The sequence below is a fragment of the Adiantum capillus-veneris genome, chromosome 18, assembly GCF_014529385.1.
Source record: "Adiantum capillus-veneris isolate H3 chromosome 18, ASM1452938v2, whole genome shotgun sequence".
In the NCBI taxonomy this organism is placed as follows: Eukaryota; Viridiplantae; Streptophyta; class Polypodiopsida; order Polypodiales; family Pteridaceae; genus Adiantum; species Adiantum capillus-veneris.
Window position 1 is genome coordinate 15,556,826 of NC_140948.1, and position 144,179 is coordinate 15,701,004.

Sequence of the window (144,179 nt, forward strand, 5' to 3'; positions counted from 1 at the left end):
AAAAAGGCGAGAAAGAGGACACCCTCTTCTCCATCTTCTTCATCCTCTTCCTCTTATGAAAGCTATGGTGAAGACGACAAAGATCAAGACAAGAAAAAGGCGAGAAAGAGGTCACCCTCTTCTCCACCTTCTTCAAATTCTTCACCTTCTGAAGAAAGTGATGGTGCAACTTTTGAACCATCAAAAAGAAGAGGCCATAGGAAATCCTATGCCGCATGGAAGAGGTCGTCCAAGCTGAAGAAATTCAAAGAGGGAGGGAAGAGTATCTCTTTCCTTACCTATGATGGCACCTTCGGTGCTACGGACAAAGTCTTGGCCTTTATCCAGCAATTCGATGCGGCGTTTGGAGATGAGGGCTTCACGGAGTCCTCTAAGCTACGCCATGTAGCTATGCACTTTCAAAAGTCCGCCAGACAATGGTGGTCTAGCCTACGAGAAAACGGTGAAGCTCCACGAACATGGAAGGCTTTAAGAGCTTCCATTATGAAGCAGTTTTTGGCCACCGATGCCAAAGACAAAGTACTCACCGAATGGCGAAGCTTAAAGCTCTCTCCCAATGAATCCATCCACAAATATGTAGACAAGTTTTGGGACCTACAACTCAAAGCCACTGTCTTCAAAAAGTTGGATTTTGGAGAGCAAAAGAAACAATTTTGTGTGGGCTTAACCGAAGAAATAGCGGAGTATGTCAACTCCCAAAGGCCACGTACCATATCGGCGGTAATACACCATACTATGGTGGCCTCTCGAATCAATTTCCAAACGGGGGGTAAAAGAAATAATAAGCCCCCGGAAAACAAGGGTTCCAATGAGCCTAAGGGGAAGGACAATGTCCAAAAGTCTCCTAAGGGCAATTCCAACAAAGCTAAAGAGAAGGGAGTTTACAAAGGAAAGAATAAACTCTCTCCTGAAGAGCTTGAGCGTTATCGTAAGGATAACCGGTGTTTCAAGTGCGGCGAACAAGGGCATGCGTACCGCGCTTGTCCCCAAAAGAACAACCGCCAAGATCCTCCTAGAGCTTCTTTGGTTGAAATCCAAGAGGAGGAGATTCACCAAACTCACCACAAAGGATCTCCTCTATGCCATGCTTGGGGAAAGATAAGAGAACATGATGCTTTTATTCTCTTTGACCCTGGTTCTACTCACAATTTCATATCTATGGAGTTAGCCACCAAGCTAGGCATACAATCCTACGAGATGGGAGATATCCTACCCGAAGACAATGCCTTCAAGGGGCAAGAAGCTTCAGTCACTCCCTTAATCGGGAAATTGAGGCTTCATGTCCAAGGCTATGTGGACAAAGAGGACTTCTTTATCTCTCCTCTCAAGCATGAGGATGTAATCCTAGGGGCACCATGGTTTGACCGCCTGGCTGTCGATGTTAAATTTCCTGAAAGGAGAATCTCCTTTAAGTTCAGCGAAAAAGACATGTATATAGATGCTAAGGAGATGGGTAACACCATCCCCATTGTACATACACCAGCTTTCAACAAGTCAATAAAGAGCTCAATTTCCGTGTACATGATTTTTGTTAAAGATTCTCAAAATGAACCTAATGCTTTAGCAAAAGAAAATAAAAGCAACCAAAAGGAATTAGAGTTATCCAATTTTCTCAAGGGGTTTCAAGATGTTTTTATTGACGACATCCCTTGTGAGCTACCTCCTAAACGAGGTAATGATGACCATGCAATTGACTTTCTTCCAGGAAGTTCACCGCCTAACAAACCTCCTTATAGAGTTTCTCAAGCTCAACAAGAGGAGATTATGCGGCAAGTGCATGAGTTAGTTGAGAAGGGCATGGTTAGGCCTAGCTCATCTCCATTTTGCTCACCTATGCTATTAGTGCAAAAGAAAGACGGCACATATCGTATGTGTGTTGACTATAGAGCACTAAATAGGATCACTATCAAGAATAGGTTTCCCGTTCCACGGGTAGAAGACCTATTTGATAAGCTACAAGGATCGACCTACTTCAGTAGGATTGACCTAAAAAGTGGCTATCATCAAATAAGGATAGTTGATCAAGACATTGTAAAGACCGCATTTCGTACTACATTTGGTCTTTATGAATACATTGTCATGCCTTTTGGCTTGACCAATGCACCAGCCACATTCAACCGCTTGATGGAGAAGCTGTTCAGGCCTCATCGAACCTTCACTGGAGTGTTCTTTGATGATATTATCATCTACTCTAATTCATTGGAGGAACACAAGCAACATCTCCAAGTAATATTTCAAGTTTTAAGAGAGAATAAACTTTATGTTAATCGAAAGAAAAGTGAATTTTTCTTGCAAGAGATTCAGTATTTAGGTCACATTATCTCTCAAGATGGCATCCAAATGGATCCATAGAGGTAATAAAAGGATGGCCTAAACCAAGGAATCTTCATGAACTAAGAAGCTTTATAGGTATGTGTGCATACTATAGATGCTTCATAGAAAAGTTCTCACAAATTGCGGGACCATTACATGACCTAACAAAGAAAAGTGTTAGGTATACATGGTCTGCTAAGGAGAACAATGCTTTCGAAAAGCTTATCTCTCAACCTGTGCTTACACTACCGGATCTCTCAAAACCATTTGAGGTCCAATGTGATGCTTGTGGTGATTGCCTTGGGGCTGTTTTGCTCCAAGAAGGGCACGCCATAGGCTATGAGAGTCGAAGGCTCGACCCTGTTGAGCAAGCTCTAGGCATATACGAAAAAGAACTCCTTGCAGTTCTACATGCCTTAGACTCATGGAAGCACTATTTATTGGGGACTCCTTTCATTCTGCGAACGGATCACCAAAGTCTTAAGTACTTCATGACGCAGACCAAGCTCTCCGACAAACAAATGAGGTGGGCACATTTTCTTTTGCAATTTCATTTTCATATTGCTCACATTGCTGGCAAGCATAATCAAGTAGCCGATGCACTCTCAAGACGACCGAGAGTGAATGCGGTTTCCATAGCAACTCACAATGATCTATCTTCAATGATAGATGAGTATGCTATTGATCCCGATTTTAGAGATGTGATTTCAGCCCTTGCATTAGGGAAGAAAGAAGAACCATTTATTTTACAAGATGGTTATCTTCTCTATGGCAATAGACTATGCGTTACTAACTCACTACGTGAGAAAGTAATGTATGAATCTCATGCTCCCCCATATGCGGGGCATAGAGGGATTCAGTCTACCTGAAAGGGAATTGAAACATATTTCTATTGGCCTACCATGAAAGTGAACATACAAGAGTATGTTTCCAAATGTGTGGTATGTCAAAAGACAAAATTTGATAGAGGGAAGCAACCTGGATTGCTTCAACCCTTGCCAATCCCTAATTCACCTTGGGAGAGCATATCCATGGATTTTATCTTTGGATTGCCTAAGTCTATCCATGGGAATACGGGGATATGGACGATAGTAGACAGGTTCAGTAAACAAGCTCATTTTATACCTGTCAAAAAGACTATCAAAGCCCATCAAATGGCAACCCTCTTCATTTCACAAATTTTCAAGTACCATGGCTTGCCAATGTCCATAGTGTCGGATAGAGATCCTAGAATGACCAGTAATTTTTGGAAGGGTCTCTTTGAGAATTTAGGAACAAGGCTAAACTTCTCTTCGGCCTATCATCCACAAACTGATGGCCAAAGTGAAATAGCTAACCTAACCATTCTCGATCTACTAAAAGCCTATGTAACGGAAGTAGATCAAAGATCCCAATGGGAGAAGTACTTACCCTTAGTAGAGTATGCTTACAATAACACTGTACATACTTCCACAGGAAAAGCACCTTTCGAGGTAATTGAGGGAAGATCAAAAAGTCCCTTGCTACTTAAGGTACATGGGAAGATCTTCGCTACAGATGAGTATAGCCGAGACCTACAAGAATCTTTCCAAAAGATTAAGGATGCTATCTCTATCTCACAGCAAAGGCAAAAGGCTGCTGCTGACAAGCACAGAAGAGCCCAAGCCTTTAAAGAAAACGATTGGGTCTTGTTAAAGTTTCCCAAGGCTCGATTAAGGCACACGACGGGCAAGAATCCTACGGGCCACCAAAAGCACTATGCTAAACTAGCAAAAAGGTACTATGGTCCCTTCCAGATTCTTAGGCCAATCAATGAGATGGCCTATCAACTTAAGTTGCCCAATCATTGGCTCATACACAATGCTTTTCATGTGAGCCTATTAAAGCCTTACAAAGGAGAGCCACCTCAAGAACCAACTATTGAAGACCCACCGGAGATCGAGGGCCAAGAGGAGGTGCTGCAGCCCGAGTCCATTCTCCGACATGAAGACAAGGTATTAAGAGACCGTAAGACTATCCGACGATATCTTATTAAGTTTAAGAATTATCCTTTCGAAGATGCTAGATGGATGCAAGGCATACAATTAAAGGATAACCTAAACCTTGTCAATGCTTACAATGCTTCCCAAGAGTAAGCAAATGTACAAAATGTTAAAAATGAACAAAATTTTTGTCTTATAAGACTCTGTTTTTCTTTATTTGTGCACAAAAACGAAGTAGTATGCATGCTTAGATCATGTTTGCGGAGACGATGTCTCCCAAACACGAAGTAGAGCTTGTCACTCTACTATGGAAGACTGATAGGACTAATGTGCAGACATGCTTGCGGCAGCCTCAGGCTCTCAAGCGCCAAATGGACTAGTCATCCATTATGGAATGATGTCGTAGGGTAAGATAGGGATTCTCTACCCGCTAAGAAAAGGACTCATGAATATGCTTTATCTTCTCTACACCATAGTCGAGGACGACTATGATTTCAAGAGAGAGGTAATGTCATAATAATCAATATCTAATTCTCCTAAATGATTTTCTCATATTAAACTGATCATTTAATGTGGGGAAGTGCCAATGGAGAAAAAGCTAGAATATTGGTTAAGCTAGCAGACCGGCCACAGTAGGGATCCAAAGGAGGGAAAATAGGGATCCAAAGGGGGGGGCATCTGCAAAAGATCCATGTGCAACAATGGGCTAAAAAGACCCTAAGGTTCAGCCCATTAAGACTTCCAAAATGCTAAAGGTTCCAAAATTCAAAGGTTGTGTCCAAAGGTCAACCCTAGGGAAAATTGGATGCTTTGTGTGTGCCCTAAAAGTCTTTGCACATCCCTACATGGGAGGGGGCGAGCCCCAAAGGTAGGGGATGAGAGAGAAAGCCACACACACACACACAGGCTCCCTTTACACAAAGGGAATGAGGGACACATGTCAGCTCCCTAGGCCAGATGCCCACAAGGTGTGCCCAATTCCTATTGGAAGACCCTTGAAGTGGACCAATGAGAATTAAGCTAGAGTAAATGTAGTTTAATTAATTTAAAAACATTTAATAAAAGAAACCAATGAGAATTAAGTCTCCTAGAAGACTATTGGGCAGTCTCCCAAAGGGTCCAATGAGCATTCAGAAGCCCCATGGCTTGCCTGATTTCTATTGGCCAGGAGACAAAGGGGTCCAATGAGAGTTTAGTTTAATTATTTAATTACCTAAAGCTCTCACAAAAGGGGAAAGGGGGACACATGTCAGAAGGCTATCACTTATGCTGCTTAATACCTATTGGCTTGACCTGGGGAGGTCCAATGAGGCAAAAGCCAGACCTGATTAGCAGCTAGGGCTCGCCCAAGAGAGAGGGGGGGCTGATTTTTGCTTGGCATTGACACACACACACACTCACACTTGACCATGTGTGAAGGAAGAATACTCTATCTCCTCCCAAGCTTTAATGGAGAGCTCATCACCTACTCCAAGCTTGTGAGACAGAAGCCTACATCAACACTCTCTTGGCATGTGGATGCAAATCCAACCAAGAGCCAAGCTTCAATGCATGCTCATATCCTCTACCAAGCTAATTACTAAGCTAAGCTATGCTAATATGAGTGATTATGTGAGGAGATGTACATCTTTCTCGTAAGATACTCCTTCTTCCTCTCAATCTACTCTCATACCCTGCTAGCTCTCACCATCTTTGAAGGTGTGTGAGGTCTTGGGTCTGAGAACGGGGATAATTCAAGTTGTGTTTGATTAAGTGTTTTGCTTGGTGTATGAAGCTTCCATCTTCATTGCACTAGCTAGTCTTGAAGGAACACAAAGAATTGTATTGTACAATGTCTCTCTTGATGGGAGAAACCATAATACAAAGCCTTTTGGAGGGGGGACCGGCTCCATGCAAATCCGGTCCTCAATTGTTGTCAATAGCTTAATTTCTCTCTCTTTTGAAAGTATTGTCGATGCTATCTAACTAGGTGTTATGCTTTTTGTTGCTCTCTCCACCCAAGCACTCTTGTAATTCTCATTAGGAATCTATTCTAATGAAATGCCCACTATGTTCATGCTAATTTCCGCCACACATAAGTTATTAGGCCATTAAATGTTACACCTAGCATGCATCTTGAAGACACATCGCTCTACGCAAGATGCTGATATGGGCACACAACTTCACAATTTTATTGTTAGTTAGAGGCTCTTGAAAAAAGATGTTGTGCTTGGCATAGTCTTGGTCGATATGTATGCCAAATGTGGTGCGCTTCAGAAAGCACAAAAAGTGCTTGAGGAGCTTTCTGTTGCCTCTTGGAATGCATTGATTGGAAGATGTACGCAACAAGAGCAGGTCCAAAAAGATCTACGTTGTTTCAATGGATACAAAGCATTGGAATGCAATGGTCGCGAGATATGCACAACAAGAGCAGGTCCAATTGCGGGATGTGTGCAACAAGAGAAGCGTTAGAGGCTATTGAAAAAAGATGTCATGCTTGGCACTGTTTTCGTCGATATGTATGCCAAATGTGGTACCCTTTTACGAAATCACAAAAAGCTGTTGCAGCACGTGTTAACGAGTGACTCTTATGCAACTGCTAGCATCTTAGAGACAACACAAAAATTTGAATGCATGAGGATTAAGAATGGTGCTCGAAAGCAGCCAGGTCATAGTTGCTAGACTGATGCAAGTTGAAGGGCTCAACGATTTGTTAATGAAGCTATCATCTGTAAGGAAAACATATCTAGTTGCATTATATCCTATGCGCCTACCGTGCTCATCTCTGTCCCCTACCACTACAAAAGAGCCTCTTGGCTCTTCCATACTAAACCTTTGGTGCACAATTTCAGCCTTCGCCCTGGCCACCCACCTCTAGTATGCACCTACCATGCGCAAAATGGTCCTCCCACTGTAAAAGAGTCCTCTTGTCTCTTCCATACCAAAGCTTGGTGACACAACTTCTGGATTTGCAATGTCCACTCTGCCTCCACTATTATGTTTGATTCGAGCAATGGGGTCATAGGGGAGGTCAAATGCAACCTGCGTACATCGACGATATACATTTAAGGTATGTTGAGTAAGCATTACCATTTTTTCATTTTTGACATTGAGAACGCAGTTAATGAACACGCTGAAAATTGCATGCTGTCGTGGAAATAACACGTTCTCTCGTATTATAAAAATTGGGGAGGACTATGCAAACTCTCCCATGCAAAGAGGCTTGCATGTTTTTTTAATTTTAAAAAAAAGGCATATACATATACCTTCATAAGTTCATAATAGTCTAAACTCGCGAATTATAAGAGGGAATAAAGCACTCATAGAACTATAAAAGCAAGGGACACAAGAAAAAGAAGAAAAGAAAAGGAAAAATAAAAACTAAATCACTTTATTTGCTACAAAACAAAACTAGACAAAAAAATATTATTAATGTAAAAACGTTTTTAGAAAACTCATGCGCAAAATAAGTTGACAAAGCTTACTTTGCTAAAACTTAATATAAGTACTCAACTTAAAAAAAGAAGAAGGATATAAGACATCTTAAAAACTTGATCTTAGAAATCAAACTTCACACAACAACTTCTAAAAAAACAAATTCTTGAGTCCTAACGTAAGCTATCGAAAAATAAATACTGCTACAAACCTATGAAGAAGAGGCTGCAAATAAGCAAAGAAGTACAAGGATCCAATGTGACCTCATCTTCGTTGCTTGTCCAAACAGGAAGAATAAGATTATCACCTTTATCATGCATAGCTTGGATAGCAGCTATGACATCCCTACTCATGTCGTTAGTGCCCAAGAGTAGGTGCAAGTTTGTATAGAAGTCATTCATGCTTTGAACGCTCTCTACAAAACCAACGAGTTGAGTTTCTATCACCCTCCGCAGGTGATGGGGGCATACTTAGCCATGATAAAGGCTAGCATTTTTCAAGCTAGAGTAAAATACTAGAAATGCTAGAGATCAAACAACAACATAGTGTGTTACAAAAACAATAAGTGGACTTTTAAGCTCCCCACTACTACTAATTATCTTGAACATTCAAAGGAAGAAACATTAAAAATAAACTTACTACGATGCAAAAATGAACGAACGTTTTTCATGATTCTTTTAAATGAGCATCCTTTCTCAACCAGTAAAGAAATAAGATGGCATGATTGAACAACAAAAGCAAATTTATTAGAACAAAGATGAGAAAATCTAAATAATTGAGAGCAAATGACACCGTACTTAGCTAAAAGAGAAATGTGAGGCATATAGATGATATTAAGATTGACATATTCTGGTTCAAAGCGCTTATCATAGATATCTACTTCTAAACCTAAGGGAGTCTAGTGCTTACAGTGCATAACTTGTGCAAAAATATTGGGCAAGTGTTAGCAAGGACAAGAGGCTCCATAAAATCAAACTCATAAATAAAAAGATAGAAATTAGCAAGAAAAACAGTGCAATTAGTGCCCATAGGGATATCAGTTGTTTGCTTCAAAACAGAGTCACCGACGGTTATATATAAATTGTCCAAAAGAAAATCTAACCAAGACATCTACAATCTTGGTGAATCTCTTTCTTCCTTTGGTGAAATGACTTATACAAATTTTCAGTACTTGCTCGATCTCAATTCGATGCGAACACAGTTAATGAAGCACTCTAATTTTCTTTTTACACGAGTGTGCGTTGAATTTTTTGTGGTCCTTGGGATAATAAGGAGAAAAGGACTCTAAAAAGAGAAGATGAGACGAAGCTGTAGCAAAAAGCGGAGGATAGCTAAAGTTGACCGCACGAAAAATGAGGTGTAGGTGACATACAACCAAAATAAATGATGCATGAGGCAACACTTCTACACGGCGGCAAGAGCATGCCGAGCTTGTAATTTCGCTACCACTTCTTTTCACAACTCCTTTCAAGGTGACAACCAAGGTATAGTCCTTGGCAATGAAGCTACAAAAGCTCCATTGGTGGCGATGGTTACTTGTGAGCGTTTGAAGTCAAAATTTCCCATGAGGTCACCCATCCGAGTAGTGTCCTAACTTGAGCGTGCTTAACTACCAAGGTAACTAACCATTGAGTTAATTTTCTTTATTGTCTATATCTTCAATGGAGTTAAAAATTTTGAACTATGTAACAAAAGCATATGAAAAACTATTTATAACTAGCTAAGAACTTATGTACGTGGGTGTGTTATAGATGCATGCACTAGTAATTAAGAGAGAATATCTTATGTTTTTTGTGATTTTGTTTACCTTGCTTGTCTCTTGCCATTGGAAGTAGTATATGAAGCATTGCTTATAATCACGTGTGTGCTAGAATGTATCTCTAAGTATATAGATGACTTGTCCCATGCACTAGTATCATGTCTTTACAACGGTTTTTTCCCCCGTGCATTGTATATACGCTGATCACTCTACGGCTATCTAATCTTTCCATTGCACACTAAGTAAATATACTCTCTGTTGTGTGCCTTGAGCTTCTTTTGTCTTCTCCAAGCTATGTGTGTTTTCCTGAAACCCTAATTCCAACAATTGGTATCAGAGCAGGTTGCGTCCTACTGGGCTTAGTCGCCGACAGCTCCAACACACGCCTGCTCAGTTTCTCAGATTTCTGTGAGCTTTGACGAGCGCTCGTAGGTCGACAAATATTTTGGGCAAGCTTATAGAGCTTGGTCTGCTCATATTTTTGAATAGTATCGGCCTCCGTTTCCACTACAAGCACAAGCTATCACGTCATTCTGTGCAAATTTTTTGTTAGTGCCGTTTTTTGCATAACAGGTCTGTACAGACTACGGTATGTGCTCTATATCACGTGTTGTTCCCACTTTGTTTCTCCTAGTTTGGGACAAATTTCACATGAGGTGCAATATTCGCCATGGCAGACAACAACACAGATGTGTTCAAGATGTTTGTTGCTAAGGATAGGTTGGATGGGGACAATTACCCTATGTGGGCTTACACGATGCAACATGTCCTTGTGTCAAAGGGAATCTAGAACATTGTGCATGGCATTGATGTACGTCCTGGTTTTGAGGATGTAGGCGATGTTGCAGGTTTTGGTGACAGGGTTGTTGCTCCCAGAGTTTGCCTACGGCTGAGAAAGCTCATTGGGATGTAAAAGGTGCGCATGCTCATGCATTGATGTGTTGTCTGTGAAGCGCACTATTACTCCTTACGTTCATTCCAAAATCTACAAAACAAGCTTAGGATATTCTAGCTAGTCTTTATGCAAGTCGCAATGGGGCAAAAATTGCATTACTGTGTAAAGAGCTAGAGTCGAAGATTATGCATGAGGAAGATGACATGGATGCTTTTCTTGCTGGTGTCAAGGATATCAATGAGAGATTTATTTCTACAGGTGAAGTTATTTCAGACAATTCCCTTGTGCAGACTGTTCTTGATGCCTTTCTAGATTCTTACCAGACTTTTGCTAGTACTTGGAGACTTATGACCCAATGAAATCCAAAAGTTGTCAAAGTTTGATGCATTATGCACATTACTGTTGCGAGAGTCACTTTCCAAAAAAAACATGACTAGACAGCATGCAGTTGGACATGCCTTTATTGCTACTCAAAGAAAAGGTGGTAACAACAATGTAGCCACTTCTCATGGTTCTTTTGTGAGTGGTAAATTGCATGTTCCTAATGCCTCTACTAACAGCAATTCATCTGGGCATTCTGGTGATAAGGGCAAAAATAAGATGCGTTGCCATTATTATAAAGCTAATGATCATTTGATCAAGCAGTGTCCTAAGTTGAAGACCAAAGAGGCTAAGAAGAAAGAGACTGGTTCCACTACTAATGCTAGTTCCACTACAAATGCATCTATTGTTGAGTCTCATGGTTCTTTTGTGAGTGGTAAATTGCATGTTCCTAATGCCTCTACTAACAGCAATTCATCTGGACATGCCTTTATTGCTACTCAAAGAAAAGGTGGTAACAACAATGTAGCCACTTCTCATGGTTCTTTTGTGAGTGGTAAATTGCATGTTCCTAATGCCTCTACTAACAGCAATTCATCTGGGCATTCTGGTGATAAGGGCAAAAAGAAGATGCGTTGCCATTATTGTAAAGCTAATGATCATTTGATCAAGCAGTGTCCTAAGTTGAAGACCAAAGAGGCTAAGAAGAAAGAGACTGGTTCCACTAGTAATGCTAGTTCCACTAGTAATGCTAGTTCCACTACAAATGCATCTATTGTTGAGTCTTATGTGAAAGGAAACTGTGACATTGATGTTGATGCAAAATGGGCTTTTAGTGCAGTGCACTTATGATCCTTCTGTCCATGATGCATATTTGTCAGTTGTTGCAGATGCTCAAGTGTGGTACTTTGATAGTGTGCTACAAAGCACATTACCTCTCATCGTGACTTGTTTACGTCTCTCAAGGATGTCCCTCATGAGAATTCAATCACTTGTGCCAACAATGCCTCTTATCCGATCGAGGGAGTTGCCGTAGATGCTCAAGTGTGGTACTTTGATAGTGGTGCTACAAAGCACATTACCTCTCATCGTGACTTGTTTACCTCTCTCAAGGATGTCCCTCATGGGAATTCAGTCACTTGTACCAACAATGCCTCTTATCCGGTCAAGGGAGTTAGAAAGATTGTGCTTACTGTTGCAAATGGCAATTCTTTTACGCTTGTTGATGTATTGTATGTACCTGTGATAAAAAAGAATCTTTTGTCTATATCTGCACTTACTAGACTTGGTCTTGTAGTCAAATATGTGGATGACAGATGTACAATACATGGTCTCAGTTTCAGTGATAAAATTGTTGCATTTGGCATTTTATGTCGTAAGTTATATAAGCTCACTTTATATGACAAGTGTGGGTAGAATTTTCCAAATGCAGTTGTGGATTCTAAAGCTATTTCACGTGCAAAACTTTGGCATGCACCTTTTGGGTATCTGGGTTTTGCCAGTTTACTGCGTTTGCAAAAATCTGATGTGGTTGCTTCTTTGCCGCCTCTTGAAGCACCTATCAAACATGTTTGTGAAGGTTGTATATTGGGTAAGATACAAGGTTCGAAGTTTTCAAAGGATGGTTGAGTTAGGGCCATATGCAGGCTGCAACTTGTGCATAGTTATATTTGTGGAGCCATGCAAACTCCGTCCTTGGGCAGTTACCTTTACTTCAGACTTTCATTGATGATTACTCTAGGCATGCATGAATATATCCGCTTAAAGTATTTATATGCCTCAAACGATTTCTGGCTATGGTTGAAAATGCCTTGAAATGTCACAAGATGGGTACCACGTGCCAATAGAAAAGAACAGACTGAACAAACTTTTAGCACTTCAATAACAACTAAACTGAGAGAGAGAGAGAGAGAGAGAGAGAGAGAGAGAGAGAGAGAGAGAGACGACACGTGACACGAAGTGGCGGAATTCCACCCCAGAGAGTATTGGCCCCAAATCTTGGCGCCCCTTTCAGTGTTTCTTTATATTGCATCAACACAGTACAAGCCGGTACTCCAAACTCTGCACCTTCTCTAGGAAGCATGCCAAAGAATGAGCCCTAACCTCATATTTAAAGGCCCTTGACCTAAAAAGCCTTCAAAACTCAAAAGCTTTTGGTCCCAAAAGCAATGCCAAAAGCTGCCAGTGTAATTTACGAAAATCCGTACAGCCTGCCACATCATCAACCAACGCAAAACACGAAAATCCATACAACCTACCACGTCATTAGCCAGCCTAATTTTTCGAAACTTCTGTACAACTACCACGTTATGAGCTTTGCGTGAATGTGTGTGAGTCCTACTTTATTTTAATCCCTTTATATCACTGAGGCCCCATCGGACGGGGTCTCCATAAGTTGGTAGGACTTCTTCTTCTCCTGCTACTTGTTCTTCTTAAGGTTTAGGCCCCTCAACCGGCATCTGTAAGTTGGCTCCATTCTTTAGGAAATGTAAGAAAGGTTTGTATGTAGCTTTGTGTGTTTTCTTGCAACCCTAATTCCAATAGTTTCAAGGGATGTATGAATGAAACCGTGAGAGAAATCAACAAAGGAACTCTGATTGTAAATGTAAAACATTGTACTAGTAAAGAGGAATGGGTAAAAAGTGAGAGACTACTATCCAATTGGAACTATGTGCACCGATGAGTGCTATGTAAAAAGAGAGAGTATAATATCCAATTGGAACTATGTTGACCAATGTTAAGGAAAAGTCTTCTACCATATCTAAGAGTTTATGAATGGCAACTATGCCTCTTAAACGTGATAAAAATGTGTAATCTAAAGATCTTAAGCATGTCAAGACTTTAATCTAGTTGCAATAGAATTTTAGCTCCCAACCTTCAAGTTATCGACATGGCTTATGGTGTAGGGTTCTAACATTCAGGATCGTGAAAGATAGAAGCCTATTGCACTTCTATTGTTCGTATCCTTACTTCTATGGTTGGAGTAAGGTGTCGTCAATGGATCCCAAGAACAAAGGAAGGCTTAATTACCAAGCCACCCCAATTTTAGGGTTGGAGACCTTACACAAAGTGACTAGATTGCAACTTGACCTGGTTGCATAATAGGTAAGATATGGTGTAACAGCCTTCCCTTGAATGCAAGATTCCACATCTGCCAAGTGTGTATAAGGTGTAGTTCTTTGTTTCATGCCTTATCGGTTTTAACATTCATAGCTGAATGTCTACAAGGTGCAGCCATTAGCTGCTAAAAAACTTTGCAAGCTGAATGTAAGTAAGCAAATATTTTAATTGATGGCAATTTGCGTCTGGACTGCAACTCTAGTTGTAGAAATTTGTAGCATCTGGTGGGTGGATCTATAACAAATGTACATGTACAATTTTCTTGATTGTGGATGTAAAAAGTAAATTTGCAGATATCTCCTCAGAAGTTGCTAGTTTCATTCCAGCCAGTGAGTTTAACTATTCTCTGCTCTCACATACACATGCTTTCTAACAGTGAGTAGCAGCTCACATTTGTTGTCGAAAAAGTTGGTGTCAACACAGGGGCACTCTCTGCGCTTTAGGTAGTTTGACATTGAGACGAGATTCTTGTCATAGATGACTTTACACCGATCAACCCGGATATTTTTTGCAGCTAAGAACGTGCATTTACTCTACAGATAAGCAGATTTTAAACGGAATGGCAAGTTTCAAAGCAAACTTCATATCAAACAGAACCCTCACTAGTTGTGCAACACGACTAAATGGCAATTCTGATGACAAAAGGCACCTACAATTACCTTGGCCTATTAATGAAGAGACACCAATGTTGTATATGATGTGTTTGTGTTGCAAAGGCAGATCATTTCCCAGTGCCGCATCCCATTGGGAACCCTCTGACATTCCACCAAGCTTCCATCATGATGATCATGGGTGCCTATGTGCAGATTTTCCCTGGTACTACCTTTCTTTGGCCACTGACCATGGCACACTCCCAATATGTTTGAAAGGGGTCAGCTCAACCCACCACAGTGGGCTTCTGGGGTCATTCAGTCCATGCAGCTCGATCATAAATTATAACCGAAACTTGTTTACATCTGCATTTGCACAATGAAATGCTTAAAATCTGAGAGCCACACATGTGTACCTCCACAAAGACCTTCCAGTTATGTATGTATCCAATCGTGCATGTCCATATTAGCAGAGTGAAACATAGATCAACTATTAAAAATGGTGGGTTTAGCAATCTATATACTCACACATTCAGTAAGTTGAGGACAACAGATTTGACATTTAGGAAGGCATCATCAAATTTATAGATAAAGTGCTAAACTGAGAAAAAGAATGCCACACTGATATGCAGGTTGGGAACTGCAGAAAGCACAACTGGACAATGGTGAATATTCAAGTGTCTTATTTTACATGGTATTCAAGTGTCTTAATTAACTTCTGCAGCTGCTTACTGGCCTATCATTGCATTTAAGATTGGCCTCATAGACATCACAGTAACATTCAAAAGTCTGACAATGACCTGTAAACCATTGAGTCCTCTTTGACGACTGGCTTTTGAATGCACCTCCTCAAATTAGCTAAATATACATACGAGTGTACGTATTTATGCACGTCAAGCACTTTAAGTTGCCGACAAGGGCTCAGATTGTTGCTCTTAGCATTTACTCCTGCATACAGAAGTGACACTGCTCTCTCTCTCTCTCTCTCTCTCTCTCTCTCTCTCTCTCTCTCTCTCTCTCTCTCTATATATATATATATATATATATATATATATATATAAAGCAACACCTCAACACAGAGATAAGGTTATTCTATTAAGCAAGTAGCTGATCGCTTTGAGATTTTTAACTTGAAGGGTGCATGAAAACCTTTGAGCAAAAACACTGTTTTTCAAGAGCGTAATTACCATTGAATGGGAGAAAGTAAAATTTTGGGCATTAAATCACTCTATTTTTTACCATTAGTTAATCATTCTGGGTGGCTTGGAATCTTTGTTAGCAAGCCTAGCCACAGTATACAACAGCAAGACAGGGCAAGATATACAAAGTAAAAGGTCTAACTGTGCATACACAGATAAGTGGAAGCTGGTATAGATCTCAAAAGCTCATTTAGAGTGCATAAACCTGGATTACATGCGATCAAAAGTTTCAACTTGAGCATGAACACGTTACCATGTTCAAGTCCAGACTCCATAGATTCTAGAGTCTGCTTGTAGAGGAGTCCTTCTGAGATCAACATATTGCATAGGCATCTGCATGTTCGAGTGAACAGGAAGTACGCATTATAAGGCCAAAAGAATCATTCGCTGTAGTAAACTATCTCTTTAAAGCTACAAACAGAGCTCATCTTAGTGGAATTATTCGGAAGCTTAGTAGAAACCTTCACAGCTAAATTGGGCCGATCTGATCCCGCTACCAACTGATACAAAAAGCACATCAAAGCAGTACTATAATCGGTAAGTTTGGGCCTACAGAATCAGCCTAGTCCCAGCACTAGTGCAATTTTTGCAGCACACCCCAAACCGATTGATACCTTAGTGCGCAAACTTAGCCCCCAGATTGGTAATTGGAAGAAAAACAAAGGGCTAAAAACGGCAATAATCGTAGGGAAGTAGGCTGTAGCACATATTCAAGGACTTATCAACCCATTTCGAAGCTCCAGGCAGACTCAATCCCACAATTGAAAAAAGCTACATGTCAACCAACACACAGCACAACCTACACAACACACTTGCGCGTGTGTACACAGACTCTTTGTTATTACAATATCTCGATTGTATCGCCTACAACAAGCCCAATTGCCCAGAAAAAACCAAAGGTGACTCCAGTAAGAGCTTTGGATTATAACCATTTTGTTTGGGTTGGATGCCATGTTAGCAACTTCATGTCAACTGCCACATCATTAAAATCTGCCATGTCATAAAAAAGGAAAGAGCAGGGAGCACACAGAGAGGAGACTGAAGGAACGAAGAGGGCACATAGGATAGGAAATAAAACAAAATGTGAGAGGGAGAGAATGACCCAAGAGCAATAACTTGAGAGAGTTCTCATACAAGAATGAGGGGCGGAGGGACATTTATATACTAATGTAAGTGACCTAAATTCCTGCGTAATAAACTGCCACATCTACAAATAATGACACATAGCAAAAACACCTAGTAATGTGCCACATCAGCATAAAACCTAATAAATGGGTAAAATGGGCAAAAGATGCATATGCCATTATGGCCATACAACACTTCCCTTTCAACACCAGATAGGGTGGTCCAATTTCACATCGCTGAAGAAGATAATATGGTCTAGGTCGAGGTAGAGGCTTGGTGAGAAGTCTGTAGGATTGTCAATGGTTGTCAATGGGGGGACAATTGTCACGTGCACATCTAACCCTATGTGCATGTGGACAAGCTGTTCCTACTTCTAGGGTTTAGGAAGCCTAGGAAGTGTTCTCGAAACCTTGTGAGCCTGTACGTGGGCCGTGCATGTCCAAGCACTTAGCGTAGTTGCATACCCTCTAATTGCACACCTAGCATGAGAATGTTTTACCACCGCATGAACCCAAAGTTGCAGGGCATATGAACCACCTCTTATGAAGTCTTTTTTTAAAGTGACCTTTAAATTATGAATCGTGGAGGTTTGCTTGATGCTGCTCGACCCAGGAATTGGCTGGTATAAAGGGAGGCCTTGGCGCATGAGAAGAAGCAGAAAAGCAAGAAGGAGAGCACAATGAAAGTCAAGTGCAGCAGGCCCTCTGAGCGTTTCTCAAGCAACAAGCATCAGCGTTTTTTAAAAAGCTCAGAGTTTTGGAGTTTCAAGACCAGCGTTTTTCAGCCTTGGCCATTTCGTCAGCAGTTCAGCCCCATCCTTGCGGTACCACCCCGTCCGCAACAGTTTCCCTCGCCAGATTTCTCCCAGCGCTATCAGTTCAGCCAGCGTTTTCAGAATTCAGCCCTTGATTTCAGATTTCAGCCCATCAGTTTTCAGCATAGCCTCGCCGTCGCCAACAGTTGCAGATATCAAACCTAGCGTTTTTCATTTTCAGCCCTCTGTCTTCGTCATCGTCATCGTCGACATCGTCATTGACATTGTCGTTGTTGACATCCTCGTCATCAAGTACCACAACATCTAGAAGCATTGTACTAGACCTTTGTGCAATCTAAAGCAAATACCTCTCTAGCAATAGAGGGGGGGCCCTTGGAACCCCATTTGGTGTCGTCTCTTTTCTCTCTCTGTAGCACTCTTGCACTCTCCCTCACAGTTTGCATCCCACTCTCTCTTGTTTTGGTCATTGCACATTCTCTCACTAAGCACGGAAGGCTCTCCCTTACGCTAAGTAAAAAGGAACCTTGAGTATCACTGATCACCATCATTCACTTCTGCTGCACATTACGTTGGTATCAGAGCTCTTTGGAAGTGTTCGGTATCATCACTCAAGAAAAGAACCACAAGAATGTTTTTTGCTTGTTGTGGTCATACGTAACCCAAGACCACTTGGGCGCGTCGATCCCTAATCTGTGTTTTTGAAGAGTGGCAAGTAACCCAAGAAAGAAGGGCTTGTCCACCCTTCCCTCGTTCCTCTTTTCCACTCATTGAGAGAGGACCTTGCACTTAGCGACACGCCAATCGACATGGGGTGGAAAAAAGCAACCTTGGTGTGAGCGCAAGGCCGCTAAGGGGTACACCTGCATGAAGAGTCGAGCTTGGGTAAGAGAAAAGCCTTTTTAAACGCAGATTGCAAGCCAAGAACTCAAGAACCTCATGACCCTCAAGAACTCAAAGCACCTCAAGAACTCAAAAACCCCAAGTACCCAAGAATTCAGTGCACGGTCATCACCCGAAGCAAAATGGATACTTTGCGTGAAGATGATGAGAGTGGATTTGGAGAAGACAAAGTTTCTACACCAGGAGGATTGTTCCCCGATCCCCCCCCATCCCCATCTATGCCACGGATTGCACCAAACCCTATGGAGACTTTGGTCAAGTCGATGATGGACATGATACTACAACAAGAGGCGCATGGCAGCCATGGAGCTTGAGCGTGAGCAAGCATGCATGGCGGCCAAAGAACGAAGGGCAACTATGGAGCTCGAGCGTGAGAAAGCACGTGAGGCTCAACGTATAGCGGCCGGAAAAAAGCGAGCGGCTCTAGATTTAGAGCAGGAGGTGCAAAGGGATCAACGCATGCAAGAGTTGATCCTACAAGTTCTCAACCCCAAGACCGAGCCACTCAAAGAAGCAGGTGAATCTTCCAATAGCACAGGTAGAGGCGACGATTCCAACAATCCAACCATTGAGAAGTCGACGTTTAGTAAGTATGACGGTAAGATGAATTCTTCTGTGATTCATTCGTGGTTGCATCAATTCAATGCTTACTTTGCGACTAACAAGAAAACAAGTAACAATAAAGTTTTGATGACTGCTATGTATCTAGGAGAGGATGCCATTAATTGGTATCAAGCTTAGCAGGAGTCACAGTTGGCTAAGCACCTTGAGCATACTGAGGAAGACGTTCTCCTCTCTCTAAGCTTGAGCGACTTCCAAGACAAGCTCAAGGCTCGCTTCATGCCACCTTAGGACCTAGATCGGTTAAAAGAAGATTGGCGTGGTCTCAAGCAAAATGGATCTCCTGTCATGTCTTTGTCTAACCGTATTTTGCAGATTGGCGTCCAATTGCGCAAATCGGATGCCGAAAGAAAGGAGGCTTTCCTTTTCAAGTTAGACGAGTACATCAAGTTTGATGTGCAAGTCTTTAGCCCTACAGACTACAACACGGAAGTGGCAATTGCTCTCGCCCAAGAAATGAAGCACAACGAAGGCAAGCCTAAGGAGACTAAGGTCTCAAAGTACCTCTCAGAACCCTCAGAACCCAACGAATGGTAAGAACGATAAGACCAATGGTAAGCATAACGGTAACTCTTCTTCTCAATCTTCTTCCACACCTAGAGCACAGAACTCTCACAATGAATCCAAGGGAAAGAACAAATCTCAAGATAAACCTAAGTTAACACCTGACGGAAAATCTGCTCAAGGAATTGTAGGAGGATGATTAACTCTAGAAGAAAGAGCCGCTTATGGCAAAGAAGGAAGATGCTATCGATGTCACACTAAGGGTCATGTTAAGAAAGATTGCCTAAGAAAGCACCACCAAAAGCATCCACAGAATCCACATCTTTTGTTAGTACTTTGATTAACCCCAAAAGTACACAACATGTCTCTGATGAGCACCTTGATGAGTCTCTCTTTAAGTGTTATGGGCATGTGAATGGTCAACGTGTTGTGGTCTTGTTTGACTTTGGAAGTATGCATGATGTGGTCAATGATTCTCATGTAAAAAGGGCTCGCCTAGAAGCTCTTCCAGCATCTCCTATCGAGGTGTCTGGATTCGCTCCTGACATGCACTCTTTACTCACGCATGAATGTCCTAGTGTGTTAGTCTCTATTCAGCAAGCATCTTTTTGTCGAAAATTTGTTGTTCTCCTCTCTCAAGATGTAATATGATTTTCAGCATTAAATGGTTTCGTAAGCATGTGTCACAAAGTGATGACGTGGCTGCCCGAAACCCTAATTTTGCCAAAAACCCTAACCCTAAAAAGACTGCCAAAAAATGCTGACGTGGCAATGCTACAGCGGCAACTTGCTTTTTGCGGCAGTTTTTGACAGTTTTTGGGCGATGCTTTTTATGCTACGCAATTGAAGAAAGAGAGAGAGCTTTTGTTTGCTTTATTCCCTCTCAAGTGAGAAAGAGAGAGAAATGGTGAAAAGCAGAAGGCTTTTGCTTTATTTTAAAAGCTTTTGATTTTCAGCTTTTGAAGCTTTTTGGGGCTCCCTTGTACTCTTTAAATAAGTGGGTAGGCCACTCACAACTCACAGCATTTGGACGCAGAGTCTGAGTGTGAGCGCCTGCCCGCACTCTTGTACTTTGAACTCAGATTAATACAAAAAGAAATACCGAAAGGGGCGCCAGTCTTTGGGGCCAATATCTCTAGGCACGGAACCCCGCAGGGCTAGTGTTGAATCAATTGTGAAACTGTGAATTGTATTTGAAGTGATTATTTGGTGCTATCGTGGTAGATTCTTGACTTGGAGTGTCCAAGTTTATTACAGTGGTATCAGAGCATGGCCGATTTCTCTTCTACAGGAAATCCGGTCCCTAATTTTTTTTCCCGCGGCACGTATGGCTTCAGGCAAAGATCAGTCGACTCCCTCTGCATCCGGAGATGCGGGAAGGGATCACAACGAAGATTCTGGCAAGGAGTATGGCCCGCCTCAGCCTACTCAGGCGGAGCGTCGAGAGATGGAGCGTCGTCAATCGATCAGCGATGCAACAAAGATGATGCTCAATTTTGCGAAGGACCCAAAATTTGCAAAATATATGAGCGAGACTTCTTTTCAGGAAGTGCACGAGCAGTGGCAGAAAACCACCCCACCACCCCCGAACCCCGCTCTCAAGAAACCTTCTGCTCACAAGAAATATTCAGAGAAGGAATTAGAAGAGGTGGTTGATGCACAGATTGCTCAACTTTTTGACCGTGCAGAACAAAGCTAAAAAGCAGGGCAAAAAGCAGAAGAAAGGCACTGACTTCCTGGGTTCTTTTTTGGGTCATCAGTCGACATTTGATAAGGCAAAGAAACAGAATAAGCGTGTTCGATTTGAAGGAGTACCCAATTCTTCTTCTTCTTCTTCTTCTTCTTCTTCTTCTGATAGTTCTTCGAGCTCTTCAGATTCGAGCGAAGAAGACAGAAAAGGCAAAAAAGTGAAGCAAGAAACAACGCTTCGGAAAGGGCAAGAAAAAGGCAAAGAAGTCTAAATCTCGCCCAGTGAGAGACAGTTCTACGGAGGACTCGTCTACAGACAGTTCAGACTCTGATGAGAGCAACTTTTATGCGAAAAAGAAGAATTTTTACAAAGCGAACTAGGATGACTTTCTCGAAGACAAAAGCAAGAAAGTCCGAGAATTTAAGGAAGGTGGACAGTCAATTAAATTTGATACGTTTTCGGGATATAGAGATGCTTGGAAGGCTTTGTCTTTTGTACAGCAGTTTGACATCGCTTTCGCGGGAGGACGCTACTCCGAGCACTCTTAAGATTCGGAGAGCTGCCTCTTACTTTAAAGGGAATGCTCGAACTTGGTGGTCCACGCTTCTTTTAAACAAGCCTCCGCCAGTTAAATGGCTGAAATTCAAGAGGCTTTTTATTTCTTCTTGGCTGACTCAAGAGTATGAACGTGATATACGAACTGCTTGGAACCATCTTCCGATGACCAAGAAAAATACAGTGGACGCTTATTGCGAGAGATTCTGGAGCTCTTTTCTACCCGCCTCTTCATTCAAGAAGATCTCATTTAGAGAACAGATTGAGCGGTTTACCTTGGGTCTACCTACAGAGATCCGAGATCATTGCTTGGAACAGAAGTCAGCTTCTATTCAGAAGTTGATGAGTCATGCGAAACGGGGTTTTGCCATTCACTTTGGCAGTCTAATCTACCCCACCGATGAGGTCATGACACAAAGCCGAACAGACTTCGACGAATGAAAGTAGAAAGAGAGAGCAACTCAGAAAAGAAAGATGCACGACCCAAGCTTACTCCTCAGGAGCGGGCTCGCTTCATCAGGGAGGGTAAGTGCTTTGGATGCGGGGAACATGGACATATCTCCGGGAAGTGCCCTAGCAAGGCACCGAATGAACAGGATGAAGAAAGGCCAGAAAGTTCTAAAGCAGCTGAGAGACGTTGCACAAAGGCAGATAAAAAGCAGAACTGGTACCACATTGCGTGGGGCCTGAACAAAATCAAATGAATGAAAGTACAAACTTTGCTGCTTCTAGAGCAAAGTGAAAGATCAGGAAGCTCTTTTGAAGGAGCCAAGGCCAACTTCTTTTGACTTGGGATTGGTGGCTCAATTTGGAATTACGCCCGACAGGCTGAGGCCACAGGCGGAGGTAGTTCGAGTGGCACCTGGACGGGATGTTGCCATTACACCGAGCATTGGCAAACTCCGTTTGCAATGACAGGGGTGTTTTAGGGCACGTGGAATGACGTTCTACTCGAAATCCCTTGTGGTTGACTACCGGGCCGAGAATGCGACATTGACAAATGAAGGGCTCAGAGATTGTACTTGATGAATTTCAGTTTCTTTACTCACTTTTTTTTGAGAGAGAACTGAACGATGGATGAAGGTTGAATATGTTTTGACCTGAACAAAAGCACGCCAAGATTTTCTCCACAGTCATGCCAATTGCTTTTCAGAGGGCCTGTCAGGCGAGTTACCGCCCGCTCGTCTTGAAGATCATACCATTGATCTGATACCTGGAAGCACACCACCGAACCGGCCACCTTACCATGTGAGCCGAGCACAGAATGAAGAGATTATGAACCAAGTGAAAGACCTCTTGGAAAAGGGTCTTGTCCAGCCTAGTACTTCATCGTATTGCTCTCCAGTGTTGTTGGTTTTGAAGAAAGACGGATCTTGGAGAATGTGCATTGATTATAGAGCTCTCAACAAAATCACCATCAAGAACAGATTTCTGATTCCTGATATACTCGACAGATTACAGGGATCCTCGTGCTTTAGCAGGATTGATCTGAAGAGTGGATATCATTAGATCAGAATCGCGCCGGGAGACGTCTACAAGATAGCTTTTCGGACTACTTTTGGGTTATTTGAGTTTTTGGTGATGCCTTTTGGCTTAACCAATGCTCCTGCGACATTTAACCGGATGATGGACATGATTTTTCGAGAGTACAAGCTATTTGTTGGCCCTTTCTTTGACAATATCATCGTTTTCTCCAAGAATGAGGCAGAACATAGAGATCATCTGCTTCAGGTCTTTCAGGCATTACCAGATCGCAAGTTAGTGATTAATGCAAAGAAAAGTGAATTTTTCCTACCAAAAATGTACTTTTTGGGACACATTGTCTCAGCAGCGGGAGTGCAAATGCATCCGGCCAAGATAGAGACTATCCGTGATTGGCCCGATTTGAAGAATGTCCATGAAGTTAGAAGCTTCTTGGGACTGTGTTCGTACTACAGGCGGTTCATTTGAAAGTTTGTAGAGGTTGCTTCCCCTTTGCATATCTTGACACAGAAAGGAGTCCCTTTCTCGTGGGAACCCACAGAAGTGACTGCCTTTCAGGAATTGAAAAAGAATTTGACTACAGGACCAATTTTTTACTTTGCCAGATTTGCAGAAGTCGTTTGATGTATATTGTGATGTTCGTGGTCGTAGTCTAGATATGGTCTTAATGTTTGTGGTCGTAGTCTAGATATGGTCTTAATGCAAGAAGGCGAATGTCATTGCCTACGAGAGCCGATTGTTTTCAAGGCCGGAATTGACAGAACAGATATGTGAGAAAGAGCTTTTGGTGGCTATTCATGCTTTTATTCAGTGGCGACATTACCTACTCGGAGTCGATTTTACGATTTTTATAGTTGATGGGAGTTTATGCTACTTCGCAGTTATCGGAAAAAGCAGATGCGGTACGCAAACATCTTGTCACGGTTTACTTCTGGATTGTCCATGTGCATGGACAAAAGAAATTGGTGGCAAATATTTTGTCCTGAAAGCCGTTGGTTCTGGCTATTCCCGCAATACATCATAGAAACTTCAGGTATTGGCTGGTTAGTACGCCACAGATACAGATTTTGCAAATGTATTCCGTTGAATACAAAAAGGGGAGATGGTAGCGGACTATTCCATTCGGGATAGCTACTTGATGAAGAAAACCATGTTGTGCGTTGCACAGCTGTTGAGGGAAAAGGTTATGACTGAATGCCACCGTCCGCCTTTTACGGGTCACCGCGGCATTGCTACCACCTTGAAAGGGGTAGAGAGATACTTCTTTTGGCAGAGACTCAAGAAGGATGTGGAAGAGTTTGTGCGCTGTCACAAAGTGATGACGTGGCTACCGACAGCAGAAACCCTAATTTCTGGAAACCCTAACCCTAACTGCTGGCTGAAACCCTAAAGTGGCTGGAAACCCTAAAAGCAGGTGGAAAATGCCACGTAGCAGTAGTGTATGGATTTCCAGATTTTACGGAGGTGGAAAAAAAGCCCAGCCTAGCAACGCAAATTGGCATGCTTTTTGGCTACGCTTTGGAGATAGAGAGAGAAAGGGAATACTTGCTTTATTTGTTTGCTCTCTTGAGAGAGAGAGAAATTGCTTTTGAACTGAAAGCTTTCGGGGCTCTGCTTTTGGACATCCCTTGTAATCTTTAAATACGCGGTGAGGGGCTCACTCTGCAACATCTGGACGCAGAGTCTGAGAGTGAAACCCTAACCGCTCTTTGTACTTTGACATTCATTTAATACATAAAGAAATATCGAAAGGGACGCTAGTCTTTGGGGCCAATGTCTCTAGGCACGGAACTTCGCCGGGCCAGTGCAAATCTATTGTGATCTGTGAATTGTTTTGAAGTGGTTATTTGGTGCTGTCGCGATTGATTCTTGACTTGGAGTGTCCAAGTTTGTACCGTGGTATCAGAGCACGGCCGATTTCTCTTCTACGGGAAATCCGATCCCCAATTTTTTTTTTTCCGTGGCACCTATGGCTTCACGCAAGGATCAGTCGACTCCCTCTGCATCTGGAGATGCGGGCAGGGATCACAACGAAGATTCCGTCAGAGAGTACAGCCCGCCTCGGCCTACTCGGGCGGAGCGACGAGAGATGGAGCATCGTCAATTGATTGGCAAAGGACCCAAAATTTGCAAAGTATATGAGCGAGACTTCTTTTCAGGAAGTGCATGAGCAGTGGCAGAAAACCACTACACCACCCCCGAAACCCGCTCTCAAGAAACCTTCTGCTCACAAGAAATATTCAGAGAAGGAATTACAAGAGGTGGTTGATGCATGGATTGCTCAGCTTTTTGACGCGCAAAGGAAAGCCAAAAAGCACGGCAAAAAGCAGAAGAAAGGCACTGACTCCCCAGGTTATTTGGGTCGTCAGTTGACATTTGACAAAGCAAAGAAACAGAAGAAGCGTGTTCACTTTGAAGGAGTACCCAGTTCTTCTTCTTCTTCTTCCTACAGTTCTTCTAGCTCTTCAGATTCGAGCGAAGAAGATAGAAAAGGCAAAAAGCGAAGCAAGAAACAACGCTTCGGAAAGGGCAAGAAAAAGGCAAAGAAGGCTAAATCTCGCCCAGAGACTGACAGTTCTACTAAGGACTCGTCTACAAACAGCTCCGATTCCGATGCCGGAAACTTTTATGCGAACAAGAAGATTTTTTATAAAGCCAACCAATATGACTTTCTCGAAGATAAAAGCAAGAAAGTCCGAGAGTTTAAGGAAGGTGGCCACTCGATCAAATTTGATACTTTTTCAGGATACTCAGATGCTTCGAAGGCTTTGTCTTTTATACAGCAATTTAAAATTGCTTTCGCGGGAGGATGCTACTCAGAGCACTCCAAGATTCGGAGAGCTGCCTCTTACTTTAAGGGGAATGCTCGCACTTGGTGGTCCACGCTTCTTTTAAATAAGACTGCGCCAGTTAAATGGCTGAAATTTAAGAAGCTTTTTATTTCTTCTTGGTTGATGCAAGAGTATGAAGAGATATACGAGCTGCTTGGAACCATCTTCGGATGACCAAGAAAGATACAATCAATGCTTATTGTGAGAGATTCTGGAGCTCTTTTCTACCCGCCTCTTCATTCAAGAAGATCTCGTTCAGAGAATAGATTGAGCGGTTCACTTTGGGTCTACCCACAGAGATCCGAGATCACTGCTTGGAACAGAAGTCAGCTTCTATTCAGGAGTTGATGAGTCATACGAAGCGGGGCTTTGCCATTCACTCTGGCAGTCTGACCTACCCCACAGATGAGGCCATGACACCACGAGCCGAACAGACTTCTGGGAATGAAAGTAGAAAGAAAAAGAGCAACCCAGAGAAAAAGGATGCACGACCCAAGCTTACTCCTCAGGAGCGAGCTCGATTCATCAAGGAGGGGAAGTGCTCTGGATGCGGGGAACATGAACATATCTCCGCGAAGTGTCCTAAAAAGACACAGAAAGGATAGAATGATAAGGACGACGACAGGCCTGAGAGTTCGCGAGCAACTGAGGAACCTGGACGAGAAGGTAGGATGAAGACAGGACTGGTTCAAGATTGTGTGGGTACTGATCCCGACACCATGGATGAGAGTACAGAACTTTGCCGAGCTTGGGGCAAAGTGAGAGATCAAGAGGCCCTGATCTTCTTTGATGGAAGAGCCAAGGCCAACTTCATTTCACCGGAATTGGCGGCGCGGCTCGAGATCACTCCTAATCGGATGGGACCACTTGCGGAGGCAGTTCTAGCGGCACCCGGTAGGGACGTAGCCATTACAGCTGTCATTGGCAAACTTCGGTTGCATTGTCAGGGGTATTTGGGGCATGAGGACTTCTTCATAATGCCTTTGGAGGGTTGTGATATTCTCCTAGGGATTCCCTGGTACCACAAGAACAACGCCGTGGTCGATTATCGGGCAAGAAAAGCGACTTTGACTACACACAAGAGCAGAACCATTGTACTTGATATTAAACTGAAGGGCGAGTCTGTCCCTATTATATCGGCTTCGGCCATTTCAAAATTAATGAAATCCAGTCTGTTTGTTTACTCGATCTTTATGAAAGAATTGAACGATAAGGATAGGACAAATATGTCTAAACTTGATAAAGAACGCCAAGATTTTCTCCACTCTCACGCCGATTGCTTCCCAGAGGGCCTACCACGAGAGTTACCACCTGCTCGTCCTGAAGATAATACCATTGATCTGATACCTGGAAGCACACCACCGAACCGGCCACCTTACCGTGTGAGCCGAGCACAGAATGAAGAGATTATGAACAAGGTGAAAGACCTCTTGGAAAAGGGTCTTGTCCAACCTAGTACTTCACCGTATTGCTCTCTAGTGTTGTTGGTTTTGAAGAAGACGGATCTTGGAGAATGTGCATCGATTATAGAGCTCTCAACAAAATCACCATCAAGAATAGATTTCCGATTCCTAGGATCGATGATATACTCGACAGGTTACAAGGATCCTCGTGCTTTAGCAGGATTAACCTGAAGAGTGGATATCATTAGATCTGAATCGTGCCAGGAGACGTCTACAAGACAGCCTTTCGGACTACTTTTGGGTTATTTGAGTGCCTTTTGGCTTAACCAATGCTCCTGCGACATTTAACCGCATGATGGACACGATTTTTCGAGAGTACAGGCTATTTGTTGGCACTTTCTTTGACGACATCATTGTTTTCTCTAAGAATGAGGCAGAACACAGAGATCATTTGCTTCAGGTCTTTCACGCATTGCGAGATCACAAGTTAGTGATTAATGCAAAGAAAAGTGAATTTTTCCTACCAGAGATACACTTTTTGGGACACATTGTCTCAGCAGCAAGAGTGCAAATGGATCCGGCCAGAATAGAGACTATACGTGATTGGCCCGATTTGAAGAATGTCCATGAAGTTAGAAGCTTCTTGGGATTGTGCTCGTACTACAGGCGGTTCATACGAAAGTTTGCAGAGGTTGCTTCCCCTTTGCATATCTTGACTCAAAAAGGAGTCCCTTTCCCGTGGGGATCCACAGAGGTGACTGCCTTTTAGACATTGAAAGAGAAATTGACTACGGGACCAGTTTTGACTTTGCCAGACTTGCAGAAGTCATTTGAAGTATATTGTGATGCTTGTGGTCATTGTCTGCGTGCGGTCTTGATGCAACAAGGCCATGTCATTGCTTACGAGAGCCGATTGTTCTCTAGGCCGGAGATGACAGCACAGATTTAGGAGAAAGAGCTTTTGGCGGTTATCCATGCTCTTACTTAGTGGCGGCATTACCTACTTGGAGCGGATTTTACTGTCTTTATAGACCATCAGAGTTTGCGCTACTTCTTGTCCAAAAGCAGCTTTCGGCAAAGCAGATGCGGTGGGCGAACATCTTGTCACAATTTCACTCCCAGATTGTCCATGTGCACGGACAGAAGAATGTCGCGGCAGATGCTTTGTCTCGGAAGCCTTTGGTTCTGGCTATTTCCGCGATACATCATAGGAGCTTCGACGATATGGTTGACCAGTATGCCACAGATACAGATTTTGCGGATATTTTCACACGGATACGGGATGGAAAGACAGTAGCAAGATACTCCATTCGGGAAGGCTACTTGATGAGAAAAACCATGTTGTGCGTTACACAGCCGTTGAGGGAAAAGGTTATGACTGAATGCCATTGTTCACCTTTTACGGGTCACCGCGGCATTGCTACCACCATGAAGAGGGTAGAGAGATACTTCAATTGGCCGAGACTCAAAAAGAATGTGGAAGAGTTTGTGCGCAGTTGCTTAGTATGCCAGAAGGTCAAGTTTGATAGGCATAAGGCATAGGGATTGTTACAGCCTTTACCCATACCCACCCGCCCCTGGGAAAGTATTGCAATGGATTTCATTTTTGATCTCCCGAGAACACAGAGTGGTCACGATGGTATCTGGACTGTTATTGACAAATTTAGCAAATAGGCTCATTTCATTCCAGTGAAGAAAACAGTCAAGCCAGATCACTTAGCGAGAATGTTTGTGGCCTAGACTCTTCAGATTACATGGCATGCCTGAGACGATTGTCTCCGACATAGACCCCAGATTTATGAGTTTGTTTTGGAAGGCAATGTGGGAGAACGTTGGCACGTGGTTGCAGTTCTCGTCATCGTTCCACCCACAGACTGATGGGCAATTTGAGATTGCAAATTCAATGGTTCTAGATTTATTGAAGTCTTATATCTCAGATCAGAAGACTCAATGGGAAAAGTACTTACCTTTGGTGGAATTTGCCTCCAATAACACGATACACTCTTCGACGAGGAAGGCGCCATTTGAGATTGTTGAAGGTGCTGCGAAGGTTCCACCCTTCCTAAGCACGAAAGATAAGATCTTCGAAGCGGATGAATATACGCGAGATTTGGATACGGCTTTTGCCAAGGTTCGCGAGACTTTACAAAAGACTCAAGAACGATAGAAAAAGGCAGCGGATCGCCATCGTCGCGACTTGAAATTGAAGGAGGATGATTGGATGCTCTTACGTTTTGAGAAGGCACGCCTAAGAAAGAAAAAGGGAAAGGAGAGGCTTTGTCCAAAGCTTAGTATGCGATACTACGGACCTTTCCAGATCACTAAAAAGATAAATGATGTCTCCTTCCGATTGAAACTGCCAGATACTTGGAGGACTTACAATGCATTCCATGTGAGTCTCTTGAAATCTTTTAAGGGTATGTGTCTGATAATTGGGAGCCTGATGAGCAACCCGAAGTGGAAGAAAACGAGGAGATCCTTGTTCTTGAACAGATTTTGGCATATAAGGATACGAAGACTAAAGGTAAAGTCCGAAGGCGGTTCTCGGTTAAGTTCAAGAACTATCCTGCATTGGATGCGAAGTGGATGGAGGAGGAGGACCTAGCAGATACTCCTCAATTTGTGAAACTTTACCTCGATGCTTTTGGTTTAGCATAGTCTATTCCAAACGGAACCCAGAATTCAGTTTGGCCAGAGATCTGGTGCAGTGGGATGCACAAGAGGGGAGTCACTCCGCTCCTTTGTTAACAGATGCCTTGATTTAGATACTAGAGTCACTGATGTCTCTCTGAGCTTCAGGGATACTGAAAGCTGACAGTATTCTGCTTTATGACTTTAATGAAATGGAATTCTTGATTATGATACTGATTTGTTCTTGACTTCTTTTAAGTGCAGGAACTGATAGACGAAATGACTACAGCATTTTGGTCTGATTGATCTCGAATAGACATGGTTGCAATAGGGGTTAGTCAATCGGACATCGATGAGGTCCCGATTGGATCTAGATGTGATTGCTAGCTACATTGCCGATAAATCATGGTCTAAGATCCGAATGAATGTTGAATGTCATGTGATGTCCTGTGATATCTAGTGATGTCCTGTGATGTGACCGTCGATTTGGTACATGTGCTACATGTGTGTTCCTAGTACGTAGGTATTAACAGTCAGTGTCTGCTAAGACAGTTTATGGCTTCTGTCGGTTTTGCAAGCGTAATCACGGTCGATTACAATGCTTTCAAGAGGGGGGTATGTCACAAAGTGATGACGTGGCTACCGACAGCAGAAACCCTAAAATTTCTGCAAACCCTAATTTCTGCCAAAAATCCTAATTTGCAGAAACCCTAATTTCTGGAAACCCTAACCCTAACTGTTGGCTGAAACCCTAAAGTGGCTGGAAACCCTAAAAGCGGGCGGCAAATGCCACGTGGCAACAGTGTATGGATTTCCGGATTTTACGGAGGTGGAAAAAAAGCCCAACCTAGCGACGCAAATTGGCGTGCTTTTTGTCTACGCTTTGGAGATAGAGAGAGAGAGGGAATACTTGCTTTATTTGTTTGCTCTCTTGAGAGAGAGAGAGAGAAATTGCTTTTGAACTGAAAGCTTTTGGGGCTCTGCTTTTGGGCATCCCTTGTAATCTTTAAATACGCGGTGAGGGGCTCACTCTGCATAGCATATGGACGCAGTGTCTGAGAGTGAAACCCTAACCGCTCTTTGTACTTTGACATTGATTTAATACATAAAGAAATACCGAAAGGGGCGCCAGTCTTTGGGGCCAATATCTCTAGGCACGGAACTCCGTCGGGCCAGTGCAAATCTATTGTGATCTGTGAATTGTTTTGAAGTGGTTATTTGGTGCTGTCGCGATTGATTCTTGACTTGGAGTGTCCAAGTCTGTTACATGCACAGTATGCCAGAAGGTCAAGTTTTGACAGGCATAAAGCACAGGGATTGTTACAGCCTTTTTACCCATACCCACCCGCCCTGGGAAAGTATTGCAATGGATTTCATCTCTCGAGAACACAGCGTGGGCACGATTCTTTATTGCCCGGGTCTTCAAATTACATGGCATGCCTGAGACGATTGCCTCCGATAGGCACCCCAGGTTCACGAGTTTGTTACGGACGGCTATTTGGGAGAACATAGGCACGTGGTTGCAGTTCTCGTTCCACCTGCAGACTGACGGGCAATCAGAGATTGCTAATTCATTGGTACTGGATTTGTTGAAGTCTTCTGTGTTAAATCAGACGACTACTTGGAAAAGGGTTTTACCTTTGGTGGAATATGCCTACAGAAACACGTTTAAACTCTTTGATGGGGAAGGTGCCATTTGAGATTCTTGAAATTGCTACAAAAATTTCACCCTTCCTTAGCACGAAAGATAAGATTTTTCTTTGAAGCCGACAAGTTCACGAGGGACTTGGTCCGGAAGGCTTTGCAGAAATTTCGGGAAAGACAGAAAAAGGCAGCAGATCGCCATTGTCGCGATTTGAAATTGAAGGAGAATGATTGGGTACTCTTACATTATGGGAAGGCACTCTCGAGAAAGAAACCAAAAAGGGAAAGAAGCGGCTTCTTTGAAAGCTTAGCATGAGATAGTGTGGACCTTTCCAGATTTTCCGAAAAGATAAACGATATCTCCTTAGGATTGAAGCTGCCAAAATACTTGGAGAATTCACAATGTTTTTCATGTGAGTCTCTTGAAGCCTTTTGAAGGCGATGTGCCTGATGATGAACAACCCGAAATGGACGAAAACGAGCAGATACTCGTTCCAGACCAGAAATTGGCACAGAAAGAAAGAATAAAGGTAAAGTCCGAAGGCGGTTCTTGGTTAAATTCAAGAACTATCCTGCATTGGATGCCACGTGGATGGAGGAGGAGGACCTAGCAGATACTCCTCAGATTGTGAAACTTTACCTCGAAGCTTAGCATAGTCTACTCCAAATGGAACCCAAAATTCAGTTTGTTCGGAGATCTGGTGCGATGGGATGCACAAGAGGGGAGTTACTCCGCTCCTTTGTCAACAAATGCCTCGATTTTGATGCTAGAGTCACTGATGTCTCTTTGAGCTTCAAGGATACTGAGAGCTGACAGTATTCTGCTGGATGACTTTATGAAATGGAATTCCTGAATATGATACTGATTTGTTCTTGACTTCTTTTTAAGTGCAAGAACTGATAGACGAAATGAATGCAACATTTTGGTCTACTTGATCTCGAATAGATATGGTTGCAATAGAGGTTAGTCAATCGGACATCGATGAGGTCCCGATTTGATCTAGATGCAATTGCTAGCTACATTGCCGATAAATCATGGTCTAAGATCCGAATGAATGTTGAATGTCATGTGATGTCGTGTGATGTGACTGTCGATTGGTACATGTGCTAGATGTGTGTTCCTAGTACGTAGGTACTAACAGTCAGTGTCTGTTAAGACGGTTTATGGCCTCTATCTGTTTTGCAGGCGTAATCGAGGGCGATTACAATGCTTTCAAGAGAGGGGTATGTCACAAAGTGATGACGTGGCTGCCCGAAACCCTAATTCTGCCAGATACCCTAATTCTGCCAAAAACCCTAATCCTAAAAAGACTGCAGAAAATACTGACGTGGCTGCTGACGTGGTAGCGGCAGCGACAACTTGCTTTTGCGGCAGTTTTTGGGCGATGCTTTTTATGCTACGCAATTGAAGAAAGAGAGAGAGAGCTTTTGTTTGCTTTATTCCCTCTCAAGAGAGAAAGAGAGAGAGATGGTGAAAAGCACAAGGCTTTTGCTTTATTTTAAAAGCTTTTGATTTTCAGCTTTTGAAGCTTTTTGGGGCTCTGCTTTTGGCATCCCTTGTACTCTTTAAATAAGTGGGTAGGCCACTCACAACTTAGAGCATCTGGACGCAAAGTCTGAGTGTGAGCGCCTGCCCACACTCTTGTACTTTGAACTTAGATTAATACAAAAAGAAATACTGAAAGGAGCGCCAGTCTTTGTGTCACGTGACACATCCAACCCTATGTGTCTGTGGACAAGCTACAACATGATCAGGGTTCAGTCAGTCCAGTCAGTCTAGATTAGAAGTGATCTGGCACTTTTGTGAGTCTATTCATACTGAATAGACCGTGCATGCCTAGTCACTTAGTGTAGATGCATATTCTCTGGTTGCACACAGCATGATCATCAATATTCCCATCAGAATCCATCAGATTCCATCATGGGAATTTTCCAATGCATTTAGCCTATTTTACCTATTTTTGGTATTTTTCACTTATTAATTTGAGTGACTTTCCAACAAAAGTAGGTAGGGCAATTTGGGTAAGAAAATATATAGGCAAACCAAAGTTAGCACTAAATGGCAGAAGAGGCAACAGGAGCCAAGCTCAGTACGCATCTTCTCAATAGGACCTTGGTGGACTTCCTCCAAGCAAAAACCCCATCATCAACGTTTTCTTTCCACAAGAAGCCAACGCCATCCACAAGCATCCCCAACGTTTGCATTCAGCTTCATCGCCCTAGCAAGCATCAAAATTGGCGTTTTTGACAGAGCTCCCTAGCGTTTTTGGTTTCATCTTCAGCCTTGCAGATCCAGCATATGCAGTGATTTGCAGCCCTAAAAGGAGTAGCAGATTCAGCCTGGATAGACCATCGATTTTCAGCCTAAAGACACCTCAGTTTTCAGCCCTAAACCTGCAGTTTTTCAGCGACAAAGACCCACAGAAAACAGCCCCCAAAATCAGCGTTTTTGGCTCAGTCGCAGATTTCAGCACATAGTGTTTTTGGACAGCAAATAAAAGATTGCAGATTTCCGCCCTTAGGGTGGTGTCGTCATCCCCGTCGTCGTCGTCGACATAGCCTAGACTTGCATCAATCACATGCATTCAGTTTGTACCAGATTGTGCAATCATAAGTAGACCACTCTCGCCGACCACTCTCGTCGACGAGAGTGGGGTCTTCGGAGGAGGGTTTTACAACGTCTCTGGTGTCGTATCTCTCTTCTCTCTCTATCTCTCAGTCTCATTCACTTGCACGCATAGTGTCCATTCACTTTATTTGCGATCATAGCATTCTCTCATTAAAAAAAGAAGGCTCTCCCTTCCATAAGAACAAAAGGAACCTTGAGCACAGTTCAGAGCACTCATCTTGAGCAAAGCGCAAACATTCATTCCGCTGCACCTAACATTGGTATTAGAGCTTTGGCAGTGTTCTGTATCACTCAAGGAAAGAACCACAAGAATCACAAGTTTTTTTTTGCTTGTTGCGGTCGCACGAACCCAAGTTCGCTTGAGCGTGTCGATTCCTAATCGTGTTTGTAAAGAGTGACAGGAATCCCAAGAAAGAAGGGCTTGTCCAGCCTCCCCTTGTGTCTCTTTTCAGTCATTGAGAGCGGACCGTGCACTTAGCGGCCGGCCAATCAACGTGAGGTGGAAAAAAGCAACCATGGTGTGAGTGCAAGGCCGCCAAGGGGTGTGCCCGCGGAAAGGAGTAGAACTCGGGTGAAGAGAAGATCCTTCTCAAACACAGTTTGCAAGCGAAAGAAAACCTCAAGAACCTCAAGAACCTCAAGACCCTCAAGAACCCAAGTTCCTCGTGAACTTAAGAACCAAAGATCCTATTGCATGGTCGTCACCCGAAGCGGAATGGATACTTCGCATACAGGTGATGAGCATGAGAGAGGCGACGAAGAGTTCTCCCCACCAAGAGATTTTTCCGGCCCTCCCCCTTCGCATCTACGCCACGAGTTGGACAACTTCTATGGAGGCGATGGTCAAGTCGATGTTGGACATGATGGCACAACAACAAGAAACGAATCGAGTTGCGTTGGCACAACTAGCAAGCAAAGCAGAACAACAGGAAGCTAAAGACCGCGAGCGCGACGAAAGAAACGAAAGCATTGCCACACAACCAGAAGCAAATCGCATTGCTAAGGAGCACGAGCGCGACGAAAGAAACGAAAGAATTGCCGCACAACAAGAAGCAAATCGCATTGCTTTAGAATGCGAGCGCCACGCACAAAAAGAACGAAAAGAACAAAGAAAGGAGGAAGCGGCAGCACGAAGCGCAGCCTTGGAGATCGAGCGAGAGGCTCAAAGAGAACTACGCACTCAAGAGTTGATTCGACAAGTACTTGCCTTGAAATTCGAACCAGCCAAAGATCGTGGGAGTTCCTCGAGTGGCACAAGCCACGATGCGGATTCCAACAATCCAGTCTCACAGAGAAGTTGACTTTCAGTAAGTATGATGGTAAGATGGATGCTACGGTTATTTATTCTTGGTTGCATCAATTTAATGCTTATTTTGCGACAACTAAGAAGACAAGAAATAACAAAGTTTTGACGGCAGCCGTGTACCTTGCAGGTGATGCCATTAATTGGTACCATGCATGGCAAGAGGCACAGTTAGCCAAGCACCTAGAGGAAGCCGACGAACTCACGCCCCTTTCTTTCAATTGGACTGATTTCCAAGACAAGCTCAAGGCGCGGTTTATGCCACCTAAGTACCTCACACGATTGAAGGACGATTAGCACGCTCTCAAGTAAAATCGAGAGGCTCAAAGAGAACTACGCACTCAAGAGTTGATTCGACAAGTACTTGCCTTGAAATTCGAACCAGCCAAAGATCGTGGGAGTTCCTCGAGTGGCACAAGCCACGATGCGGATTCCAACAATCCAGTCTCACAGAGAAGTTGACTTTCAGTAAGTCTGATGGTAAGATGGATGCTACGGTTATTTATTCTTGGTTGCATCAATTTAATGCTTATTTTGCGACAACTACAAGAAATAACAAAGTTTTGACGGCAGCCGTGTACCTTGCAGGTGATGCCATTAATTGGTACCATGCATGGCAAGAGGCACAGTTAGCCAAGCACCTAGAGGAAGCCGACGAACTCACGCCCCTTTCTTTCAATTGGACTGATTTCCAAGACAAGCTCAAGGCGCGGTTTATGCCACCTAAGTACCTCACACGATTGAAGGACGATTAGCACGCTCTCAAGTAAAATGGTATGCCGGTTATGTCTTTTTCTAATCGTGTTTTGCAGCTAGGTACCCAATTACGCAAGTCGGATGATGAACGCAAAGAGGCATTCCTTTATGGATTGGACGAGTATATCAAGTACGATGTCGAGGTGCTCGATCCAATTGATCTCAACAAAGCGGTAGCGATTGCTCTCGCACAGGAGATGAAGCACAACACGGGAAAGCCTAAGGAGAACAAGACGTCCACAAGTACCTCGCAGACTTCTCAGAACCCTCAGAACGGTAAGAATGGTAAGAATGGTAACTCTTCTAACCACTCTTCCAACAGTCTCTCAGAAAAGAATTCTTCCAATGTATCTAAGGGTAAGGCTAACACAATTGCTAAACCTAAGCTTACTCCAAATGAAAAGGTAGCACAAGGAATTGTAGGAGGATACATCATGTCGGAAGAGCAAAGCACTTATTCTAAGGAAGGTCATTGTTTTCATTGTCACATTAAGGGTCACATAAAAAGAACATGTCCTAAGCTTGAATCGAATGAATCTAAAGAATCCACAAAACCCACTTCCTCTATCAATGCAATTAATGATAACACGAGTGTGCCCCAAGTTTCTCATGACCCTCCCATTGATGATTCTGTCATTAAATGTTATGGTCATATGACGGGGCAGCGTTTTGTCATATTGTTTGACCCAAGTAGTATGCATGATGTGATCAGTCTCTCTGTTGTTGAGAGAGCCTGCCTAGAAGTTAGTAAGAGATCTCCTATCGAGGTCTCTGGCTTTGTCTCCGGTATGGACGCTCTCATCACGGAGGAGTGCCTTGATGTGTTGTTTGCAATTCAACGAGTTGCCTTCACTAGAAGAGTTGTTGTCTCTCCTCTCTCAGGATGTGACATGATTTTGGGCATTCAATGGTTTCGTGATGCTAACCCTCTCATTGATTGGGAGGCTAACACTTTCACTCTCAATGCCAAAAGTGATTCTCCCACCGTCATTCATGGAGAGGACATTGTTCATTCTCCATCTCTCATGGCTAATATGCAGGACAAGATTGAACGGATTCATGAGAAGGAGACTCTCTCAGTCTCTTCTTCTCCCAAGCATGACACACAGGATTTGCATGATTATGAGAAGCATGATGAATTGAATGATAATGATGAGCATGATGATTTGCATGATCAAGATGTGATTTCTCCCAAGCATGATGAGTTGCATGAAGATGATGTGATTGTTCACAAGGATAATGTGTTGGTGGATGCTTTTTCTAGCAAAGCTAACCTCGTTGTAGATTCGATCAATCACGAAGAACCGATCTTGGCTTTGGAGTCAAGATCCACATAACCCCCACAGGAGGATTCGATCATTCAAGAAGAACTGATCTTGGCTCTCGAGCCTAGGTCCAAAGAACCCTTACAAGAAGTATTATGTGTTCGCATGATTAGTCAACACTCATTGTACGAGTGTTTCATTCATGATCGTTTCCTGTATTTTCGCCAGCATCTTTATGTGATCCCTTTTCCTAGGCATGACATATTGTACATTGAGCACGTTTCACTCATGAATGAGCACAAATGTATGCGAATTGTCCATGAAAAGCTGAAAAGTATGCATTCAAGGACGTCACATTCCATGTCTCTTCCTTGGCATGATACATTTGTAGAAAGAGCACATGAAAGTATGAGCACCAAGCATGGGCATTTCCGTTGTGAATTGCCACAGTTGATTGCTCTAGATCCAAAGAGAAAGATTCGATCTCATTGTTTGCATGTATGTGGTGAACAGTTTGGCATTCCGTCTATTGGTTCATTTACATTGCATGCCTGTACAGTCTTTAGAGAAGACAAGATTTTTTCCATTCACTTTACATGGAATGGGTATGTTCATGTTTTTGTGTTGGAAATGGTTTCAGTAATTTTCAGCCATGGAGATTCTTGAAGAAGAAAGAAGCAGGACTCTAGACAAAGTTGACGCATCGAAGGAGCCACAGAAGACTTTGTTGCTTTCCGCGCGGCCCAAAGAAGCAAGCGTTGCAGACCTTTATAAAGCTCAAGTACCGCTCGACCCCTTGACCCCCACATCAGAGTGGGCAAGCGAAGAGTCCCTTCCAGGATTCCAGATGCTATTGGCGATCTCCCTCGACGCCATACAGTTCGGTACCAATACCTCACTTTGAAAAGGATGGGATGTCACGTGACACATCCAACCCTATGTGTCCGTGGACAAGCTACAACATGAACAGGGTTCAGTCAGTCCAGTCAGTCTAGATTAGAAGTGATCTGGCACTTTTGTGAGTCTATTCGTAGACCGTGCATGCCCAGTCACTTAGTGTAGATGCATATCCTCTGGTTGCACACAGCATGATCATCAATATTCCCATCAGAATCCATCAAATTCCATCATGGGAATTTTCCAGTACATTTAGCCTATTTTACCTATTTTTGGCATTTTTCACTTATTAATTTAAGTGACTTTCCAACAAAAGTAGGTAGGGCAATTTAGGTAAGAAATAATATATAAGCAAACCAAAGTTAGCACTAAATGGCAAAAGAGGCAACAGGAGCCAAGCTCAGTAGGTATCTTCTCAACAAGACCGTTGTGGACTTCCTCCAAGCAAGAACCCCATCATCAGCGTTTTCTTTCCACAAGAAGCCAGCGCCATCAACAAGCATCCCCAGCATTTGCATCCAGCTTCATCGCCCTAGAAAGCATCAAAATTGGCATTTTTGACAGAGCTCCCTAGCGTTTTGGAAAACCAACAGACCTAGCGTTTTTGGTTTCATCTTCAGCCTTGCAGATCCAGCATATGCAGTGATTTGCAGCCCTAAAAGACTATCAAGATCGCCCTAAAAGGAGTAGTAGATTCAGCCCGGATAGACCATCGATTTTCAGCCTAAAGACACCTCAGTTTTCAGCCCTAAACCTGCAGTTTTTCAGCGACAAAGACCCACAGAAAACAGCCCCAAAATCAGCCTTTTTGGCTCAGTCGCAGATTTCAGCCCATAGCTTTTTGGACAGCAGATAAAAGATTGCAGATGTCAGCCCTTAGGTGGTGTCGTCATCCCCGTCGTCGTCGACGACATAGCCTAGACTTGCATCAGTCACATACATTCAGTTTGTACCAGATTGTGCAATCATAAGTAGACCACTCTCGCCGATGAGAGTGGGGCCTTCGGAGGAGGGTTTTACAACGTCTGTGGTGTCGTATCTCTCTTCTCTCTCTATCTCTCAGTCTCATTCATTGCCCCTTGAATCTGGAAGGATTTAGGGCATCGAAACAGCCCCAAATCTACAGAAACCAGAGTTCCGGGAATCCTAATCTGTATCCAGCAATACAACACCTGTTTTGGCTAAATATTGGCAACACAACGGCTCCAAAATTGACCCGAAAGTCTTTACTTTAGAGACACACACAGAGCACTTTGCAAAGGAAACCTGCGACGGGAATTAACACTTAAATACACACACCGCTCGGAAGCTAGAATGCCCCGAGTAGACGCCGACAACCTGTAGACCCCAAAATTGGCGCCCCTTTTTGTATTTCTTTATACTTTGAGAGGGTAAATTTACAAAGTAGAGTCCTGGGAATCCTTTGTCTATATCCAACTAGATACCACTTGATTTGGCCAAATTTCGGCAACATAACAGCCCCAAAACTTGCGCGAAACCAATTCCCCTACTGGAACTCACTTCCACTGGCATAAACTGAAACCGGCCTGTTCAATCCAAAAAGGGCGGTAGACTTTACTTCAAACCTTGATTTAGCTTTCACCCATTATTAGTCGTCTATTTTACCTGCGCTATAGTGACACAAGAGAGGGGAATGAGATACAGATGCTAGAATGCACCTGTATGAGAAGACCGACACCAGATTGGCCCCTAACTTAGGCGCCCCTTTCGGTATTTCTTTCTTGTTCAAAAGAGGGAATAAACGCTGTGGTTCCCTACAAGCTGCCAAGCACAAACTCGGCTGAATTTCCACTGCTCCGGCCTGATTTCGGCAACATAACTGTACTAGAACCCTTCACAGTCAGTATTCCCACGCATTGACTGACCTTCCCGACGCATACGGGCGCTTTGCAAAACCTGGCGAGAATCTGCAGCACGCTGAATTCTCTGTTTTCAGCCCTGAAAATGCGCCAGATCACCTGTACAGCGGTCCCCTTGCGTCCCCGAACCTCTTGGGGGTATTAGGGTCCGTTTAGGGCCAAAACCCTAAACCTGCAAAAATATACAGCAGGCTGTAATTCACTGTTTCGGGCTCCGTTTCGCATGCCGGTCGCATCCGTAGCAAGTCCTCGAGCTCCCGCACCTGTAGGGCCACTTGCCCTTTGAATCGGACGAGATTTCTGGCGTGAAACCTCTCCGAATTCACCTGTACCTACGGGGGATTAGCCGCTAGCTAATCCAGTACCTGTGCAAGAGGCTCTTGCCTCGGCAATCGCGCATGAACCCACACAACTGTACATTGGTCAAATGAAGAGCCCACTAGAGGGGCATAACATACTGCCAAAGGGGAGAGAGAGGGCAGTGCGTAGCGTGCAGGGCATCACTCCTGGCACCGCACTGTACATAGGAGGGAAAGCAAGCACTCCATAGCTCTTAACCTGTGACAGAAACTTGCAAAATGAGCCTCCCAGCTATAAATCACGTTTTTGCCTTCTCTATAAGTAGTAAACTGGCCTCATAGTGCCAAGTGTCACTCATTTGTGCATTTTCCCGCTTTAGACCCTCGGGTCTAAAAATATCTCACCTGCAGCCTCTGTTGACTTGGCCACAGAGTAACAAAATGATCCCCATGTCAAACTGCACGTAATGACGCGAAGACATTTTCAGGTCCCAAAATAGCAGTTCCCTAAATTTTAGGAGATACTGCCATTGTATCTTTCTAGGTCATCCGACCCTCTTTGTACACTGCGGCCACATCCAGAACTGAAATGTAGACTATGTAGCAAAGGATTCCACTTTGGCTAGTCAATGACCCCACTTGGCTAACCATAGTCCTTGTCCAACCTTAGTGCTCTCTTGCCCTCAGGCCTGGACTCCCTCTGGACAGTTCCACACTAGCTATGCAATGCAGCGCAGTTAGATTTCCCGAGGGGTGTTTCCAAAAAGTGAAAGTAAATAGATAATAAGAAAGAAATCAACAAAAAGGATAGATAGTAGTCATACGCTGGTGACATACCCCCCTCTTGAAATCTCAAACGTCCTCGTTTGCATCTATGTCGTACATGCTTACTGTGAACACTGATGTATTCAACACCTGTCGACACATATACGACACATACATGCTCATTGTCAACCCTGGTGTATTCAACACCTCGTCGACTCATGTATTGCCTGCGTGTGAACCCTGTCCCAATGACATAGTGGTAGCTTCGCACTCTGCCATTGCTTTGAGTCACTAACTTTCCAATGACAAAATGGTAGCTGCACATTTTGCCACTGTCTTATAGTACACGTTGGATCCCGTAACACTTTCGAGCATACCCAAACCGACAGTTTAAGAATGCAGTTACACATGTACTCTTGAATAGAAGCAATCACTGTATCCTTGACAAAATGACAAGAAATACTCACTTCTATAGCACTAACCAAACTTTTGGACATTCCATAAGAGCAATTGCCAAACTGACAATCTGTACAGCTCTAACATTCATGTAACAGGTATTTCATTTGAGCTCACTTTAAATACCATGTACATTATTTGTTTCAGAAGCCATTGTCACACTGACAATCCATGTAGCTTTGAAACTCAAGGGGTCAAGGTAGGTTGCAAATCGAAGGCTTCCAGGTAAAGTGATAACACAGTTGGTGACTCTGCAAGTTCACCTTCTTCCATCCACTTAGCATCCATTGGTGGATAGTTTCTGAACTTTACCAAGTAACGTCTAGCAACCTTGCCTTTCACTTTCCTTTCTTTGTGTGCCAAAATCTGTTCAGGGACCAAGATCTCGTCAAGTTCCTCGACTTCCGGCTGATCTTCAGCTGGCATATCTTCTGGCACATCACCCACATAGGGTCTGAGAAGACTCACATGAAACGCATTGTGAATCTTCCAACTGTCAGGCAATTTCAGCCTATATGCAACATCACTGATTATGTCACATACTTGAAAAGGCCCATAGTAACGCATGCTGAGCTTTGGAAACAGTCTTTCCTTGCCCTTCATCTTCTTTAACCTTGCCTTTTCAAAGCGTAAAAGCACCCAATCACCAAGTGAATATACCACTTCACGACGGTGACGATCAGCTGCTTTCTTTTGCTTTGCCTGAGTCCTTTCTAAGGCCACTTTGACCTTCTTGTACATTTCATCCATGTCCTGAACATACTTATCTGCTTCAAATATCTTGTCCTTTGTATGCAGTATGGGAGGAACTTTCTTGCCACCTTCAACTATCTCAAAAGGTGCCTTGCCAGTTGATGAATGCACTGTATTATTGTATGCATACTCCACCAATGGCAAATACTGCTCCCACTTTCCTTTATGCTCTGACACATAACACTTCAGCAGATCTAGGACAGTAGAATTTGCCTCTTCTGACTGCCCATCTGTTTAAGGATGAAATGACGAAGAGAATTTGAGCGTGGTGCCCATATTCTCAAACAAGCCTCTCCAGAACAAACTTGTCATGCGTGGATCACGGTCGCTAACAATCGACTGTGGCATGCCATGATACTTGAAAATATTGCTCATAAACAAGCGTGCCATCTGATCTGGCTTTATCTTCTTCCTGACAGGAATAAAATGAGCCTGTTTGCTGAATCTGCAAATAATGGTCCAAATACCATCGTTTCCTGTCTGCGTTCTCGGAAGATCAAAGATAAAATCCATAGCAATACTTTCCCATGGTTTATCTGGAATAGGTAGTGGTTGCAATAACCCTGGTGCCTTTTGCCTGTCAAACTTGACCTTTTGGCATATTAGGCATTCTCGCACAAAGGCATCCACATCCCTTCTCAATGTAGGCCAATAGAAGAATGTCTCAACCGCTTTAACTGTAGCATCAATACCACGATGCCCTGCATACGGTGGGACATGACTCTCTTCCATAACTTTGCGTCGCAATGGCTTTGTGACACACAATCTGCCATGCATCATCATGAATCCGTCTTTAAGAAGATAGTGTTCATGACGTTGTCCATCCATTAGTTGCTCGAAGACCCTTGCAAAATCTTCATCATTTGCATACTGTTCTCTCATATCATCAAGTTCATGATGATAAGGAATCGACACAGCTGAAATTTGTGGCTTCCTTGACAAGGCATCAGCCACAACGTTCTTCTTGCCTTCCACATGCACAATCTGAAAATGGAACATGGACAAGATATTTGCTCATCGCATATGCTTCTCAGATAACTTTGTTTGTGTCAAGAAGTATCGCAAGGTCTGATGGTCCGTTTGGACAACAAAGTCTGCACCTGGCAGGTAGTGTTTCCAACTTAAGAGTGCATGAATCACAGCCAGTAACTCTTTCTCATAGACCTGCATGGTCATCTCTGGCCCTTGCAAAATTCTGCTCTCATAGGCTACTACCCTGCCATCTTGCATTAGCACTGCACCAATGCTACTACCGCAGGCATCACACTGGACCACAAATGACTTCCTAAGATCTGGCAACACAATGACTGGATCTGAAGTCATCTTTTCCTTTAAGAGATTAAAAGCTGAAATCTCTTTCTGTGTCCATCTGAAGGTGACTGCCTTCTTTTGAAGAGCATGTAAAGGTGAAGCAATCTCAGCGAAATTTCGGATAAACCTTCTGTAATAGGAGCATAGTCCCAAAAAGCTTCGGACATCATGCACCGTCTTCAAATTTGGCCATGACTTGATCGCTTCAACTTTTGCAGGATCCATTCTGACACCATCCTTTGAGACAATGTGTCCCAGAAAGTGAATCTCTTCCAGAAAAAACTCACTTTTCTTTGCATTGATGAGCAACCTATGACTGCGTAGCCCTTTGAACACAATGGCCAAGTGATGCCTATGCTCCTCTTCATTCTTTGAGTAGACTATCATGTCATCAAAGAATGTACCAACAAACTGCTGGTGTGGACGGAAAATTCTGTCCATCATCCTATTGAACGTAGCAGGAGCATTTGTGAGACCAAAGGGCATCACTAAAAATTCGTAAAGGCCAAACGTTGTTCTAAAAGCAGTCTTGTGCACATCCTCTGATCTAATGCGGATCTGATGGTACCCACTCTTTAGATCTATCCTGCTAAACATAGCTGCTCCTTCTAATTTGTCCATAATATCATCAATTCTAGGTATAGGGAACCTATTCTTGATGGTATTCTTGTTCAGTGCACGGTAGTCGATGCACATACGCCATGAGCCATCCTTTTTCTGCACCAACAACACTGGAGAACAGAATGGAGATGAACTGGGCTGAATCAGCACCTTTTCTAACAACTCCTGTACTTGGCCCATTATCTCTTTCTGCTGAGCTGCACTAACCCTGTACGGAGGCTTATTTGGTGGGCTACTGCCTGGCACCAAATCTATCGCATGGTCCTCGGGTCTCTTTGGCGGTAATTGAGACGGTAATGAATCGGAAAAACAGTCACTGTACTGTTGTAAAAACATTGACCTTTCTTTATCTAGCAAAAATAAATTTGATTCATCACAATCTGACACTTCACGTGCAAAAACCAAGTACGCAGAAAGATGCTTTTTCATTACAGAAGTAATAGCAGAAGCTGATACAGTAGGAATAGACTCCCCTTTAAGCTTTACATCCAGAATGTGAGTCTTTCCCCTGCTCTGTACAGTGATCTTTTTGTTGTAGGCATCCAAGATTCCGTGTACACGAAACAACCAAGGAATACCTAACAACACATCACATCCGTCCAGTGGCATGATGTAAAATTCTTCAGCATCTACATAGGACTGGATATGTAGACGCAACTTTCCAATGATGGGTGTCACAGCCTCTGTATGGCCAGGACATGCCAAACCTGCCTCTGCTGTATACCCCATCTCTTCAGGTCTGATTCCCAACTTTGAAGCCAATTCTGGGGAAATGAAGTTGGCTTTGACACCTGGATCAAAGAAGATAAGCACTGTTTGATCCCTGACCTTTCCCCATGCTCTGCAAAGCTCACTTGCATCTGAATTTGGCTTGTCGCCCACCATATCTGGCACTAGACCAGCCATGGGCTTCTTTCCTTTCCTGTCCTCCTTGTCTTCAGAAACAGCTGGACTTTTCTTTGTAGGACAGTTGTAAGCAATGTGGCCACGCTGCTCACATATAAAGCATTTGTTCTCTGTCCTCACGACCTTCTTTTGCTCTTCTGACTTGCGAGGAAAACGTCTTTTCCATTTCTTTGCTGGTCCTTTTTCTGATTCAGCCGTAGCTTTATCTTTCCCTGCGTTGGCTGACTCTTGAGTCCCTTTAGGAGCCTCATTGGGAACGTGCTTCTTGGCTGAATTTTTCTTGCCTGATCCTACCTTGACGCCAGTGTTAAATTCACAATCTTCTCCCTTGAGCAAACCATTGTCAGTGTTTGCTACCTCGATGAGCTGCGTCAAAGTAGTGACTTTTGTCTTCGTATAGTACTTTCTCAATCCTTTAGGTAGGCCACAACAGTATTTTTCAATCTGTTCTGTCAATGGCACAAACCTATAGGAAGTTACTGGAAGTAGAGCTTTCCAAAACTTCCGATTGTAATCATCCAAAATTCTGCAAGTGGCAGCATTTAGCTGGTGCCATTCTGTCATGACATCTGCTTCGAAATCATCAAATAACCATGCTGCTGCAAAAATCTGCTTGAAGTAAATCCATGTGGACGGAGCTTGCCCTTAAAGCAAAAAAGTTGTCCACCATTGTCCCGCATTCCCTGTCAAGAAAGTGGCTGCCTTGCGGACCTTTGAAGCCTCTGTAAAGTTTCCCCCTGCATAGGCCTTTCAAACTGCTGGAGGAATGAGAGAGCCTTCTTCCTGTCATCAAACCCTGTAAAGGTCGTGAAAGACACACCTTTGCCACCTTCTTTGTACGGAGTTGGCCTCTCCAGCGGCGTTAAATTGTCATATGGAAGTGACTGAAACATGGGAACACTATTAGGGTTCATCTGTGTTCCTTGGCCGCTATTAACTTGACCTGGAAACGCCATATTTGGCTGCTGATTTGTAATTCCAGCCATACCAAAATTTGCCTGTGGCATCCCAAATTGGCCCTGAGTGCTCTGAAACCCTGGTTGCATACCCATGACACTGTACATGGGGTTAGGCATCATCGTTTGAGCACCCCCAAACACTGTTCCTGGCGTGTAAAACTGATTTCCAAGTGCATGACCAGCCATGCTCTGGAATACCGATCCACCTCCAAAATAGCCAGGGTGTACTGAAGGTGGTGGGAAGACCTGTTGCATAGCCTGTAAGTTGCTTCCCTGCCCATTAGAACCAGCTATAGGCTGCTGAAAGGTGGCGGGCTGAACTGGTACAGCTTGAAAAACTGGCATCTCAGCCACCTGTTCTTGCACCTTAGGCATAGGTTGTGGAGACTGCATGTTCTCCGTCAAGTGTACAGGTGTTTCCATTGACTGTGCGGTATGAATCACCTGTGCTCGAGCCTTAACAGGCTTTTGAATATGATCCAGTGACCCAACTTGCTGAGACGGAACAGGAGGTTGCAGAAAGGCTAAAAACCTCGGATTCTGCATTACTTGTGTAAACATAGCCACAGCAGTAGCCAACTGGGTCCTGAATATATCGTCATCTGTCTGTGGTGGTCTTGAGGACTCACCCACTTCATGTGTCTGTTGACCCTGTGAAGAGGAAACCTCTTCAATCACATCATCTTGTCTGTCAGCCATAATTGCAATTCCCTGTGTCTGGTCTATGATCCCCTGTGTCTTCAAGCCCAAAACTGACCAAGGCTCACTTCTATGGGAAAAAGTGATTTAATCCCGTCGATGGAACCATGAAACCGGCCTGTTCAATCCAAAAAGGGCGGTAGACTTTACTTCAAACCTTGATTTAGCTTTCACCCATTATTAGTCGTCTATTTTACCTGCGCTATAGTGACACAAGAGAGGGGAATGGGATATAGATGCTAGAATGCACCTGTATGAGAAGACCGACACCAGATTGGCCCCTAACTTAGGCGCCCCTTTCGGTATTTCTTTCTTGTTCAAAAGAGGGAATAAACGTTGTGGTTCCCTACAAGCTGCCCCGCACAAACTCGGCTGAATTTCCACTGTTCCGGCCTGATTTCGACAACATAACTGTACTAGAACCCTTCACAGTCAGTATTCCCACGCATTGACTGACCTTCCCGACGCATACGGGCGCTTTGCAAAACCTGGCGAGAATCTGCAGCACGCTGAATTCTCTGTTTTCAGCCCTGAAAATGCGCCAGATCACCTGTACAGCGGTCCCCTTGCGTCCCCGAACCTCCTGGGGGTATTAGCGTCCGTTTAGGGCCAAAACCCTAAACCTGCAAAAATACACAGCAGGCTGTAATTCACTGTTTCGGGCTCCGTTTCGCGTGCCGATCGCATCCGTAGCAAGTCCTCGAGCTCCCGCACCTGTAGGGCCACTTGCCCTTTGAATCGGACGAGATTTCTGGCGTGAAACCTCTCCGAATTCACCTGTACCTACGGGGGATTAGCCGCTAGCTAATCCAGTACCTGTGCAAGAGGCTCTTGCCTCGGCAATCGCGCATGAACCCACACAACTGTACATTGGTCAAATGAAGAGCCCACTAGAGGGGCATAACATACTGCCAAAGGGGAGAGAGAGGGCAGTGCGTAGCGTGCAGGGCATCACTCCTGGCACCGCACTGTACATAGGAGGGAAAGCAAGCACTCCATAGCTCTTAACCTGTGACAGAAACTTGCAAAATGAGCCTCCCAGCTATAAATCACGTTTTTGCCTTCTCTATAAGTAGTAAACTGGCCTCATAGTGCCAAGTGTCACTCATTTGTGCATTTTCCCGCTTTAGACCCTCGGGTCTAAAAATATCTCACCTGCAGCCTCTGTTGACTTGGCCACAGAGTAACAAAATGATCCCCATGTCAAACTGCACGTAATGACGCGAAGACATTTTCAGGTCCCAAAATAGCAGTTCCCTAAATTTTAGGAGATGCTGCCTTTGTATCTTTCTAGGTCATCCGACCCTCTTTGTACACTGCGGCCACATCCAGAACTGAAATGTAGACTATGTAGCAAAGGATTCCACTTTGGCTAGTCAATGACCCCACTTGGCTAACCATAGTCCTTGTCCAACCTTAGTGCTCTCTTGCCCTCAGGCCTGGACTCCCTCTGGACAGTTCCACACTAGCTATGCAATGCAGGGCAGTTAGATTTCCCGAGGGGTGTTTCCAAAAAGTGAAAGTAAATAGATAATAAGAAAGAAATCAACAAAAAGGATAGATAGTAGCCACACGCTGGTGACATAAACCCTCTGATTCCAACTCAAAAAGAGCAATTACAGCTCGCTGGAATTTCTGGTTTTTCACTTGTTTTGAGCCCCAACACTTCCCAGAAGTGTTCTCTGACAATTGGGCATTGTTCCCAATGCATCTGGCATCCATACGGCTGCAAAACAGTAAATTTCAGACTGCTATATTTTCTGGTTAGGACCTGTTTTTGACATAATTTCAGCTGTCAACTATCTCTGCACTGTTCCCAATGCCTTGGACTACGTGCCCCTTGATTCTGGCATGATTCCGAGCACAAAATAGTCCCGAGACAGCCCAACATCAGCAATAAAACAGTGCTGATTTTTGTGTGTTTACTTGAGAGGTTATCACCCTCTCGTTTCCTTGCTTTGGAGTAGCAGTTAGCTACTCCTGTTCCTGTTCAGGGAGGCTCTTGCCTCAGCAATAGAGCATCAAACCACAAGACTGAACATGGTCAATCTGATGAGCCCACTAGAGGGGCATAACCATAAAGAATAGGGGAGAGAGAGAGCAGTGAGAGATGTGCAGGTCATGACATCCTGTATCTCAGCACTCCATTGAAGCTCTCCCACCTGTGACAGCACTCCAAAAACGAGCTCACAACTGAAAATCACATTTTTGCCTTCTCTTTAAGTAGTAAACTGGCCTCAGAGTGCCAAGTGTCACTCATTTGTGCATTTTCCCGCTTTAGACCCTCGGTCTAAAAATATCTCACATGTAGCCTCTGTTGACTTGGCCACAGAGTAACAAAATGATCCCCATGTCAAACTGCACGTAATGACGTGAAGACATTTTGCCGTCCAAAAATAGCAGTCCTAAAATTTAGGAGTTTCTGCCATTACATTCTTCTAGGTCATCTGACCCTCTTTGTACACTGCAGCCACACCCAGAAATGAAATGTAGCCTGTGTAGCAAAGGATTCCGCTTTGGCTGGCCAATGACCCTACTTTGGCTAACCATAGTCCTTGTCCAACCTTAGTGCTCTTTAGCCCTCAGGCCTGGACTCTCTCTGAACATTTCCACACTGGCTATGCAATGCAAGGCAGTTAGATTTCCAGAGGGGTGTTTCCAAAACGTAAAACAAACAAAATTCCCAAAAGAAAGAGAAAATAAACAAAAATGGAATTCCCACTGGCTCGTGACATACCCCCCTCTTGAAATCTCAAACGTCCTCGTTTGCACCCATGTCGTACATGCTTACAGTCAGCACTCGGGTGTCCGGACACCGTGTCGACACATGTACGACACATACATGCTCACAAGTCAACACCTCGTTGACGCATGTATTGCCTGCGTGTGAACCCTGTCGCAATGACATAGTGGAAGCGTCACACTCTGCCATTGCTTTGAGTCCATAACTTTCCAATGACAAAATGGAAGCGTCACATTTTGCCACTGTCTTTTAGTACACGTTGGATCCAGTAACCTTTTGAGCATACCCAAACCGACAGTTTAAGAATGCAGTTACACACGTACTCTTCAATAGAAATAATTGTTGTACCCTTGACAAACTGACAAGAAATACTCACTTCTATAGCATTAAACAAACTTTTGGACATTCCATAAGAGCAATTGCCAAACTGACAATCTGTACAGCTCAACATTCATGTAACATGCACTTCATTTGAGCTCACTGTAAGTAACATGTACATCATTTCTTTCAGAAGCCATTGTCACACTGACAATCCATGTAGCTCTGAATCTCAAGGGGTCAAGGTAGGTTGCAAACCAAGGTTTTAAGTTCCCATACTTTTAGTGACTCTGCAAGTTCACTTTTTTCCATCCACTTGACATCCAGAGGTGAATAGCTTTTGAACTTTACCAAACAGCACCTTGCAACCTTGCCTTTTCTTTTCTTTCTTTATGTGCCAAAATCTGTTCCGGGACCAAGATCTCGTCAAGTTCCTCGACTTCCGGCTGATCTTTAGCTAGCATATCTTCTGGCACATCACCCACACAGGGTCTGAGAAGACTCACGTGAAACGCATTGTGAATCTTCTAACTCTCAGGCAATTTCAGCCTTTATGCAATATCACTAATTTGCATACTGAGCATCGAAAACAATCTTTCTCTGCTCTTCATCTTGATCTTCGGAGATTAACCTGTGATCTACGCTTATGCTGTCACTTTTATTGGGCTGAGAATTCTCTTTTTGACCCAATTTTGGCAACATAACTGTAGTAGAAACCTTCACGACCAAAAATCCACATATCCAAGTGATTATCGACGCATAATAGAGCACTTTTGCAAACCTGTCCTGGAAATTCAGCACGCTGAATTCTCTGTTTTTAGCTCCTAAAATGCTCCAGATCACTTGTATTACTGTCCTCTAGCTTCCCCGAAGCTCTTGGGACAAAAAAGCATCAAATAGGGTCAAAACCCTAAATCTGCAGAAAAATACAGCAAGCTGTATTTTCTTCTTTCGGGCTCTGTTTTGCGTGCCAATCGCACCAATTCGTAGCCTTTGATCCTCTGCATAAGTAGGACTACTTGCCCTTTGACAAGATGTTTGCCCATCGCATGTGCTTCTCAGACAACTTCGTCTGTGTGAGAAAATATTGCAAGTTTTGATGATCCGTTTGGACAACAAAATCAGCCCCTAGCAGATAGTGTTTCCAACTAGTGAGAGCATGAATTACTGCTAGCAATTCTTTCTCATAGATTTGCAAGTTTCTTTCAGTCTTCAAAAGAATTCTGCTCTCATATGCGACTACTCGGCCATTCTACATTAGAACTACACCAAGACAATGGCCACACGCATCAGACTGAACCACAAAAGGTTTCGAAAGATCTAGCAAAATGATTACCGGATCTAAAGTCAGCTTCTCTTTCAAGTGTTTGAACGCTAAAATTTCCTTGGCTGTCCACTTGAAAGTAACTCCTTTTCCTTGCAGTGCATGGAGTGGAGAAGCAATCTCAGCAAAATTTCAGATGAACCTCCTGTAGTAGGAACATAAGCCTAGAAAGCTTCAAATGTCATGTACGGACTTCAAGTCTGGCCATGACCTAATTGCTTCCACTTTAGCGGGATCCATGCGTACCCCATCCTTTGAAACAATGTGCCCAAGGAAGCGAATCTCTCGCAAAAAGAATTCACTCTTCTTTGCATTAATGAGTAGCCTGTTGTTACGTAACTCATTGAAAATTGCAGTCAAGTGATCCCTATGCTCCTCTTCAGACTTCGAGTAGACAATCATGGCATCAAAGAAGGTACCCACGAAGTTTCTATGTGGTCTAAAAATTCTGTCCATTATTCTATTAAACGTGGCAGGAGCATTTGTGAGACCAAATGCCATAACAAGAAACTCATAGAGACCAAATGTTGTCCTGAACGCAGTCTTATGGACATCTTTTGGCCTAATGCGTATCCGATGGTACCCACTCTTTAGGTCTATTCTTGTAAACAATGACGCTCCCTAAAGCCGATCTAGAATGTCATCTATCCTCGGTATTGGGAACATGTTCTTGATGGTATTCTTATTCAAGGCGCGATAGTCAATGCACATGCGCCATGAACCATCCTTCTTCTGCACTAAGAGTACAGGCGAACAAAAAGGGGATGAACTGGGCTGAATCAACCCCTTCTCTAAAAGCTCGTTGACCTGACTCATAATCTCTTTCTGCTGGGCTGCACTAACCCTGTATGGTGGTCTATTTAGTGGACTAGAACCTGGCACAAGATCTATAGTATGATCCTCAGGTCTCTCAGGAGGTAACTCCCCTGGCAAAGACTCCGAAAAACAATCACTGAAACAACTCCAAAAAGTTGACCTGTCTTTATCTAAGGTAGACAAATTAGATACAACTTGAGGTACTTCTTTTGCAAAGATCAAGTACGCAGAAAGATGATTCTTTATTACAGATGAAATAGCAGAAGCAGAAACAACTAGAACAGACTCGCCTTTAAGCTTTACATCAAGGACATGGGTCTTTCCTCTATGTACAAGGGTAATCGTTTTGTTGTAAGTATCCACCATAGCATGCAACCTGTAACACCATGGGATACCTAGTAACACATCACAGCCCTCAAGTGGCATAATATGAAATTCTTCCGCATCCACATAGCTATGGATGTGCAGACGAAGCTTTCCCAAAATGGGAGTAACAAACTCTGAATGACCTGGGCATGCCAAACCTGCTTCCCCTGTCATACCCATCTCCTCTGCACGAATGCCCAACTTTGATGCCAATTCTGGTGATATGAAATTTGCACGGGCTCCTGGATCAAAGAAAACTAGCACTGTCTGGTCTCTAACTTTGCCCCAAGCTCTGCACAGCTCCGTGGCATCTGTGTTTGGCTTGTCTCCAACCAAATCTGGAACAAGTCCTTCACTTGGCTTTGGCTTCTTCCCTTTATGGTCTGACTTGTCATCCTTATCATGTGACTTCTTCTATGGGCATTCATTTGCAAAATGTCCTTCTTGTTCAAATATAGCATTTCTTTGCCTCCCTAAGAGCTTTCTTTTCTTCAAAAGTTTTGCCAGAAAAATACCTTTTTTGTCCTTGTCCTCGTCCCGACGAAGATTTAGACTGCTTTTTGGACGTATCAGCTTCTTCAATGGAGGGCTTCTTTGTGGGAGGCTCAGAAGGCTTTGCTGCAACATTGCCCTTGGCTGAAAACTGTTTGTCCTGGGACCCTTTCTTGTGGCTATTAAATCCATCGGAATCTCCCTTCGACAGATTGCTGGTCACTCTTGCATTCTCTATCAACTGAAACATATTCATGACAGTAGTCTTTGTGCAGTGGTCCCTAATTTTCCTGGGCAATCCGCAAGAATACTTCTAAATCTGTTCTGACAATGGCACAAACCTGTAAGAGGTAATTGGCAACAGTGCGGCCCAAAACTGTTTATTGTACTCTTCCAGATTCGCACATTGTTTAGCATTCAACTCATGCCATTCTATCATCACATCCACTTCAAAGTGTTTGTCAGCCATGCAGGCGCAAAAAGCTGTTTGAATTGAACCCACGTTGTTGGGACTTGACCCTGGTTCAACAATGCGGTCCACCATTGAAGCGCATTCCCTTTCAAGAAAGTGGCAGCCTTGTGTATCTTTGAAGATTCCTTGAAGTTTCCTCCAGCATAAGCTGCATAGAACTGTTGTATAAAGGTAAAAGCCTTCAATTGGTCCTCAATTCCTCTGAAAGTTTCAAACCTCACTCCCTGCCCACCTTCCTTGTAATCCTTAACCTGACTCAAAGGAGCCACATTATCATAAACAGGTGCCTGTAACAGTGGTGCTCCATGATTGTTCATTCCAGCACTCGCATCAACTGTTTTACTTGTCATATCTGCATTTTGTATGTATGGCTGCGAAAAACCAGCCATACCAAATTGTGTTCCAGGCACTCGAAACTGGCGATAGGCACCCTGAAAACCTGGTTGGACACCCATGTTCGCGTACATAGGGTTCCTCATGCCTGTTTGCATTGTCCGGAACACATTCCCTGGCATATAACCTGTGGAAGGTCCAGCCATAGCTTGAAACACTAAACCACCTCCAAAATAACCAAGATAAGTATTAGGTCATGGAAGGGTCTGACGCATAGCCTGTTCATTGCTCCCTTGACAATTCACAAACGGTTCCTGTCCAGCTAAAGCAAGTTGCTTTGGATCATTGCACACCGCTAGTTGCTCAACCACATGGGTTTTCCCTCGAGCATCATGAGTCCTCTACGCATTGGAAATCTCCTTTTCCTGCAACAGCTCAGTCATGCCCTGTGTAGTAGAATGAAAACCCTGTGTCGGAGCCTCTAAGAACTCCTGCATCCTTGGGTTGTTAGCCAACTGCTGAAACATGTACATGCAGCAACGCAGTTGAGTTCTAAACAACCTGTCCTCTTCTTGAAGAGTTAAAGGAATTTTCTCTGTGCCATGTGAGGAAGATCCCTCTCCAAGTACTTGGTCTCTCTTCTCTGCCATAATGACAAGCTCTGTGTTGCTTTCACCCACAACAATCCACGCTGCAATTTTTGAAGAAAATTGACTATCCTGTCGATGGAACCATATAACCGGCCTGTACAACGTAGAGGGTGGTACTATTTCAATTACGTGTTAACTTTACACAGATCGCTGAGAAGGAAAGAGAACACAGTTCCGTCCAGCGACTAGAATGTCACTGCGCACACGAGACCGACACCCTGTAGGCCCCAAAGACTGGCGCCCCTTTCGGTATTTCTTAATTCAAATTAAGATAGACGATCCGACCACTTAGCACAAGCTTTCACAAAGCTGTCCAAACCTGGCGAGGGCTGAAAACGCAGGTTTTCAACCTGATTTCGGCAGCATAACGACACAAAAACCCCTGTAGGTCAAAAGCACCTGTCTAGGATGGATTCCCTCTCTATCTAGAAGCTTTCTGGTGAGCTGTCACAGAAATTCAGCGGGCTGTAATTCCCTGTTTTTCACTGCCGGGTGCCCAAAAGCCTGTACACGCATCCCAAGGCTCTCACGATCTCACCAGGCTCCCCTGGTGTTCCCTTGTAGTTTAGGTGTGAAACCCTAAACCTACAGAAAAACACAGCAGGCTGTAATTTCCTGTTTCGGATCGTTTTTAGCGGAGCGAACACGCCTACACGTGTCCCAAGGGCTCCCGCACACAATGGGACAGTTCCCCTGTGAATTGGACGAGTTTTCACGCAAGAAAACTCTCCAAACTCGCAATCTTTCGCGATGGAACTATGCGTACTTGTGGGGGATTAGCAATCAGCTAATACGGTTTCTGTTCAGAAGGCTCCTGCCTTGGCAAACGCGCATAAACCCCCAGAACTGTACATGTTCATCTGAGTAGCCCAACTAGTGGGGCATTACCATATGTGCCAAAGGGGAGAGAGAGATGCACGAGAGCAAATCATCGCGCTACATGAGACAGAGGAGAAGGCAAGCTTTCCATTAAAGCTGTAGACGTGCACCCACTACTCGCACACACACTGTAGGTCACTTTCAGTCAAAAATCAGCCTCCTCTCTCAAATTGGGCGCCCCCTCTTCAGCTGGAAGTAGCAAAACTGCCAGGAGCCGCCATGTGTCCAGTTTGCCCCTTTTGAGTTAATTCTCTAGTTCCCACTCACTTATAAAGTTGTAAGTGACTTTCCGAGTGGCCCAGATTTTGTTTGGAGAGCATAGGCAGAATTCAGTGCTAACTAGCCCGACCAGTCCCCGACTTGGCCGACCCAAACTCCCGATGTGAGAAACCTATTCGGTTGCAGCCGTTTCACACTGGCCATGCAATGTCCACTTGCACCTTTTCAAGGGTCCCGAGGAAACAAGTAAAAATAAAAATAAATAAAAATATCTAGTACTTATTTATTGAAGGCAACAGGAAAAATACACCTCCTGGTTACATAAACCCTCCGATCCTGCCTAAAAACAGTAAGTTCAGCACGTTGTATTTACTGGATTTTGCCCTGTTTTCAACCCCAAATAGTCCCCTAACTGTCCTCTGCCAATGGGACACTATTCCCAATGGTTCTGGCATCCGTATGGCTGAAAAACAGTCAATTTACAGCGCATAGCGTTGAAAACGCACCTGTACGGTGACGTTATGACCCTCACCATGCCTGCTTTGGAGTAGCAGTTAGCTACCCTTGTTCCTGCTCAAGGAGGCTCTTGCCTCGGCACAAAAGCATGAACCCACACAGCTGTACATCAGTCAAATGAAGAGCCCTCTTGTGGGGCATCACATAACTGCACGTAGGGGAGAGAGAGAGTAGTGTGTAGTGTGCAAGGCATCACTCCTAGCACCACACTGTACATGAGAGGGAAAGAAAGCACTCCATAGCTCTTAACCTGTGACAAAAGCTGAAAAATGAGTCTCCCAGCTACAAATTCAGCGCCACTTCTTGATGCAAGAGGAAAGTGCACAGAAATGTGCCACTTGGTGCGATTACAAGCTTTTTCCCGTTTCGGGGTTGCCGCCTAAAAATCTCCCGACTGGTTGCCCAATTGACTTCGCGGCAGAGTTGTAAAATGTTTCCCTGGTCATACCGAAGGTAATGACGCGAACACATTTCACGGCCCAAAATAGCAGTTCCCTAATTTTTAGGAGATGCTTCCGTTGGGCTCCCACTAGTCATCTGACCATCTATCCTCATTGGGACCGCATCCAAAAGTGCAATGTGGCCCAACTGTCGGATACTTTCTATTGGTGATCCCACCTTGACTTTATGCCTTTATTGAGTTTACTTCCTAGTATCCACCAACTTGCTAAGTGTGATGGGGGGACCTACATGACCTTGCACTGAGCCTAGACATCCTCTTACTATACGAATTCCAGTGCCGACCAACTTCCCGTCTGCGGGTGAAACTACCGTTCACATTGGCCATACAATGTCCGACCATTTGCAACTTCAAAAAGAGGGTCTCAAAAATAAAACAAAAAATCATTGGAAAGAAACCAACAACTAAGGTTAGCAATTGCCACATCCTCATGACATAGTTAACAATTTCCACGTCCTCGTCACAGAGGGTGTCAAAATGGACCACGCCAAGGTTGAGACCATTCGAGATTGGCCAGATTTTAAGAATATTCACGAAGTTCATAGCCTTTTGGGTTTGTGCTCCTACTATCGACGGTTTATTCAAATTTGCAGAGATTGCTTCTCCTTTTCATGCTTTGACACAAAAAAGGGATTCCTTTTACGTGGGGACCATCTGATTGCAACCTTCAAGAGTCTCAAAGAGAAGATGACAATTGGTGTTACCAGACTTGCAAAAACCATTTGAAGTTTACTATGATGCCTGTGGTTGCAGTCTGGGAGCGGTCTTAAATGCAAGAGGGCTATGTTATAGCTTATGAAAGTACAATGTTTTCACGACCAGAACGGGTTGTACTGATTTATGAGAAAGAGCTTTTGGCAATCATCCATGTTCTTACTCAGTGGCGATACTTTTTACTCGGAGCCGATTTTACAGTGTTCACCGACCACCAATGTTTGCGATACTTTTTGTCTCAATAATAACTTTCGGACAAGCACATGCGGTGGGCAAACATTTTGTCGTAATTTCATTTTCAAATAGTCCACGTGCAGAGACGGAAAAACGTGGTCTCTCACTGGGGAGTCCACAACACAACCGCTAAACTTGTTGCTTGAAGGTTATCTTCTCGAAGGAAGAAACCGGTAGAAAAGTATCTCAAAATCTCTAGCAATAGGCATCTAATGTGTCATCCTCAGATGGTTCCAAGCGGTGATCACGTCTTGTTCATAATTCTAAGTGAGCCACAAAGAGGTGAAAACACGCTTGAAATACAACCACTTAGTCAATGCTTCCCTGCGTAACAGTAGGTAGACCACCACGTCTGGGCATTCCCTTTGAGATATGACGCCGCTCTTTGTACCTTGGAGTACTCTAAGTAACGTCTTTCAGAAAAAGCAAAAGCGAGGTCTCTATGGGTATTAATGAAGCCTGAAAACGTAACTAACTTCAGGGCCTGCCCGCGCTCCTTGAAATCCTTCGCCTACTTGTCATTATCCTCAAGATAGCCGTACTAGTTGGCTCGGTATAGATATTTTCTCTTTGTCATGTATATCAGCCCATCGGAATCTGAACTCTTAGAGGACGAGTCCTCATGTGAACCATCAAAATGCTTCCAACGCTTTCTATGGGATCTACTCTTCTTTGCCTTTGTTATTTCTCTCAGTCTTTCTCCACTTCTTGTCTTTTCTGATCTCATCACTAGAGTCAGAGGAGGAAGAACCCTTTGAAATGTCAGAAGAGGATGATGATGAACTAGGATCATCCTCGAAGCGAACATGCTTCTTTGGTTTACTGGCGCCCTCAAAGGTAGATTTGCGACCCAAGTAGATGGGATATTCTGCTTCTCGACTCTTTTTCCATAACTGCCTCTTGGTCTTCATTAGTCTTCTCACTCGTCGCTCTACAGCTTCATCAAATTCCTCTCTCTACAGTGCTCCCAAGCAAATTTGCTAGAAGAGGAGGCCTTGGCACACTTATAAAGGCCCCCGGCCAATTCAAAAGCAATTACATGAAAAGCATTAAGCCTTAAAAGCTCTAGTGCCTAAAAGCATGCCCCCTCTAGGCTGCATTGTAAAACGTGGGCGTCCGTACAACCACGTCAATAGTCAGCGCAATTCGCGGGCCATCCGTACGGTAGTGCCACGTGAACAACCTTTAAGCGATTTGGGATTCTGCTTCTATTTTTATAATTTTTAGGCCCTTCGGCCGGGTACCATAAGTTGGAACAACTTATTTTAAGTTAAATGGGCCACTCCGCCATAACTATAAGTTGATTAAAAGTTCTTCTATTTCTTTCCGCGAGGTTTAGGTCCCTTTGTCCTTTAGGTCATGCCACGTCATCACTTTATGACAAGACAAAAAAAAACATTGTAGACATTTCATCTTTCAGACACACTCAAAACACACACACATATGAGAGAGTACTTATAACAAGTTCTTCCCATTTTAAATGTATAATTTTCATAAAGTAATTTCGTAACAGACTTGGACACTCCAAGTCAAGAATCTACCGCGACACGATAGGAATTCACTTCAAAATAGTTCACAGTTCACAATTGATTCGACACGGCCCGGCGGAGTTCCGTGCCTAGAGATATTGGCCCCAAAGACTGGCGCCCCTTTTGGTATTTCTTTTTGTATAAATCTGTTGCACAAAGTACACGGGAGTGGTTGGGTCTCACTCTCAGACTCTGTGTCCAGATGCTCTGAGAAGTGAGAGCCCAAGCCACACTTAGAAAGGTTTACAAGGTATGCCAAAAGCAAAGCCCCAAAAGCTGGCCATTAAAAGCATTCACAAAATAAAGCAATTCCCTAAACATGGCTTGCTTAACAAAATAAAGCAAATTGAAATAAAGCTCTCCCTCTCTCTTGCGTAGAGCGTAGCCCAAAAGCTGTACGTTGCTGCCGTAAAAAGCGTCGGAAACCGCGGATCCGTACAGCCTGCTTTTTCCCGTACACTGCAGCTGCCACGTCAGCATTTCAGCCAGCCAAGGGAGGGTATCTGTGTGTGTACAAGGCAGCCACGTCACCGGTTTGTGACATACCCCCCTCTTGAAAGCATTGTAATCGCCCTCGATTGCACCTACAAAACAGACGGAGGCAATAAACTGTCTTAGCAGACACTGATTGTTAGTACTGACGCACTAGGAACACACATCTAGCACATGTACCAATCGATAGTCACATCACAAGACGTCACTTGACATCACAGGACATTACATGACAAATCACATTCAAAATTCATTCGGATCTCAGACCATGATTAATCGGCAACGTATTTAGCAATCGCATCTAGATCCAGTCGGGACCTCACAAATGCCCGATTGACTAATCCTTATTGCAACCATGTTTATCGAGATCGTTCATACCAAAATGCTTCCCCACCAGGAGGTTTTTCTGACCCTCCCCCTTCCTCATCTACGACAAGGATTGCACTAACTCCTATGAGGAGTTGCCGCAGTTGTTTCTGGACAGGAAGTTAGAACACGAAGAAAGAAGGAATGGAAGCCATAGCACGTGAACGTGAAGAAAGAAGGGCAACCATAGAGCGTGAGCGCGAGCAAGCACGCTTGGAAGCCAAAGAACGACAAGAAAAATTGGATCGCGAGAACAAAGAAAGACAAGCAGAATTTGATCGCGCGAACAAAGAAAGACAAGCAGTATTTGATCGCGAGAACAAAGTAAGACAAGCAATGAACGACCGACACATGAAAGAAATGTTGCGACTCTTTTCTCAAGTTCAGGCACAGATGAAAGAGATTCGAGAAAAGGCGACTTTCTCAGTCTCTTCTTCCCCCAAGCATGACACACATGATTTGCATGATAATGATGAGCATGATGATTTGAATGATAATGATAAGCATGAAGAATTGTATGACAATGACAAGCATGATGATTTGGATGACAATGACAAGTATGATGATTTGCATGATCAAGATGTGATTTCTCACGAGCATGATGATTTGTACGACCACGATGTCATTGTTCTTCACAAGAATGATGGGTTAGTTGATATTGTTTCTAGTAAAGCTAACCTCATTGTATATTTGATCAATCACGAAGAACCGATCTTGGCTCTCGAGTCAAGGTCCAAAGAACCCCCTCAGGCAAAACCGATCTTGGCTCTCGAGCTGTCACCAACCAGTGGTAATTCCATTTTTGTTTATTTTCTCTTTCTTTGGGGAATTTCGTTTGTTTTACCTTTTGGAAACACCCCTCTGGAAATCTAACTGCCCTGCATTGCATAGCCAGTGTGGAACTGTTCAGAGAGAGTCCAGGCCTGAGGGCTAAAGAGCACTAAGGTTGGACAAGGACTATGGTTAGCCAAAGTGGGGTCATTGGCCAGCCAAAGCGGAATCCTTTGCTACATAGGCTACATTTCAGTTTTGGGTGTGGCTGCAGTGTACAAAGAGGGTCAGATGACCTAGAAGAATGTAATGGTAGATACTAGAAACTCCTAAATTTTAGGGATTGCTATTTTTGGACGACAAAAAGTCTTCGTGTCATTACGTGCAGTTTGACATGGGGATCATTTTGTTACTCTGTGGCCAAGTCAACAGAGGCTGCACGTGAGATATTTTTAGACCCGAGGGTCTAAAGCGAGAAAATGCACAAATGAGTGACACTTGGACTCTGAGGCCAGTTTACTACTTAAAGAGAAGGCAAAAACGTGATTTTCAGCTGTGAGCTCGTTTTTTAGTGTTGTCACAGGTGGGAGAGCTTCAATGGAGTGCTGGCTTACCCTCTATGTACAGTGAGGTGCGGGATGTCATGACCTGCACACCTCTCACTGCTCTCTCTCTCCCCTATTCTTTATGGTTATGCCCCTCTAGTGGGCTCATCAGATTGACCAATGTACAGTTGTGTGGGTTCATGCGCGATTGCCGAGGCAAGAGCCTCTTGCACAGGTACTGGATTAGCTAGCGGCTAATCCCCCGCAGGTACAGGTGATTCGGAGAGGTTTCACATGCGAAATCTCGTCCGATTCAAAGGGCAAGTAGCCCTACAGGTGCGGGAGCTCAGGACTTGCTACGGATGCGACCGGCACGCGAAACGGAGCCCGAAACAGTGAATTACAGCCTGCTGTGTATTTTTGCAGGTTTAGGGTTTTGGCCCTAAACGGACCCTAATACCCTCAGGAGGTTCGGGACGCGAGGGGACCGCTGTACAGGTGATCTGGCGCATTTTCAGGGCAGAAAACAGAGAATTCAGCGTGCTGCAGATTCTCGCCAGGTTTTGCAAAGCGTCCATATGCGTCGGGAAAGTCATCTAATGCGTGGGGATACTGACTGTGAAGGGTCCTAGTACAGTTATGCTGCCGAAGGGCCAGAATAGAAGAAATTCAACCCAGATTGTGCGGGGCAACTTGTAGGGAGCCACAGCTTTTATTCTCTCTTTTAAAGAATAAAGAAATACCGAAAGGGGCGCCTATTTAGGGGCCAATCTGGTGTCTGACTCGCATATAGATGCATTCTAGCATCTGTATCCCATTCCCCTCTCTTGTGTCATTATAGCACAGGTAGAATAGACGACTAATAGTGGGTGAAAGCTAAATCAAGGTTTGAAGTAAAGTCTACCGCCCTTTTTGAAGTTAACAGGCCGGTTACACGAGCCTAGGTCCAAAGAACCCCCTCAGGAAGAACCGATCTTGGCTCTCAAGCCTAGATCCACAGAAACCCCCCATGAAGTATTATGTGTTCGCATGATTAGTCAACACGCATTGATCAAGTGTTTTATTCGTAATCGTTTCCTATATTTTAGTCAGCGTCTTTATGTGATCTCTTTTCATTGTCATGGATGCTTGAGAGTCAGTCGCTGCCTGCATCATCACCTATGTCATCGCTTACATCATCACTAGAAGTCTCTAGAAGAATCTAGAAGGATCTAGAAGTTTCTAGAAACATGGAGAAGATTCCGGAAGAATCTAGAAGTTTCTGGAAAGCTCTAGAAAGTTGAAGAAGGATCTAGAAGAACTAGAAGGATCAAGAAGTTTCTAGAAGCTTGGAGAAGATTCCGGAAAAATCTAGAAGTTTCTGGAAAGCTCTAGAAAGTTGAAGGATCCAGAAGGTTCTAGAAGAACTAGAAGGATCAAGAAGGTTCTAACCTCCTCAAGAAGAACCTAGAAAGTCCTAACCTCCTCAAGCACTAGTATAAATAGGGGTCTTGGGCCACAAGACCCTCAGTCTTGCCAACACCAATTGTGAAGCTCCTATGAGGAAATCCCTCTTCTAGTTCTTATGTTCAAGTCTTGTCCTTGCAATCAAGCCTTGTCTTGTACTCAAGTCATGTAATCCAAGTCTTGTATCTAGCTCTCTTGATAAAGTATTAAGTCTTATAATCAAAATTAAGCTTATCATCAAGTCCAAGTTCTTGTACATTGTGAACACCTCCTCTTGCTCTCTTTTAGCTCTATACGCGCTCATAACAGTTTGGCAAGACTACCATCTCTTAATCTTCTCAAGCCATCATGGAGCCGACGATGGAAGGTGTCATCAACGCATTGCAAAGCATCCAAGCTCAGTTACAAGAACTTCGCGAGAGTAACGCTCAACTTCAAGCAGAGCAACCCCTAATCTTGGGATCGGCATTGCAAAATCTTCAATGTCAAATTCAAGAGCTTCAAGAGACAAGCACACATCAAGCACAAGCTGCAAGATCTAGCTATTCTCAACAACATAAGAAGGAGCCGAAGGTCAGCATGCCTGAAAAATTTGATGGGACTAGATCAAAGTTTAGAGGTTTTCTCCAACAAGTGCTCCTCTTCATTCGAATGCAACAAGAGCGTTATCCAGATGATGCCTCTCAAGTAGGCCTTATTGGGACACTCCTCTCGGGTACGGCTCTCTCTTGGTTTGCTCCCTTACTTGAAAAAGAATCTCCTCTTCTTCATGACTTTGAAGCTTTTGTGCGGGAGTTCTCTGCAACCTTTGGGGATACTGATAGAGCAAGGGTTGCTGAAACCAAACTTAGAAATCTCCGCCAAGGATCGAGACCTGCATCCGTCTATGCATCCGAATTTCAACAGCTCACTTGTGATCTGACTTGGCATGAGGAATATTTCATTAGCCAATTTCAGTGGGGATTAAAGGATGACGTAAAAGATCTTTTATTGACTATGCCAAACGTTCACACACTAAGCGAGTTCATCTCTCAAGCAATAGAATGTGATAATCGACTATTTGAGAGGAGACAAGAGAGGCATCTTGGATCACCATTGCAACCCCAAACAGAAGTGACACATAATGGCTACACACCTCAACAGGGCCATGAATCAAGCATTGAGCCCATGCAAATTGATTCAGCACGGTTTCAACCTCTCTCAGCCCATGAGAAGCAAAGGCGACGCATTAATGGCTTATGTATGTATTGTGGAGAGCAGGGGCACATGGCTCAACAGTGTCCAAGGAAGAGAAGGATGAAGGTTCATGGTGCAATGGCCTCAACGTGTTCGGAAAACATGGACGTCCAACCCCAATAGAGACCGACCGGTTGGACAAAAGACAAGCAAAAAAAGGTCTCTTTCTTCCCGCTGATTCCACTTCAAGTTTTATGCTACCAGTCAAGATCCATATGCCGGGTAGGCACATGGATTGTGAAGCATTACTAGATTCAGGCGCAACAGCGTGCTTCATGGACAAAGAATTTGCAAAAGAACAAGGCATACCACTTGTGGAGAAGTCTAATCCAGCAACTGTAGAAGTCATTGATGGTCGTCCCCTCGCTTCAGGGGATGTCAGGTATGAAACTCGCCCCATAGAAGTAACATTGTAGGAGCATGTTTCAAGAATAGCATTCAATATTATACAAAGCCCAAGCAGTCCAATTGTTATTGGGCTACCGTGGCTTGAATTACATAATCCTGACATCGATTGGAGGGTTCGGAGAATTGAACCACAAAAAGTCCAAAAGAAGAAGGGAAGGCATAATAGACCTATATATCTTGGAGCCAAGGTCTTCATGTGTACAGCCAAAAAGTATTTCCAACTTTCCTTATATTTGCAACACCAACCGACACGTCGACAACAAAAATCATAGAGGCATTGCCACGTCAATATCAAGATTACAATGATGTTTTTGAGAAGAAGAATGCAGACCTCTTACCGGAGCATCGACCCTATGATTGTGCTATAGAGCTTCAGAAGGGAACCCAACCCCCTTTTGGCCCAATATACAAGCTATCTCAAGATGAATTGGTAGAATTACGGAAAAATATTGATGAGAATCTTGCTAAGGGGTTCATACGGCATTCGAAGTCCCCAGCAGGAGCTCCAATACTCTTTGTAAAGAAGGACGGAACTCTCCGTATGTGCGTGGATTATAGGGGCCGAAACAAGATCACCATCAAGAATCGCTATCCCCTTCCCTTGATCCCAGAGCTTCTTGAGCGCCTTGGCAAAGCAAGAATATTCACAAAAATAGATCTTCATGGTGCTTACAACCTAGTCAGAATCAAAGAAGGTGATGAATGGAAAACAGCCTTTCGGACAAGATATGGCCACTTTGAATATACCGTCATGCCATTTGGTCTCACAAATACCCTAGCTATTTTTCAACATTTAATGAACGATATCTTTTGGGAGTATTTGGATTATTTTGTGGTAATATATTTGGATGATATCTTGATATTTTCCAAGGATCAAGAAGAGCATGAGCACCATGTACGATTAGTGCTTGAAAAGCTTCGTGCATTAGGGTTATATGCAAAGTTGGAGAAGTGCTCTTTTAATCAATCTAAGGTGGAATTTCTTGGTTATGTAATTTCTGAAAAGGGAATCTCCATGGATCCAAAGAAGGTTCAAACCATCCTTGATTGGGAGGCACCCACCTCGGTAAGAGATGTTCAATGTTTCCTCGGATTTGCAAATTTTTATCGTATCTTTATACAGGGATACTCCAAGGTGGTTACAGCACTCACAAGGTTGACAGGCCATAATAAGTTTGTCTGGACTCAAAGGCCGCGAAAGCATTTCAGACTCTCAAGCAAGCTTTCACGACCGCACCCATTCTAATTCACGCAGATCCTACAAAGCCTTTCATCCTAGAAACAGACGCTTCAGATTTTGCCCTTGGCGCTATTCTATCCCAAGTAGGAGAGGATGGTCGAGTACATCCAGTGGCTTTTTATTCCCGCAAGTTCTCAGCTACAGAAATCAATTATGAAATCCATGACAAAGAGCTCTTAGCAATCATCGACTCCTTCGACACTTGGCGTCACCTACTTGAAGGAGCTCCTCATAAGATCACTGTCTATACACATCACAAGAATTTGGAATACTTCATGACATCTCGCATCTTGAATCGTTGCCAAGCCAGGTGGAGTGGTATCCTATCAAGGTTTGATTTTCTTATCTCTTATAGACCTAGCCGTCAACAAGCTAAGCCACATGCCTTATCAAGAAGATCCTACCTTGCACCTAGAGAAGGCGACGGAGCATTTGATCAACAAGAGTCCGTGATTTTGAAACCTGAGCAGCTTAAGCTAAACGCCACCATGAGACAAGCTCCTGAAGATTCTACTTTTCTTTCTAAGGTGAAGACGCAAATTGCCAAAGACCCACTTGCTCAGAATATTAGACAACTAACTACAAGGACAAGAGGTTAATGAGGACTTTCAAGAAATTGATGGACTAATTTACTATAAGGGTCTCCTCTATATTCCGCCAGGACCAACACGCTTGGAGGTACTTCAGCAACGGCATGATCTTCCATCAGTAGGGCATTTTGGGGTTAATAAGACAATTGAGCTTCTCTCCCGCGACTTTTGGTGGCCTCAAATGTGGAAGCTTGTCAAGGAGTATGTAGGCACTTGTGACACTTGCAATAGATCAAAGGCCCCTAGTCATCGTCCTCATGGATTACTCCATCCCTTGCCCATTCCAACCAAACCATGGTCATCCATCTCCATGGACTTCATTGTAGAGCTACCCTTGTCACAAGGATTTGACTCCATTTTAGTAGTCGTGGGTCGGTTTACAAAAATGACACACTTCATTCCAACCACTAAAACCATCACCAGCAAAGGTACGGCCAAACTCTTTCTACAGCATATCTATCGTTATCACGGATTACCGGATGACATAGTTTCTGATCGAGGCCCACAATTCATCTCTAGCTTTTGGAAAAGCTTATTCAAGCTACTCGGAGTACAAATCAACCTCTCCTCAACCAATCACCCACAAAGTGATGGACAAACAGAGAGTAAATCAAGTTTTGGAACAGTATCTCCGCTGTACTATCAACTATCACCAGGATCATTGGGTCGAGCTCCTACCGCTAGCAGAATTCTCCTATAATAACAGTTTTCATGCCTCCACCCGTCACACTCCATTCTTTGCTAATTATGGTCAACATCCCAAACAGGATATCCACAGACACTATCAAGTCAAGAATCCAGCTGCTATTCATCTTACACAACAATTATCTGCAATTCACAAAGAACTTACAATTCATATCAAAGAAGCTCAATCCAAGTATAAGGAAAGTGCAGATCTCCATCGCATGCAACATCCAAAATACAAAGAAGGGGATAAAGTGTGGCTTCTCCGACGTGATCTGCGTTCATCTCGTCCCTGTTAAAGCTTGATTATCGAAGGCTTGGCCCGTTTAAAATTATACGTCAAGTCAATCCAGTCACCTATCGACTCCGATTGCCCTCATCCATGAAAATCCATCCGGTCTTTCATGTCTCAGTCCTAGAACCTTGTCACACATCTAAGATCCCAGGAAGAGCCCTACAACCACCTCCTCCGGTTAAGATTCAAGGACATCACGAATATGAGGTTGAGAAAGTCCTAGATTCTCGAGTTTCGCGTAGCAGGTTACAGTACTTGGTGCATTGGAAAGGCTATGATGTTAGTGAATGAACCTGGGAACCAGCACACAATCTAGAGCATGCATCTCTCAAAGTCCAAGAGTTCCATCAACAACATCCATGGAAGCCCAACTCAAGGAACACCACAGCTCCTCGTGGAACTCGTCGCTAAAGGAGGGGGTAATGTCATGGATGCTTGAGAGTCTGTCGCTGCCTGCATCATCGCCTATGTCATCGCCTACATCATCACTAGAAGGCTCTAGAAGAATCTAGAAGGATCTAGAAGATTCTAGAAGTTTCTAGAAACATGGAGAAGATTCCGGAAGAATCTAGAAGTTTCTGGAAAGCTCTAGAAAGTTGAAGAAGGATCTAAAAGGTTCTAGAACAACTAGAAGGATCAAGAAGTTTCTAGAAGCTTGGAGAAGATTCCGGAAAAATCTAGAAGTCTAGAAAGCTCTAGAAAGTTGAAGAAGAATCCAGAAGGTTCTAGAAGAACTAGAAGGATCAAGAAGGTTCTAGAAGATTCTAACCTCCTCCAGAAGAACCTAGAAAGTCCTAACCTCCTCAAGTAACCTCCTCAAGCACTAGTATAAATAGGGGTCTTGGGCCACAAGACCCTCAATCTTGCCAACACCAATTGTGAGGCACCTATGAGGAAATCCCTCTTCTAGTTCTTATGTTCAAGTCTTGTCCTTGCAATCAAGCCTTGTCTTGTACTCAAGTCATGTAATCCAAGTCTTGTATCTAGCTCTCTTGATAAAGTATTAAGTCTTATAATCAATATTAAGCTTATCATCAAGTCCAAGTTCTTGTACATTGTGAGCACCTCCTCTTGCTCTCTTTTAGCTCTATACGGGCTCATAACATTCATAGGCATGCCATATTGTACCTTGAGCACGATTCACTCATGAATGAGCACGGATATATGCGGATTCTTCATGAAAAGATGAAATGTTTGCATTCAAGAAATTCACATTCCATGTCTCTTCCTTGGCACCACACAATTGTAGAAAGAGCACAAGAAGGATTGAGCACCAAGCATGGGCATTTCCGTTGTGAATTGCCACAGTCGATTGATTTAGATCAGAAAGACACTATTCGATCTCATTGTTTGCGTGTGTGTGGTGAACGGTTTTGCACTCCGTCTATTTGTTCATCTACATTGCAGGCACAGTCTTTGAGGAAGATGAGATTTTCTCCACTCACTTTACATGGAATGGGTATGTTCATGTTTTAGTGTTGGAAGTGGTTTCATGAATTTTCAACCTCGGAGATTCTTGAAGAAGGTAGACACATGACTCTAGACGAATTTGAAGCATTGAAGGAGCCACAAATGACTTTGTGTCGCTTTCAGGAGGCCCAAAGAAAAAGACTTTGTAGATCTTTATGAAGTTCAAGTATCACATGACCCACGCATCAGAGTGGGCCGGCGAAGAGTCCTTTCCAGGATTCCGAATGCTATTGGCGATCTCCCTCGACGCCATATAGTTCGGTACCAGTACCTCACTTTGAAAAGGAGGGGATGTCACGTGACACATCCAACCCTATGTGTCCGTGGACAAGCTACAACATGACTAGGGTTTAGTTCAGTCAAGTCAGTCTAGAATAGGAAGTGATCTGGCACTTTTGTGAGTCTGTTCCCAGACCGTGCATGCCCAGACACTTAGATTAGATGCATATCCTTTAGTTGCACACAGCATGATCATCAGATTTCCATCAGAACCCATCAGGAGTATTTTTACAGTGCATAGACCTATTTTTCCTATTTTTGACATTTTTCACTTATTATTTTTAAGTGACTTTTGTTGGAAACTGGGTAGGGCAAATTTCATAAGTTTGTATATATAGAAACCTAGCGCTAGCACTTTCTGGCAGAAGAGACAACAGGAGCACCTTGCTCAACAGGCAACTTCTCATCGAGAGACACCCCCCCCCCCCCCCCCCCCCCCCCCCCAGCAAGGCCTAGCGTTTTGGCAACACAGCATCAACACTGGCATGTTTGCACCATAGACCAGCCCTGGCGTTTTTGCACACTAGATCAGCCCCGACGACCACAACAGACAGCAGATCCACTAGCGTTAGCAGATTTCCACCGCAGCAGGACCATTTTCAGCCTAGCGTTTTTGCCTCAATCTGAAGCCATCAGCGTTCCATTAGACTCAGCGTTTTCAGTTTTCAGCAATCAGTACCCGCAGAAGAACCCCCTGAACCTCGCAGATCTCACCTTCCCGCAGTAGATCCTCGCCACACGGTCAGATCCAGCGAAGTTTGCAGTTTCAGCCGGGAAAACGCAGATTTCAGTATCTGCGTTTTCAGCGCGTCGTCGTCGCATCGTCGTCATCGACATCGTCACCGACATAGAGTCAGAATTCAGCAGATAAAGATTTGCAGATTTCAGCCCTTAGCATTTTCAGATTTCAGCCCATCTCGTAGTCATCCTCATCATCGTCGACATCGTCGGCAAGTCCAAGCATTGTAGAGATTTGTGCAATCATAAGTAGACCGCTCTCACCATAGAGAGTGGGGCCTTTTTTCAGGCATTACGAGATCACAAGTTAGTGATTAATGCAAAGAAAAGTGAATTTTTCCTACCAGAGATACACTTTTTGGGACACATTATGTCAGCAGCAGGAGTGCAAATGGATCCGGCCAAGATAGAGACTATCCGTGATTGACCCGATTTGAAGAATGTCCATGAAGTTAGAAGCTTTTTGGGACTGTGTTCATACTATAGGCAGTTCATTCGGAAGTTTGCAGAGGTTGCTTCCCCTTTGCATATCTTGACACAGAAAGGAGTCCCTTTCTCGTGGGGACCCACAGAGGTGATTGCCTTTCAGACATTGAAAGAGAAATTGACTACGGGACCAGTTTCGACTCTGTCGGACTTGCAAAAGTCTTTTGAAGTATATTGTGATGCTTGTGGTTGTAGTTTCGGTGCGGTCTTAATGCAAGAAGGCCATGTCATTGCTTACAAGAGCCGATTGTTCTCAAGGCCCGAAATGATTGCACAAATTTATGAGAAAGAGCTTTTGGCAGTTATCCATGCTCTTACTCAGTGGCGGCATTACCTACTCAGAGCGGATTTCACTGTCTTTACAGACCATCAAGAGTTTGCGCTACTTCTTGTCACTGAAACAGCTATCGGAAAAGCAGATGCGGTGGGCGAACATCTTGTCACAGTTTCACTTCCAGATTGTCCATGTTCAGGGACAGAAGAATGTGGTGGCAGATGCTTTGTCTCGGAAGCCGTTGGTTCTGGCTATTTCCGCGATACATCATAGGAGCTTCGAGGATATAGTCGAGGATTCTACACACGTTATACAAAGATTTGGCTACCAATCAACCACAAGCCAACTGCAACTACACCAGACCTGCATGAAGATCTCAAGAGCTCAACAAATTCAACAAAGGAGATACAAAGGTCATCAAGAGATTTGGATTCCTAAGTCTTCCAATGCTCCTAGTCAAAAGCCAAATATCGATAGCCAACAGAGGCCTACAACAACATCAAAGACTCCTATCAACAAGCCTAATTGAAGAATCAAACATATAATTAAGTCTTCACAGTCAAAGAAGGACAACCCAACCAACACGAATGCAGATTAAAGATGATAAAACAGGTATGGCAAAAGAAACCTTCAATGCCAACTTGGTCCTTCACTAATCCTCCTTTTGAGGATTCAAGCTTACTTTTACCTGAAGAAATGTTTGTAGTAAGCACAAGAATGTAAAAAGTCAAGTCCCCAAGGTGCAAAAAGAAAAACCATGTTGTGCGTTACACAGCGGTTGAGGGAAAAGGTTATGACTGAATGCCACTGTCCACCTTTTACGGGTCAAAGCGGCATCGCTACCACCATGAAAGGGGTAGAGAGATACTTCTTTTGGCCCAGACTCAAGAAGGATGTGGAAGAGTTTGTGCGCAGTTGCTTGGTATGCCAGAAGGTCAAGTTTGACAAGCACAAAGCACAGGGATTGTTACAGCCTTTACCCATACCCACCCGCCCCTGGGAAAGTATTGCAATGGATTTCATTTTTGATCTCCCAAGAACACAGAGTGGTCACGATGGTATCTGGACTGTTATTGACAGATTTAGCAAGCAGGCTCATTTCATTCCTCATTTCATTCCAATGAAGAAAACAGTCAAGCCGGATCACTTAGCGAGACTGTTTGTGGCCCAGATTTGCAGATTACATGGCATGCCTGAGACGATTGTCTCCGACAGGGACCCCAGATTTACGAGTTTGTTTTGGAAGGCAATTTGGGAGAACATTGGCATGCGGTTGCAGTTCTCGTCATCGTTCCACCCGCAAACTGACGAGCAATCTGAGATTGCCAATTCAGTGGTTTTAGATTTATTGAAGTCTTACATCTCGGATCAGAAGACTCAATGGGAAAGTACCTACCTTTGGTGGAATTTGCCTACAATAACACGATACACTCTTCGACGGGGAAGGCGCCATTTGAGATTGTTGAAGGTGCTGCGAAGGTTCCACCCTCCCTAAGCACGAAAGATAAGATTTTTGAAGCGGATGAGTATACGCGCGACTAAGACACGGCTTTTGCCAAGGTCCGCGAGGCTTTGCAGAAAGCTCAAGAACGACAGAAAAAGGCAGCGGATCGTCATCGTCGCGATTTGAAATTGAAGGAGGATGATTGGATGCTCTTACGTTTTGAGAAGGCACGCCTAAGAAAGAAGAAGGGAAAGGAGAGGCTTTTTCCAAAGCTTAGTATGAGATACTACGGACCTTTCCAGATCTCTGAAAAGATCAAGGATGTCTCCTTCCGACTTTCTGCCTGATACTTGGAGGATTCACAATGCATTCCATGTGAGTCTCTTGAAACCTTTTAAAGGTGATATGCCTTATGATGGGGAGCCTGATGAGCAACCCGAAGTGGAAGAAAACGAGGAGATCCTTGTTCCTGAACAGATTTTGGCACATACGGATACAAAGAATAAAGGTGAAGTCCGAAGGCGGTTCTTGGTTAAGTTCAAGAACTATCCTGCATTGGATGCGAAGTGGATGGAGGAGGAGGACCTAGCAAAGACTCCTCAGATTGTGACACTTTATCTCGAAGCTTTTGGTTTAGTCTAGTCTACTCCAATGGAACCCACAATTCAGCTTGGCCGGAGATTTGGTCCAGTGGGATGCACATTAGGCAAAATTTGGACTCACAAAGGGGTCCTTTAAGGAGTTTGAATTTACCTCTCTCTACCAAAACGGGCGCATGGATAAATTTTTGCAAAAAAACTCCAAAGTTGGCGGAGGTTTGACAGTTAGAATGTCCTCTTCAAGCTCTATCTACTGATATATAGCACGCCATGAGATTCCTCATATTTTACAAGATTCTTTTTTTGATTCACCTATGATGTGACAAATCTGTCGGAATCTAAGTGAATCAAAAAAAGAATCTTCTAAAATGTGAGGAATCTCATGGCGTGCTATATATCAGTAGACAGAGCTTGAAGAAGACATTCTAACTGTCAAGCCTCCGCCAACTTTGGAGTTTGTTTGCAAAAATTTATCCATGCGCCCGTTTTGGTAGAGAGAGGTAAAGTCAAACTCCTTAAAGGGCCCCTTTGTGAGTCCAAATTTTGCCTAATGCAAGAGGGGAGTTAATCCGCTCCTTCGTCAACAGATGCCTCGATTTTGATACTAGAGTCACTGATGTCTCTTTGAGCTTCAGGGATACTGAGAGTTGACAGTATTCTGTTGTATGACTTTATGAAACGGAATTCTTGAATATGAAACTGATTTGTTCTTGACTTGTTTTAAGTACAGGAACTGATAGACGAAATGATTGCAGCATTTTGTCTACTTGATCTCGAATAGACATGGTTGCAATTGTTATAAGCGCGTATAGAGCTAGAAGATAGCAAGTGGAGGCACTCACAATGTACAAGAACTTGGGACTTGATGATAAGCTTAATCTTGATTACAAGACTTAATACTTTATTAAGAGAGCTAGATACAAGACTTGGATTACATGACTTGAGTACAATACAAGGCTTGATTGCAAGGACAAGACTTAGAACATAAGACAAGAACTAGAAGAGGGATTTCCTCATAGGAGCCTCACAACTGGTGTTGGCAAGACTGAGGGGCTTGTGGCCCAAGGCCCCTATTTATACTAGTGCTTGAGGAGGTTAGAACTTTCTAGGTTCTTCTTGAGGAGGTTAGAATCTTCTAGAACCTTCTTGATCCTTCTAGTTCTTCTAGAACCTTCTAGATCCTTCTTCAACTTTCTAATGCTTTCCAAAAACTTCTAGATTCTTCTAGAATCTTCTCCAAGCTTCTAGAAACTTCTAGAATCTCCTTGATACTTTTAGAACCTTCTAGAATGTTCTAAATCCTTCTAGTTCTTCTAGAGCCTTCTAGTGATGATGTAGGCGCAAGGTTGCATCCGTACGTACGTACCGATCCGTACAGTACCGTACGGTTCCGTACGTACGGATAAGTAGTGTACGCAGTTTTTTTTTTTTTTTTTCCCCCCTTCACTTTCACAAATTTATTTATTTTTTTCTTTTTTTGTTTTTTTAGGGGCATCTTGCCATTGGGCAATGGACTAAAGTTTATTGTATCATATAGTGTATTCCTATTTTTCTGTCTTTTTGATGGTAGAGTTAAGTACGGATAACATTTGAAGCAGATAAATCTTTTTGCGGATAACATTTGAAGCAAAAAGACGGATAACATTTTTCTGTCTTTTTCTAAGAGTTAAGTACGGATAACATTTGAAGCAGTATCTAATGGACATTGAAGCAATATCTAATGGATGTTTGAAGTAGTATCTATGTCTAAACTCTATGTAGTTCCTAGTATGTATAGGCTGAAAAAGGCTGAAGTCACTATTCTTTTTGTTGTTACAAATGTTACGTACTGGTATAACCGGCCCGTACAACGTAGAGGGCGGTACTATTTCAATTACCTGTTAACTTTACACAGAGCACTGAGAAGGGAAGAGAACACAGTTGCGTCCAGCGACTAGAATGTCACTGCGCGCACGAGACCGACACCCTGTAGGCCCCAAAGACTGGCGCCCCTTTCGGTATTTCTTTATTCAAATTAAGGTAGACGATCCGACCACTTAGCACAAGCTTTCACAAAGCTGTCCAAACCTGGCGAGGGCTGAAAACGCAGGTTTTCGACCGGATTTCGACAGCATAACAACGCAAAAACCCCTGTAGGTCAAAAACACCTGTCTAGGACTGATTCCCTCGATATCTGGAAGCTTTCTGGTGAGCTGTCACAGAAATTCAGCGGGCTGTAATTCTCTGTTTTTCACTGCCGGGAGCCCAAAAGCCTGTACACGCATCCCAAGGCTCTCACGAGGCTCCCCCGATGTTCCCTTGCAGTTAAGGTGCGAAACCCTAAACCTGCAGAAAAACACAGCAGGCTGTAATTCCTTGTTTCGGATCGTTTTTAGCGGAGCGAACACGCCTACGCGTGTCCCAAGGGCTCCCGCACGCAATGGGACAGTTCCCCTGTGAATTGGACGAGTTTTCACGCGAGAAAACTCTCCAAACTCGCAATCTTTCGTGATGGAACTGTGCGTACCTGTGGGGGATTAGCAATTAGCTAATCCGGTTCCTGTTCAGAAGGCTCTTGCCTTGGCAAACGCGCATAAACCCCCAGAACTGTACATAGGTCAAATGAGAAGCCCACTAGTGGGGCATAACATACTGTACGTAGGGGAGAAAGAGAGCAGTATGTAGCGTGCGGGGCATCACTCCCGTCACCATACTGTGCATAGAGGGCAAGGTAAGCATTCCATAGCTTCTGTACCTGCTACAATTCACCTGAGGCTGAAAATGGCGCCCCCTTTGTTGATATGCAGCTCGTTTTTTGCCTCCGAGAGTGGCAGAATCGCTCACAGGCTGACACGTCGCCCAGTTTCCGAGTTTGGGCTTTCCCTGCTAAAAATATCTCAACTGGTGCGTCACTTGACTTGGCAGCAGAGCTATAGAATGTTCCCCTTGTCATTCCAGAGCTAATGACGCGAACACATTTTCCGGTCAAAAATAGCAGTTCCCTAAATTTTAGGAGATGCTTCCATGGCGTCCCTATCGGTCTCCTGACCATCATTGAAGACTACCATTTGCCCAACATCTACAATGTGGGTTAATTTACTAGCCCCTTTCAACTTATAAAGTTGCAGTGACTTGACGAGTGGCCCAAATTCCAGTTTGGCGCACACGAGCTTCCATACTCATCAGAATTCAGTGCTAACTGGCCCGGGCAGTCCCTGTCTGACCGACCTAGATCCCCGATGTGAGAAACCCATTTGGCTGCAGCCGTTTCACACTGGCCATGCAATGTCCACTTGCACCTTTTCAAGGGTTCCGGGACAAACAAGTGAAAATAAAATAAATATATCTAATACTTATTCAAGGAAGGCAACAGGAAAAATACACCTCCTGGTGACACACCCCACCCTTGAAATACTGCAAGCGACCTCGCTTGCATGCCAATAATACATGAAGATATCTCCTGATATCACATATATTCTATGATGGGAATCTAAGATATACATGCTTCCGGAAATGTAGCGTTGGACGATTAAACAATCCCACCAACCTGGCTACGACACATATATCAAGCATAGAAGTCTTCTAGTGTACTCTTGAGCACAAACTTCTCTAGCTAAATTCTGTATGGAAAGAGTAGATACAATTGCTTAACTACTCTCTTGAGCATCATGAACCATGCTCTTGCCTTGCTCCAAAAAGGCTGCATCAAGTCACTGTGGGTTCCATTTGAAAGGCTTCAAGATACAATTGCAATAGCTAAGGTGAATCAAGCAAATCAGACTCTTCCATCCATTTGGCATCTAATGATGGATAGTTCTTGAACTTCACCAAATAGCGTCTTGCAACCTTTCCTCTAACCTTTCTTTCTTTATGTGCCAATATCTGTTCAGGAACAAGGATTTCATCCAATTCTTCCACTTCGGGTTGTTCCTCATCAAGCATATTCTTTGGCACATCACCAACAAAGGACCTTAGAAGGCTGACATGAAAAGCATTATGTATTTTCCAGCCTTCTGGTAGCTTTAACCTGTAAGCTACATCGCTGATCTTTTCTGAAATCTGAAAAGGACCATAATATCGCATACTGAGCTTAGGAAACAAGCGTTCCTTGCCTTTCCTTTTCCTTAACCTGGCCTTTTCAAAGCGCAAAAGTACCCAATCACCAACTGAAAATACAAGTTCACGACGGTGACGATCAGCAGCTTACTTTTGCTTAGCCTGAGTTTTCTCAAGAGCAATCTTTATCTTCCTGTATGTTTCATCCATATCTTGCACATACTTGTCTGCCTCAAATATCTTGTCCTTAGTCTGCAAAATGGGTGGGACTTTCTTTCCTCCTTCCACTATCTCAAATGGTGCCTTACCTGTTGATGTATGCACAGTGTTATTGTAAGCATATTCAACCAATGGGAGATGGTGTTCCCAAGTTGCCTTGTGCTCTGAGACATACCATTTGAGCAGGTCCAAGACATTAGAATTTGCCTCTTCTGACTGTCCATCAGTTTGCGGATGAAACGAAGAAGAGAACTTGAGCGTAGTGCCCATGTTCTCAAACAATGCCTTCCAGAAAAGACTCGTCATACGTGGATCCCTGTCACTGACAATTGACTGAGGCATCCCATGATATTTAAAGATATTGCTCATGAATATCTTGACCATGTGTTCTGGCTTTATCTTCTTCCTAACAGGAATGAAATGGACCTGCTTACTGAACCTACAAATGATAGTCCAAATCCCATCATTTCCTGTTTGCGTCCTTGGAAGATCAAAGATAAAGTCCATTGCTATACTTTCCCATGGCCTATCAGGGATCGGCAATGGCTGCAACAATCCCGGTTGCTTTTGTCTGTCAAATTTGACTTTTTGGCATACTAAGCATGATCTTACAAAAATGTCAACATCTTGACGCAAAGCTGGCCAATAGAAGAATGCCTCAACCCCTTTCACTGTCGCATCAATTCCACGATGCCCAGCATAAGGTGGAGCATGACCTCCCATCAAAATCTTTGGCCGTAACTGTTTAGTAACGCATAACTTTCCATGCATCATGAGAAAGTCATTCTTAAGCATATAGTGCTCATGATGTTGCCCATCAACAAGCTGGTCATAGATCCTTGCAAAATCTCAATCTTCAGCATATTGTGTCTTCATTTCGTCTAGTTCACAATGGTACGGAATTGACACTGCTGAAATTTGGGGCTTTCGTGACAATGCATCACCCACCACGTTCTTTTTCCCTTGCACATGCACAATCTGAAAATGGAACATTGACAAGATGTTTGCCCATCGCATGTGCTTCTCAGACAACTTCGTCTGTGTAAGAAAATATCGCAAGGTTTGATTATCCGTTTGGACAACAAAATCAGCCCCTAGTAAATAGTGTTTCCAACTAGTGAGAGCATGAATTACTGCCAGCAATTCTTTCTCATAGACTTGCAAGTTCCTTTCAATCTTCAAAAGAATTCTGCTCTCATATGCGACTACTCGGCCATTCTGCATTAAAACTGCACCAAGACTATGGCCACACGCATCACATTGAACCACAAAAGGTTTAGAAAGATCTAGCAAAATAATTATCGGATCTGAAGTCAACTTCTCTTTCAAGTGTTTGAACGCTAAAATTTCCTTGGCTGTCCACTTGAAAGTAACTCCTTTTTCCTTGCAGTGCATGGAGTGGAGAAGCAATCTCAGCAAAATTTCGTATGAACCTCCTGTAGTAGGAACATAAGCCTAGAAAGCTTCAAATGTCATGTACGGACTTCAAGTCTGGCCATGACCTAATTGCTTCCACTTTAGCGGAATCCATGCGTACCCCATCCTTTGAAACAATGTGCCCAAGGAAGCGAATTTCTTGCAAAAAGAACTCACTTTTCTTCGCATTGATGAGTAGCCTATTCTTGCGTAGCTCATTGAAAACTGCGGTCAAGTGATCCCTATGCTCCTCTTCAGACTTTGAGTAGACAATCATGTCATCAAAGAAGGTACCCACGAAGTTTCTATGTGGTCTAAAAATTATGTCCATCATTCTATTAAATGTGGCAGGAGTATTTGTGAGACCAAATGGCATAACAAGAAACTCATAGAGACCAAATGTTGTCCTGAACGCAGTCTTATGGACATCTTCTCGTCTAATGCGTATCTGATGATACCCGCTCTTTAGGTCTATTCTTGTAAACAATGACGCTCCCTCAAGCCGATCAAGAATGTCATCTATCCTCGGTATGGGGAACCTGTTCTTGATAGTATTCTTATTCAAGGCGCGATAGTCAATGCACATGCGCCATGAACCATCCTTCTTCTGCACTAAGAGTACAGGCGAACAAAAAGGGGATGAACTGGGCTGAATCAACCCCTTCTCTAAAAGCTCGTTGACCTAACCCATAATCTCTTTCTGCTGGGCTGCACTAACCCTGTATGGTGGTCTATTCGGTGGACTAGAACCTGGCACAAGATCTATAGTATGATCCTCAGGTCTCTCAGAAGGTAACTCCCCTGGCAAGAGTCCGAAAAACAATCACTGAAACCACTCAAAAAAGTTGACTTGTCTTTATCTAAGGAAGACAAATTAGATACAACTTGAGGTACTTCTTTTGCAAAGATCAAGTACGCAGAAAGATGATTCTTTATTACAGATGAAATAGCAGAAGCAGAAACAACTAGAACAGACTCGCCTTTAAGCTTTACATCAAGGACATGGGTCTTTCCTCTATGTACAAGGGTAATCGTTTTGTTGTAAGTATCCACCATAGCATGCAACCTGTAACACCATGGGATACCTAGTAACACATCACAGCCCTCAAGTGGCATAATATGAAATTCTTCCGCATCCACATAGCTATGGATGTGCAGACGAAGCTTTCCCAAAATGGGAGTAACAGGCTCTGAATGTCCTGGGCATGCCAAACCTGCTTCGCCTGTCATTCCCATCTCCTCTGCACGAATGCCCAACTTTGATGCCAATTCTGGTGATATGAAATTTGCACGGGCTCCTGGATCAAAGAAAACCAGCACTGTCTGGTCTCTAACTTTGCCCCAAGCTCTGCACAGCTTCGTGGCATCTGTGTTTGGCTGATCTCCAACCAAATCTGGAACAAGTCCTGCACTCGGCTTTGGCTTCTTCCCTTTATGGTCTGACTTGTCATCCTTATCCTGTGACTTCTTCTGTGGGCACTCATTTGCAAAGTGTCCTTCCTGTTCACAAATGTAGCATTTCTTGGCCTCCCTAAGAGCTTTCCTTTCTTGAAAAGTTTTGCCAGAAAAATGCCTTTTTTGTCCTTGTCCTCGTTCCGAAGAAGATTTAGACTGCTTCTTGGACGTATCAGCTTCTTGAGTGGAGGGCTTCTTTGCAGGAGACTCAGAAGGCTTTGCTGCAACATTGCCCTTGGCTGAAAACTGTTTGCCCTGGGCCCCTTTCTTGTGGCTATTAAATCCATCGGAATCTCCCTTCGACAGATTGTTGGCCACTCTTGCATTCTCTATCAATTGAAACATATTCAAGACAGTAGTCTTTGTGCAGTAGTCCCTGATTTTCTTGGGCAATCTGCAACAGTACTTCTCAATTTGTTCTGACAAAGGCACAAACCTGTAAGAGGTGACTGGCAACAGTGCGGCCCAAAACCGTTTATTGTACTCTTCCAGATTCGCACACTGTTTAGCATTCAACTCATGCCATTCTGTCATCACATCCACTTCAAAAGTGTTTGTCAACCATGCAGGCGCAAAAAGTTGTTTGAATTGAACCCACGTTGTTGGCGCTTGACCTTGGTTCAACAATGCGGTCAACCATTGGAGCGCATTTCCTTTCAAGAAAGTGGCAGCCTTGCGTATCTTTGAAGATTCCGTGAAGTTTCCTCCAGCATAAGCTGCATCGAACTGCTGTATGAAGGTCAAAGCCTTCAATTGGTCCTCAGTTCCTCTGAAAGTTTCAAACTTCACTCCCTGCCCACCTTCCTTGTAATCCTTAGGCTGCCTCAAAGGAGCCACATTATCATAAACAGGTGCCTGTAGCAGTGGTGCTCCATGAGTGTTCATTCCAGCACTCGCATCAACTGTTTTCCCTGTCATATCTGCATTTTGTACGTATGGCTGCGAAAAACCAGCCATACCAAATTGTGTTCCAGGCACTCGAAACTGGCCATAGGCACCCTGAAAACCTGGTTGGAAACCCATGTTCAAGTACATAGGGTTACCCATGCCTGTTTGCATTGTCCCGAACACATTCCCTAGCATATAACCTGTGGAAGGTCCAGCCATAGCTTGAAACACTAAACCACCTCCAAAATAACCAGGATAAGTATTAGGTAATGGAAGGGTCTGACGCATAGCCTGTTCATTGCTCCCTTGACCATTCACAAACGGTTCCTATCCAGCTAAAGCAAGTTGCTTTGGATCATTGGACACCGCTAGTTGCTCAACCACATGGGCTTTCCCTCGAGCATCATGAGTCCTCTGCGCATTGGAAATCTCCTTTTCTTGCAACGGCTCAGTCATGCCTTGTGTAGGAGGCTGAAAACCCTATGTCGGAGCCTGTAAGAATTCCTGCATCCTTGGGTTGTTAGCCAACTGCTGAAACATGTCCATGCAACAATGCAGTTAAGTTCTAAACAACCTGTCCTCTTCTTGAAGAGTTGAAGGAATTTTCTCTGTGCCATGTGAGGAAGATCCCTCTTCAGGTACTTGGTCTCTCTTCTCTGCCATATCGACAAGCTCTGTGTTGCTTTCGCCCACAACAATCCACGCTGCACTTTTTGAAGAAAAAGTGACTATCCCGTCGATGGAACCATATAACCGGCCCGTACAACGTAGAGGGCGGTACTATTTCAATTACCTGTTAGCTTTACACAGAGCACTGAGAAGGGAAGAGAACATAGTTGCGTCCAGCGACTAGAATGTCACTGCGCACACGAGACCGACACCCTGTAGGCCCCAAAGACTGGCGCCCCTTTCGGTATTTCTTTATTCAAATTAAGGTAGACGATCCGACCACTTAGCACAAGCTTTCACAAAGCTGTCCAAACCTGGCGAGGGCTGAAAACGCAGGTTTTCGACCGGATTTCGACAGCATAACAACGCAAAAACCCCTGTAGGTCAAAAACACCTGTCTAGGACGGATTCCCTCGATATCTGGAAGCTTTCTGGTGAGCTGTCACAGAAATTCAGCGGGCTGTAATTCTCTGTTTTTCACTGCCGGGAGCCCAAAAGCCTGTACACGCATCCCAAGGCTCTCACGAGGCTCCCCCGATGTTCCCTTGCAGTTTAGGTGCGAAACCCTAAACCTGCAGAAAAACACAGCAGGCTGTAATTCCTTGTTTCGGATCGTTTTTAGCGGAGCGAACATGCCTACGCGTGTCCCAAGGGCTCCCGCACGCAATGGGACAGTTCCCCTGTGAATTGGACGAGTTTTCACGCGAGAAAACTCTCCAAACTCGCAATCTTTTGTGATGGAACTGTGCCTACCTGTGGGGGATTAGCAATTAGCTAATCCGGTTCCTGTTCAGAAGGCTCTTGCCTTGGCAAACGCGCATAAACCCCCAGAACTGTACATAGGTCAAATGAGAAGCCCACTAGTGGGGCATAACATACTGTACGTAGGGGAGAAAGAGAGCAGTATGTAGCGTGCGGGGCATCACTCCCGTCACCATACTGTGCATAGAGGGCAAGGTAAGCATTCCATAGCTTCTGTACCTGCTACAATCCACCTGAGGCTGAAAATGGCGCCCCCTTTGTTGATATGCAGCTCGTTTTTTGCCTCCGAGAGTGGCAGAATCGCTCACAGGCTGACACGTCGCCCAATTTCCGAGCTTGGGCTTTCCCTGCTAAAAATATCTCAACTGGTGCGTCACTTGACTTGGCAGCAGAGCAATAGAATGTTCCCCTTGTCATTCCAGAGCTAATGACGCGAACACATTTTCCGGTCAAAAATAGCAATTCCCTAAATTTTAGGAGATGCTTCCATGGCGTCCCTATCGGTCTCCTGACCATCATTGAAGACTACCATTTGACCAACATCTACAATGTGGGTTAATTTACTAGCCCCTTTCAACTTATAAAGTTGCAGTGACTTGACGAGTGGCCCAAATTCCAGTTTGGCGCACACGAGCTTCCATACTCATCAGAATTCAGTGCTAACTGGCCCGGGCAGTCCCTGTCTGACCGACCTAGATCCCCGATGTGAGAAACCCATTTGGCTGCAGCCGTTTCACACTGGCCATGTAATGTCCACTTGCACCTTTTCAAGGGTTCCTGGACAAACAAGTAAAAATAAAATAAATATATCTAATACTTATTCAAGGAAGGCAACAGGAAAAATACACCTCCTGGTGACAACTGGTCACGTACCTTAAAGGCCGATCCGTACAGTAGTACATACCTTACGTACTGATTACGTACCGTACACTCCGTACCTTTCCACCTTGTGTAGGCAATGACACAAGCGATGACATCAGCGATGATGCATGTGATGACACAAGCGATGACATAGACAATGATGCCGATGATGACACAAGCGATGACATCCACGATGATGTAGGTGATGTCATAAGCGATGATGCCGTCTTCTAGAGTCTTCCAGAACTTTCTTCCAAGATCTTCCAAGACTTTCCGGAATCTCCTTAGTGATTTCCTATAGGAAACTCAAGAAGACCGACTCTCAAGCCTCCATGACATTATCCCCTCCTCTAGCAACGAGTTCTACGAGGAGCGGTTTTGCTTCTTCGCATGGGAGCAAAGCTTGATGGATGGCTGTTGATGGTACTCATGAAGTTTGTACCAATGGCAAGACTCGAGTACTAAAACATGGAAGATTGCATAAATCCACATAGACTTGGAAACTGGAGAGGATATGTGACTGAATTCACTTGGCCACCTATCTTGAATGGTCCAAGTCTTTGATAATCTAGCTTTTGCGAAGGATGAGATGAACATAGATCACGGTGGAGAAGCCATACTCGATCCCTAATCTCGTATAGTGGATGTTGCATTTGATGTTTGTCCACACTAACTTTATACCTGTGTTGAGCTCTTCTGATATTTACTATCAATTCTTTGTGAATGCTTTGTAGATGTGTGGCTAAATTTTTGGCAGTCCGATTCTTCACTCGATGATTCATGTGGACATCCATCATTAGGTGATGATGCTAGTTGATTGTACATTGATGATACTGCTCTATGGCTTGATTCACCCCCTTTGTTTGTCCATCACTTTGGGATGATTGGATAAAGAGAGGTTAATCTTTACAACTTGAATCTTGAACAAGTCTTTCCAAAAGCTTGATAGAAACTTGTCACGTGACACATCCCAAACCTATGTGTCCGTGAACAAGCTACACCACAGCAGGGTTCAGTCAATTCAGTCAAGTCTAGATTAGCAGTGATCTGGCACTTTTGTGAGTCTATTCGTAGACCGTGCATGCCCAATCACTTAGCATAGATGCATATCCTCCGGTTGCACACAGCATGATCATCGGAATTCCCATCAGATTCAGTCAGGGGAATTTTCCAGTGCATTTAGCCTATTTTCCTATTTTTGGTTATTTTCACTTATTATTTTTAAGTGACTTTCAACAAAAGTAGGTAGGGCAATTTTGCTAAGTTAATATATAAGCAAACCCAAGTTAACACTTTCTGGCAGAAGAGGCAGCAGGAGCTTCCCGCTCAACAGACAACTTCTCAGCAGTACCCCCCCTCAGCACCCCCTAGCGTTTTTCAAGCAGTACCATCGCCACCCTCACCCCATCCCTGGCGTTTCACCCACAGCATCCAGCATCGCCATCAAGTGCCATTCTCTGGCGTGTTCCCGCGACCCACAGGCCTCGGCCGTTGGCGTTTTTGACCATCAGCAGCAGCCCCAAGGCCCAACGTTATTGGAATTACAAACCAGCAGCAGAACCCAGCGATTTCAGCCTATGGTAGCGTTTTTCACAGCAGGTTTCCAGCCCATAAAAACGCAGCCTGTTCCCTGCCATAACCTCAGCGTTTTGTCATTAGCATGAACCCCGAGAAAGCCACCATTTTCAGACATAAGGACAGCCGTAAGACAGTCCATTTCAGCCCCGAAACAGTCCCGAAAATCAGCAGTTAGAAGATCTCAGATTTCAGCCACCAAGTTGTCGTCGTCATCGGCATAGTCCCATTGCATCAGTCCATTGCATACGCATTGTACACCTTTGTGCAATCAAAGTAGACCACTCTCGCCGACGAGAGTGGGGCCTTCGGAGGAGGGTTTTACAACCTCTCGGGTGTCGTATCTCTTTTTTCTCCTTCTCTCAGTCTCATTCACTTGCACGCACAATATCCACTCACTTTGTTCGTGATCATAGCACTCTCCATAAAGACGGAAGGCTCTCTCCTTCCCTAAGAACTAAAAGGAACCTTGAGCAATAAAGATCACTGATCTTGAGAAAATACAGCATTCATTCCGCTGCACCTTACATTGTTATCAGAGCTTTGGAAGTGTTCTAGATTACTCAAGGAAAGAACCACAAGAATTTTTTTTGTTTGTTGCGGTCGCACGAACCCAAGTTTACTTGGGCGTGGCGATTCCTAATCATGTTTTGTTGAAGAGTGACAGGAATCCCAAGCAAGAAGGGCTTGTCCAGCCTCCCCTTGTGTCTCTTTTCACTCATTGAGAGTGGACCGTGCACTTAGCGGCCGGCCAATCCACGTGAGGTGGGAAAAAGCAACCTTGGTGTGAGCGCAAGGCTGCCAAGGGGTGCGCCCGCAGAAAAGAGTAGAACTCAGGTGAAGAGAAGATCCTTCTCCAACACGATTTGCAAGCGAAAGAAAACCCCAAGAACCCAAGACCCGCAAGACTCAAGAACCTCAAGAACCCAAGATTATCAAGGATCTCAAGAACCTCAAGACCCTCAAGAACCCAAGTTCCTCACGAGCTTAAGACCCCAAGATCATAGTGCATGGTCGTCACCCGAAGCGGAATGGATACTTCGCATACAAGTGGTGAGCATGAGAGAGGCGACGAAGACTCGTCCCCACACGGAGATGATTTCTTCAACCCTCCCCCTTCGCCATCTACGCCACCAAGTCCACCAAACCCTATGGAGGAAATGGTCAAGCAGATGATGGCCATGATGGATAGACAAGAAGCAAGTCGTCTTGCTCAGGACCGTGAGCGCCTTACTCAGCAACGTGAGCGCATTGCTCTTGCCGCAAAACAAGAAGAAAATCGACTTGCTCACGAACGTGAGCGTATTGCTCTTGCCGCAAAGGAAGAACATCGACTTGCTTTCGAACGCGAGCGCGATGAATGAGAGACTCAAAGGGAGATTCGTCATCAAGAATTTATTTCCCATATCCTAACCTCGAAGACCGAACCACCCAAAGATCGTGGAAGTTCGTCAAGTGGCGCAAGCCACGAAGTGGATTCCAACCACCCAGTCACAGAAAAGTTGACTTTCAGTAAGTATGACGGTAAGATGGATGCTACGGTTATTCATTCTTGGTTGCATCAATTTAATGCTTATTTTGGGACAACTAAGAAGACAGGAAATAGCAAAGTTTTGACGGCAGCTATGTACCTTGCCAGTGATGCCATCAATTGGTACCACGCATGGCAAGAGGCACAGCTAGCCACGCACTTACAGGCAGCCGACAATTTCACGCCCCCCTCTTTTCGTTGGGCTGATTTCCAAGACAAGCTCAAGGCGCGGTTTATGCCACCTCAGTACCTTGCACGATTGAAGGACGATTAGCGAGCTCTCAAGAAAAATGGTATGCCGGTTACGTCTTTTTCTAATCGTGTTTTACAGCTAGGTATCCAACTACGCATGTCGGATGATGAGCGCAAAGAGGCTTTTCTCTTTGGATTGGACGAGTATATTAAGTACAATGTCGAGGTATTCGATCCAATCGATCTCAACAAGGCGGTAGCGATTGCTCTCGCACAGGAGATGAAGCACAACAAGGGAAAGCCTAAGGAGAACAAGACTTCCACAAGTACCTCGCAGACTTCTCAAAACCCGCAGAACGGTAAGAACGGTAAGAATGGTAAGAATGATAACTCTTCTAACCAATCTTCCAACAGTCTCTCATCAAAGAATTCTTCCAATGAATCTAAGGGTAAGGCTAACACAACTGCTAAACCTAAGCTTACTCCAGATGAAAAGGTAGCACAAGGAATTGTAGGAGGATACATCACGTCGGAAGAACAAAGCACTTATTCTAAGGAAGGTCGTTGTTTTCATTGTCACATTAAGGGTCACATAAAACGAACATGTCCTAAGCTTGAATCGAATGAATCTAACAAACCCACAGCACCCACTATATCTGTCAATGCAATGAATGATACACGATTGTACCCAAAGTTTCTCTAAACCCTCCCATTGATGATTCTCTCATTAAATGTTATGGTCGCACGTCAGGGCCCCGTTTTGTCATATTGTTTGACCCAGGTAGTATGCATGATGTGATCAGTTCCTCTCTTGTTGAGAGAGCCCGCCTCGAAGTTAGTCCGAGATCTCTTATCGAGGTCTCTAGCTTTCGTTCCGGTATGGACGCTCTCATCACGAAGGAGTGCCTTGATGTGTTGTTTGCAATTCAACAGACTGCCTTCACTAGAAGATTTGTTGTTTCTCCTCTCTCAAGATGTGATATGATTTTAGGCATAAAATGGTTTCATGAACTGAACCCTCTCGTTGATTGGGAGGCTAGCACTTTAACTCTCAATGCCAAAAGTGATTCTCCCACTGTCATTCATAGAGAGGACATTGCTCCTTCTCCATCTCTCATTGCTAATCTGCAGGACAAGATTGAAAGGGTTCGAGATAAGGAGACTCTCTCAGTCTCTTTTTCTCCACAGCATGACACACAGGATTTGCATGATTATGAGAAGCATGATGATTTGATGGATAATGATTTGCATGATGATTTGGATGAAAAAGACAAGCATGATGAATTACATGAAGATGATGTGATTGTTCACAAGGATGATGTGTTAGTTGATGCTTTTTCTAGCGAAGCTAACCTCGTTGTAGATTCGATCAATCACCAAGAATCGATCTTGGCTTTCGAGTCGAGGTCCACAGATCGCCCACAAGACGATTCGATAGATCCCGAAAAAGCGATCTTGGCTCTCGAGCCTTGGTCCAAAGAACCATCACAGGAAGTATTATGTGTTCGTATGATTGATACGCACACATTGTTCAAGTGTTTCATTCGTGAAGGTTTCCTGTATTTTAGTCAACATCGTTATGTGATCCCTTTTCCTAGGCATGACATATTGTATGTTGAGCACGTTTCTCTCATGGATGAGCACGAATGTATGCAGATTTTTCGAGAAAAGCTGAAAAGTTTGTATGTAAGGAAGTCGCATTCCATGTCTCTTCCTTGGCATGACAGTTTCCAAACGAGCACATGAAAGTATGGGCACCAAGCATGGGCATTTCCATTGTGAGGTTGAAGCATCGAAGGAGCCACAGAAGACTTTGTGTCGCTTTCGGCGCGGCCCAAAGAAGCAAGCATTGCAGACCTTTATGCAGTTCAAATACCGCTCGACCCACACAACAGAGTGGGCCGGCGAAGAGTCCCTTCTAGGATTCCGGATGCTGTTGGCGCTCTCCCTCGTAGACCGTGCATGCCTACTCACTTAGCATAGATGCATATTGTAACCGGTCTGTTAACTTCAAAAAGGGCGGTAGACATTACTTCAAACAATGATTTAGCTTTCACCCATTATTAGTCGTCTATTCTACCTATGCTATAATGACACGAGAGAGGGGAATGGGATACAGATGCTAGAATGCATCTGTATGCGAGTCAGACTCTAGATTGGCCCCTAAATAGGCGTCCCTTTCGGTATTTCTTTATTCTTCAACAGAGGGAATAAAAGTTGTGGTTCCCTACAAGCTGCCCCGCACAACCTTGGCTGAATTTCAATTGGTCCTGAACGCATCATCCTCAAGTTGCCCAATCATAAAGCCCTGTACTTGCAGACAGGGTGGCCGTGAACTCTCGCCAACCTCGAACACCATAGGAATTTCTTGTCTATCCTGCGGAAGGGAACCCTCTTCCATAATGCCTTTCCCTTTGTCAGCCATAGTGTAATCCGCGTTCCTGTACTCTGTGTTTTACCCAAAACAACCGAGGCTTACTTCTTGAGGAAAAAGTGATTTATGTCTTGGCAATCGAACCATGAAACCGGCCAGTAGGGTGGTAGACTTTGGCTTTCACCCGAAATTCTTTACTTTAGACACACACTGAGAGCACTTTGGAAAGGCATCCTGCGACGGGAATTAACACTTAAAGCACACACATGACTCGGAAGCTAGAATGCTCCGAGCAAATGCCGACAACCTGTAGGACCCAAAATTGGCGCCCCTTTCGGTATTTCTTTATTCTCTAAGAGGGTAAATTACAAAGAAGAGTCCTGGGAATTCTTTACCAGTATCCAGCTAGACACCAACTGTTTTGGCAACATAACAGCCCCAAAACTTGCCCGAAACTAATTCCCTTGCTAGAACTCACTTCCACTGACATAAACCCTCTGATTTCTGCCCAAAAACCGTAAATTCAGCACGCTGTATTTACTGGTTTTTTCCCTGTTTGCAGTCCTAAACAGTCCTTGAACTGTCCTCTAACAGTGGGGCACTGTTCCCAATGGTTCTGGCATCCGTATGGCGCTGAAAAACAGTCCCAATTCAGCGCATAACCAGCGTTGAAAATGCACCTGTACGGTGAGGTTATCACCCTCACCGGTGCCTGCTTTTGGAGCAGCAGTTAGCTAGTCTTGTTCCTGCTCAGAGAGGCTCTTGCCTCAGCAAAAACGAATGACTACACAGCTGTACATGAGTCAAATGAAGAGCCCTCTTGTACCATACTATACATGAGAGGGAAAGCTTGCAGTCAATAGCTCTTAACCTGTGACAGAAACTTGCAAATGAGCTCTTTCAGCTAGAAATTCGGCGCTACCTTCTTTTGCATGAGGAAAGTGCATGAAAAGGTGCCACTTGGCACATTTACAAGCAATTTTCCGTTTTAGGCTTGCCGCTTAAAAATCTCCCAACTCGTTGCCCAGTTGACTTTGCAGTGGAGTTCTAAAATGTTCCCATTGCCATTCCGGAGGTAATGACGCGAACAGATTTTTATGGTCCAAAATCAAAGTTACTTGGAACGGGAACACGGAACGGAAACGGTACTGGAACATAGAGGCGGGGACCGGAACATGAACGCCGAAACGGTCTACAAAAAAAACGTTGAAATTAGCCTCAAAACAGCCTATAAGTTAGTAAACAACTATAAGCCAAGCTTCTAACATCTAGTTGGACAATTAGAATCATGTTCAGACATGTTTCAAGTTTCAACATGTCGCTTGTGCGCGGTAGTGGTTGCGTACGTGAATTCAAGTTACCGGAGTTGTAGACACCTCATAACATACTAAGCGCATCACAAATAACATTATCTAGGAAGTGCAAAGATTGAAGAGCTCAATAGACAGAAAGATGGAGTAAAAAGACCATGAACTATAAGTTCAATTGTGGCTTATAAGGCCAGCCAAGGCGCTACAAAAAGGTAAGCACTGAGAACTTAAAGAAAAGATAAGAGTCGAGGCTCAAGAGTCAAGACTAGCCACTAGGGACTCCATAGCTCAATACATAGATGCCAAAATGCCAAAATGGAAACATGTCAAGGCCAAGGCTTAAGGATCAGAAGAGCCACTAGCCTGCCAGTCTGTAGTGGTGGCCTGGAGATCATGGATGTCATCCCCATCCCCATCCCCAACAGGCTCGTCCGCATCATCCACTTCATGTAAAACTTCTGTAGATCCACCCTCCCAAGTATCTCCACCTCTACATCCATCTCCCACTATAGAAAGGGATCTGATACTTTGGATGCCGACTTGCACAACACACGCAAGTTTGCATTCACAAATACAAGATCATTTGCTTTCTCCACGGCAAGTCGGTTTCTCTTCCTGCATGCAACGTGGCTGTAAACACTCCACAATTGCTCCAAGCAAGAGGAGCTAACCACTTGGTTGAGGATGCGGATAGCGAGTCGCTGAAGCTCTGGCCCATCTGAGCCATAGTCCTACCACCACAAAACTGAGGAGATCTTGGTGAGATCAACTTGGGCATCGGCAAGCCCAATCCACGCATATCCCTGTACATAGCAAGCTGATCCTTGATTTTGCGGCGTTCTTCTTGATCAGGGTAAAACATGCTCAAGATCTCCTTCCATTGCTTGTTCACCTCTCCATCATGCTCCTGCCCTGCACCTTGAAACTCTATATCCAGCACAAAAGCCGCACCATGGAAAGGGGAAGCATAGGTGTCCCATCTACTCTGACAAAGCTGGCTATCTCCTCAAACCTGTCTGCATCTGGCTAAAGTGTTTGGAGGGCCTTCACCATGCAATCCATGGCCTCATAAACCTTGCCAATGCAAGGTTGCATGCCATCAACTACTCGAAGCAAGTGGAGTACAGGCTGCACCATTTGGTCTATAGTCTTCAATGACTCCCAAAACTCGGGATCCTCTAACTTGCCTGCACATAAGATCCCTGCGAGACTGAACCTGCGTAGGATGAGGAAGTGTACTCCGTATCGATGAGGGTCTGTAGCACTGCACTCTGACATTCACATAGGCGATGAACCATTAGGTAGTTGTAAGCAAAGCGGGTCTCACAATACTTCAAGAGAACCTTGCCCCCTAACCGCTTCAAGAATGCAGAACGAAGGAGATTGTGATTGTTGATGAAGGACACTAGCTTGGACACACTTGTAATGAGTGGCTCAATCCAAGGTATGCGCCCTATATCCTTTAACAGGTTGTTAAGGCAATGTGCCATACAAAATGACACTTTGATGCGGGGATACATGCCCTCCAAAATGGCGCCGGCTGCCCTGTTTGATGCCTCCCCATTCGTGACAAGCTGCAACACCACCTCTGAGCCAATGATCTCTATAGCAGACGCCCACTCTCCTGCAAGCACATCGGCGGATTTCCCTGTTTCTGTGGCATCATGTGAGTGGGCAAAGTACATCTCTCCCTTGCAACAAGCCACAAGCCCATGAATGGATCTCCTCCTCGTGTCGCTCCATCCATCTGCAATGAGTCACTCCATACTTGGCCCATTGTCGCTTCATATTTACGGTTGCCATCTCCACAACGGCCTTCTCTCTATCAAGAAGAGAAGTACGGAGGGCCTCTAAAGTGGGTGGCACGTAGCGTGGCCCGTAATCCCCAATCCTTGTGCACATTGCTTGAAGTAGTCCGACCTATACAATGTACATGTCACAAAGGTCAAAAGTCAAGACAATGTTGTTTGGAAAACGGACATACTAGTTATGGTCATAATAATGATAATATATGTGAGCATTGAGAACTTGGAACTTACCGAGCCTTTATGAAAGGGATATGATCGTGATAAAAAAAGCGGGCAATGGAGGCATCCACATCCTCCTCCTTTTTTGGATCCCATGACGCATCTAGAGTTCGTTGACGATGGGTGGGAAGAGAGAGTGAAATAGTTTGAAACGATGTTTGAGCCGCCGCACTACTACCTCCAACGGAAGCTTGCGAATGAGTGGTAGAAGAAGGAAAACCAAGTGATTGGGATCAATGGCTTGCCGCTTGGGTCGATCATTTGCTTTGGCTCTCATAATGGCATCCTTGATCTCAAGCTCCTTCTCGGCCATCACATTCTTGCAATGCTTCACTTGCTCCCCCACTACGTGAAGAAGGTGTACTCGGACCTTGCTTGTCCCGGATTTACGGTGGAAGCCACATAGTTTACACGTCCATGGTCTTGCACTGCCGTCTTTGCCCAAGACTTCGGAATGCACCTCATCCCACCATAAAGGCTCATCCTTCTTTCCTCTCTTAACAACCGAGGGACCTTCATGTGATGCGGAAGCTTGTGCCATATAGATGGCGCTTGAGGCTTGAAACTCGAGAGAGGGATGGAGGGATGGAGCTTGAAAGTTGAGAGAGGGATGGAGCTTGAGAGAGGGATGCGATGGAGGAATGGAGCTTGCAAGAGGGATGAAGCTTCAAGCTTGAGAGCTTGTGGCTTCAAGCTTGAGAGAGAGGGTGAGAGCACTTGAAGCTTCAAGCTTGAGAGAGGGTGTGAGAGTGAGACTCGAGAGTGGCTTGCCGTTCGGCGCTTCAAGCTTGAGAGGGAGGGTGAGACTCGAGAGCGTGTCTTCAAGGCGCTTCAAGCTTGAGAGTGAGGGCTATGAAAGTGCGAGGGGTGAGGGTGAGCTTTTATAGAAAAAAAGAAAACCCCCCCCCCCCCCCCCCCCCCCCTCCCTCCCCACCTCTATTGTGAACCACCCCCAAAGTTCAAACGGACTGGCACCCCCGCTCGTTTTCAAATTTTAAATTTGCCGCCAATTTTCAAAATTTAAAATATGCCACCCGCCGTTTCACCCGACCGTTCCCCCTTGTTCCGGCTGGCTGGAACGCCGTTCCGCTATCAGGTCCTCAACCGGAACGCCTATCCGTTCCCGACCCCGTTTCCTCGGTTAAGGAAGGCTGGAATGCTCTTTCAGTACGGAATGCCTCCGTTCCCTGTTACTGTGTCCAAAATAGCAATTCCCTAAATTTTAGGGGATGCTTCCGTTGCATTCCCACTCGTCATCTGACCATCTATCCCCACTGGGACCGCATCCACTCGTCATCTGACCATTTATCCCCACTGTGGATGCCATCTGACCATTTATCCCCACTAGGACCACATCCAAAAATGCATTGTAGCCCAGCTATCAGGTATTTTCCTTTGGTGATCCCACCTTGGCACTATGCCTTTATTGAGTTCACTTCCTAGTATCCACCAACTTGCTAAGTGCGATGGGGGGACCTACATGATCTTGAACTGAGCCTAGACATCCTCTTACTATACGAGTTCCAACGCCGACCAACTTCCCGTCTGCAGGCGAAACTACCATTCACATTGGCCATACAATGTCCGACTATTTTCAACTTTAAAAAGAGGGTCTCAAAAATTAAGCAAAAATCATTGGAAAGAAACCAACAACTCAGGTTAGCAGTTGCCACGCCCTTGTGACAGAAAAATATTTATAAATGAATTATTGGATTTATAAGTGAGGGTTTTCTCGCTTGGAACACCAAGAAAAATAATTCTAGTTCCTGGAATTTTAAGTGAGAGGGTTTTTCTCACTCGAGACATCCGAGCACAGATATTTCTAGTGTGTCATTCAGAGTGGTGATGGGAGCACTGTGAGGGAATATCTGTAAGGCCACCAAGAACGGGTACTTCTGATGCGTCACATCGGATGGGTGACAGGGAGCATCGGGAAGAAGTATTCGACCATCTGGGAACGGACATCTCTGATGCGTCATAGGATGGGTGACATAGAGCATCGTGAAGGAGATTGTATCGTAAGTTCGGTAGGAAAGGACTAGGTGATGGGTATTCCTGATGCGTCACAAGGTGGGTGACGGGTGCATCGCAAAGGAAATATCCATAGTCAAGAGGAAATTCCAAACTCGGTTAGAATTGTGCACAAGGAAGAGCAAGCACTTGAATGAAGATGGGTTCAAAGGAAACTTTGAGAAAAAAATGAAAGCTTTCTGAGAAAGCCGGTTGCTTTTTGGGAAAGCAAATGCTTTCCCACAAGGAAGTCTATGTCTGCATTGCAACTGTGCATGTGATTGCATCCAGGGACACCTCGCAAGTGTTGTGAAAGCATTGTTTTTAACTTGTAAGGTTTTATTGATTTTTTGGGCAAATTCGGGCTATTTTTAAAATACGCAAGCCGTCCACTTAATAAGTGGGCAGCCATCTGATAAATTAAGTAGCAAAAACCAGCCAGCGATTTCTCTCTCTCTCTTTCTGACAGAAGAGCAAAAAAAAACAAAAAAAAAACGGCCGCGATCTCTATGCGGGCAGCCTGCGCTCAACTATTGCTGCATTGGCCAAGGAGCTATAAAAGCATCACACGCCCTCTCTCAGAGGAGGAGTTGCCAGCATCAGCAAGAGAAGACTCTGCCGCCAGAAGACGCAAGGGATCGCGAGACTACGAAGCACGAAGGTCGCCTTTTCCCACACAAAGAGCGAGAGGTATCAATTGTGGATTTGCCATACGAATTGTTGTCCCGTGTTTGTGTGTGTTTGTAGGTGTAATTCCTCTTCACGAGGGAGTAGGAGCAGAGGAAGGCATGAGAGTCTGCAGAAGAAAGCGCTTTGAGGAACTAGAGCCAGATCAACCCAAGGGTTTTTTTCGTACTCGAGTTTGGAAAGTAGATCCACGGATCTAAGAGTGCTAGACACGCAAGATGTGATCCGGAAGTTGAATTCCCAAGGGAAGGACTTCGTGTCCAGGGAAGCAAAGTTATTCTGCAAGAAGAGGACTCTCGAAACCGAGTCTGGAAGGTGAGATCCAGAGGCCAGAACCTTGGTTCTCGAGGATTTGGAATAAGGAACGGAAGTTCCTTGGAATAGGTTTTTGCCCTAGGAATAGGAAGCCGAGGCTTCCAGAAACCTTCAAGTCTTATTCTAGAACAAACGTGGTAATACGTTCGGTTCAAGTGCTTGTATAGACCTCTCCTCAGTAATAAAGATACTATCACGAGGGGGGACCATCCCATCTTCTGGTTCCCAGTACTGTGTCGATCTTCTCACTCTCTCTCTTTATTTCTCTCTATATCATCTGGCTTCAGTATTAAGTGATAAATTCTATTTATCCGAGTATATTCTATATTGCCATGCGCTCCCGTTTGTGACAATGTCCGAGGGTCCTCTCTTTGCATATGCTCCCAAGCTGATTTGCCAAAGAAGAGGCCCGAGGCACACTAAAGGTTTTACATGTGGCCTCTCGCCCAAAAGCATTGCAATGAAAAGCTACTGCTCAAAAAGCATCCCAAGCCAAAATTTTGCACCCATGAGGTTTCTCACTCTGATGATTTGTGAACACTGTGAAATTTGCTCAAAGCGGGAAATGTCTCCACTGAGTCAGAGCGTGTATCACTCCTAACAACTCTTTCTTGTAGGTCTATGCAACCCTCTCATGTCTAGAGAACATTCTACGCTCGTAGGCTATGACATGGCCCTCCGACATTAAGACTACTCCAAGTCTGCTACAAGCATCACAATAATCCTCAAAACGTTTCTACAAATCTGATAAAATCAAACCGGACAAGTCGTCAACTTTTCATTGAGTGAACGGTGCAATTTCTAAGGATCCCCAAGTGAACGGAACCCCTTTCTCAATCAAGATATGCAAGAGAAAAGAGATCTCCGCAAACTTCCTAATTGAACCGCCTGTAGTAAGAGCATAAACCCAAAAAGCCTCGAATTTTATGTAAATTCTTTAATTCTGGCCAAGTCCAAATGGTTTCTATCTTGGCCGGGTCCATCTACACACCCTTTGCTAAGACAATGTAACCCAAAAAGTGTATCTCTGGCAGGGAAAACTCGCTCTCTTTCCCGTTGACCACCAATCTTTGCCGCCGTAGTGCCTCAAAAACCTATAAGAAATGGTTCATGTGATCTACTTCATTCTTGGAGAATATAATGATGTCCTCGAAAAAGGTGCCAACAAATGGCCTGTACTCCCTGAAAATCCTGTCAATCATCCTGTTGAACGTTGCAGGAGCATTTGTGAGATCAAAAGGAATCACAAATACTTGTACAATCCAAAGGATGTCCTAAATGCTGTAACAAACTTGGGCACTCCAAGTCTAGATTCCGTTGCAACACAAGAGAGAATCACTTTAAATACTTCACAACTTTAAAATCACAGTTCAATTTGGTCAACACGGCCTGGCGTAGTTCCATGCCGAGAGAGGCACCCCTTTTGGTATTTCTTTTATTAATCTTTGAGCAAAGTACAACTCCCGCACAAACCTCTGCTCTCAGACTCTGCGTCCAGATGCTCTGAAGAGAGAGGCCCTGAGGGCTCTTTTATTCTTACAAGGGATGCCAAAAGCAGAGCCCCAAAATCAAAAGCTCTCAAACTTAAAAGCTTCTCAAATTAAAAGCAATTGTTCTAAAAGCAACTAATCCCAAAATCTTCCAAAAAAAAGCATCAGTGTGATTTGCGGAAATCCGTACAACAGCCAGTGCAATTTCCGGCCCTGCCACGTCAGCATCGTACGGAAACTGCCACGTCAGCATGTCAATGGAATTTCCGGGATTCTGCCACGTCAACAATTCAACGCAAAAAGCGGGATTCTACTAACTGGAGTCCAAGCATAGCAAGTGGGAGTCCATGCATGGCAGGTAGTCCATGGTACATGCAAGTTAACTGGAGTCCATGCATAGCAAGGCTCGAGAACTCTAAACAACCTATCGATCCTCTATGATCTTGGATCAACAGACAACTGCATCTGTAATGATATTGCAGAGCACCTATGTCTCACCCTCGATCAGCTAGGCACTTTGACCACCTCAGGATCCGCTTTTCAGGGGTTAACTACCAATACAACTCCTGTGTAAGGACATTTCAATCTTTGGATTAACGAGTACAAAGACCAAGAATCATTTTTTATAGCACCCATCGACAGATGTGACATTATCTTCGGTATGCCATGGCATTTCGTATCCACCCGATCCCTGATTACGTCGAGAAGTCCGCCACTTGAGATATTGAGGGCAAGAAAATCAAAATTTTTGCCGATGTTGGCAATTGGATATTATATTGTAAGCCACATTTCTATGGAGATATGAAAATAAACACAATCACCCCCTTTTCTCTCTCTTTCTCAAAACCAAACTTGTGAGAGATTTAAAATTTGCTTCAACTACGTTTTATGCAAAAATAAATTACCACATAGCGACTAGCTCTTACAATATGATCAAAACGTTTTGAAATTTATCTGAAAATCTAAGTGTCCAAGAGCGGTATCTCACAAGCCACATGAAATGAGTCCAACTGAATATAGATTCATACAATGAATAAAAGTCGCAAATATATATCATTGCCTATCACATGTTCCAGGAGGGGCTCCCACAGCAGTGAGGTACTATTTGGGCCACGGTGTGATCAAGGAATGTGGCAGGCCTCTTGCCTGCTTTACGGGGCTGATGCTTTGCTTAGAGCATCAGCTGGTTTTGGGTTTCGCCCAAGATCAGGAAATCTAATGAACAATTGCATCTATGCATTTGCAGGTGAATTACATAGCACTTGCTTAAAGGTAGCCAGAGCGCTTTTCACGTACCTAATCCTTGAACCTCTCTGAAGCGTCGTCGGAGATTGTCCTGGCTTTCGGTCTCTTGCAGAGCCTTGTGAGTCTCAATGAGCAACGCTATAAGCACCTCCTTTGGACATGGATGTGATGCATCGTTCTTGGTAGGCAACGCAGCGAAACTATGTAGTCTATCAGCTCTTGGAGGCGCTGCAAACGAAATACGTGGCGCAAATGAAATACCTGGCTCTATACGTACCATCGCCATATTAAGATTTTGAACATTTCGCAAGAAGAAATCTCTTTGCCCAAATATTATTGTCTCCCCCAACCCCCTAAAAAAGTTTCCACGTGAGAGGCCCCCTCCCTCCTCGTTTGGAGGGTGTCACTCATGAATCTACGGGGCAAGGGTTCTTTTTCGGCGGGATGAGTGATTGGGACTATTGGATCGACACACTGTTGGCCCACATTCATTGGATGATGTGCGCTATTGGGTTGGGGGGGGGGGGGGGGGGGGGGGGGGGGGGGGAGATTTATATAGCGCCTGACTGGCAATGCTCTCAACGGAACGCGCTAGGCGAGCTGGATTGAGTGTGGGAGTGTGTAGAGGTAGGTCGTGGGTTCGAGGTCGATGGCCAACTGGGAGCCCTAATATTTTTGCGCTCTTTGGAAATTAATCAACGGTGGATGGACACGGAGACGTTGATCCCTTCACTCGACCCCGCGTCTTTTATCAACAAGGCCCTCCCTCCCCCACGTGTCTAATCAGCCCTCTCTACTTACGCAGCTCTATCACCCTCCCTCGCACTCCTCTGTCGTGACTCTGCCTAAGCCTTTGCCCCCTCTCACCTACGCGCCTAAGGCCTGAGAGAGAGAGAGAGAGAGAGAGAGAGAGAGAGAGAGAGAGAGAGAGAGAGAGAGAGAGAGAGAGAGAGAGAGAATCTGTGACACTTGGCTGCAGTCTGTGCGACATCTCTCTACGTGTAGGCCGTTTTGGTCCCTGCAGGACAAACCTCACAGATCTATACACACACACACACAGAATAGCACACCCACTGCCTCCATAAGCCCAGTCTCGTCTGCCTAAAGCGAAAATGTGTAAGACATACTACTTCCTTACATTTCATTGCCAACATTGGAACTCTTCCTCTAAAAGAAGGAATGAAGGATTTGAACAGGCACAGCAGCACGGACCACATCCTTGAGATTGTTCGCGTAACTGGCCCAACAACCGGCTAATGTTGTTTCGATAGACATACCACACATTAAAAAACAAAATTGAACATGTGCCAACAACCGCTAGCTTCCCTATGCCTGACTCGCAATGCTCTCAACGAAACGAGCTAGGCGAGCTGGATTGAGTGTAGGAGTGTGTAGAGGCAGGTCGTGGGTTTGAGGTCGATGGCCGGCTCGGAGCCCTAATATTTTTGCGCTCTTTGGAAATTAATCAACGGTGGATGGACACGGAGCCGTTGATCCCTTCACTCCACCCCGCGTCTTTTATCAACAAGGCCCTCCCTCCCCCACGTGTCTCATCGGCCCTCTCTACTTACGCAGCTCTGTCATCCTCCCTCGCACTCCTCTATCGCGACTCTACCTCAGCCTCTGCCCCCTCTCACCTGCGCGCCGAAGAGAGAGAGAGAGAGAGAGAGAGAGAGAGAGAGAGAGAGAGAGAGAGAGAGAGAGAGAGAGAGAGAGAGAGAGAGAGAGAGTCTGTGACACCTGGCTGCAGTCTATGCGACATCTCACTGCACGTAGGCCGTTTTGGTCCCTGCAAAACAAACCTCACAGATCTACACACACACACACACACACACACACACACACACACACACACACACACACACAGAGAATAGCACACCCACTGTCTCCATGAGCCCAGTCTCATCTGTCTGAGCTGCTTTCCCTTGCAGACCCAAGGAAGGCAAGCATTGGTGTGGGTGGGTGTGTGTGTGTGTGTGTGTGTGTGTGTGTGTGTGTGTGTGTGTGTGTGTGTGTGTGTGTGAGAGAGAGAGAGAGAGAGAGAAATTGAACCTGTGCCAACAACAGCTAGCTTCCCTATGCGTGGCCATTATCGTTGGACATCTAGCACCCCTCTTCGCATGTCCCCTGCCTCATCTAAAGCCTCGTGCCCCATGGAGAGCGCCTCGCATCGGCTAAGATTCTCTTAGATTTCATTTTTTATGATCGTTGGCACATAGTGGCTCGTCTTCAATTCCAATAATACATGAAATCTCCACAGATTTTGTCGCCACCTCTTCTCTCAGAAGGGCACAGAGCAAGTAAAATTACCAAAGCAAAGACTCGAACTTTGGGCGCTCATGTATGACTCTAGCCATCTTCGCTAACCACCCTACCCATCTGATCTTGTCGTCGATAGTGCACAACCTTTAATATATTAAAAAACTCTCCCCCAACCTCCACCCTCTCATCCAGCCACACGGCAGCGTGGCTCCTCCCCTCAGGCCCCCTGTCACCGTGGATGAATGCAAGTAGTGCTCCTTGTTTGCATGCGACTCACTGGCTCATCCTCATCTCTTTGGTTCGTGCTCAGCTCTTTGGCTCTCGCCATTTCGATCAGAGGGAACATCTAGGGAGATTCATGCAATCAATCCTTTTTGAAGATGTGTACTCCACATACATGCCTCCTCTCTATTTGACACGCCACAAAATCAAGGGGCTCAAGGGTGTAGAATGGGTTAGATATATTAACCTATGGGCTATATATATTAAGTTTAATATATTCAATCTTTTGTGTATGTATGCATAATTGTTTGAAGGATTTTTCTTTAAAAACTTTGTGTGCACTAGACATAAAGGGTTAGATATATTAAGGCTAGATATAGCCTTAGTGAAATGCCACCTAAAATTTCATTGAGGGGTTCAGAGGCTAAGAGAAAGAGGGAGTTGGTCAGAATGCACGTACACAAGAGGTGGGCGCGCGCGGGGGGGGGGGGGGGGGGAGAGAGAGAGAGAGAGAGAGAGAGAGAGAGAGAGAGAGAGAGAGAGAGAGAGAGAGAGAGAGAGAGAGAGAGAGAGACCCACCCATGCTCACAGGCAGGCAAGCAGACCTCCACCTCGATCATATACTACCATATTGGGAAACCAATAAAGAAATTTAATCTCTTTACCAAATTCTACCCCAAATATTCTCTCCCCCAGCCCCCTTAAAAAATTTCCATGTTAGAGGCCCCCTCCCTCCCCCACGTGTCTCCTCGGCCCCCTCTGCTCGCGTAGCTCTATCGCCCTCGCTCGCCATGCTCCTTGGCCACAACTCTGCCTCAGCCCCCTGCTTCTGCCTCAATCTTTGGCCCCTTCCACCTGTGTGCGCTTGAGAGAGAGAGATTTTATTATCGTCCTCGGAGGTCAAATATGACCTATGGGATGAAAGTTACATGTGATGTAGTATGTGTGTGGCTGATGAGTGATTCTTGATGCTCCAAAATTGCAGTAATGAGATTCGCAATGGAGAGCCCACATTGTGGCTAGGAGAGGAAGGTGTGTAGGTCTAAGTCATGGCTAAAAATGTGAGGGAAGCAAGTTCTGATGTGACCAAAATCTTAGCACTCAAGTAGTGTGTGGTACTCATACTCTTGAACTTGCAGTGAGCATAATGTCCACAATCAATTTGACTCTTCTTTATTTCCCCAATGCCCTGTCTCGCATTGAAGGGAGTGGGAGCTAAGCCGAATGGCTACGATAGTGCATATCACTGACAAGGGGATAGGTTCAAGCATGTAAGGGTGAGAACGGTTTTCTCTTTCAGTGAAGAACATGGTTTTGTAGTTGGGAGCAATATGGGTGGTGTAATGTATGAAGTGTGACCCACCAAATTCCTTCCAAGCCATAATACATTGGCATTGTAGAAAAGCTTCAGTCACTTGGGAGTCTATTGAGGCATCATGTAGCAAGTGTAATGCATCCCATCTCCCAAACCTCTTCTTATGTCTTGCATCCATCTCGTACTCAAGATTGCTTTTATGTGTCTTTTGAAGTTTTTTTATTTCTTCCCATGCAATTATAGGAAGTCTATGTGCGGGGGTTTGATGCATCTTTATCATGCACTCCACAACCCTTTCCAATGTCCATAACCTCAATTGGAAGAAATACTGACTCAAAAAGTAGGAGCATCTATGGAGAAAGCTTGTAAGAAAACGCTTTTGGACATTCTCAAACTCTTTCCAAGTAGACTTTGAGATGCTCCCGCCCCACACTTCAACTCCATAAAGAAGAACCGGTGTCACTAATGTGTCAAAAAGGTACTTCTTGAGAACCCAACACTTGATGTTTTCCACATTACCATATTCTCAAATGCATAGTATGCTCTCTTTCCAGCTTCCAAACGACGCCTAGCACATTCATGACACTTGTGATTGGTTGGAAACTCAAGGCCAAGGTACTTAAAGCTCTCAACAACTTCAAGTATCTCCTTGTTGTACACAATGCATGGCTTCTCCTTATGTTTGGTTTCACAAGCATAACCTTTGTTTTGGATTGATTCACAATCAGCCCACTATGCAAGCAAAATTCCTCAAGGAAATTCATAAGCTTTTGTGCATCCTCTAAAGTGTGTGCTAGAATCACTACATCATCCTCATACAACAAAAGCATGATTGCTGCATTGCAAATAGTGACATCTTCAATGCCTTCTTCTTACATAAAGTCAAGTACCATTTGTTCCAATTGATCGATGCATAGATCATAGAGAGTCGGTGACAACATACATCCTTGTTTAATCCTAAGTGTACTTGCAAAAATTCTTGAAATTCCCCTTCCCACGTGCAATTGGCACATCACCTTCTCATAGATTCGAGTGACCACAAGTATAAACTCACTTGGCACTTGGAGTTCCTCCATCCTTCTCCACTTCAACCGACTTTCCTCCATGATAACACGAAGTGTGACAAGAGGATCAATGGTGCTATGGCGTTGACAAAAATTCTCTCGTCCTTTTGTATGCTTGTCATTGTCTTCAACCCAATCACTCAATTTTATATCCATTATGCTCCCAACCAACTTTACCAAAAGAGACCCAATCATTATAGTATGGTATTTATTTACATTCTTTACATCCCCTCCTTTATGCAAAGGCTTGACCCTATTACTGCTCCAATCACAAGGCATACCATGTTGAAGTGTAAGGTTGAACAATCACACATCCACTCATGTGTAAAATCTCTCGTCTATTTAATCATTTCTAACTTGATACCTTGAAGATCTCCCGCTTTATGAGCATTCAATTTTGAAGCCCACCGCACACAGCCTCAATAGTAAAAATAGAGGGCATACATGGGAGTGAACCATAAAATGACATTTTTTCACCATTTGGTGGTTTATATAGTTGCCTACTACAATGTGTGTACATATCCACGACTCAAATTACCAAAACTCTCAACCCGCTTGCCCCTCAAGTTTCTTTAAAATCTTCCACATGAATGTGCCTTTTCTTGGACTTGAAAAAAATTGATGCTTTACTTCCCATCTTTTGAATCATTAATGGCCTTGCATGTATGGAAAATGACTTTGATAGTTGTCTTTGTCTATAGTCGTATCAAGATTTATCAAGGACTTTTGAGCATCTTGACATTCTTTCAAACCACCTTTTGCATGATCTATGTTTGTTGATACCATGGACATGCTTTATGGCAAAGCATTCTTCGGTACAAGAACATATAACTTTGTTGAAAGCTTCCCATTTAGTATCCAATGGTGCGTCATATTGAAGCTTTTTCATCCATAACTTTTGCTCAACCATTTCAATATACATTGGTGCCCATTTGAAATTCATACAAAGTGATAGCTTCTCTTCCCTTTGGTTGAAATTATCATGCTTAATTGCTTCTCCACATGCAAGGTTGATACATAAAGTCAGATGGTTTGATTCCTGGGTCCATTGTCCAAGTGTAAAATTATTTATGCGATACATGATGGCTTCAGAGAGTAGCATATAGTTAATCACACTATCCCCATTATGTTTTCTACATGTAAATTGATCGGTTCCACCCCACAAAGATACACCATTGGCAATGAGCATACCTGTGCTATTGCACATGTGTAAAAGTAACTTCCTATAGTGATCCATCTCTTTCTCATCCATTGAAGAACGATTGAAATTCCTCCAACTCCCTTGAAATGCATGGCATATCAAATTGTTGAGTATCATGTTGCAATGTTTTTGTGCGAGCATTCATATCCCCAAAGACAATAACATCACCTTTGCCTTTAAAATAAGTCTAAAAAATAAAATAAAATGATATGTATCCATGCAAGCATAAAAGAGAGAATCATGATGAGGAATGTAGCAACCGAATACAAAAATGGGTTCTCTTTTTAGTGTCATATTTTTCAACCATACATAACGTGTGTGCTTGTCATCTTTTACAATTGATACAAAATCTTCCAATTCTTCCTTAATCATGCATGCTAACCCCCCCCCCTTGCCCTCTTTGTTGATTGAGATTCTTTGACGATGTCAATAAATATACATTGTAAACCTCCAACTTGTTAATCCTTTGTGTATCATGTTCTCAAGTTTCAACAATAAGTACAACACTGGCTTTGCTCGTTAGTTCATCTATGTCAACCCCGCATTCCATGGGTATCCATTGCAATTCCAAAAGCATACTTTTAGGGACTTGCCTCACCCTGAGAGAGAGAGAGAGAGAGAGAGAGAGAGAGAGAGAGAGAGAGAGAGAGAGAGAGAGAGAGAATCTACACAGACAATCTGTGATACCTAGCTGCAACATCTCTCTGCATGCAGGCTGTTTTGGTCCTTGTCGAACAAACCTCACAGATCTCTATGCGCACGCACGCACACACACACATCCACACACACGCACGCGTGCACGCACACACACACGCACGCGTCAACTACACACCTGCTTCAACAAACCCAGTTGTGTTTGGTAAAAGGCAACTCAGTTAAATATGATCAGACATGTAACCTCATGGGATCAAATTAATATCACTCAACATAGCCTAAGATGCACAATTGCATACTATTTGGTTGATACATGGACCTTGTAAATCCTAGCTTTAATGGATAAGCACCCACTAGCTACAAAAACACAATTTTCCCTGATAATGATCCATATATAATTAGATTTAATAACACCATAAGAGCCATTTACAAGCATTAATTCCCCGTTCCCATTCAAAAACTTCATGTTACGAGTGTGGAGTATGTGCTTGGAATGGTAATTCTTGCACGTTTTTGCTTTCCGTTTCAAATAGTGGTGAATAGTACCCACACGTAACAAGGGCTTGTACATCTAAAAATCGGAGTTAATACCTTATCCTTTGCAAATCACCATCCAATAATGTAGCTACACATGCTCCTTGTAATTGAATTGTATCTATCCAGTTATAACTCTATGTTCTACTGGCACATGCAACACATTTATTAACAGCTACACCAAACCCGCTACGATTGGTAATCAAAGGCTTTTATACAAACGATCTTAACACAATCCCACGCAGCAACGAAACCCTGGTTGATTTCTACTGCTGCGCATAATGAGAAGCAACCACACACACTCTGATCACTTCTCGATCACGCACATGCGCACTTAGAGGACTTCTCCATCACACACGCACGTGCACTCGAAGCACTTCTTGATCACACACACTTGCGCACTGCACATGCACACTCTGATCACTCCTCGATCACACACACAAGTGCAATCTTTGGCCATACCCTGGTGCCCTGCTTGCATATGATGGATAGACCTCGCAGGATCGTGGATAGTCCTTGCATGAACGAAATCAATTAGCAATGTGGCGGACATACTGTGGCAAACATGATGGCTCTTTGGCTCGATTTTCTCTTGTAGATTGTGCACTTCATCAGGAGCGGGATGTGTGCAACATCATGGCAGGCCGGTCTCTCCTCGTGTGTTCACAATAACTCACACACATTACTGTTGGTGGACCAATTGTGCTCTACTTAAAAGCTTCAAACCCTTGTGCTTCATCGACTATGGGAAACATATGCCTCATCAAGTAGGTAGGTGCATTGGCATCTACTCATTATATATAAGGGGAAATATAGTTGGTGTTGTTAGTTTAAATCTCATTATGACATATCTAGTGCGACTAATCTTTTATGATATTAAGATATTAAAATATAGTTTCTGTGGATTTGAACCCTCTTGTGAACATGATTCTATGACCTTAAATCTCCTGGGAGGAACTCTGGAAAGTTGGCATACCTTGCAAAGCTGGTTCATAATCCTGTCTTTTAACTTTATACTTGCTGGCTGGAGTTTTGGAAATTCCCCTAAAACACAAATGTGAAACTACTAAATTATTTTTTTTACCTGGTATTTTTGGCTGAGCTCTGAAACCTGTGTCAAGCACCTACTCAGTAGTTGGGGTTTTGCACCTACTCGGTATTTGGGGTTTTGCATACTTTTTCTCAACACTTTGCTGATACGGTTTGAAGACAATTAGTAGTTATTGTTATGGTCTAAAAATCTTGGTGTTTAATTGCTGGCTGCAATACTGAGGTAGAGCATGTACTAATCTACTGAGGTAGATTACCCACTCAGCACAATTACAATTTTCGATTCTCTAGAAATCGGTCTATCTTCATTATTAAGCATACAGGTATGTATTGTGGAAAAATTCGGGCCAACATTTGAGGAACTTTGACCGCTATCTGATTGCATTTACTTGGTTACCTTCTTATACATAGTTCATAGCATAGATAATTTATTGAAATTTCTTAAAATTACATATGATGTATATGCTTATGGATCCTGCAGTCCATATACATCTCATCAGACATTTAGCAGGATTATTGTTGCCGTAGTTAAATTCCCATTGGATATTAGTCAATGGAGGATAGGCATACATTATAACTTGATGGATTTCGAAGACCAACATCCAGTTATGGAAGATGGGAATTTGGGGGTGATTCCCTACCATCCATAATGAACATTAGACTTTTTTATGTGATACATTTTTACATGCTAGGTTGAGCCTCGCAATCGTACACACTCATATCCTACCGCAATAGTCTCATACCATTTTGGTATGCTCACGTTTTGACTTGCAGGAAAACGTCTATATAAATTAACTTGATCTAGTTCGGATATGGTTTTTGGAAATGATTTGTCACTCTTTCTTTCAGTAACCTCATGTGAGGGTTCGTACATGATGGCGGGGACTGGATTTTTTTGAAAATATTGAGCAGATAGAAAGGAAATGCTGTCCAAATTCCTACAAAATTTGAAAAGACGTACACTATGTAACTTCAAAAAGAACACAGTATAGGGAATGATGACAATGAACATAGTATGGGGAATTATGAAATTGGAGTTGATTCCCTACGATACATAATATACATTCGACTTTCTAATGGGATACATTTATACAGGCTTATTACATATTGCATTTCTTCATTTATAGTCAAAATGGTTTCAAAAGATTGAGCTTAGATGGTTAATCTGGCTAAGTTGCCAAGAAACCTACTCAGTAAATTTTACTTTTTTAATGGTTAATACTGATGTGTTGTCTCTCAGAGCTAATCAGGCTTGTTACAAATGTATGTCGTAAACCTTTGAGCTTGATAGGTTGAAAACATTCTCTCCTTGATTGAATAGATGTATAACTTGTGAATTTAGTGTTAGTACTTTACTTTGAACATACTCCAATGTTTTTATATAGTGCCTTAATCCTCACATGAGGGTCTCAGATGAGTTGGCAGTGAACTGGAATTTTGAAAATTAGTTCAAAATACAAAGGAGATGCTGTCCGATTTTTTTTGGAATTAAAAGATGAAAACATTATCGTAAATTAAGGACTCGTTCTTTAAACTTAATATTTGATCTATGTTATGGTGTTAGCTTTTGTTGTAATTTTTGACACCAATAACAAGGGGAGGGAGTCGTTGACACATGTCTTCCCAAGTAATGCTAGTTCTGACAGGCTTGTGTTTCTTGGATGGTGACACGTAAGAGATTCCTTCCTTGGAATTACAACGAAAACTGCAGCAGTAATGGAAGATCGTTCAATGTACCAGCTGGATACTTCTACGTGTAGATTAGTGGAAGCTCATCCCAAAGGATGGGTACTTAAGATACAACGATATTATATTGTAGTGATCAAAGATCAAATTTTTGATCTAAATGATTGTATTATCCATTAGATACAGAATGTTGTATTAGTGTATATGAAATGATAATTGAGGTTTATGACATCTTATTTCAAAGTATTGTTATTTAATATATTATTTAATGCAATTGTCTAAGTATGGTGCAATTATGAGGGGATTTTTTATACTTAAACACACTTCTTTTCCCTACTAGTCTTTGGTCGAACTAGTGCCATACTTAGCAATTGGAATTAGATAATAATATAGCTACTCCAATTTATCCTGACTTCAATCAAACCGTTTTTGTCAGGATATGGGTATTTATACCCTAATAATTGGATTGCCTACACTCTAATACAAGTTACATTACTACTAGCTTGATCCACCCAATCCAAAGGGATGGGTCGGGGCTCTCAGCTCCTAAATTGATCAAGTATCTACATGTTTACATATAATCCATATACTGTAATCATTGACCACCCTCGAGCAGGTGTGGAATTTCAAGTTATCTTTATCTTGCAGGATCGGAGTATTATATAGTAACCAATATGACAACATAATCCACAAATTTGGAGTGACATCAACCAAAATCATGAGATATCAGGTATGTAGTTTTCATAATACATTACACTCCTCCCTGGAGGACCCCTTTATCATACAACAATTGGGTGTTCTTATATCTAAGTCCTGTTTAACACATTACAGATGAGTAATCTCGCATCTAAACCTTTTTAACACCATACAATGATTGAGCAATAAACGTAGAAATTTTTGGGAAGCATGTACTACAATTGGTGGGGGATTGGTCCACTTGGTGGACCATCCTCCACCAAGTGGATCTCTCCTCTGGGATGGGGGAGGGCCACACACACACACACACACACACTTATATAGCTTACAATTCTTCAGCTAACCCTTGGCTGACTGCTTCCCTCTTTGGTGCTTTAGGCCGATGTCAGTCTTGGACATGGGTTCATGCCTACATATTTTAGAATGGCCTCTGTTATACACATAACCTTCAAGATTTAAAGAATGGATCTGGTTTTGGACAAAGAGCCTCACCTTTCAGACTTATACCTGCACACATTTACTCAGAAGCTAATCTTAGATGTTATTTATGAGAGTTAATATATAGCCACTCATAATTACTCAACTACACACCTGCTTCAACACACCCAGTTGTGTTTGGTAAAAGGAAACTTAGTTGAATATGATCACACATGTAACCTCACGGGATCAAATTAATATCACTCAATATAGCCTAAGATGCACAATTGCATACTATTTGGTTGATACATGGACCTTGTAAACCCTAGCTTTAATGGATAAGCATACACTAGCTACAAAAACACAATTTTCACTGATAATGATCCATATATAATTAGATTTAATAACACCATAAGAGCCATTTACAAGCATTAATTCCCCGTTCCCATTCGAAAACTTCATGTTACGAGTCTGGAGTATGTGCTTGGAATGGTAATTCTTGCATGTTTTCGCTTTCCGTTTCAAATAGTGGTGAATAGTACCCACACCTAACAAGGGCTTGTACATCTAAAAATCGGAGTTAATACCTTATCGTTTGCAAATCGCCATCGAATAATGTAGCTACACATGCTCCTTGTAATTGAATTGTATCTATCAAGTTATAGCTCTATGTTCTAGTGGCACATGCAACACATTTATTAACAGCTACACCAAACCCACTACGACTGGTAATCCAAGGCTTTTATACAAACGATCTTAACACAATCCCACGCAGCAACAAAACCTTGGTTGATTTCTCCTGCTGCGCATAATGAGAAGCAACCACACACACTCTGATCACTTCTTGATCACGCACATGCGCACTTAGAGGACTTCTCCATCACACACGCATGTGCACTCGGAGCACTTCTTGATCACACACACTTGCGCATTGCACATGCACACTCTGATCACTCCTCGATCACACACATAGGTGCAATCTTTGGCCATACCTTGGTGCCCTGCTTGCATATGATGGACAGCCCTCGCAGGATCATGGACAGTCCTCGCATGAACGAAATCAATTAGCAATGTGGCAGACATACTGTGGCAAACATGATGGCTCTTTGGCTCGATTTTCTCTTGCAGATTGTGCACTTCATCGGGAGCCAACATCATGGCAGGCTGGTCTCTCCTCGTATGTTCACAATAACGCACACACATTACTGCTGGTGGACCAACCGTGATCTACTCAAAAGCTTCAAACCCTCATGCTTCATCGACAATGGGAAACATACGCCTCATCAAGCAGGTAGGTGCGTTGGCACCTACTCAGTTTATATAACGGGAAATATAGTTGTTGTTGTTAGTTTAAATCTCATATGACAGATCTACTGTGACTAAATTTTTATGGATTTGAACCCTCTTGTGAACATGATTCTATGACCTTAAATCTCCTGGGAGGAACTCTGGAAAGTTGGCATACCTTGGAAAGCTGGTTCATAATGCTGTCTTTTAACTTTATACTTGCTGGCTGGAGTTTTGGAAATTCCCCTAAAACACAAATGTGAAACTACCAAATTCTTTTTTTACCTGGTTTTTTTGGTTGAGCTCTGAAACCTGTGTCAAGCACCTACTTAGTAGTTGGGGTTTTGCACCTACTCAGTATTTGGGGTTTTGCATACTTTTTCTCAACACTTTGCTGATACGGTTTGAAGACAATTAGTAGTTATTGTGTTATGGTTTAAAAATCTTGTTTAATTGCTGGCTGCAATACTGAGGTAGAGCACGTACTAATCTACTGAGGTAGATTACCCACTCAATACATTTACAATTTTTGATTCTCTAAAAATCAGTCTATCTTCATTATTCAGCATACAGGTATGTATTGTGGAAAAATTTGGGTCAACATTTGAGGAACTCTGACCGCTATCTGATTGCATTTACTTGGTTACCTACTTATACATAGTTCATAGCATAGATAATTTATTGAAATTTCTTAAAATTACATATGATGTATATGCTTATGGATCCTGCAGTCCATATACATCTCATCAGACATTTAGCAGGATTATTGTTGCCATAGTTAAATTCCCATTGGATATTAGTCAATGGAGGATAGGCATACATTATCACTTGAAGGATTTAGAAGACCAACATCCAGTTATGGAAGATAGGAATTTGGGGGTGATTCCCTACCATCCATAATGAACATTAGACTTTTTTATGGGATACATTTTTACATGCTAGGTTGAGCCTCGCAATCGTACGCACTCATAACCTACCACAACAGTCTCATACCATTTTGGTCTGCTCATGTTTTGACTTGCAGGAAAAAGTCTACATAAAATAACTGGATCTAGTTCGGATATGGTTTTTGGAAATGATTTGTCACTCTTTCTTTCAATAACCTCATCTGAGGGTTCGTACATGATGGCTGGGACTGGATTTTTTTGAAAATATTGAGCATATACAAAGGAAATGCTGTCGAAATTCCTACAAAATTCGAAAAGACATACACTATGTAACTTTAAAAAGAACATACGATAGGGAATGATGACAATGAACATAGTATGGGTAATTATGAAATTGGGGTTGATTCCCTACAATACATAATATACATTAGACTTTCTGATGGTATACATTTATATAGGCTTATTGCATATTGCATTTCTTCATTTACGATCGAAATGGTTTCAAAAGATTGAGCTTAGATGGTTAATCTGGCTAAGTTGCCGAGAAACTTACTCAATAAATTTTGGTTTTTTTAAGGTTAATACTGATGTGTTGTCTCTCTGAGCTAATCAGGCTTGTTATAAATGTATGTCGTAAACCTTTGAGCTTGATAGGTTGAAAACATTCTCTCCTTGATTGAATAGATGTATAACTTGTGAATTTAGTGTTAGTACTTTACTTTGAATATACTCCAAAGTTTTTAAATAGTGCCTTAATTCTCACTTGAGGGTCTCAGATGAGATGGAAGTGTACTGGACTTTTGAAAATTAGTTCAAAATACAAAGGAGATGTGCTCGATTTTTTCTGGAACTAAAAGATGAAAACATTATCGCAAATTAAAGACTCGTTCTTTAAACTTAATATTTGATCTATGTTATGGTGTTAGCTTTTGTTGTAATTTTTGACACCAATAACAAGGGGAGGGAGTCATTGACACCTGTCTTCCCAAGTAATGCTAGTTTTGACAGAATTGTGTTTCTTGGATGGTGATAGGTAAGAGGTTCTTTCCTTGGGATTACAACGAAAACTGCAGCAGTAACGGAAGATCATCCAATGTACCGGCTAATGTACCAGCTGGATCCTTCTACATGTAGATGTAGTGGAAGCTCATCCCAAAGGATGGGTACATAAGATACAACACCAAGATATTATATTGTAGTGATCAAAGATCAAATTTTTGAATGCAATTGTCTAAGTATGGTTCAATTATGAGGGGATTTTTCATACTTAAACACACACACACAGAGAATAGCACGCCCACTGCCTCCACAAGCCCTAGTCTCCTTTGCTTGCATTGTTCCTCCTTTGGAGACCTAAGGAAGGCAAGCGCGCGCGCACGCGCACACACACACACACACACGTGTGTGTGTGTGTGTGTGATAAAATTTAATATCTAACCAACCCAAATGATTTTCTCATATTAAATTGATCATTTAATGTGGGAGAATAAACGGGAACAAGGGTTATAATGTAGACATGTGCTTATGGATATGTCTCAATACGGGGCCAAGGTTAAAGGGGTCCAAATGAGAGATGGAAGGTTAAAGAGAAATGCTACCTAATGAAGCTTAAAGACCTTAGGGTTAGCTTCATTAAAAACCTCCAAAAGTTAGTGTTAAAAAGTCATTCGACCTTAGGCAAGCTAGGGCTGACCTTGAGGTGGGAACCCTACCCAAGCACGAGCTGCTTGTCGGCTTGCTAACTAAAGTGCTTAAAGTGTTTGTGGGAACCTTGCCCAAAGCTTGAGGTGATTTTTATGCTTAAATGACTAAGGTTCTTGAAGTGTTTAATTCAAAGATAAACTCTCAAGAGTCATAAAGGTTTCCATGCTCAATTGACTAAGTGCTTGAAGTATTGAATTCAAACCAAATGACTTGAGAAGCATAAAAGACACATGTCAAAATCCTCCACATGTGGCCCTCATGATGTGCTTGAATCCTATTGGATAGGTTTTAAAGGGGTCCAATGAGAATTTAGATGCATAAAAATAAATAATTAAGTTCTTTCTTTCAAAGAGGAAAAAGAGGACACATGTCCAAATGAAATAATTAAATAATACGAGAGAGAGAGAGAGAGAGAGAGAGAGAGAGGGACCAAGCATGAGAGGGGGGTATACTCTCCCACATACACACACATTCTCTCATTGTGTGGAGTGCAAAGTGCAAGAGCTCCATCTCCTTCTCCAAGCTTGTTGAGAAGTGATGAGCCTATACACTCTTGGCTATGGAATGCAAATCCAACCAAGATCCATGCTTCACTGCTTAAGCTTGCCATCTTCTTCATTTTCATTACTATGCTATTATGATATACTAAACAAGAAGAGTGATGATAAGTGAGGAGCTATTTCTTTCTCCTATGGCTGATTCTTCTTCCTCTTTTTTATGCTCATTCCCTGCTAGCTCTCTCCACCTTTGAAGGTGTTTGAGGCCTTGGTACTGAGGCTTGTGATAGTTAGTGCTTCTTGAAAAGTTTATGTTATGCTTGTGATGCATGAAGCTTTCCATCTTCATTACCTCACGTAGGTCACAAGGAACACAAAGATTGTATTGTATCGTCTCTCTTGATGGGAGAATCTATAAGAGAAACGCCTTTTGGAGGGGGGGGAGGGGGGACCGGCTCCAAGTAAATCAAGTCCTCAACTATTGTCATGTTCTTTAATACTCTCTCTCTTGCAAAAGTATTGTTCATGCCAAGTTAATTAAGTACTATGTTTTTGTTTCTACCATCAATTAAGTTCACCCTCTATGTTCTCAATGTAATCTCACACAAATGCTCACTCTATTTCTCTTAATTCTGCTATTCTCAAAGTTCATAAGCCATTTTCATTACACTGTATTAGAGCATTTGGTTTCTCTTTCCTTGCTTAAGAAGAGAGGTCCTTAAGTAGCCTATTAATGGTTGATTTTGTTAATTATATTAGGGTAAGTGGGACTAGGATCTATTATTGGTTTTATTGAGCCCATTATGTGGGATATGATGCACAACTTGGGAGCTTTGGTCTTAATAATGGGGTCTTCTTAGACTTGCCTACGGCTTCAGCATTATTGAGCCATAAGAAGTCCAAAAGGAGCTATCCCTCGGCAATTCTGCTATGTTAGACCCACCCCACTACTCTTCATAACTAAGCAATGCAAGCCATGGGTGTAGATAAGTGCTTATTTTCAAAGGCTAAGAGGAGTAGCAACTAAGGTTTTGAATTGCCAAAGAATACACATAAGTATAATTAGCATGACTGACAATAACCAAGAGAGTAGAATGAACATTGATAACTTTGATTTTTCCCATGAAGGTGCTAGTGATGATGCCCCCATGTTTATCAATTATCTTGTTACTAGGTTGCATCAAGCTATGGGCAACCCTACTTTGCAAGCCGAAGTTACTCAACAACTTCGTGCTTGTGGGATTTTCCTTCCTCTCCAAGAGGAGAGAGAGCTTAGGAGGCCTCTTGATGAAACCGCCAAAAGAAGACTCTCTCCCATACGAGAGGAGGAATCCAAAGAACAAGAAAGTAATGAATCCCTAAGTTCCTCTGAAGATGTGGCTCCACGAAGACGGCGATCTAGACGATCGCCAACTCCTCCCATGAGGAAACGGTCAACACACAGTCCTTCTCCTTGTCACTCCGAAAGGGAAGAGAGGAAACAAAGGAAGAAAAGGTCCAGAAAGAGGTCACCCTCTTCTCCTTCTTCTTCACCTTCCTCCTCTCCCGACAAAAGCTATGGCTATTCTCCTAGAGAATACAAGAGGGGAGGACATCGCTAATCATACCTAGCATGGCGAAGATCCCAAAAGCTCAAGAAGTTCAAAGAGGGAGGAAAGAGCGTCTCTTTTCTCATTTATGATGGCACCTTTGGTGCCATCGACAAAGTATTGGCCTTCATCCAACAATTTGATGTGGCCTTTGGAGACGAGGGCTTCACAGAGTCCTCCAAGCTATGCCATGTAGCTATGCACTTCCAGAAACTGGCTTGTCAGTGGTGGGCTAGACTTCGTGGCAATGGTGAAGCCCCAAAGACATGGAAAACTCTACGAGTTTCCATCATGAATCAATTCCTTGCAAGCGATGCAAAGGACAAAGTACTTACTGAATGGCACATTTTGAAGCTTCTCTCACATGAGTCTATTCACAAATGTGTGGACAAGTTTTGGGATTTACATCACAAGGCTATTGTCTTCCAAAAAATAGACTTCGCCGAGCAAAAGCAACAATTTTGTGAGGGATTATCTGAAAAAATGGCCGAGTATGTCAACTCCCAACGGCATGGTTCTATCACCAAATTAATCCACCAGACCATGTTGCTTCTTACATCAATTTCCAACAAGGGGCTAGACGGAATGTCAAGCCCATGGAAAACAAAGACAAAAGTGATGCAAAGGGAAAAACCAATGCCCAAAATTCTTCCCAAGGCAATTCCAATAACAATAACAACAACAATTGGTCCAAGGAGAAGGGAGTTTACAAAGGTAAAAACAAACTCTCTCATGAAGAGCTTGAAGCTTTTCGCAAGGACCATAAGTGTTTTAAGTGTGGGGAGCAAGGATATGGCTATCGTTCTTGCCCCAAGAGAAATGCCCGCAGTGAGACTCCCAGATCTTCCACCATCGAAGCTCCAAAAGAGGATGTTCATTGCAAAGGATCACCTCTCTCCTATGCTTTGGGAAAGGTAAGGGAAGTTGGGCATTCAAGGTTTTGAGATGGGAGATACTATAACTACTGGCACAACTTTCAAGAGACAGCAAGCCTTCGTTACTCCCTTGATTGGGAAGTTGAGACTTCATGTGCAAAGCTATACCGACAAAGAAGAGGATGCTATCCTAGGGGCACCATGGTTCAACCGCATGGCTGCCAACATGAAGTTCCTTGCAAGGAGAATCTACTTCACCTAGAGGGGAAAGTGCATGTATATAGATGCTAATGAGTCGGTCGTACTATACCACTTGTAAATTCACCAGCTTTTGATAAGTCAATGAAAAGCTCGATTTTTGCGTACATGATTTTTGTCAAAGAATCCACTAATGACGCTAATGATTTATCAAACTTTTGATGAGCATCACATGTCCCTATATAATTAAGCCATTCTACGATAGATTTCCTTTCATCTGTCCTAGCATGCACATTTTTTTGATATCGTCGCCTCTAATATCTCTTACTCCTCTTGTCTAATTGTTTATTATGGCCAATCTCTAGTGAAGAGTCACTAGATGAATCGCTACTCGTGTCTTCTCCTCTCTCTTATAGAATGTCATCTAGGGTATCACAGGGCCTTGAATGGTTTATCCCCACATTTGCACCAAGATTTAACTCAAATTCTTTGCCTTCAGAGTCAATTTCAATTGACGATTCTACCTTCGAATCATGTGGGCTATAGTCTTTTGAGATGCTACTGGTTCTAATGTCAGCCAAGCCTTCATCTTGGAGGTCATCAGAAGCTATATGCATTGCTCCTATCGTATCTAAAGATATGAGTGGTGGCATTTTTTCATCCCACTCAGGTGTTACCCAGGTCGTCCCCCTATTCCCCCAAGTGTCTATAGTTGCTGCTAGGTGGACCCAATCCACATTGTCAGACTCAGTCATCCCAGGTAGAACATCCATATAAGGAGAATCTTCCTCAACATCAGTGTCCATTTACACATGTAACTGAAGGAGTACAAGCGGAAGTGCGACGCGAGAGAGAGTGCGAGAAGAAGAGCACGACGATATGGTGAACTCGCTCTACTGTAATGTGTAGAGCATAGTGAGTTCTTATTAGGTTTTCACAAAAGAATATGTGTACATACCTGGCGGCCCGCCCACTTACCTGGGCGACCACATTGGGATTTATACCCCAACAACCTCCCACTTTAAGTCCAATGTGGTACTTTAAGTGTGAGAGAAGCTACTATACAAGCTAATATACAAGAGATGTAAAGAAGTGATGTACTACCCTACACCTAACTGCTTGCGAAAATGCGCAAAGCTCTCTGAGGGAAGTCCTTTTGTAAGTAGATCAGCAGGATTTTTTGTGGTGTGAACTTTGACAAGCTGAAGTTGCTTATCCTCGAGCATTTCCCTGATGAAATGATACTTCACATCCACATGCTTTGTCTTTGAGTGATAAACTGGATTGCGAGCCAGTTGTATAGCACTCTGACTATCACAATATAACACGGGCATCTCTTCTTTGATTCCCAAATCTGCTACTAGTCGATTAAGCCAAATTCATTCTTTGCATGCCTCTGATGCTGCAACATATTCAGCCTCTGTAGTAGACTGAGTAACACAATCTTGTAATCTGGAACTCCATGATACTGCTCCACCAGCCAATGTAAAGACATACCCTGACGTAGACCTTCGGTTGTCTAAGTCACCTGCATAATCTGAGTCTGTAAAACCCTTTACACTTAGCTCCTGACTCCCATAGCATATGCGCATACTCTTTGTAGCTTTCAGGTATCTCAATATTCCTTTCACTGCCTCCCAATGTTTCTTGCCTGGGTTTGACATGTATCGACTTACTACTCCCACTACAAATGCAATGTCTGGGCGAGTAGCAATCATTGCATACATCAAACTACCCACTGCAGACGCATATGGAATCTTATCCATTTCAGCATGTTCTTCCTCCGACACAGGACAATCTTGTTTGCGAAGTTTCACATATGGTGGCAATGGAACACTCAATACCTTTCCCTTCTCCATATTGAAACGTTGCAAAACCTTGTCAATATACTCTGTTTGAGATAGCCAAATCAACTTCTTTGATCTGTCTCTCTCAATGCGCATACCAAGTATATGACTTGCCTCACCCATGTCTTTCATGTCAAACGATTTTGCCATCTTTGACTTCAAAGCTGAAATTTCTTCCAAGTGCTTGCCAGCAATCAACATGTCATCCACATACAAAATAAGGATCAGCCAACTGCCATCCTTAGCCTTCTTTGTATATAGACAGTGATCGAACTCACTACGTTTGTAGCCTTGAGAAAGCATAAACTTGTGGAACTTATGGTACCATGCCCTCGGTGATTGTTTTAAGCCATAAAGACTCTTTAACAACTGGCACACCAAATCTTCCTTGCCTTTCTCAACAAACCCTTTTGGCTGCTGCATGTAAATTTCCACATCTAAATCACCATGCAAGAACGCTGTCTTGACATCCATTTGGTGCAACACCAAATCTAATATGGCAACCAATGCAAGAAAGCATCTCAATGTAGTCATCTTGACCACCGGAGAGAAGACTCCATCAAAGTCAATGCCTTGTTCTTGCTTAAAGCCCTTGGCAACAAGCCTTGCTTTGTACTTTGGCTGACTATCATGAGCGGTGATCTTATACTTGTAAACCCATTTACAAGGTAGAGCCTTTTTGCCCTGTGGTAATTTAACTAGCTTCCATGTGTGGTTTTTATGCAGAGCTGTCATCTCTGACTGCATGGCCAATTGCCAATTCCCGGAGTCCTTCATTTGCACTGCTTCCTTGTAACATGAAGGCTCATTGCAATCAGTCAACATGACATAGTTCATAGATGGAACAAACCTATCAGGAGGTTGCGTGATACGTCCAGATCTACGCACAATAGGTGGCTCAGGCTCAGTCACAACCTGTGGTTCCACTCTATCCTGTCCTTGCTCCTCTTGAGCCCTGACATTTTGTCTTGCACGTGCAGGTCCATCTTCTTGGAAGACAACTCTTCTAATCTCCTCAACCCTCTCTGGTTTAGAATGATATTTGGCTTCATTAAAGTAAACATCATTGCTGCGGATAACCTTTCTGGATTCGGGATCCCAAAGTCTATACCCCATCTCACCAGAATTACCATAGCCTAGAAAGATGCACTTTCTACTCTTTGGCTCAAGTTTGTTCCTAAATTCCTTTGGAACATGAGTATATGCCTCACAGCCAAAGACTCTGAGATGCTTGTATGAGGGCATTTTGCCTGACCATACCATCTCTGGCACTGAATCCTTTTGCAAAACCTTGCTAGGAGATCTATTTATAAGATGAACAACTGTTGATACAGCTTCAGCCCAAAACCCATTTGGCAGCTGTGCATTAGACAACATACTTCTGACCTTCTCTTGTATGGTCCTATTCATCCTCTCAGCAACACCATTTTGAGGAGGATTGTAAGGAGCAGTAAGTTCACGTTTTATACCTTTTGACTCACAAAAGTCCTGAAAGGCCTTTGAAACATACTCTCCACCATTGTCAGTGCGTAGGCATTTAAGCTTCTTGCCACTCTGATTCTCCACAAGTGTCACAAACGTTTTGAAAACACTAAACGCTTCATCCTTGTGCTTGAGAAAGTAAACCCATACTTTCCTCGAGTAATCATCTATAAATGTCATAAAGTAAGAAGCTCCCCCTAGAGATAGGTTAGGCATAGGTCCACACAAATCACTATGAACAAGTGCCAACTGTGTATCTCTTCTACTGCTTCTATGCTTATGTGGCTGCTGTGTTTGCTTACCATACAGACAATGTTCACAGAATTCAAAATCATTAAATGAAAAGCCAGGAAAATAACCAGAACGAGACAAGATTTCCATTCCCTTCTTGGACATATGTCCTAACCGGCTATGCCACAAAGAAACGTTCGGCTGCTCGGTTACATTAATTACATTTTTAGAGACATTTGATACATAAATCATGTAAAGTCCTCCAGACTTTACTCCATGTGCTACTGTCATAGAACCCTTGGATATCTTCCACATATTCTGTCCAAAAGTGGTGACGTAGCCAGCATCATCAAGTAAACCTGTGCTGATCAAGCTCTTTGTAATTGCGGGAACATGTCTCACATTCTTCAGCGTGAAAGAAGAGCCGTTCTGAAACTGCAATTGAACATCTCCAACACCTAAGATCTCACATGTCTGCCCATTGCCTAGCCGAACATGATCTTTAGTGGTCACATAAGAGGTAAACCACTCCTTGTTTGGAGACACATGAAGTGATGCCCCTGAGTCTATAATCCAGTCACTCAGTGCATTTCCATTAGATGTTGTAAGAAGAGCTGAGTCCATTGTATTCTTCAAGAAGTAGATGTCTCCTGACACTAGACTGTCATCCTCTGCAACAGTGTTTGTCACATTTATTTCTTGAATCTTCACTGAGGACTTGTTCTTCTCACCATGGTCTTCAGCTTTCTCTTTTCCTTTTCCTGCTTTCCATTCTCTACAGTCTCTTTTCATGTGACCCTTCTTGCCACAATGGTAGCATTCTATGTCACTCTTGCCTTTAGCACTGCTGGACTTGCTACGAGATTGATTCCTCTTTCCACCTTTGTACTTTTCTTTGGTCCTTCCCCTGACAACTAAGGCTGTTCCTTTGCGTTTGTCCATTGTCTTTCTATTGGTTTCTTCAGTAAGCAGACTTCCTTCTACACCTGCTATGTTCAAACCATCTGGAGGTGCAGAATTACTCAAAGCTGTGCGAAAAGTGTCCCAACTTTCCGGCAATGTGATCAACAGGAACATAGCTCTAACACGTTCATCAAACTTGACACCTTGAGCTGACAACTGACTGTAGATGGTGTTGAATTCATTCAGATGATTGGACATAGGTGTCCCTTCTTTCATCTTCAAGTCAACAAGCTTCTTAAGCCAGTATACCTGTGAAGCTGCACTCTGCTTCTCATAAAGATCACTCAAATTTGTCCATGCTTCATAAGCCGACATCTCGTCTGCTACATTGAAGTAAACGCTTTCTGCCAAAGTCAACATAATGGTAGAAATTGCCAATTCATCCATTTCGCTCCATTCATCTTCCTCCATATCTTGTGGTTTTATCCCCTTGAGCTTTATAGGTTTTATCTGCTTCTTTTGTACCAACACGTGCCAAATCTACTTCTTCCACAATGGGAAACTGGTTCCATCCAGCTTCTTGATATTGTAAAGAGCAATGTCCTGTGATCTAGCCATAGCTACGCTTCACAGTAGTTTACTTTCCTGGGAAAAATTCAGCAGAGTTTCCCCTGTAAACTAACCTCTGAACCAATATTAACCTGTCAAATGAACTAAGAAAGCTTCAGATTTTGCATAAATTTCGGCAGAGTCTCCTTTGTAAAATGGCTCTGGTGTACTCAAAAACAGACCAAAAAACAACTCAAAAAACCACTGTCTCTCTATCACGATAAGCTGTGGGTAAACCTGTCGTGCACCTGTACTGTCTCTCACTGTCCTGTCAGTGTCCTGTAAGCATAGACTACGACAATGCCTCAACGGCAGTAAAGCAAAGATGCAATCCCAACTGTCTAACTCACAGTCAATACATCCTAGCTGCCTATCTAAGGGTGCTCGAGGGATCGCTCCAAGACCTGTATCACCGAAAGGATCTCAACATTCGAGAATCCCCCAGCTCAATAAAACCTCACTCGACCCTCAACAAAGGCTGTAATGAATCTGACAGTACATAGACTTCCCACAAAGTCATACATCCACAAATTTCCCACTATATGTTGTAACCGCTGCGGCAGTTGTTTGCTGCGTGACTCACAGCCAGCAAACCCTCAATAGACATACATCATCTCCGACAATACATCCCATATGGAAGTACCTGCAATGTCATGATGAAATCTAGAATATCAAGCAGCAAACACAAGCTAACTGATGAACTGGTGGATGTCGCCTACAGTCTGTGTGTAGGTGCGCCCGTGTCGTATGTGACACGCCTCCAAGAACTGTAAGCCGTCTTTCGTTGTGTAGATAGCCACAAATCAGCACTCTGGAAGTGCAGATATCCTCAACACTTGCAGTCGTAGGCTGAAACCCCAAATTTGCAGAGTCGGATCTGCACCCGCCGAGACCACGTAGTCGAAAATGGCTTGCGCAGAACTTTGTCGAAGCCAAACGGTGGCCGAGATGACCTCAGAATGAAATTCTGAGAACACCGAACCCTTCGGGCCCGCCCACAGGATTTGGGGCCGTATCTTCGCATGTCGAATCACACTCCAATCTGAGCAGGTGACTCTGGCTACCTGCAAATGCTGCCCGAGCCTCGATCTGAGCTCTGATACCAGTTGAAGGAGTACGAGCGAAAGTGCGACGCAAGAGAGAGTGCAAGAAGAAGAGCACGACGATATGGTGAAATCGCTCTACTGTAATGTGTAGAGCATAGTGAGTTCTTATTAGGTTTTCACAAAAGAATATGTGTACATACCTGGCGGCCCGCCCACTTACCTGGGCGACCACATTGGGCTTTATACCCCAACAGTAACAATACTGCAATGGGTCTGAGTGAATTGTGGTGTCAGATCTATGATCAAATATAAATATGTTCTCTAGAGGATGTGCTCGACCAGTTACAAGATCCATTCGAATGACGGAGTCTTGGAAGTGCTAGACATGGTTTTTAGACCAATCATGCACCATTTTTGCTTCCCTCATGAAGGGACATCATAAGATCATCTCAGATGACATAGTGTGCTTGGAAAAATCCATAACAATGAAGGTATGCCTCATTTTGTGTCCAAAGACCTTTATCTTGAGATCTTCTAGCATCCCAATAGGCTTAACAACACTCCCATTGGCCATCTTTACCACTATGTTTGTAGTCCCAAGGTGAGGTCTTCCCATAGATTCCCATCAATTTTTAGTTATAATGCTAAACCCAGCACCACCATCAAGGATTCCCTTCACAGTTAGTTCCTCGATAATGATTGGTATGGTCGCATTGGATTCATCGCCTTCAAAGTATTGTACCAACTTGTTAACATGTATTTCAACGACAGAGTTCTGATCTAGGTTGGGTTGTGGATCTAAGTGTTCCTCCTCTATTGGCACCTCCCTAGCTCCACCCATCTGTGCAAATTGTGGTAGCCTATTTCAGTTCTCCATTGAGGAAAGCTCGAAGAGCTAAGAATAGCTCAGGGTCTCCATATAGTTTAGACATGATGGTGGCTCTAGCTTCTAAAGCCATGAAATCCATCAATTTGGCAATATTTAACGACAATTTTTGGGCTCCAGCCCCTTGACGCTTGGAAGATGGGATCTCCATTTCTTTGATAGGGTCAGGTAATCCCTCTGTAAACATTATCTCCAGCAAGAAGGAAGTACACCCACTTTCCCATGACTTAAAGTCACTTTCTTCTTGGATGACACTTGATATGGCTAGTGGTCTATGGACTTTGTGAGGTTGCTTTTGCGTTGGGAACATTGTATCTGTAATCTTGATTTGCCAGGTGCTAGCTCTAGATCCCTTTGGGTTTCTTCCACCAAACTCATTAATAGCTTAACTCGCTCGATCTTCTCTGTAGGGTTTGGATAATTTCCTATTTTTTTCTTGGGTTCCTTGGGTCCTGGCCATTGTGGCTCATGATGATCTTCCTTGTTTTTTCTTTTCTAATGGTCATTTTAGTCTCCATGGTCTCACTTGAATCAGAATCCTCTTCAGTGTTGTTCATATATACGGGGTTGTCACCAGTCCTTATATTGGTCTTTGAACTGGGGTCTGACTTCGTTGCGTTTTGCGATCTCTTCCTTCGTGTTTTCTTCTTCTTCTAAGATTGGGCAATTGATGCAGTGTCTCTTTCTTCAAGAATATAATTTTGGTTTTGGAGCATCGATCGTGTGAGTACATTTACTAGTACCACATGCGTACTTTGTGATGGCTCCTCGGTAACCTCAATTAAATTCAATGGTGTGATCTTTGGTGCATTTGGATTATTAGGATATTGGGAACTCAAATGATCTATGCCACATCGATTACACATGAGTATCGGCATTGTAGATGTGCTCGCTTGATTGGTTTGCATTAGTGTGGCATTATTTTGTAGTCTAATAGGACACTCGGCTACACGATGTGGACCCCCACACTCGTAGCATTGAAGAGGTGGTCTCTTGGTAGTGAAATTGATATTTTGGTCTCTTGTTGCAAGAGCAGCTACTTGATAGACATGTTTGACTTGTCCACAATAGTCCTCCATGTAGTATTGTGGACTTTCTTCAAGTGCATCAATCCCATAGGCAATATTAGGGTCTAACTCATCCTCGTAATCCACACAAGCAATAGATGACTCACAACCCACTTGATTCACATAAGTGATTCTTGGATGTGGGGGTTGTGGTCCTAGCACTGGAGATGGTAAGGGTGTTGTTTGAATAACATTTTGGGCCCTAGAGACCATGTGTTGACGGTTGTTCAAATGCAGGCACTCGAGGTGTGTCCGTCCATGCTAAGGTTGGTCTATTGGCCATCGTGCGTTTAAATACTATGCAATCCTTGGCTTGATGACCATGCCTCCCACATGCATTACAGTTCCCATTAAATTTTACTCTAAATATAGGGAATTCACTAGTACTATGTGGACCATAGCAAACCGAGCACCATTGTTGCTCCCTTCTTGGATACATATGGTTGTGTTGTGGAGCACGATTGTCTCTAAGACTTTCTTGAATGGCCTTGGTGAGATCTACTAAGGTCATCTCATATATCTTTGGCTCTTTAGCAATAGACTTTATGGTCACTGGCTCATGCCCCGATGCTTGTGAGCTAGTAGATTTAGACTCAACAGACACTCTTTCTCCTTGAATCATTAAGTTATCCTCCAATTGCATCGCATTGGTGGCATGACTGCTTTCCAAGTGGTGACACCTTTAATAATGACTAGGCCATTGTAGATATCCTTATATCATAGTCCCCTAATGAATGCTCTTTTGGATTACAACAAGAATTCAAATGCTTCAATCAACTAATAAAGTCTCTCACGGACTCTCCTTCCTCTCGTTGGGATTTCTAGAGCTCAGATGCTAAACCCCAAAGTACTCCCTCTCATATGTACTCTTTCAAGAACAGTCTCCTAAGAGTAGGGTAAATTGTTTTCTCCTCCACCCTTAGGGTTCTATACCAATCCCCAACCTTTCCACTCAAGGTCATGCTTAAAGCATTATTCTTATGCATGTCATTGTGTTTCTCCCAGAGAATCGCACATTTGTTCAATTACTTCGATATGCTTTCTCACATCCCCGTCTCCACTAGATTTTTGTGTGAGCTTGGCTATTTTTACTACCTTACTTCTAAGCTCTCTATCTGACGTGTTACGCATATTTTCAGAAATAGATCGACCGATAGCTTGAGCAAATGTTGCCAAGTCACCCAAGTAAGAAGGTATAGTGGGGACATCCGCTCTCAGGACTTCATGTGGAATGGGGGTTGACATTGGGGTTGGCGTATATGCATCCCTTGGGTTCCAAGTTGGATACAATCTTGTGCCATGTGGTGGCCCAAAGGTCATATGTGTGGCCCTATGCATCGCAGACGTCGGATGTGACAGGCTAATGCTAGCTGGTATGGTCTCACTAAAATAAGGGCTTAGATGTTGTGGTTGTGGAGCATAAGTTGTTGAAACAATGGGAGGGGTAGGAGCTACATGAGCACGAGGGTCCATAGGTGCATATGATTGATACACACTTGTAGGTACCGTTGTAGGCATTGGGCCACCTTGTAGCGGTGCTTTACTAATGAATGAGGTCCATGGTGTGTTTTTTGTCATGCCCATCATTGGAGTAGGCATGATAGCCGTGGTGTCATCAAGAAAAAGATGAGCCAAACCTGGAAAGGTAAAGCTTTCAATTGTGGGCTGATATTGTACTGAGACCCCTGGCAAAACAACATATGGAGGATCCGTCGGGCTTACCGAGGGAGTCTCCATTTGTTGTAAAGTTGGCTGCTTTGTTCCCTGTGTCCAAGAATCTCATGAGACCCGTTGAAGGCATGTGGATCCCTTTGTTCTGCCTCTCTAGCTCAATAACCCTATGGATGACATCAAAAACTCTTTGTTGTTGCTCCTCTATGCTAGTAGCACCCGTTGTGGATTTTAGGACATCTAACCAACCCACGTGATAGGTGTGACATGTGTATAGGTCGGTTAAAGTCTCTGTTTGTAGTTCATACTCCTAGTTTTCATTTAGAGACGCTCCCTCTAGGATTGACTATGCTAGGTGTGTCCTTTGAACTAGATGCAATGTGACTCTCTATGGGTTGACCCTTAGTGGTTGCTAATTCAGGAGCACTCAATTGCTCATCTAGCATGGATGTTGACATAGGGGCCTTCTCCTTTAGCTCTCCGTTGCTCTGCCTTGCATAGGCTCTCCATTTCCTTTTCCCTAGATGCAATGACATATTGCTCAACCTCTTGCACTTCGGCAAGGCTTCTACCATCAGGTAATATAATCTCGAAGGGGAATAGTTCTGAAGAGTTAGGGAGCGTAATGAATGGAGCATTACATGCACACTCTCCAGGAGCGTGGGGTCTATGTTAGTCATGAATGATGGATTTACTTCCCCACCCCCTTCATTCACATTATTAACTCCATGTTCAGAGCGAGTGGCTCTACTCAAGGTCTCTTTCAAGCGGCTAAACACGCTCGGCCCGGACCGTGGGCCCATGGCATGCATGTCTTGGCTTGAACTATCGGGATTAGCATCGGGTAACCTTCCATGACGTTGTAGTCATAGGAAGAGTCACTAGATGCAATATGTGGGTCCTGAGTGGTACTATCTTGGGTTCCCGTTGAGGACCTAAAGCCTAATGTGGAGGAGAAATGGGTACCCGCGTAAATGGCGACACTCTCTATGTGATTGTCCTCTAGCACACGACTATAGAGAGTAGGTGCATGTGACCTCAACACTCTAGAAGTGTTGGTGAGTGCTCGTGAAGACCGCTCACCTAGTTTTTTTGGCATTTGCAACCCAAATTTATCCTCAAGTTTTTGTTTTTCAGGTCTTTTTTTCTAACCAAGCCACGGAATATGGCGTGTGATAGCTCAAAACAAGCGTCTTGGTTAGAGGGACGTGCTGTGTTTTATAGCCCCTGATTCGGTTACTTAAAGCCCTCGAAATCCTAAAACCAGTCTTTTCCTATTCGAGAAGAAGGCTAAAATTAGTAAGTTGAAGGGGTAAGTGTGAAGGGAAAGGTGGAGGACTTGAGGAACTTGTCCCACATGCCCTTCCCTCACTTGAGGTGCTAGTCTTTATATATATATAGTAGTGTCTATACTATATTATAAGACTGAGTCCTGGGCTTGGGGGAAGATCTTGATCCCGATCCCTTCCTTTTTAAATGAGATTTTTTCTTTTTTCCTTTTGTTTTTTAATTTTATTTTTGGAATGAGATTTTTCAAGCGTTTTTTTCTTTTAATTTTTCAATTTTTAATTTATTTTATTTTTTATTTAATTTTAAAATTTAAAATTTTTAAAATTTTCTTTTATAAAAAAAATAAGCTTTTATGTGGATAATGTTCAATTGTGTGGAGTCGAGCTCACGCACAGAGCTTGTCTCAAGCACGCACATTGTTGCACCTCTAGTAGCTTTGTCTAAGCTTTCCAACACTAATTAACACTCTTATTAACACTGCACACACACTGTCTAACATAGTACACCGCACACTCACAGAACAATCAACCTTCTCACTGTCTACTGCACATTACAACACTACACTAACTAACAGACCTGCTAACACCTGCACATTATAGAACTTAGCAAATCTAACAAAACATGTACATTACAACACTTAACAAAGCTAACAAACACCTGCTAAAACCTGCACATTGCAGCCACTTAACAAATCTAACATCACTTAGTAAAAAACCAAAAATGGCAGAAGTGAATGACTTCCTGAGGTAGCATTGAGTGCTCCTTAAGCTTAGTGCAAGGTAGTCCCCAGCAACGACGCCAAAAATGTACACTTTGCCGTATGTGTCGAAGGTTGGAAACTTGCCAAAACACCGTGTGCGAGCCACGAGTGGCTGCAAGCACACAACTAGACAGTCCTAGCAAGCTCAAAGGGGCAATGGTGTCACCCACCGCTCAATGCTTCCGTCATGAAGGATCCCGTGCCGCGAAGAAGAAGGTTCCACCAACGCCGCCATGCTCAATCACCTCGCCGATGTCGCCGCAATGCTCGATCACTCTCTCTCTCTCTCTCTCTCTCTCTCTCTCTCTCAAGCATACACACACACACACACACACACACACACACACACACACACACACATGTGAGCACACAAAGGAGGAGAAGATAGAGCTAGAGCAAGAGCACTTCACCTCAAAGAATGAGGATTTTAGGTCAAAATAGACCTTTTATAAGAGTTTGACCCATTCACACATGGGTGCCCCACAGTGGTCGATTGTTGCAAAAATACTGTTTAAAAAAAAAGATAAGTGGTGTGCCTCTCATCGGCGATCACCTACACACCTATTGGACCAACAAGCCCGGTCCATGACTCAATCAAATAATGATAATGCATCCGTTGAAGGTGTGTCCGTAAGGGTTAACAATGCTCCTTTTGGAACTAAATCACCCGACAAGAATTTCAATGCAGATCTTTTGTGAGACACGATTTGTAACTATGTACTACGTTCTTGAAATGTTGCAACAGGTTAAGCTGGCCCTTTGTGAAACAGTTCAAACAAAAGATGGGAAACCTAGATTGACAAGTATCCTCGCTATGAGCCCGCAACTATAAGTGCTATTAGCTTGTGAACTCTCCTGTGTTCCAAAGAAATGAGGAAAAAAAATTCAATGTTATAGAGCCTTTTGTGCATCTAGGGTGCTTGGTTGACAAAGATGCTTTCATATTTGGGCAGGCCTATTCATGCATGCATGAGGTTGTTTGTAAGCTGAAAGAGAGTACGTCCTATGAGAGAAAAACATGATGGTCTCTTTTGATTACAAATGTTGGGATCAATTACGCACCCCTTTACATGGAGCAGGCTTTGTGTTGGATCCAAAGTTTCAAATACACAATCGATCTTGCTAATAATGAGGTCATTAATAAATTTAAGAAAGTGTGTGCACAATTATTGGGTGATGCAAATGGTAAGGTATCAACACATAGAAGACATGTTACACCGACAAAGAAGGAATGTTTGGAGATCCATGGCACATAGATGCAATCAAGACAATGAGTGCACCTATTTGGTAGAAGGAATATGGCGTGGAGAAAGTGCATCTACAACATGTATCTCTTAGAGTCTTGTCAGTGGCCGCCTCTAGTGGAAGCTATGAGAAAAATTGGTCATCTTTTTCCTTTGTATACACTAAGAAAAGAAAGTGATTAACTCCTAAATGTGTTGTAGATCTAGTGTACGTCTTTTGCAATATGCGACTAATGCACAAGCCAAAAAGGATGGCTACAAGAGCTACATAGCAAAGCTTTGGATGTTTTCAAACCCATGAAGAAATTGCAAATGACGCCCACTACTCTAATAATGAAATTGAGTGGGATCTGGAAGATGTGAATCCAAATTGTTCAGATGTGAAGGAAATGGATGATCTGGTGCTTGTGGTCCAGATGCTTCAGATGATGTATAAGTGATATTATTAATCAAATAAAGCCCTTGAATGTTAGACATCTCTCTCTCTCTCTCTCTAACATAAAGCATTTTCATTAATCTTGTTATTATAAAAGTTTGGGCTTTTATAAAAAGTGCAATTAAAAAAAAGATGGGCTATGCATAAAGAAGATCTAGCTTAGATCTTGGGTGTAACTCCCATGATCTTCGATAAGCAAAACTCATATGTTCCCATGGATCACTCGTCCTTGCTTGTGATATATGCTCTTCCAAGGGACCAAAATTTGCTTCATATCTTGCTAGGTTTTGCTTCAATCCAACATTCTTAGCTTCTAGTGCTTCACATCGAGCGTACAACAATTGTGCAGTCTCTCCTTGGCCTTGGCTGTGGCGAGTTCTATGCCTTGGGTAGCCAATTGCTCAAGGATTGTTGTCTCCTTGGGGAGGTAAGTGAAGCCCTTCTTGCGCAAAGGCTCTCCTTCATTTGTCTCTTGAGTGTAAACTTGTTCTAATGGCTGTCCATAGCCAAATCCTCCTGTGCTAGATCAATCATTCTAGTCCACTTTGCACCCCAAAAGATAATGACAATAGCATTGTTTGACAAAGTAGACGGTTATCTGGTTGTTGTTTGGATTTTGTCTATCCAGTTATAAGAATTTGGCATGCATATAATGCACCAATATCGTGTGTTGCAAGTCAAAAACATTTCAAGGAGGGGACTCCTTCACGCTTCCAGAGGCTTTGAATAGTGTGTGTCGTGCAAAATGATTTGGACACAACTTTTTGCATTCCTTGTAGCTCAAGGGCTCTCCATTGTTGTTTGACTCGTCCTATTGAGACCTTGCCAAAACCATTTAGATCGCCTTTAGCTACACAAATCTCTTCCTCCTTGTAGATTTGTTGCCCTGGTTCATGGTTCAGCCATGGATCTTCATTTGCATTTTGATCACTCTACGGTGGTACGTCATCTTGCTCAAATGACATGTCATCTTGTTGGGGTGGTATATCATCATACTGAGGTATGTTTCCCATCTGTGCATAACAAGAAGCACACATTAGCGACATGAAAGTGCATGACCTTGAACCTTTGAAATTGCTTTAGAAACAATCCTAAATTGAACTTGAAACAATTTATGGGTGATTTTTGAAAAACACTTAAAGACTTAAATTGAGCAAGCATTGCACACTTCAAAGAATGGGAAAAAACTTATGATTCATTGATCATTTAATCATCAATTGGGTGTAGACAAGAGTAAGTTACAATAATTTAGCCAACATTATGGGCTCCATTCATACAAAGTGATAAATTCCATGCTTTTGGCCTATTTAAGGGATTCCTCTCTTTCCCTTGGGTGATATGTTGTAATACATTTTGCAAAAAGGCTTGCTTTTCACGTTCAAGATGCTGTGGAATACACAAAATCAAGCATCTAAGAATCTAAGATAAGCTATATACATCAGAGGCTTTAGTGAAAGGAGGGGTTTAGTGTTCTTGATAGTGCTTGATCCCTATTCAACCTTGCCGGCATACACACCCTTGGCGCCAAAGTGTAGCAAGCGAGGAAATGTCTCTTTGGTGTTCTTGATAGTGCTTGATCCCCAATCAGCAATGCCGGCATACACACCCTTTGGCGCTGAACTGTATCATTATATTATGAGCATGACAATCATTGTGTAGAAAGTCGTGGCTTTGAAAAAAATTCAGCATCTATAAGAGGGCATTTGTGATTAGTAAGTTGTTCTCAATAAATAGCTTCAAAGATAGACTTGTATTGGAACTCTCTTATAGTTGGTTTTCTTCCATCATGGTGGCATGCTTGTATCTACTCTAGGTGACCACCATTCCACATTATAAAGATAAGCATTGGCTTAAGTCTATGACGCACAAGGGCTTTTGCAAGGATCATGTCATGATGACGAATAGTCATGGCAGTGCCCTATTCTAGTGCCATCTATATGGATATTTGCCGTGTGGCTTGATTTTGTAGACCTTGACCACGTACACTGTATCCTTGAATTTTAGATGTGTCACTTTGACCTGCTTCACAACAACAAAGTGACCTTTGCCAAGTTGGGGAGCCTGTAAGTGAAAATTGAAAGTTTGCCAAGGAAGTAAGGGTTGGGGTGGGGTTAGGATTTCATCCAGAGCAAGTCCCTCTCTGATAGAGGGGCATGTAAAAGATGTGATTACTACTAGAGTTTGGGCTAAAGATTCAACAAGTGCTTCATGCGTAACTGGTCCTTCCTCTTCATTCCTTGGATATTTGGAGGATTCTTCTTGTCTATTCTTGCCCTTAAGCTCCGAATGCAGCTTTGAAATTAGTTGCATTTGTTCTAGAATCCTTGGGATAGTCTTGATCTTAGGACGTTGTTTCTGTCAAATGTCCCGAAAATCTACCCTAAGAGTTGCTTGATCCATTTGTCAGCACGATTGGGTCAAATTGCATCAAAGAAAATGAAGCTTCTAGCTTGGTGAAACAGTGTGTCCTCAAACTTTGATGTAAGCAAACTAAATGTTCCTCTTAGATGATCCTCTCTAACATGATATAGATATAGTACAAGAGCATCAATAACGACTTTACGATGAGCATGTGACAAATTTGTCTCTACCATGGCTGGAATTTTGATAAGCACATTAGAGAAGTAAATCTAAATGTCAATCCATGAAAATGTCATAAGAACTTGCATAAAAATATCATTAACATAAATGACATCAAACATAAACATAAAAAGACCTGAATTGATGTAAGTAATTCAGAATGAAAACCTTAAAAGACATAACCATCCCTAAAATGTGACACGAAGGTTTGCACAGTCAAGGAGAAGGTGTATTTTTAAACCACGATCCTCCCTGCAATGCAACACAGTGGTCTGCATAGTAAGAGATAAGTTGAACATATACACTTATTTGGAGTGTGAAGCAACGCGTGTGACCTGTCCAAAACGATCGATTACAAACTTATTCATAAATAGAAGATGTGCACAAATGGCGCACAACTTTTATTTCTCAAGATGTCATAATGAATTGTTTTGGATAAGATTAGTTACTTCATTGTACGGAAGTAAGTGTATCACTCCTTAAGCCCTCTTTGCGGTGTGACATGGTGGTTTGCATAGCCAAAGATAGAGTGCTTGTATTTAAGCTCTCCCTGCAATGCAACATGATTTCAAGGACAAGGTGTTTTCTTATGTAAACTTTGTAGTAAAGTCACTTGTTCTACTGAATGACTACAAATTCAATGAGGAATAGAAAACAAGCACAATTGGCACATCTATCATATTTGAGCACACACAAACATGCTTAAAGGGCACAACTTGCTATGAAAGTGTTTAAGTAGATGTGGTAAATATGGTAGATATGACAATAGTGCAACGTTCTTATTTCCTTTTGAGTTTGTAATGCTTTGTATTGAACAAGTGATCAATTACCTCACTGCAGAGATAAGTGTATCATTTTTTACATCGTCTCTATAGCGTGACGTTGTGGTCTACACAACTATAGATAGAGTGATTATTGAACCCTAAATCCTCTCTGGTGCACATGATGGTCTACACATCAAGGACAAAGTGTGTAGTTTTCTAACCCTTCTGCAGTCTGATGCAAAGGTCTACACAACCAGGAAAAGGTGCCTAAGCTAGGCCATCCCTACAACATGACGCTTTCGTCTACACAGTCAGAGACACGGTACTAACTTGCAAAATAACCCCAAAGTGTGAGACTATTCTCTACAATAATAGGTTCAGCAAAAAATAAGAACAATTAGGAAAAGTGTAATGATTACCTCAAGTAGCCCTCCAAGGGCTCTCTAAGAGCTCTAACTAGTCAACAATAGGAGGAACATCATAGTTCGTTCAAACTTTCAGCGTCGATTTTTTAATATAAAAAAGTTGTCCGATCAAAATATAGTTTGATCAAAATATATTCCGATCAGACTATATTTTATACGGATAAACACATGCAATACAAGAATGCAATGTTTAATTCCATTCTATACATGTAAAAATCATTATACAAACATATAAATGCAACTTAGCCCACACGAGGATCTTCAAATAGAAGTCTTATTGTAGCCTACGTGAGATATCCAAGCGACCTCAAACCCAAGCAAATGTCAAAACGGTTAGGACCCCTTTTGTGTTATGTGTTGCACTCTATGTTGTGATTCATGACTTGGTTTTTGCATTCTTGTTATTAGGCCCATGCACTAAATCAATAAATGCAAAATTGACGCTTCAATATTTGAAGACACCACTGCAAATCAACAATGCTCATACACTTCGAAAGTTTCCAAAAAAAAAAACCAGAAACATTACATTATTAATCTAATGAGAGATTCCTTCAATTTTTATTGCATAGAGTATTAAGAAAAAGTAAACATTTGTATGCCAAAAAAATTTGAGTCATGCTTGTCTTCATTTTAAATGCCAAATCGTGTCGTGTGCATCAGTTGCCATATGAAAGATGCTTCAAAGAAGAGGATTTCAAGGCCTTAAGTAGTTTTCCAAATCAGTACCATGGACTAGGTATGTATTCCATGGGTAGAGCTTTGGAAGTAAGAGTACAAAAAAATTCATAACATTGTCAAGTGGCGAGGGGTCCTCTAGAGAAGTGGAAAAAATAAGCTCCTTTGAAGCTAATTGGAGAACCATGTGTTGATATGTGGTGCTACAAGAAGAAAATCCATAGGGGATTAATTTTATAAGGGAAAACTCTACACATGGTGCTATAAGAAGCAAACCTACATGCGAGACAATGCTTCCCCAAAGCTACCTATACCACCATGTGCGATCACATGGTGCCATAGGAAGCAACTATGCAGTGGCTTAACAAGAAGAGATTAGGATGTAAGAGTATTCACAATGACATACCATTTTCAAGGGGTGAGGGATCTTCTAGAGAATTGGGAAAGCCAATTATCTTTCAAAGTTGCATGTAAAATATCGTGTCGACATGTGATGCTACAGGCAGCTCCGAATGAGCTTTTTCCTTGATGTCTTGTCTTGTTCACAATGGATCAAGTGTATAAGAAACAATATCAAGCCCTTGCAAAGGTAGAGTTAAGACCTTCCAGAGCTGCATATAGCACCAGGTGTTGGCACGTGGTTATACATGAAACTACATAGGAGTTTTTTTGGGCCCAATTTTGCTCTGGTCAACAATGACTAAATGTCTTAGAAAAATAATTAAGCCCTTTGTGAAGCTTCCTGTAGCACCATGTGCAGAAGGTGGTGCTATAGGAAGCTTCATAGAGGCTTAGTTAATCCCTTTAAAGCTTCCTATAGCACCACATGGTGACACATGGTGCTACAAGTAGCTCCACAAAGCACTTGAATTAGCCACTATGAAGCTTCCTATAGCACAACATGCTAACACGAGCTGCAACTTCACAAACCGCTTAAATTAGCCTCTATGAAGCTTCCTATGGCACTATGTCCTGACACATGGTGCTATAGGCAACTCTGCAAGCCCCTATGAAGATTCTTATAGCACCATGTGATGATAAGTGGTGCTACATGTAGCTCTACAAAGCACTTACAACACCTATAAATCTTCCTATAGCACCATGTGCGGACACGTGGTGCTACAGGGAGCTCCACAAAGCACTTAATTTTCTGTTCTTAGACATTTAGCCATTGTGTCTAAGAGAAAAATTAGGCAAAAAAATCTCCTTTGTAGTTCCATGTATCACCATGTGTTGACACCCAGTGCTCTATGTAGCTCCGCAAGGGCTTAGCTTTTTTTTAAATAGAAATTTAGCCATTTATTTTTGCCTTTAATTCTAGGAGTGCTTTGCTTAAAGTGTTTTGTCATTTGCTAGGATAATGACCTTTTCATCCCTTTGATTGGCTTTGATATGCTTAGACTGATCTTGGAAAACTTATGATTGGATCTGATTGTCTCTAATTTGCTTTTACTGATCTTGATAGTGACTTTTTTAATCTCTTTGATTGACTATGGTTTGCTCATATTTCTCTTGATAATGACCTTTTTATCTCTTTGATTGGCTCTGGTCTACTTATACTGATCTTGATAATGACCTTTTATCTCTTTGATCAACTTTGATCAACTTTATAATGAGCTTGAAAAACTTGTGATACTAATGACCTATTTACTGGTCTTTTTTGTAACTAAGAATCTTTTAGATTCTCTAGCTTACTAGCTATGATACTTCTCTGAGGTTTTGGCATGATTGAGAAAAATGGGTCTGTTTGGTCTTTATAGGCCGCTCTTACCTTGTAATGTTTTGATTGCCCAACCATTTTGGTTAAATGCTTCCTATTGCTACTTCTAAGAACCTTGGGTTAAATTTGGAATCTAATGGTGCTGTTCTTGATTTCTCCTAGCTCATTGCTCTTATGTGACTTTGATTTATACTTTGATACAAGTGAAATAAATTTGATCATTATATTGTTGGTTGGTTATTAGTCATATGTTTTGGCTCTTTGATAGAGTACTTGATGGTATTGAGGATATCTGGTTTTGGTTGGTAGGAGACTAGGCATTATGGTTAGTTATTATTCATATACTGGCTGGTTATTAGTCATATCATTTGGCTCTTTGATAGAGCACCTAATGATATTGAAAATCTCTCGTTTTGATTAGTACGTTTTGATTAGTAGGAGACGAGGCATTAGGATGGATACTAAAAATCTTGTTGTGCATTGCTCTAAAAATCCTATTAGGTTGATACTCGTTCTCAATTTGGTTTACTGCATTTAGTCACTAGCACAATAAAGAATGGAAGATGTAGTTTCCTCTAGAATATTTAAGTCATTTTAAATGTTTCTCTGGACTATTTTACTAGTTTCTGAATCCTATAAATAGTGAAGGAATTGATGCTACTTTCATGCTATTATACTCTAGTCTTCTATTAACACCAAATATTTTGATGCTAACAATACTGCCTTGATTACTCTATTGATACTCTGGGAATGCTAAGCTTTTGATTTCCTAAGGGATTCCAATCATCAGATTTAACTTGATTTGTTGGACTTTGCCTAGGAGTTTAATCCTTTGATTGGATCCTAGTTGGAACAAATGATGGTTTGATATTTTGTTTGTAGAAATTGGGAGTAATGTTATGCTTGGATCCTGAATTGAACATTTTATAGACTAATATTATTGATCTCTTTTCTAGAAATAGGGACTATAACTCGTATGGGAGGCAACTCTAAAACCCAATGTGAGGATTGATGATTGCTTACTTAAGCACTCTCACTCCTTTTTGACTTTGTCTTACTACTAAGATTTCTAGGCTTGAGTGATTGATAACCTTTTGGCTCCTTTCTCACATCTAGTACCCTCCTTTTTTTACCATTACATACCAAGAATCTATGTTGGACATGAGCGTTGATATGGTAGTGCATTTTTGGGCTTGCCATCCTCCACTTGCCTTGGTTGCTTCCTTATATAGCACCTCATAGTAGAGACTAGGGTTTGACTCTTACCCTCTGTAACTTTGAATTTTCCATACAATGTCACCTCTTAGATTGGCTTGGTTTGTCTCACTCTAGAAATGCTAAGCATTTGATAAGGTAGCTCTTACGTGTGACTGGTTCTACCTAATTTATAGGTACAATTTCTTTACCAAGTCTTGGATACATATAACTTTGTTGAAACTACACTAATGTAGGATTTTGGTTTGTGTCTTTGTTTGAAAAAAGAAAGATTTTGTTAAAATTTTAGTCACTCATGGATTACTTAGATAGTCTTAAATAACATGTACTACATGTGTAGATTGAACTCCCGGCCCTCCAAGTACAAGGCTGAGTCGTCGACAAACTCAGCATCAAGTAGCTCATCTCCCCTAATAGGAGCTCGAGACCATGCAAGCCAACCTGCTAAGAAGTCAAAAATATGCTCATTGCCTCCACATAGAATAGAAAGAGGAAGGGACTATATCCGAGCAAATGTGTGAGCATGAAACGTTCCCCTCTTCCCCCTACTAAGAGCACCTGACTATGCGTACACCTGCAGAGAGCTGACCACTTCTGATCAAAGCATCTAAGAAACCCATCCTGTGTAGAGTGCCCTTGAGGAAGTCCCAGTCAACTTTGTCGTAGGCATTCTAAAAATCAAGAAGGAGTATCACCACATCCTCTCCTTGAAGATGCGTGAGGGCAAACGCCTCCCAAAAACTGAAGATGTTGTCAAGGATACTACACTCCTTGACAAAACCTATATGGGTCCCATGTATAATGCTCTCTAGTAGTGGCTGAATCCTCAAGCTAAGAGCCTTTGCTAGAATTTTGTAGGTTGAGTTGAGGATGGTCATGGGTCGCCACTGTCGAATCTCATCCAAGGAGCTTCTCGCCTTGGGAATAACGTAAATCATGGCCTCACTCATGCTGTCAGGCATCTCGCCATTGTGCAAAATGTACTAGAATGCACTACTAAGATCTTAACCAAGCAAGTCCCAGTACTCCAAGAAAAATTTGGGGTTCAAATTATCCTCTCCTAGACTAAGAACCTCATGGAGCTCTCTAGCTAGAGTGGAAGCTCAAGTCTCTGTCACATCTCCTCAGTAACAATGCAAGGCATCAATGCCCAAACCTGCTCTCTGCATGCGTCCCGATGCTCTCATTGAGGCTCAACTCACAACAGATCACGATAGAAGTTAGTAGCAGTTGCATGCATATCCTCAGGCTCTAAAGCAATTGACCTATTGGGTCTCCTCAATGGACTGACACTGGTGTGTGCATGGTGAGGCCCCACCGTCTCAAAAAACTCCCCATTAACTTTGTCATCCACATGGCTCCTGAGATGCCTACGGATGGTGTGAGGGCCATGCCAGGGACCCCGTCGCCTGTACCATCTCCAAATGGATACACCACGACCAACTCAAGGGGGTGATAACATTCACTTTTTCTCATATGGAGCCCTTAACCCCAAAACATCTTTCCCTATCAGTTCAATGCTCCAATCGAAGTCATCAGACTAGGTATGAACTCAACCTTCCAGGGTCAACTGGTGGGAGTTCTCTAATTCACCCTTGGTTCAAGGTTATTGATGCTTTTTTCTTGTTTATGACCGAGCACTTTGGTCACTGCATTCCCCTAAGATGAGTGTATTTACTAACTACACAAATCCCTTGTTCCCAAGTTTAATTCACTACAAGAGATCACTTAAATTTCGAGGTCAGATTATCGACATCAATGGCGGGCGTCGGTATATGTGTACGTAAATGTGGAGGGAGATCAAATTTCTTCAAAATATTTAATTTGCAAATTTTTGAAGCCTATATCGATGCGACTATCGAAGCCTGTTTGGCATCTATATTGATGCATATACGCCTGTGTTGACGGATTCTGCAAAAACAAAACCCGCGGGTTTCTCCTGCGCATTTCGCTCTTTTCTCTCTTGCCCTCCTCCTCCTCACTTGCTACAAATCTGCTGCCACACGGCTTGCCGTACTTGAGATTTCCAATCCTACGCTGCTCCCCATCAACAATGTAAGACTCTTTTCAATATTTGTAGTAGATTTGTTCACTTTTGTGTGTGTGTGTGTGTGTGTGTGTGAGAGAGAGTAACATAGTGTGTGTGTGTGTGTGGGTGTGTGTGTAACATAGTGTGTGTGTGTGTGTGTGTGTGTGTGTCTACAAGTTTGACGATATTTGTGTGTGTGTGTTTGTGTGTGTGTGTGTGTAACATAGTGTGTGTGTGTGTGTCTACAGGTTTGACGATATTTCTTCAAGTATTTCTTGCTCAAATAGGCTACATGTGAGTGCTCTATCATTCGCTTTTGTTGCATACTCACATACACACATACATTCACATAAACATGCATGCAAGTAAAAAAACTGCACACTAAACAATATAAACACACATTTTTCAATTCAAACACAAAAAAAGATTATAACTTTTGTTGTTTTATAAATAATGTTAATTAAAAATCATCATTAACAAAGAAATGTAACGTTATTTGATCATTAAAAGAGAGATTTATTTTGATTTATTCTATTTTATAATTAGTTCTGTTATTGTGTAAATAAATTTAGAAATTCAAGATTTATATTGTTATTTTTTTGATTGTGACTTGTCATAGGTGTTGTAAATGTAAATTAGAAACTTCATAGTGTAAGGTTCTAAGTACCTTTAGTTTGATTAAGTTTATTCATTAATTTGCAAATCGTTAATCGAAATTGTTATGTCGATCACTTAGGACAAAGCAATGTTATGTCAATCGGATGTACTTTTTCACTTTTGGCTATTTTCCCAATTAGGGTTAGCCCCTTATGACTAACCATTTAGGTAATAAGTCATTTCATTGCTTAGGACCGGTGCGTATTTAATTTAGACCGGTGAAGGCTAGCTGCTTAATTAGAGCTACATGCTTAGGTATTGAATCATTTAACCGAGCCCATTTTAGTCCTACATGCGGCTTGGCTAGCTTCATTATTTAGCCACTTAGCCGCTTAGGGCTAGTCGTGTAGGTCTAATTGATATTCAAACGGTTTATTAGGGCTTGCGCTTAGGTATTTAGTCGCTTATCCGGTCAGGTTGGACTACTCCGTATTTAGGTCGTTGAATGCTACACGCTTAGGGCTAGTCGCTTAGGTATTTAGTTGCTTAGTCGCGTCGCTTTAGTCCTACCTGCTTATGACTAGTCGCATAGAGCTAATCAGTATTCACACCGCTTAATTAGGGTTGGTCGCTTAGGGTCAATCGCTTAGGTATTTAGTTACTTAGCCATGCCGCTAAGGACCACGCGCTTCGTTATTTAGTCGTTTAGCAGCTTAACTAATGCTAGTTTCTTAGGGCAAATTGATATTCAGAACACTTAAGGCTTATCGCTTAGGGCTAGCCGCTTAGGTTAATAGCCTCTTTGCCGTCAAAATGTTTAGGCCTACCTGCTTCGTTACTAAGGTGGGGCTAGTCGCTTATGTGTTTGGCCATACGAACCCTGAGGTGTGCAAAGATCGGGCATGGCTTGAGAATGTGAGGTTGTTAAAGCTAGCGGTAAGTATTTATTTACAAGATATGGCCTATCTATCAAGACAATAAGTGATAGGGGCACACACTTTTTGAATGAAGTGATTAAGCACCTAGTAGACAAGGTTATGATCATTCATAACAAGCCAATATTCTTTCATTTACAAGCCCAATGGACAAGCTGAACATACAAACAAGGTATTAAGCTTAATCCTAACAAAAATAGTCAATTCCAAAAGAATAAACTGGGAAATGCATTACATTATGCATTGTGGACATATAGAGTTTCATATAAATAGTTTTGAATGCTACTCCATTCAATTTAGTCTATGGGGTAGACACCATACTGCCAACAAAATTTCTTCTGCCTACTTGAGAGTAAAAATGAACTAGAATGGACATGATATGAATTGTCAAAAAGGATAAAAGTATTAGAAGAGTTGGATGAGGAAAGGTTAGCAGCCATTGCTCACATCTTTGCTCTGAAATAGGAACAAAAATAGTTCTTCAACTCTAACGTCATTACCAAAGATTTCAAGAAGGGGGACCTAGTGCAAGTGTATTACCTAAAATAGAATATCCAAGAATTAAGAAGAAGGAAACGGGACCATTTGTTATAGAGGACATCTCACCTAGTGGAGCTATCAAGCTGTCCACTTTGGAGGGATATATTACTACCAATTGGATTAGTGCTTATAGATTGAGAAAATATCATTTATCATTAACCAATGACATATCGAGAAAATTTTACACATCTAGAGAAAAAACAAAAACAAGATATTGTCGAGTAGGAACACGAAGAAGCCTAACTAAGAATCATGCAGTGGAAAGATTTGCAACAATATTCACACCTACATGTTGCTGATATATATCCGGTTCAACTTGAAGAAGATCTACAAGGGGTATGGATGTGGAAATTTTTGGGGATTCAGCCACGGGCTACATGGAAAAAGCATCAGTGATGGATATAGGAGCTAATGAAATGTAATAAACCATTCTAACTTTGTCAACATGCACAAAAAAATGATGGAAACATTGCATATCAATTTTTGAACTATTAAAATTTTCCTTAAGAGACATTGGAAAGATCTCACATAGGCATTACAATTAATTGAATAGTTTATGAACAACAATTCTATGCAGTTCTAGACTCTAAGTTTTGGTAAAAGATCGTCTTAGGAACCTCATGGGTATGGACATAAAATGTAATACAGCAGGTTGGGAGAAGTCCTTAATGGTCAAAATTCCAAAAGGTTCCAAGACAATACCTTTTTTTTTGTAGTGATTTTTCTTCCAAATGAAGTTTAGAGAAACACCCCTACCAAAACACCAAATCTACGACAATTTGCAAGGAACCAGGCAAATGTGGGTATCCAAGAACCTACTACAAGCAAGTTCAGAATCTATTTGGATACTATAACCAACAAAAAACCACTAGTACAACAAGAAACAAGGTATGTTTAACTTCCTAAGAGCCAACAACAATAGATACCACATCAACCTCAAAGATCATCCAACAAGAAATCAACAAAGACTAAGATGGTGTGATTCTCAAGACCCTCCTCTTGCATTGCATATTATTATGAGTTGCATTGATTTAAGTTGCAAGGTAAATCCAATAATGGATTTCCATAGATTGTTTTATCCCATGCACTGCACTAGTCTAATGGTTCATTGCCATGCGAGAGGACTCCAATTTGGAGGGGAGAAGGCATTCCAAGCACGGACCCATTATAGGTCAAAAACAAATTGAATCTTTTCTATTTTCTCATATATACCCACTAGACTAAGTCCAAACAAGGAGTGATAAGGGGATAAAATCCTAATGTGAGCCTCTAAGTGTACATGAATATGTAAATAATAATGCCTTTTTACTTAATTTTTACAAATTTTCAGCCAAAAAATTGAAAAAATGGAGCAATTTACCAAAAATATGCTTACACAATGTTATTAGGTCACTTTTTTATTCTTTTAGAATGTGTTTGCTATTTTAAATTCAATAGTCAATGGCCACAAGTGTCCGACCAAGACAAACAGACTTCAAACAATTGATCTAGCAAATCCTCATCAATTGTTGGATTAGGGTGGATGATCCTGTTAAAGTTATGGCATATCAATTAAATGGCCCAATGTGATCCCAATAACTATTTGTGATTAAGGTATTTATTTTACTTATTTTTCAAACCTTGGTAGGGCAATTTACTAAGGGGGGTGCTTCAGTGCCCCTCAAACATTGTATAAGCACTATCTTTGTTAGCAGATTGATCGAAAGGGTTCCCGCCTGGCCGGACAGACACGTAGTCGAACACCACATTTGTACTCTTTTATTTTTTTGGCATAGTGTAGCTACTTTGTGTGTAAATCCTAATTCCAGAGTAGTAGGTCAATTATTGAGTTGTAATTCTTTCATGATATCTATAAAGGCCTATGTGAGCTTGCCACTGGACATTTAGAAAGCTCTAGGTATAAAGGTCGATAACTCTAATGTGAAAAAGAGGCTTATCTTTTGAAGATGAATAAGCTCTATTGTATGTACACTCAAGCGACTAAGCTCCTACTTGTAACACCATCGTAACTAATGATTGGATAATCTGTTTGAATTTCAAGACTTGCATTGTGTTCCTCCCCCTTTTCTCTTTCATTCAAGTGTAAACATTGTCAATTTTGTTGTGGTTTGCGACTAGGCATTAGTGAGTCTAATCTTGAGATTTGAGTGCTTAAGTTACCGTGTTTTGGCATTTTGACCATAGGAGAGTGTCCCTAGACCATAGGGCACCTTTTTGGATAGTTCTGTTATAGTTTTTAGGACTCTTTTCATGATGGGTCGTGATTTTGGTACCTTGTCCGATTGCAACGAGACTTGGTAGGATAGTATCTCTAGGTGTCTTAGACCTCCTCTTATAGTTTTGTTGCATTTTAACTTTGTTTGAGTGCCAAAAGGGCGTGATGAACTAGAGCAAAAAGGACATACATAGATTTCCTGATCCACTGAGTGGTGGTTTTCTTGTTGAGTTGATGTGTTTGCTTGTTAAATTCACTTCTTGAGATTGACAATCTCAAAGAGTCTCCATATCCCATCCGAGTCGCTTTCCTAGGTATTGACATATTATGTTAGTGCCAGACAGCTATAATGTAGACGTCCGTTGCGTGACTTGCAACATTGTAGCCATTGTCGAGCATGATCTTTGGATGGTGTGTGAGACCTAATACATATTTAGAGCGTTCTTTTTTGAAGATTTGTCTTTGCATTCCATTTACACTTTAGCAATAAAGCAGGTAGACATGGGGTTTAGTGCTTGGTAGAGTATAATAGTCAAGGACTTGCTAGAGCTATTCTCGAGAGTTAAAGAGATTTGTGCGTGAGATAACCAAAAGCATTTCATTCTTCAATGTTCTCTATGCTTTTAGAGTGTTGTACCGATTTTTTGTTTCGACTTTATTTTGACCGTTTTGTTTGTTTTTCTTTATAGTTTCACTTCAGTACTTAAGAGTAGGGTAAGTAAAACTACCACCATCAAACTTGGGTTAAAAGATCAAGGTAAAAACCATAGTTTGACCAAAACAACCATAAAGTTTGAAAAATATAAAATTTGATGGCTAGAACTCAAAAGTTGATCTAGATTAAAAAATAAGTGTAGAAAGGGAATAACCAAACCACGGAGATTGAATTTGGAAAGTTTCATGTTGTTTGGTGCAAGAACATTGATTGCAATCCATGTCTTTTTGAACGTAAACTGGGTCCAAAGTGGTTCCACATCACTAAATATACACTTTTGGTAAGAAATTGACACTGAAAACTCACTCAAATCAAGAAATTGGACAAAAGATACAAAAACCTTGAAAATTGACCAAAATTTGGGGCTTTTTAACTTTTGAGATCCAAAATAAGTGAAAATATGACATCTATAGAATATAGGCATACAGTTGACCAAAT

The 144,179-nt window shown here is 42.9% G+C and overlaps 1 protein-coding gene across 2 annotated transcripts; it reads right to left on the reverse strand.

Moving 5' to 3' along the window:
* Positions 1-14,389: 14,389 nt before the first annotated feature.
* Positions 14,390-98,050, reverse strand: LOC147435274 (uncharacterized). 2 transcript variants are annotated; one of them, XM_086488352.1, is made up of 4 exons: positions 97,773-97,912; positions 15,826-15,905; positions 15,174-15,321; positions 14,390-14,739 (listed from the first exon to the last, which is right to left on the reverse strand). In XM_086488352.1, the coding sequence occupies exons 2-4, from the start codon at positions 15,890-15,892 to the stop codon at positions 14,688-14,690; spliced, it is 267 nt and encodes an 88-aa protein (XP_086344478.1). In that variant the 5' UTR covers positions 15,893-15,905; positions 97,773-97,912; the 3' UTR covers positions 14,390-14,687. The 2 variants fall into 2 exon arrangements, with proteins under 2 accessions (XP_086344478.1, XP_086344477.1); XM_086488351.1 differs by lacking the exon at positions 15,826-15,905 and having other exon boundaries at positions 97,773-98,050.
* Between the last annotated feature and the right edge of the window lie 46,129 nt (positions 98,051-144,179).

What these genes read in the sequence shown, in the direction of transcription:
- LOC147435274 (XM_086488351.1), bottom strand. Translation starts at nt 98,007, where the DNA reads ATGGCGATGGTACGTATAGAGCCAGGTATTTCATTTGCGCCACGTATT. An exon ending in CAGAGAGGTTCAAGGATTAG is followed by an intron (nt 15,322 to 97,772) that starts GTACGTGAAAAG and finishes TTCTGTATGCAG; the next exon opens with GAGTAAATGCTAAGAGCAAC. An exon ending in GAGGACTCAATGGTTTACAG is followed by an intron (nt 14,740 to 15,173) that starts GTCATTGTCAGA and finishes GTGCAAATGCAG; the next exon opens with ATGTAAACAAGTTTCGGTTA.